This window comes from Diospyros lotus, chromosome 7 (assembly GCF_014633365.1).
Source record: "Diospyros lotus cultivar Yz01 chromosome 7, ASM1463336v1, whole genome shotgun sequence".
NCBI classification, from domain to species: domain Eukaryota; kingdom Viridiplantae; phylum Streptophyta; class Magnoliopsida; order Ericales; family Ebenaceae; genus Diospyros; species Diospyros lotus.
Genome location: NC_068344.1, coordinates 11,257,262 through 11,401,440, shown reverse-complemented (window position 1 = coordinate 11,401,440; position 144,179 = coordinate 11,257,262). Strand labels below are relative to the sequence as shown.

The following is a 144,179-nucleotide window of genomic DNA, read 5'->3' as shown; positions in this document are numbered from 1 at the left end:
ACAAAATTAAATCCTTCACATGGGATTTATTCACACATTTCCCCCCATAATAATTCACCTTTAATGGGATAAAATCCAAATTACCATAATGCCCTCAAGAATTAACAATTCCATCAATTCCATTCAATTGCACAAATGAGAATAATTTCCAACAAATTCTCATTCCAACTAGGAAATACTCTCCAAATTTCCTAATTAGCCTTCATTGGGTCTCGCTAACCAATTTACCAAAATGCCCTTCCCAAGGACACCATTATTCCTATAGATCCACTTATTGCAAAGGCACTTTTCGGAAGTTTCTACCAACCTTCCATATTTTTTTAACACTAATAACAGGGGGTATTACAACTATGGTGGAATAATTAGTGATCAGTGCACCTGCTAACAGATGTCGGATCTCCAAGCATAAGCCCCTCTGAAACTTGGCCAATTTCTTGGCCTCTTAGATACCATATTTGGGGTGAACCGTGCTAAGGAGATTGAACTGACTCATACTGCACCACCATCTTGTTTCCCTATGTCATCTCTATGAACTCATAAATCTTCTACTTTCTCACCTATTCAAGAAACAAATGCCCATTAAAGGCTTCCTAAAATTCTATCCATGTAAGTTCCTTGCCACTGTGCCACTACCTCACTGTCTCCCACCATCGCTCCTCAACACCTCTCAACAAGAAAGAAGTCGACCGTACCCTCTAAATATCATCATATCCCATCGAGCGCAAATGTTACTCCACATATAACATTCAGTTCTTAGCTACTGAAACATCAACACCTCCATAGAATTCAGGGGGTTGAAGCGCCATAAGTCCTTTAGAAACTAACCGCCCATACTACCCTGTACCCTATACCACTAGATCAGGGACCTGATCTGCATTATGTTCAACTGGATTTCCCTCGGCTTCTTGGGTTAACTAGTCCTGCCTTGCTCGATCGGCAGTAAACATCTCCACTGCTCTTTGCATCCCTGCTAAAGCTCCCCGTAGTTCTTCATCTCCTGACGCTAGTCTCCACTCAGCTCTCTTAGAGACTCAGAGGTGGCAGAAGGTGCGGATGTAGACTGACCATGACCCCGACTTTGAGTCGGTGGCTTTCCTCTTCTAGTACTCATCTCCCTGCATAATCAACATGTCTAAAACTTAAGTCCACATTTAAACCCATATCTACTCATAATACATACCCTTTTTCAAACTTATATCAAACCAAAAGACATATTCTTAACTCCACTTGACATGCCTATGTGTATAGAGACTCATCCTAAACTCTGCTCTAATACCAAACTGTAATAGCCCGCCTCTCGGAGCCCTCAGTAGCATAGAGGATCTGTGAAAGGGTCATCAATAGTAATGATATAGAAGCAACTTGAATATAATATAACAAGTTATAGCCACAAAACATACATATACCCTCAAGGCATAAGAGCCTAACTAACTCTTGAAATTGAAACACAAGATTCCCAAGACCTTGTTTTTAAGTGAGTTCTGTACACATCCATTAACAAAAGATTAACCCTTGCTAGACTCGCCCTCAGCCTTATCTTTTCCTTTACCTGAAATGATGCAAAGTAAGAGAATAAGCCACAAGGCCCAACAAGTATAACAATGAACAACAAAAGACATGATCCAATATGAATAAGCTACAATAACCCACCACAGGCAACCTATCTGAAAATAAGAGAATAAATCCAAATGAATCATGCCCATACCATGCATACAAGACCCATGAGTAGATATATCACAAAGCAAACACATTGAAACTCCATGCCTTACACCCACAATAACTGACACTTGGGGCCAGATAACTCAACTCCTAGGGCCATGCTCATGAGTACATACAACCCTTGAGGACAATCAACTCCCACCCAATGCCTTGGTCCACCCATATAACATACACTAGATAATATATATATATATAAGAACATGCTCATAATATGCCCTTCAAACCTAACCTCACATGGACCCAAACTTACTCAATGCCATGCCAATGAATTCATAATTGCTTCCCAATAGCATTTAAACATACTTTGGAACTGAGAAGAAAATAATCAAAACTTAACTCAAGTTAACTTTAAGAGAAATAGCAAAAACGGTCGATAGTTGCACCAAAAACAATCAACAGTTGCCTCACGTGAAGGAAATACTCGATAGCCTCAGGCCTTTGGTCGACAAGCACTGCAAACAGTCGACAACTTCCTCCAAAATGATCGATAAACAACAAAATAGAACCCCTCCTGACTCAAGCCAAATGTAAGCCAAACCCAAATACGCTTACACAACCAACCCCCTAACCAGAATTCATCATTCCTTTTGGGATTATAGGGTGAAACTAACCCTACTTTGAAACTCAAAGGAGACCAACTATAGGTGTCAAAAGGGCCGGCCCGGCCCGGCCCGGTCCGGCCCGAGTCGGCCCATGGGCTTTTTAAACGGGCCGGGCCGGCCCTTTTACTAAAAGGGCCGGGCCGGGCCCGAGCCCTTTTATCATTGATAGGGCCCGGCCCGGCCCACGGCCCCCCTACAAAGGGGCCGGGCCGGGCCAGCCCGTGGGCTAGAGGGCCGGGCCGGGCCCTTAGCCCACGGGCCTAACGGGCCGGGCCCGGTGGGCCCGGCCCTTTTTTTTCTTTTTTTCTAAATAATTTTTTTAAAAATAATACACATAATATATACATATATAAAAATTAATTTGTTTCTTTTTAAAATATTTTCTATCTTAATTCTTAAGTTTTAAATATTATTTCATTAATTTATATTCCTTATAATTTTTTTTGTGAATTGATATGAAAAATAATGTACATATCAAAAGGAGAATGTTTATTTATAATTTAAATATATAAAAAATTTAACTTAAAAATTTTAAATAAATTAATTGATGGTTATTATTTATATATATTGTGAAATTAAATTTTTTAATATCCAATATCAATAATTACTAAATAATAACAAAATTAAAAAAAAAATGAGTAAGGGCCTTACTGGCCCATAAGGGCCTCATGGGCCCGGCCCATAAGGGCCCAACGGGCCGGGCCGGGCCGGGCCCTTAAACGGGCCGGGCCGGGCCGGGCCGTGGGCCCAATTTCTTTGGCCCAGCCCGGCCCCCCAATGGGGGCCGGGCCAGGCCCGGCCCGTATGAACAGTAACGGGCCGGGCCAAAGCCCGGCCCGTCACGGGCTGGGCCGGGCGGCCCGCGGGCCGCCCGGCCCTTTTGACACCTCTAAGACCAACAAGATCAAATAAGAAGCATGAAATATTTACAAAGGTTTCTACATAACCTTCAACAGGAGCAATCTTTTAGGAAAACATGGGATTTTATGCTTGAATCCCCAAATACTATGATCAAATGCTTTAAAGAGATAAAAGGGATTGGAACTTGCCTTCAGAATCTCTTCTTGATGACCTTACTTGAGGTGATATGCTTCCAAGAACCTTTTACTTCTCACACTCAACAACAGAAACTAGCAAGAAGAGAAAAAGAAGAAGAATGAGAAGAAGAAATCTCTAGCTTCCACAACCCTTTTGGAGCACAAATGAACAAGTAATAGGAAGAAGAAGAGACCCCTAACCTTTCTTTGCTCTCCCCCTATCGTCCTCTCCCTTCCTTTCTCTTTCTTTGCCTTTTTTTTCCCCTTTCTCCCATGCAAATGAGCCTTTCTCTTATATTTATACACACATATATCCCCATAATTACTTAAATGCCCTTATTGCATAATCACCTAAAATAAAATTTCTTATATTCAAATGTTAGCTTAGGCATTAATTAAACACCACAAACACCAAATAATATATTTCATCACATACCTTGAACAATTGTGGGTCCCTCTACCACTTAAGTCAAATATTTGACTTTTCCATTTCCTTCACACATCACCTATAAATATCACATATAATTCCTCAAAAATTATTATTCCAATAAAATAATTATTCTATTCATAGACACATCACCCAGACCCACTAATGGGTCGTTACAATGCTTATAGGGGTATCCATGGATTTTGCCTCAGACATATTGAATTTCTTTAAGCTATCTCTTGTATATTTGGTTTGGCTAATAAAAATTCCATCATTTAATTGCTTTATTTCCAATCCTAGAAAATAGTTTAATTCTCCAACCATACTCATCTCAAATTCTGCTTGCATCATAGTAGAAAATTCTTTTCATAACATAGCATTGGTTGATCCAAAGATTATATCATCTAGATAGATTTGGACCATCTTTTGGTAGTCGAAAAATGCCTTCGAATCTGTCGACTGATTATGGCTGGGCTCAATTTTCTAGGTTATTTGGTATATAAGTCAATGGGGCATAAGCTTTAGGAGAGTCGGTGGAGGGAGAGAGCCGAGAGGCGGTGAGTCTTCTTCTTCTCCTTCTCTTCTACTTCCTTCTCTTCCCTTAATCTCTCATTCTTCTTGGTGTATTTGTTGGTTTTGGAGTCTTTAGGTGAAGGGAAGCAAGTCTAGTTGGAAGCTTTTTCTTTTGGTTTGGCCATCTGAGGAAGAAACCAAGGAAAGCTCTTGTTCTTCTTCTCTTTATTTCTTGGCACGATTTGGTAATAGAATTGTTAATCTTGATTGGTTCTCCCTCTTATGAAACAAGGTCTTTCATTTTACACTCTCCTTGTGATTATTGAAGCAAGCTCTACTTCCTCTTTCTTTTTGCTAAAGGGGCAAGTTCTAGTCCTCTCTTTCTCTTTTAAACTCTTGATCTTAGTGCATGGAGGAGTTAAATAAGAAAACCCTTCACATTTTTCAAAGGCTTGTTCTTGTTGGAGTCTATGTCAAAAGCTTTGTAAACCTCTCTCATCCTTGGGTTGCTCTTACTAGTCTCATTTGAGTTTCAAAATAGGGTTCGTTCCACCCTATAAACCTTTGGGATTGATGTGTTCTATATTAAGATATGGTTTGTGCAAGCAATTGGATGAAGCTTGCATGCTTTGAGTCCCCATCTTCGAGCCAAAGCTTTCTGTTTGTCGACAGATAGCTTTCCATCTACCCACAGATTGCCCCAAAAGGCACTGCCTGTCGACAGATGGCCTTGTATCTATCGACTAACCTCCCCCTTAAGATGGAATCTATAGATTATTTTTGATCAACTATCAACCGATTCTGTAAACTCTTCTAACTTGTGATTTTGGCAACTTAGGTGAATTCTTCTTGGTTCCAAAGGAAGTTTAGATGCTATTGGGGGATTAATTTGGCATTCTTCGATACATTTGAAGTATGGTTGAAAGCCATTGATGGGCTATATATTATCTTTTCTAATATCGAACTCCTTAGAGAGTGAAAAGAGTCTAATGAGTATCTTGATGCATTATGTATTCACCAGCCAAGTAAGGCTTATTTCTCCCTACATTTCTTTATGGAATGATGTTGTACCTTATTGGGATAGGTTCCAGATGGTCGTTATTGGGCTGATATTGCTTTTCAATTTGTTGTGGTATGGCATTTCATTGTGATGTTGAGCCATGGGTTTCATTCATTAGGGGACATGCTTTGTATTTGTTTGGAGCGTGAGCATTGGCATGACATAGTTGGCTTGTGAGTGTTGACTCATGTAAGATAAGCAAGCATATGCATGTAGAGCATTTCGCATGTGTGAATTAATAGGTGGGCATAGCATAGCCTGATGCTTGGCTTATGGGGGTTTTGCCATCATCTACAAGAGCCATTGAATTTGTTATGTGTTGCATTACATAGTGAAGTTATGAGTGGTTGAATTGAGGGAAAGGAAGCGTGGCTTCCGTGATCTTAATATACGAACCAAGACTCAATTGATCTTGATAAACTAGCAAAGTCTTGATGTGGTATCCTTGTGAGTGCTTTAGCACATATTGATGATGATAGCAGGGGTTTGGTGTAGTGTGGTGGTACTTGTGATATTGATTTGGTAGCCTATTCATGACTGCTGGCAGGTTTGTTTACAGGGTCTTGGGAGCCAGTGTCTGTATCTAATGTGGGCCCCAAGTACCATTATATGCATATTTATTTAAATGTTTATTGCATAGCTTGAGATTCATGGATTGGATATGTATATGATGTCCATGAGGTGTGCGGGTAGCTTGAGTTATTTTCCTGCTAGTACTTATATATATGCGGGATTGATGTATAATTCCGTTCATAGCATGGTATGCATATTGTTTTGGGAAGGCTTAGTCCTTAACCATTTCTCGTTCTTTTTTTATGTTTGCTGAGTCTTGTGACTCACCCTTTCTTTACATCATTCTAGCGAAAGGCAAAGGAATCATTGAGGGTGGGTCCACTTGTGTCTGAGTCTTCATGGGTAGATGATATGTGCAAAGATCCCTTGACCAAAATATGCCTAGGTGGTTTTGTATGTATCGTGTCCAAGGAAGGCACTATCATATCATGTTAGAAAGTATGTTTTTGTATCCTACTGGGTAGTTGGGCCCGAATGTCATGTATATGATTTGAGGAAGTGATATGTCATGCTTTCGTTGTGTATAGTGGTTGTTTATGACAATACAAGAGAAATTCCCGGTCTTTACAATGGTATCAGAGCTTATGTAAAGAGAAAAAAATTAGGAAACTTTGGGTGTTACAGGTTCCATTCTCATCCATCTTATTTCTAAAGACCCATTTGGTTCCAATGGCTTTCTTTCCCTTTGGCTTACTGTAATACCCGGTATTACATGGTATGAAAAATAAATAATTTTGATTATTTTTGAAAGGATCCCGGGTGGCCTGGGAAGCCCAAGAGTAAATTTTGAGAAATTAATTAATATAAATTGCCGAGTTGGTGGCAGGGAGTGCCTCGGGACTTGGATGTCCAGGGAAGAGGGCAAGAGATTGATGAGCATCTCGAGATGAGATTAATGACCCTGGAAGCGGTTCGATCGGGAATAATTTTTGAAATAAATTCTATATAAGCCCGAATGGGTGCCAATACCGAATAGTCGGAGGGGACCTCCTAGAAGCTGAGGGGACCCTAGGGGTGGTTCGATTTTCTGTGTAAGGCAACCCTTAAGTGTTTTTGGGTCGAATAAAGGTCTCGTGCAAGCGCAGGGACGAGGTCGGTATTCCCGAGTAGCGATCGATTATTAATTTCGAATAAATTGAGATTTTGAGTGGCTTAAGAGTAATTAATTAAAGCTTGGAGGGCCCAAGAGTAATTATAAAATCCCCCAAGTGCAATTATTAATTTCTAAGGTGGAGTTATGTGATATATGGGGGTTTAATGTGTATTATAATTATATATATATAGGAGTGAGGAAGCTTCCTTGAAGCTTCCTTGTGTACACCTCTGCCATTTTTGTAATGGCCGAGAAGCAGCAAAGCAGGGAAAGAGCAGGGAGCAAGAGAGATTGAGAAAGGGAGCGAGATCGAGAGAGAGAGATTGAGAGAGAGAGCTCGATGGCCAGAAGGCTGCTATGGCCAACGAGCAAAGGCTGAGGGCAAGCAGCACCAGCGGCCGAGTAGTGGCATTGGGCGAAGCAGCTACATCGAGCATCAATGGTGGCTACCAGCAACCCGGTGGTGCACGGTGGAGGTTGAAGTCGGCAGCGGTTGGTTGCGGCGATTGCAGGGGCAGCTGCTGGTTGCGCAAGAAGGCTGCTCGTGGCTGCCATGGCCGATGTTGGAAGCTTGTAGTAGCGGCTGAGGCACGCGGGTAACTGGTGCGGTGCGGCCAGCAATGGCTTGGAGGCAAGAAATTGATGGCGAGGGCGAGCAAGTGGCAGCAGCGGCCGGCGTGCGCAGCCGAGTTGCTGTGCGGGGGTGCTTGGGAAGAAAGAAGAAGAAGGTGAATAGTAGCTGCGCACGCTGGAGAAGAAGAACAGGGGAGAAGAAAGGAAAAATTAAAAGAAAAAGGGAAAATAAAAATAAAAAGGAAGAAAATATGGAAAATGGGAAAAATAGGAGAAAATTCCCAAAAATTCCAAAAAGGTTTTAGAAATTATTTCGAGGCTCGTGGAGCATGCTGGAAGCTCGAGAATGGGATTTTGAGCGCAAGTGGCAGCTCGGGAGCCAACGCCGGTGTGGGCATCTGATCGTTTTTCTCCTTCAAATTAATTGAGGTAAATTAATTTAATTATATTTCATTATGTGAGATAATGAATTGTGTAGTATTAGTTGAAGTAAACCTTGGGTCGGGGTTGTTTGGAAATTATTGATGGCTGGTGTATGCCGTGGTTCGTTGTTTGGAAATAGTGTTGATGGTGATTTTGCAATGTGTGGCGAAATCGAGGGCATTGGGTTAATGCCGAATGTTAATGGGTTGGGTTTTTGTGTGTTTGCCTCTAGGTTCGACCGGGAAGGCGATAATCCTAGAAGAGCTCGGAGTTAAGGCTGGCGTTCTCACCGAGGCAGAAATGAGGCTTCGAGCCAGGTAAGGGACGGCCCCATGTGGAGGTGGCCTTGCAAGTGGGTAAATATGTCTGATAATGTTTTTATGTTGCATTGGCATGTAGTGGTTATATCTTGTGTGATGCAAGAACTAGTGGCCCTGTGGCCATATGGAGGACTAGTGTGGTGGGGGCTGATAGGTTGATGCCTCAAACCTTAGTGGGTTGTGAGGATGAGTGGACCAGCCTCATTTGCATGCATTTGGCATACATAAACATGATTATATTCATATTTACATGGATTGCACCTTTACTGAGTCTTTATGACTCATGAGGTTTTACCTCATGTGTAGATGATGCAAGTCCGGATGCAAGCAGGGATGGCGCTGGGAGGCCGTTGTGGCAACTAGCTGTGTTGCCTGAGTTATGTATTTTTAATATTGCTTGTATGTAGTCAGGGGGCATGGTGTATGTACACCTTGTGAGTAAATGTCTGTGTTATTGAGCTTAAATGTATTTAATTATTGTAATCATCATAGTGTGATAGATGATTGGGAGATTGCTTGTTGAATGTGGCATAGTCGGTAAAGCCAAGTTTCGGACTGAGTCAAGATCAGCAAGGTATGGTCTCATAAATCTCAATACTCAGTGAAGTGTTTGTATGCTAGCTTTGTGCCTGGGTCACCTCTGGCTTGCTATGGGGTGAGCTGAAGAGAGGTGAAGCTCACTCGGGTTTCGGGTTTTGGTCCGCTGGATTTTTCTTATTTGAGTTGGGGCCGATTCCTGAGTGGAGCGAAGGGAAGGACGAAGCCTAATTCCCACCTAGGGCGTTTCCTGTTGAAACATAGTTCAACCCTTCAGTTGTGGTTTGTCGGGTGAGTAATCCGATCGATTATTTACCAGTGGCACCCGTAAGTGGGAGCGGGTCGTTACACTTACATAGCAAGGTTCAAACCTTGTTCCTTTCAAATTGGTTAAACTTTTCCTACACAATCGATATCGAACTAGGATCTTCTATGGCTTCATCTATGTTTTTTGGTTCTAGATTTGTAAAGAACCCAAAAATTCACCTCAATTCATTTTATGCAACAGAAGCATGACATAAGATATTCCCAACTCTTTTATATAACATCCAGGCCACCTTCCTATAAGATACAACATAAAATAATTGCAACGCCCCAATCCCACCTATAAGTGTCAGGAGTGAATAATCTACCGAATTGTTCACTCATCATCAGGATTCGGAAGGGTTGGACTATGTTTTAACAAGAAATGCCCTAGGTGGGCACTAGGTTTCGTCCTTTCCTTCCCTCCACTTGAGGAGTCAGTTTCAAGATTTCGAAAAACATTGCAGCAGAAAGAAGCCAAAACCTCAAGTAAGCTCCATCATTCTTCAACTCGATTGATCTGAACCAAGGATGACTACCCCAAGCTTGGGTGATATCTTAGGTTGTATTGCTTAGTTCAGCTTTTACTTTTGAGTGAAATTTAATTTTTTATTTTATTTGTTCAAAATTCCTTAGCTTACATGCTTTTCGAGAAAAACCCATTTATTCATTTTCTCATCAGAGAATATCCAAGATCTCCTGGGTTTCCAAAATATTGGGTTATTTTCCCACGCCTAAGGGAAATTCTTCACATATCTATATTTTTCCAAAAATATAATTTTTCGTCGAAAATAGCCCAAAAATCCCTTTATTTCAAAAATACCTTTTTATTTTCAAAATTTCTCCAGGCCCTAAAATTATCTCAAAATGGCTCAAATATTTCAAAATTTCCAAATTTTAAGAAAAATTGGCTGGCAAGGCTAGCTGGCACACCCAGGGTCTGCACGGGGCCCAGCGGTGCACTGGCAGCGCGGGCTGGTTGCGCCCGACGCGCTTCCATACACCTATTGTGCGCCTGGCAGCTGCCTATTAGCTCTCAGCTGCTACCAGCACTCCCCATTTTCATTCATTTTGCCCTTTTTTCAACTTTCAGCCTCCAAAGCCTTCCAAATTTTTTATTTGAATATTTCTTCCATTTATGCCACAAACGCACATCAAGGGTCCAACCCAAATACACATGGTTATAACACAATATTTATACAAACTTAACACAAAATTACAACAAAATCATCTTGATGCTTCCAAAATCGCTTTTGTCTTAGCACATGAGAAACCTACAAGGTGAGGATGAAAATCTCATGAGTCATAAAGCTCAGTAAGGGTGTAATGCATGCAAATATGAACATAAACAAGAATATGTAATGCCAAGTGCATGCATGTTTAGCTAAGTCTCTTTTCCCTCAAACCCACCAAGGTTTGAGACATCAACCTACCTTTCCCACCATGTCCCCAACTACCTTTATGGCCATAAGTTTCATGTACATAGAAGAGCATGCCAAATGTAACATAAAAATTTTATGAAACATACTTACAAACAATGGAAGGCCACCCCTCATGGGGCCATCCCTTGCCTTGAGATTCTTTGATGCTTCCCCAAAGACTTCTTCTTCTCTTCTTTTCCTTTCTTTCTTTCTCTCTTTCTTTCTTTCCTTCACAGTGGAAAGCTTCTCCCAATTACTCTCTTGAAATTCCCTTTTTATATCTCTCAATTTCAAGTTCCAATCCTAGCCATTGGATTTGCTTTATGAGAACAAATATAATCCCTCCAAAGAAGCACAATCCAAGCCATTAGTCTTATTTAATCTCAACCATTAATGGAGAAATGAATAATTAATCTCCACCATTCAAGAAAGCACAATCCATGACACTTGGGAAGAATAAATCATATCCTTTAATTTCTTTGAAGTTTAAATCTCCACCCTCTAATCATTCTTTCCTTATATAAATATTTACACATTTGGCAATCCATGCCAACTTAAAGCCTTTAATCTCCACCATTGGATTAATTCCAATTTCAAGACTAAATCTTCACCCTTGGATTAAGTCTCATATTCCCATATATTTATAAGACTAATTTCACACATCACATGAGTGACTAATTTCACTCATTTTCAATATATATCTCCATATTTTCAAGGCATTAATGGAGATTAATTTCAATTTCTTTTTGTATTTTCTTTAATCCAACATAATCATAGCTTTCACAAATCAAGAATAACCAATTTCTTTTCCTTTTTGATTTATTTATATCTTCCCTCTCTCTTGGACAAAAGTTTGCCATGTGTCACTCCTTGACATTTACTTGGCTTCCAACTCTCCATCTTGGCCATCCATTATCCCTACCATATTTCAAGACTAATATAGGGATATTCTCATACATATTTATATCCCTTACTCATAATTACCATCAAGTCACACAAAGCTTGATTTATTCGAAATTAATAACTGGCATTTACTCGATAAAGACCGATTTCTTTCCTGTGCCTACACAAGACCTTTATTCCAACCTAAAATGCTTTAGGGTTACCTCACTCGCAAAATCAAACCACCCCTAGGGTTTTTTTGACTTCTCGAATGTCCCCACGACCATTCAGGCTTATACAAAAATTATTTCATAAACTATTCCTGATCTGATTTCTTTCAACGTCACTAACCTCATCTCGAGATGCTCACCAATCTTATGCCCTCTTCCCTAAACATCCAAGTCTCAAGGCATTCCTTTCCGTCGATTCGACCATTCATCACCTCATTCATCACTTCTTTCTCAAATGGCAGTGCCCTCCTTGGACACATAACACACAACCACCAAGGCATCTTTTGGTCGAGGATCTCTGCACATCTTGTAACACCCCCTCTCCTAGAACTGCCCGAGAAGAGGTGCTTCTGGGGAAAGTAAAATAAACTAACTGATAATCTGAAATCTGATACCATGACTGAACATCTCAATCAGCTGGAATAAAAACTCTGAACCAATACAAACTGAAAAGCATAAACTCTTACTAAGGGACAATCCCTCAACTGAAATATAAAATAGATCTAAACTGAGAAAACACTATAAACTCAACAGACTCCCAGACATCTTTTATCTTGAGCGGCTCCACCTACACACACTATAAACCATTGCTGCTAGGCCCCACATCTGGTACTCCCCTACTAGAACTTGGAGGGGTGAAGAGTACAAGGTGAGCTACAAAAGCTCAACAAGTAATAAGCTGGAAAGAATACTGAAGCTGAATCAAAGAATATCGATACTGATAAATAACTCACTGAACTTGTACTGAATAATCACTGTCTGATTGCATTCATAAAAATGTAATGCACATAAACTGTAAACTAAATGCAGGTATGCAACTTTGGCTCATAGGCCCACATAATCTGATAATACATACCTGTTTGATCTGAAACCTGCATACATGAAAACTGTAAGCACATACTGTGGGCAAAGCTCCTAGCCCCCTGGTTGCCACCAGGCGAGCAACTCATAACTGAGCTAAAACTGAAACTGATGGGATCCCCGCGGACAAGCCGCCTAGCGCGCATAATGCAATACAATGCTCACATAAATGCTGGCACACGATATGTAGTGCTCCATATAAAGTCATGCTCAATACTCATACCAAAATGTATGCACATAATCTCATAAAATAATGCTGATCATGTTATAATAATGCTGAATATGATATGATCTTCATCTATATATTAGAATACAAAGATTCAATGAACTATGATTTAGGGTATGGGTATGATTAACTTATCCTTCAATGTTGGAAGGTATTGAATACATTAATTGAATTAAACTTGAATTAGGACTCACTGGAAGCTAAATTGGATTTCTAGAAAAGTCATCTGAATATCAGGAACGATATCCGGATATGATGAAAGACATCCGAATATGAAGAATGCTCATCCGGATACACTGACATTCAAAGCAGAAGCTATTCGGATATGCTGGGATGTATTCAGATATGAACTAGGACATCCGGATATGATTCTGGTCATTCGAATATCTCAGTGATGCATTCGGATATAACTGAGGACTATTCGAATGCAAAATTCAACTTTTGAGGGAGGCATCTGGATATCAAGTCAGACATCCGGATATTATCTTGACCTTTCCAGATGTATAAACAAACCATCTGGATATCATACTCGAAGAACTTTAGATACATCCGGATACGATATAAGGTATCTGGATATTAGAACTTAGAGTAATAGAACTTGCAATCCAAAATGGATAAGGATTAATGGAACTTGCAATCCAAAATGGATGAGGATTAATGGAACTTGCAATCCAAAATGGATGAGGATTTATAGAACTTGCAATCCAAAATGGATGAGGATTAATAGAACTTGCAATCCAAAATTGATAAGGATTAATAGAACTTGCAATCCAAAATGGATGAGGATTAATAGAACTTGCAATCCAAAATGGATAAGGATTAATGGAACTTGCAATCCAAAATGGATGAGGATTTATAGAACTTGCAATCCAAAATGGATAAGAATTAATGGAACTTGCAATCCAAAATGGATGAGGATTTATAGAACTTGCAATCCAAAATGGATGAGGATTAATAGAACTTGCAATCCAAAATGGATGAGGATTAATAAAACTTGCTCATAACTTCACTGTTATACGCATATATATATATACGTCTCTGCTTACTGATATAAAATTTGAGAACTCAATGAAGAATTGGAATAATCTGAAAAATTGATATGAACCTGTAATGGAAGGGATTACAGGAAAAATACTTGCCTGATAGAACTCTTTGATCGAACCTTGGAGCGACCCTGAAAACTCTAGCAAGCTTCTGCTATCTCTTGGCCTTTCTGGTCTTCACACGACATGAAGAAAAGCTAACCTAATGGGCTTTATATATAGACATAAAGTCCTAGATCTCTTTCCTTTTATAACTTGGAATCCCTCTCCCAATTGAACTTGAAGACTCTCAAAACCTTCTCCTATTGGGACTAGGAGACTCTTAATCCAAATCCATCTCATACATGGATTCTCATTCTTCTTTAAATATACATAGTCCCACTTAATTAATAATAATACAAAAGTTATTATTAAAACTCTCAAATAATAATAAAACTCCAAAATTACCTTCATGTCCTTGCATTTAATCCACAAAATAAATGTCATTTAAATGCTATTTAAATACTATTCTCTCAATTAAAAATTACTAGTTTGCCACCTTGGCAAATTCTTTTAACTCCAAAATTAAATAAAATTAAATGCTACTATTTTCCTTCAAAATCTCTGAATTGTCACATTAAATAATTAATTGGCAAAATCTCTTAATCAAAACTTCAACAATTAATTAAATAATTCTTGAATAAATACTGGGCCCTCTAATGGGTCGTTATAATTTCTCCCATCCTTAAAAGAATTTGGTCCTCCAAATTCATACCTGGTTACTCAAACAATGAGGGGCAAAGCTCCTTATCTCTTCTTATAATTCTCACATCACCTCTTCCGACAAGTGACGTTGCCATTGCACTTTTACAAGAGGAATTAATCGATTCCTTAAAATCCTTTCTTTTCACTCTAGAATACTGATAGGCATCTCTTCATAAGACACATCTTCTCTAACTTCAAGAGTCTGAAAATCAATCACAAGCTGAGGATCTGGCACATACTTCCTCGACATCAAAACATTAAACACGTTATGCACATGGGACAACTGAGGTGGTAAAGCTAACTCATATGCCAAAGTCCCTATCCATCTCAAAATCTCAAACGGACCAATGTAACGGGGACTAAGCTTCCCTGTTACGCCAAATCTTCGCACACCTTTAATAGGCATGACTCTCAACCAAACATGGTTGCCTACCTCAAACTCGAGGTCTCATCGTCTCTTATCTGTATAGCTTTTCTGTCTGTCTTGGCTTGTTTTCATTCTTGCTTTGATCACTCGGATCTTTTTTTGTCGTCTACTTAACAATTTCAGGACCTAATAAAGCCCTATCACCAATCTCTTTCAAAATATCGACGATCGACACGGTCGCCCATACAAAGCCTCATACGAAAATTTCAATACTTGAATGGAAACTATTATTTTAGGCAAATTCCACCAAAGGTGGATACTCATCCCAACTACCTTGGAAGTCTAGAACATAAGCTCTCAACATGTTCTCGAGAGTCTTAATAGTCCTCTCTGACTGGCTATTTGCCTGCGGATGAAATACTGTATAAACTTCAACTAAGATCCCAATGCCTCATGCAAAGCTCCCCAAAAATGAGAACTAAAATGAGGATCTTGATCTGATACAATGCTGGATGGAACACCATGTAACTTCACGATCTCCTCAATATAAATTCTGAAAAATCTATTCAATGGATAAGTCTTCTTAATAGGCAAAAAATGGATTAATTTAGTCAAACGATTGATAATCACCTATATAGCATCATAGCCTCTAGTCATTCTGGGTAAACCCATCACAAAAATCCATAGCAACATTATCCCAGTTCCACTCTGGAATAGGTAATGGAACTAATAAACCTACAGGTTTCTGATGTTCCGTTTTAACTTGTTAGCATACTGAACACTATGAAACATATCTTGCTACATCTTTCTTCATACCACTCCACCAATACTGTCGCTTTAGGTCGTGGTTCATCTTCGCAACACTTGGATGAATAATGTAACGACTCTTGTGCGCTTCACTCAAAATCTCTTACTTAAGATTTCTATCATCGGTATACAAATACATCCCTGAAATAAAAGTATACCATCACTCCATAGAGTATATCTCAAAGGAAATTTTTCTCAATATCTGCTAAAATCTGTTCCAACTTTTCATCTTCTGATTGCTGGTTCTTGAGTAAATCAAATAACTCGGGCTGTATTCTTATGTAAGCACAACTCACAACTGATCTACCTTTTGGGGCTGAAATAGTTAAAGCACTTAATTTCTCTAATAACTTCCATTCTTAAACCATCAACATAACTATAGAAGCTCTTCACCGACTCAAAGTATTGGCTACTACATTAGCCTTTCCTGGATGATGTAGAATCTAACAATCGAAGTCTTTAAATAACTTGACCCAACATCTTTGCCTCATGTTCAATTCTTTCTGGGATAGAAAATAATGTAAACTCTTATAATCTGTATAAATCTCAACCTTCTCACCATATAAATAGTGTCACCATATCTTCAATGCAAATACTACCGCTACCAACTCCAAATCATGAGTAAGGTAGTTCACCTCGTGTTTCTTCAATTGTCTGGAAGCATAAGCATTAACTCAACCTTATTGCATCAATACGCAACCCAAACCTGAATGGGAAGCATTACTGTAGATGGAATATTTCTCTCCACTTCTTGGTATAGTTAAGACTGATGCGGTGGTCAACTTTTGCTTTAATTCTTGGAAAGCACATTCACACGCGTCATTCCATTCTAACTTCTCTCATTTCCTTGTTATCTTAGTCATAAGAAAGATAAACAAACAAATCTCTTAATGAATTGCCTATAATAGCCTGCAAGACCTAGAAAACTATATATCTCTTTCACTATCATCGGCCTCAGCCAATCCATAACTACTTTAGTCTTGTTTGGATCCACTGAAATATCGTCTCCAGACACCACATAACCTATAAATCCAATCTGAGTGAGCCAAACTCACACTTACTGAACTTGAAGTACAATTGCTCTTCTCTGAGCCTCTATAGTACTAAAGTAAGATGCTCTGTATGCTCCTCTACATTAGGTGAGTAATTAGAACTCAATTCATTCAATCCATGAAAACAACTGGAGCATTCGTTAACTCAAATGGCATCACCACAAACTCATAGTGTCCTTAGTGAGTCCTGAAAGCAGTCTTCTGAATATCATTATCTCTGACTCGCAAATGGTGGTATCCTGATATCAAATCTATCTTCGAGAATACCTTAGCTCCTCACAACTGGTCTAATAAATCATCCACTCGAGGTAAAGGATACTTGTTCTTCACTGTCACCTGATTTAACTTGCAATAATCTATGCACAACCCTAAAGATCCATCTTTCTTCCTTACAAACAATATTGGTGCACCCCATAGGGATGAACTAGGTTAGATAAAACCCTTTTTCTATTAATTCTTCTAACTGGTCCTTCAACTCCTTTAACTCATTGGGTGCCATTTGATATGGAGCCTTAAAGATAGGTTATGTACCAAGCAATAACTCAATAGTAAACCCTGCTCCTCTCCGATGAGGTAATCCTGGTAATTCATCAAGGAAAACATCTGAGAAATCTCATACTACTAGCACCTCAAATAACTTCCTCTTGCTTCCCTCATCAATGGTTACAAAGGCTAGATAAGCCTCGCATCCATCACGCATCAGCTTCTCAACTTTCATCACCGAGATCATAGGAATCGTAGATATAGGCTTGACTCCTTTATATATCTGAACCGGCTACCACGAAAGATCAAATTCAATAATCGTCCATTGACGGTCAACTCTTGCGTAATGCCATGACAAACAATCCATGCCAAGGATCAAATCAAAATCCCTAACATCAAGAATTTCTAAGTCTCCAAATAACTTCTTATCATGTACCTCGATCTCACAATTCTCAAACATTTCTCTTGATAGCATATGCTTGCTGAACTACCATGGTATAATCCACACTCTAAGCTTCTCCAAAAGCGTGGCAAATATCAACACGCAATTCTCTCTTAAATTTAGCATCCTTCTTTGCTTTAGTGGAGACCAACTCTGAGACCTATCTAGTCAAGGCTATAAACTTTGCCTCACTTTGGGCCACTGTCTTGGTACCTTACACCAACTCATCAAACTCAAAAACTTTTTGGTCCTTGACCCATGCTAAATAATAAACGTCATTGAACACTTGCTAAAATTCGACCCATGTGGGTTCTTGATTACCAACCTCTGATAGGCGGTCTTCCACCATCTCTTAGCATCGCCTCTAACCAAGAATGTGCTAAGTCGCACTCGGCGATCGTCCGTACAATCGATAGCATTCAATTCTCAACTGCTGCTGCATCTGTGCCTCCAAGGAATGCTGATGGTCGGAAGGCAATGAAATCCTTTAATAGCTAACTCCCTGTATCTGCCTCCACAACTAGAGTTGTTGGAGTGACTGGCTTATTACCACTACTACTTCCTACTTCTTGGGGAACTAGTGATTCCCTTACCTGATTAGTAACTAGGGTATCTATCACCCTTATCAATCCTACTAACATACTTCGCATCTCAACTATTCGCTGCAGAAGATCTCGACTAGACTCTCCTGGTGAGCCTGGTGTGGACACTAGAACCTCAACTTGCATAAAAGCAGCCTGACTACGAGTATGGGGTCATCCACCTCTATTACTCATCTTTCTGCATCATCACTTAGGGTTAAAATACTGTTAATTGGGCTAACTTATCAAACTGAAGGACACAAGTCCTAACTCTACCCAACATCCTATGTGTGTACTGGAGACTCCTCACAACACCGCTCTGATACCAATACTGTAACACCCCCTCTCCTAGAACTGCCCAAGAAGAGGTGCTTATGGGGAAAGTAAAATAAACTAACTGATAATCTGAAATCTGATACCATGACTGAACATCTCAATCAGCTGGAATAAAAACTCTGAACCAATACAAACTGAAAAGCATAAACTCTTACTAAGGGACAATCCCTCAACTGAAATATAAAATAGATCTAAACTGAGAAAACACTATAAACTCAACAGACTCCCAGACATCTTTTATCTTGAGCGGCTCCACCTACACACACTATAAACCACTGTTGAAAGGTGTGTTGTTGTGTAGGGAAGGGAGGTTGAGAATGATTTCCAGAATCATTTCTCCAAGAAAAATTGGGGTGATTTCTATTATTGGGATGGTATGAATTGTAGTTCTGATTATTCCCATAATAGGCTCCACTCTGATTTTGATTTTGTCTCCCCTCAAAGTTGTGTGAATGATTGTTATTAGTCTGCCCATACAATACCTCCTTGAAAGCAGGTAGGGTAGGACATTCTTCAGTTGAATGATCTATTGCATCACACACAACACACTTTACTTCCACTTGATTAACAGATTGCACCTTTTTGGGTTGCATGTTTTCAACTTTCTTTGTTAAAGCAGTTAATCTTGCATTTAAATCGTCACTCTCACTCAGTTGGTATCTCCCTCTAGGTTGTGGATTTTCTCTTGAATCAAGAGCAGATGTTGGACCAACTTCCCAGTTTCTTGTATTCTCAACCAATGTGTCAAAGAAGTGGAAAGCTTCTTCTGGAGTCTTCTCATAGAATTCTCCATTGCACATTGTAGAAACTAGCATTTTCAATTGTGGAGTGAGTGAATCATGAAAGAAACTGACCACTCTCCATTGCTCAAAAGCATGGTGCGGACAAGTGTGAAGAAGGTCTTTAAACCTTTCCCACGCTTGAGCAAAATTCTCATTTGGTTTACAGGCAAAGTTCATGATTTGTCTTTGAAGAGTAGCAGTTCTGTTGGCAGGGAAGTATTTTTTTAAGAAAGTTGTTTGCATTTCTCTCCAAGTTCCTATAGATCTAGGTGAGAGAGTGCTTAACCATATTTTTGCCTTATCTTTCAGTGAGAATGAAAAGAGTTTTAATCTGATGACATCCTCATTTACTGTATGGTCCATGCAAGTGCTACATACTTCCTCAAATTCTTTCATATGAGTATATGGATTTTCAGAATCCATGCCATGAAAAGTTGGCAACAATTGGATTGTGCCAGGTTTGAAGTTAAACCTATGGTGGTTGATGGGAAGAATAATACAAGAGGGGGTTGTCTGCCTAGGAGGATGAAGATACTCTCTGAGGGGTCTGATCATCTCCTGATCAATGGGATCAGGGTCACCGTGGTCACTACCACGTGCAGACATGTTGTGTGCAAGTGGTATGTTCTCATTGTGTTGAGACATGAGCGATTGATTTTCTACAGTTCTACCAGACCTAAGTATCATACACAATGGACAAACAAAAATAAAGTAAAAAGAAACAGAGTTACCGAATTTATCAGGAGATGCTTCTTCTTTCTCCTTTTTTTTTTTTTCTTTTTGTTTTTGCCTCAATCTCCCCGGCAACGGCGCCAAAATTTGACTGCACTCTCACCCTGCAATTAAAACACAAAACAAAACACAATAAAAATTTTATATTTTTTTATTTATTTAGGCGAGAGGTTTATACTCGTCAGTGTACGAGTGCAGTTGTAGTTCAAATTTAAATTTATACTTTCTGGATAAGTCCAGGTCGTCCACTGAGAGATTTATTTATGGCAAAAGAAAAAAAAAAAATTGTCACACACACGCACACGCATTTAGATGGATTGATAACATGATTTTTTATAATTTTTTAGATAACAAATACTAGAAAATAAAGCAAGACAGAAGTTGAAATAAATACTAAACGTGAGAATATGAAATTGGAAAGTACTTGAGTTAAGACAATTTCAGTGCCAACCCGTTGATTCCCAAATATTAGCATAAAAGATTAGCAACATTAATTTAATTTCATATATGAGGATTTGTTATTAAATGCAATTAAAGATAATGATAGCTTTAGTTTAAGCAATCCCCATACATGATATGCGGGATTCTAATTTAAAAAACTACCATAAATTTAATTACAATTAATACACAAAACAACTAAATTAATCATCCGGGTTTGGGTATGATAGCGTTTCCAGTTCTAGTAACTCTCATGCGTGACATGAAAGCTCTAAGTTAGGTTTACGCTCCAATCCAAACCTAGTGATTTTTCAATAATCAAAACAAACTCATATTGAAGTTTAAACCAATGTTACTCATTTAAAGCGTAGCTTTCTTTGGGAATCATTGGCGTTAGACACTGTCCTTGCCTTAACCCAAGATTAGATTTAGCTACTCATCTCTATTAAATTAATTGACAACAATTTAAATGACATAATTTAAATAACAGAATTTAAATGACAGGAATTAAAATAGAAGAAACTAACCGGCCATTTAGGCGGTAGATAATTAAAATACAAGAATTAAAATTGCAAGAATTTAAAGGCATAAACTAACCGTCCATTTAGGCGGTGAACAATTAAAATACAAGAATTAAAATTGCAAGAATTTAAAGGCATAAACTAACCGTCCATTTAGGCGGTGAATAATAAAGTAATAATAAATGACATAAGAATTTAAAAGAAGAAAGAAATGAAGGTAGTAAGATCACAAGAGAAAATACTAAAGAAAATGAGAGAGAACAAAAGCAATTCTCAAAGAGAGAATTCTAAGGAAATAACTAAACTTTTATTCAAGAATAATAATCACACTTACAAATGCAATCAAGTGATCTATTTATAGGCCACAAGATGCAATACAAACCACACAATTTCAATTATTCAACTAGACATAATTATATCTAATGGGCACTCACACACTTAAAGTTAAATGGATTTTAGCTATAATACACACCTAATATTAAATGGATTTTAGCTAAAATACATACCTAATAAAGCACTCATAAAGTTAAATGGATTTTAGCTATAATATCCACCTAATAGTTAAATGGATTTTAGCTAAAAAACACACCTAATAAAGCTCTCACATACAAAATAAAAATAGATTTCTATAAATTGGTTTTTAATCTTCATTAGGATTAAAAATAATCCTTGGGCCTTCTCCAAATAATATTCTCCATGGGTTGCTCAAATTGGGCCTTAATTCTTCATGGGCTTGAATTCTTCATGGACTTGATTTCTTCATGGATTTGATTTCTTCATGGACTTTAATTTTTCATGGGCTTGATTTCTTCATGGATTTGAATTCTTCATGGACTTTAAATCTTCATGGGCTTTAATTCTTCATGCCTAAAAAAAATAAAAATAATTTAATATTATTAATAAATTATATATTATATATATGTATTACACATGGCACATATATATATATATTATATTATATTATATATATTACATGAATGCATATAATGATGTATATGTATTATATATAATTTTATATATTATTATTATTATTATTAAATTTTACTTTAAAATTTCATTTCATTCATTTTTCAATTTAAACTTGCATATAACCATAAAATATATATTAATATCTAATTTAAACTATTTTTAAGATCAAAAGAAGGGTATAATTATAACAAAATTTTTATAAAATTAACCACTAATCATACCCCCCAACTTAAACATTGCTAGTCCCTTAGCAATCAGACTATACACATGCCAAGTTTTAATAACTGTATGAATGTAAAAATTTCAAATTTGAAATCGAAATGCATAAAATTGAATAAATAATTTAGCATTCTAAATCAGATTTTTGGTTAAAGATCATACAATCTCAGGAATAGCAATTAGGATGACCAACACACAGACTTACTCTCTTGAAGTTTTGACTCAAATCTCACTATGGATTTTCCCTCCAATAAAAATGATTTCTCAGGTGTACACACAAGGGGGTGCACCGTTATAAGAGTAAATGCAGAACAAGTTCAAAACTCAGTGTCATCCCAAATACAAGGAACGTATTTTCATGAAAGAACAAGGAAATTGATATAGCTTCATGATTGGAATAATGCTCTAGATGAGTAACTTCTGAATTTAAACATGATTCCCTACTCCAAACTCGAATTCTGAGATCACATGATTTATAGCATAAAATGGGACCAGACTGGGTTGTAATGGGGCTATGAGGTTAATACGGGTTGTCAAAGAAAAGGTAGATTATGGAAAGTGTGTGTGTCGGGATTTTTTTTTTTAAGCAGTTATGCTGAATAGCTAAGAGAAGTTGCCCCATTTTTTTTTTTCACTTTTTTTTTTTTTTTCTTTCTTTTTTTTTTCTCTCTTTTTTTTTTTTTTTTTTTTTTCTCTTTTTCTCTTTCTTTAAATATGAAAATAGATAGACAGATTAATTCCCAAAAACACACCAGGTTGGTCAAAATTCATATTGTTTTGGGTAAAACGAAGGTAGCGAAGAAAGTTGTACTACAAATGGCTCAAAAGGGCTACCAAAGGAGGTTAATTTAAAGAAAGAAAAAGGTTTAATAAGCTCAAAATGAAAGAAATTGATCCCCTTATCATGCTTCTACAAAACGATGATACTCAGTCATCTAATTCAGAGTTTGAAACCAGTCAAACTTATCCGTTATCATACTAGACATTCAATGCGAATTGATGTTTTGAAGCCATTGAAAAGATAAGATAAACAATAAAGCATATTTAGAGTAAGTGTTATTTCACTCAGAATTAACGGTTATTAGGCTCAAACACTCACTTGGGTAATAGTCTCCACTTTTGTTGAGAGATCATACAGTGTACTAATCAGCTAATTACTGTTACCTTTGACTTTATGACCGATAACTAATTTTTAAATTTTGAATCCCCGATGAATGCAAATTACTTATTCTAATGCATATACGTTTTTAAATAAGAAATCAATGCATTCATGTTTTGTATTGCAAACTTAACCGGCTATCAGTGCATAACTTCAAGCTTTAGGAATAGCATTATTTAAAACACATAATTTTTTTTTTTTTATTATTATTATTTTTTATTTTTTTTAATAAGAGCAGATAAAGATAATCAAAATCACACAATACTACAAACTAGCAATAGCAAACTCACAGTTAAATATGAACCAGATAATTCATAATTAGACCTTACACCCCCCAACTTGAATTGCAGTAATAAACTAGGGTTGTTAGGAATACCTGTAACTCCACAAGTCCATAGATTTGCTGTGAACTGCTAAAACTTAAACAACAAATGAGCATACCATATATATATATATATTTATATTTTCACACCAAAATAAAAATTCCATGCAAGTCATAAGATAAAAAAAATGCGTCTCAAGAGTACAAAAAGTACTCCTTACTCAGCCATCTTATCAAAGACTTTGCCTAACAACATTCCACAGTTTTTTTTTTTTTTTTTTTTTTTTTTTTTTTTTTAAGAACACAACCAAGAAAAATCCTGCAAGTTGTTCAATACTTAAAATGCGTCTCAAGAGTACAAAAAGTACTCCTTACTCAGCCATCTTAATAAAGAGCATTTCTCACAGTGATAAATCTAAATTAATCGGACCCCTTTGGCGCTTGTTACTAATTGCCTTAGACCAGTCTATCCAAGGCTCATAAGGATCGTGCTGTGGAACATAAGTGTGTAATTTTTCTAGCAGCTCATCAATGGTGGATGCGGAAATGAGAATCTTTCTTGCTGAAAGAGAAATGAACTTTTGATCCACAGCCTGATCAAGAAAAGAGAGCAACCCATCAAAAAAATGGTTAACATTTAAAAGTCCAATTGGTTTGGTATGGAGATTACTCTTGGCCCAGGAGATTATACAAAACATTTCTTCAAGTGTTCCAAAACCTCCTGGTAAAGCAATGAAGGCGTCTGACTGATAAATCTTACAAGCCATACGCTCAGACATAGAAGTCGTTTCTATAAGTTGACCGCGTGTAATCCCAGAAATATGTGGTTCAGCTAAAGGGAATGGCATTACACCTACCACAGATGAATTTCCAAGATGTACAGCTTGTGAAACATAACCATTCAATCCACGACTTCCCCCTCCATATACCAAATTAATTTTTTTCTCTCCTAATTTTTTGCCTAGTTCGCTTGCTGCAAGTGCGTAACAAATATCACTCCCAAGTTGAGAGCCACAAAGTACACATATGGTTTTGATTCGACGAACTAACTGACCTTCCATGTTTGTTCCTTTTGTATGCCCTGGAAAGAGATTTAGCGATCAAAAGTAGCTATACAACAATTCAACAAGAAATAAATACAAACAAAAATCATGCGTATGTATAAGTAGTTGTGATTGTGGCTCACATCTTCCTCTGGTTTTACGTCCAGAAACGGCTTAAACACTTTCTATGAAGCGGGGATAAGCTTCCCATCCAATTTTCTTATAGATTGGCAAACAGGGTCGTTTTTAGTCAGATTCCCAAGACTATAGCGTTGGTGGTCACTTCTGAACTGGGTCCATAAAGCAAGAAGTTCTCTTTGCACTATTCCACACGGATGCGTCTCAAGAGTCAATCGGATATCATCCAAAGACTCCTTACTCAGTCCGTCCTTTATGAAACTAATTTTATCTTCTCGATTTATGGACGTAAACCCCACAGATTTGCATCGTGTGTTACAGGTCCATCGAGCACATTTGTAACAACCATTCACTCTTTTCGCTCTTCTTTTCTTCGAAAAACTACTCTTCCCTAAACCTGGAAAGTGCTTAAAACTCGGTGAAGTTTCACCAGCTAATCGAACTTTTGCTTCGATCAGCCAACGAATATCTTCAGGAATGTTATTATGCATCAACAGCCTAAGTCTTTCACACCTAGCAGCATAAATCTTTTTCAAATCATTCTGTGGGAGAGATGGATAGTATTTGTGAATTTTTGAGAGATAAAAATCCATTTTTTTTTTTTTTAAATAACTATACTGAAAAGAAAGTAAAGAACTATAAACTTTGCAAAAGGGATGAAAGTACCTGATCGGAGGATAACACAAAGGAGAGAAGATTGAGCTCAAGAAGGGTGACTTGCCTCATACAGATATGGAGTCTCTTATAGAGCAACGGTCATCACTATTCTACACTCGAGTCGAGACATGTCACAATTACAGGGTCAGGCTTGGCGTCTCTTTTTCAACGCTTGGTGCCTCATTTTTCAACATTTGGCAGTGTGCCTTATCCTTTATAGGGCAGTGTGATTGCACTGCCCAAGAAAAGATAGCTACCACCAGCGTCAATTCTGTCTCTCTCAATTCAAAATTTTTTTTTTTTTAATTTTTTTTTTTTTTTGTGGTAAATTTTTATTATTTTTTTTTTTATTTATTTTTTTTTTTTAGTAGGGGCCCAATAAAATCATATATATCACACAAGACAATATTATCAAGTCAATCAAAATTATTTCACTAATAAATCAATAAGTACACCTTACCCCCCAACTTAAATTGCGCATTGTCCTCAATCGGCAATAAAAGGATAGAAGATAGGCATACCTGACGGTCTTCAATACATGAACTCGTATGGAAAAATTTTTATTTAGACTGCATACAGAGAAACACTATTTGAATCAAAGTTAATTAAGTAATGCAGAAAATGAACAACTTATATATATACTTCTTTATTATTATTATTATTATTATTATTATTTTTATTTTTTATTTTTTTTTTTTCAGATCTATAAACATCCATTTAACCTAAATGGAAAGGTGGTCTTTTAACGTCAGATTCCCAGACGACATGAAACTTCCCTTATTCATCAGATGATGGTGGATCATCCAAATCCACAACTCCTTCATTCTCCTCAACACTACCCTGGTATGGTTTCAACCTATGACCATTGACTGTTAGAAGCTGTCCTGACTCCGGATTTTCTATCTCAAATGACCCATATCCTGAGATGAACTTGATTACAAAAGGGCCGACCCATCGAGACTTCAATTTTCCTGGGAATAGATGCAATCGAGAATCGTACAAGAGTACCTGTTGCCCTACCTGAAAGCTTTTTCGAATGATGTGCCGATCATGTAACTCTTTCATGCGAACCTTGGCCAATCGTGCATTTTCAAATGCTTCATTCCGAATTTCCTCAAGTTCATTCAATTGGAGCTTCCTGGATAAGCCTGCTTCAGTTAGACTCTTGTTGATCTTATGAATTGCCCAATATGCTTTATGCTCAATTTCCACCGGCAGATGACAAGATTTACCGTATACTAGCCTATAGGGAGACATTCCCAAAATTGTTTTGTAAGCTGTCCTGTATGCCCAAAGAGCGTCTACTAGTCTTAAGGACCAATCCTTACGATTAGCAGCAACAGTCTTTTCCAATATGCGCTTAATCTCCCTATTGGCTAGCTCGGCTTGACCATTGGTTTGGGGATGGTATGGTGTTGCAACCTTATGCAGTACACCATATTTCTTCATTAATCCTGCCACAACTTTATTACAAAAATGGGAACCCCCATCACTGATGATTGCTCGTGGCATCCCAAATCGACTGAATATGTTTTCTTTCAAAAATTTCACGACAGTCCTATGGTCATTTGTTCTGGCCGGGATTGCTTCTACCCATTTGGACACATAGTCAACAGCAAGTAAGATATATTCATGACCAAATGAATTGACAAATGGGCCCATAAAATCCATACCCCAACAGTCAAAAACTTCTAACACTTGGATCGGATGTAATGGCATCATGTTTCTCCTTGACAGACTTCCTAACCTTTGACATCGATCACAATTTGAACAGAACTTGTACACATCCTTGAACAATGTCGGCCAATAAAATCCACTCTGAAAAATTTTTGCAACTGTTTTCTTGACAGAAAAATGGCCTCCACATGCAAGAGTATGACAGAAATTGATGACACTTTGTTGCTCATGATCGGGTATGCATCTACGGATGATTTGATCAGGACAATACTTGAAGAGGTAGGGCTCATCCCAAAAGAAGGTTCTGACTTTTCTGAAAAATTTATGCCTATCTTGCTTACTCCAATGGTCTGGGATCAGACCAGTTGCCAGGTAGTTCGCAATGTCAGCATACCAAGGGACAACAGATGATGCACGAATAACATTCACTTCAAACAGTTGCTCATCAGGGAAATTGTCATGAATTGGTTCATCAAATTGTGTGAGATCTTGACTTGGAATCCTTGACAAATGGTCAGCCACCACATTTTCTACTCCCTTCTTGTCTCTGATTTCAATGTTGAACTCTTGCAGGAGTAAGATCCATCGGAGCAGACGGGGTTTTGCATCTTGCTTTGTGAACAAATACTTCAGAGCAGCGTGATCAGTAAAAATGATCACTAGTGACCCTACGAGGTAAGATCGGAACTTGTCCAGGGCAAAGACAACTGCTAGTAACTCTTTCTCTGTAGTGGTGTAATTCTTTTGTGCCTCATTAAGAGTTTTGCTAGCATAGTATATCACATGAGGTTTCTTATCCTTCCTCTGCCCTAACACAGCTCCTACCGCGTAATCACTAGCATCGCACATAAGTTCAAACGGGAGGGACCAATCAGGGGACTGAATGATAGGTGCTGAAATGAGTGCATCTTTCAATTTATCAAAAGCATTTTGACAGGCAGGACTCCATTCAAACGGAACATCTTGAGACAACAAATGGCACAAGGGTCTTGTTATGGTGCTAAAGGAAGCAATGAATCTCCTATAAAACCCTGCATGTCCCAAAAAACTTCTGATGTCTTTCACATTCCTAGGGATGGGGAGTTTTTGAATTGTTTCAATTTTTGATCTGTCTACCTCCATCCCCCTAGATGAAACGATGTGCCCCAAGACTATGCCCTGTTTCACCATGAAGTGACATTTTTCCCAATTGAGTATCAGATTTGTTTCCTCACATCTTGCTAAAACCTTTTTCAAATTCTCCAAACAGGCCTCAAAGTTACTTCCATAAACAGAAAAGTCATCCATAAATACTTCAACAATCTGCTCAACCATTTCACTGAAAATGCTCATCATACACCTTTGAAAGGTGGCTGGAGCATTGCATAACCCAAATGGCATGCGCCTGTATGCAAATGTCCCAAATGGACATGTGAAAGTTGTCTTCTCTTGATCTTCTAGTGCAATTTCTATCTGATTGTACCCTGAGTACCCATCTAAGAAACAATAGTAGGCTTGGCCTGCTATTCTCTCCAGAACTTGATCCAAGAAAGGCAAAGGAAAATGATCTTTCCTTGTCACAGAATTGAGCTTTCTATAATCAATGCACATACGCCATCCTGTCTGGATGCGTGTGGGAATCAGTTCATTGTTCTCATTTTTTACAACAGTGACTCCAAACTTTTTGGGTACTACTTGTGTTGGACTTACCCACTTAGAATCAGAGATTGGGTAAATTATTCCAGCATCCAATAGCTTCAGCACTTCTTTTCTGACAACTTCTTTCATGTTGGGATTTAATCTCCTTTGCATTTGCCTAACTGGTTTTGCTCCTTCTTCCAAGAATATCTTATGAGTACAGATCAAAGGGCTAATACCTTGCAAATCTGAAATGGTCCATCCTAATGACTTCCTGTGTGCTTTTAGAACTTCTATCAATTGTTGCTCTTGCTGAGGTGTCAAACTTGAAGAGATCACTACTGGGAATGCTTCCCCTTCTCCTAGAAAGACATACTTCAAATCACTGGGCAATGGCTTTCTCTCAGGCGTGGACTGATGGCTATCAGGAGCCATGAGCTTACTGTCCAAGTTCCTTAATGGCCCTAAACCAGGCATCCATGTAGGCTTCTCACTTTCTTTGCTTATGACTTCCACTTCTTTTATTTCTTCAAGATCTTGATTTCCTTCTTTGGGTCTTCTCATGAACTCTTCAAAACAGTCATTGGTCAGTGTTTGGATCAAGTCTACCTCCTCCACTTCACTCTCAGTGTCCTGATGTTTGGCTACCCTGAAGATATTCATTTCTACAGTCATGTTCCCAAAAGATAGCTTTAACACACCATTCCTACAGTTGATGATGGCATTTGATGTGGCAAGGAATGGTCGACCTAAGATGACTGGCACAGGAGGTTGAGGCCCCTGATGCGGCTGGGTGTCCAAAACGATGAAGTCTACTGGAAAGTAGAACTTATCGATTTGTACCAGAACATCCTCCACAATTCCTCGTGGAACTTTGACTGATCGATCAGCCAGCTGAAGGGTCACTCTAGTGGGTTTAAGCTCACCTAATCCCAACTGTTGATACACGCTGTATGGCAACAAATTGACACTAGCTCCTAAATCCAAGAGTGCCCGATCAACCTTTTGACTTCCTATGATGCATGTAATGGTTGGACAGCCTGGATCTTTGTATTTGGGAGGAGTTTTCAATTGGAGAATGGCGCTGACTTGTTCAGTCAAGAATGCCTTTTCATGCACATTTGTTTTCCTTTTGACAGTGCACAGATCTTTCAAAAACTTTGCATATGAAGGTGTTTGTTTGATTGCATCCAACAGCGGGATGTTGATTCTCACTTGCTTAAACACTTCATATATATCTGCATTTTGTTGCTCTTTTTTCAAATGATTCAACCTTTGTGGAAAAGGTGGTTTGGGCCTGTATTGAATTTCTTTCTCATTTTCTTTTTGTTTTTCATTTTTTTCATTTTTTTCATTTTTTTCCACGGTGGATTCATAATCTTTTGGTTCTTTTTCTTCATCAACATGTTGGTTTATCCTAGGATCAGTTGGTTTCTCAATTATTCTTCCACTTCTTAGGGCAGTCACTGCTTGCACTTGTTCATGAGTGTTGGTTTCACTATTTGAAGCTTCTACCTGGTTGGTTTGCCTAATTGGGTTAGGATTAGTTTGGGATGGAAACCTTCCGGGTTCTCTCACACTCAATGTTTGTGTTATCTTGGTCAACTGGCTCCTAATGTCTTCTACAGCTCTATTTGTTTGGTCTTGATTTTTGACAAGCTGAGCAACCTGATTATTGATACCTGTTTGACTTTGGATGAACTGGTGCAAGGTATCTTCCAAAGATCTCCTATGAGGAGGTTGGTAAGTATTGGATGAAGAACCTTGATTTTGTTGAAAGGTGTGTTGTTGTGTAGGGAAGGGAGGTTGAGAATGATTTCCAGAATCATTTCTCCAAGAAAAATTGGGGTGATTTCTATTATTGGGATGGTATGAATTGTAGTTCTGATTATTCCCATAATAGGCTCCACTCTGATTTTGATTTTGTCTCCCCTCAAAGTTGTGTGAATGATTGTTATTAGTCTGCCCATACAATACCTCCTTGAAAGCAGGTAGGGTAGGACATTCTTCAGTTGAATGATCTATTGCATCACACACAACACACTTTACTTCCACTTGATTAACAGATTGCACCTTTTTGGGTTGCATGTTTTCAACTTTCTTTGTTAAAGCAGTTAATCTTGCATTTAAATCGTCACTCTCACTCAGTTGGTATCTCCCTCTAGGTTGTGGATTTTCTCTTGAATCAAGAGCAGATGTTGGACCAACTTCCCAGTTTCTTGTATTCTCAACCAATGTGTCAAAGAAGTGGAAAGCTTCTTCTGGAGTCTTCTCATAGAATTCTCCATTGCACATTGTAGAAACTAGCATTTTCAATTGTGGAGTGAGTGAATCATGAAAGAAACTGACCACTCTCCATTGCTCAAAAGCATGGTGCGGACAAGTGTGAAGAAGGTCTTTAAACCTTTCCCACGCTTGAGCAAAATTCTCATTTGGTTTACAGGCAAAGTTCATGATTTGTCTTTGAAGAGTAGCAGTTCTGTTGGCAGGGAAGTATTTTTTTAAGAAAGTTGTTTGCATTTCTCTCCAAGTTCCTATAGATCTAGGTGAGAGAGTGCTTAACCATATTTTTGCCTTATCTTTCAGTGAGAATGAAAAGAGTTTTAATCTGATGACATCCTCATTTACTGTATGGTCCATGCAAGTGCTACATACTTCCTCAAATTCTTTCATATGAGTATATGGATTTTCAGAATCCATGCCATGAAAAGTTGGCAACAATTGGATTGTGCCAGGTTTGAAGTTAAACCTATGGTGGTTGATGGGAAGAATAATACAAGAGGGGGTTGTCTGCCTAGGAGGATGAAGATACTCTCTGAGGGGTCTGATCATCTCCTGATCAATGGGATCAGGGTCACCGTGGTCACTACCACGTGCAGACATGTTGTGTGCAAGTGGTATGTTCTCATTGTGTTGAGACATGAGCGATTGATTTTCTACAGTTCTACCAGACCTAAGTATCATACACAATGGACAAACAAAAATAAAGTAAAAAGAAACAGAGTTACCGAATTTATCAGGAGATGCTTCTTCTTTCTCCTTTTTTTTTTTTTCTTTTTGTTTTTGCCTCAATCTCCCCGGCAACGGCGCCAAAATTTGACTGCACTCTCACCCTGCAATTAAAACACAAAACAAAACACAATAAAAATTTTATATTTTTTTATTTATTTAGGCGAGAGGTTTATACTCGTCAGTGTACGAGTGCAGTTGTAGTTCAAATTTAAATTTATACTTTCTGGATAAGTCCAGGTCGTCCACTGAGAGATTTATTTATGGCAAAAGAAAAAAAAAAAATTGTCACACACACGCACACGCATTTAGATGGATTGATAACATGATTTTTTATAATTTTTTAGATAACAAATACTAGAAAATAAAGCAAGACAGAAGTTGAAATAAATACTAAACGTGAGAATATGAAATTGGAAAGTACTTGAGTTAAGACAATTTCAGTGCCAACCCGTTGATTCCCAAATATTAGCATAAAAGATTAGCAACATTAATTTAATTTCATATATGAGGATTTGTTATTAAATGCAATTAAAGATAATGATAGCTTTAGTTTAAGCAATCCCCATACATGATATGCGGGATTCTAATTTAAAAAACTACCATAAATTTAATTACAATTAATACACAAAACAACTAAATTAATCATCCGGGTTTGGGTATGATAGCGTTTCCAGTTCTAGTAACTCTCATGCGTGACATGAAAGCTCTAAGTTAGGTTTACGCTCCAATCCAAACCTAGTGATTTTTCAATAATCAAAACAAACTCATATTGAAGTTTAAACCAATGTTACTCATTTAAAGCGTAGCTTTCTTTGGGAATCATTGGCGTTAGACACTGTCCTTGCCTTAACCCAAGATTAGATTTAGCTACTCATCTCTATTAAATTAATTGACAACAATTTAAATGACATAATTTAAATAACAGAATTTAAATGACAGGAATTAAAATAGAAGAAACTAACCGGCCATTTAGGCGGTAGATAATTAAAATACAAGAATTAAAATTGCAAGAATTTAAAGGCATAAACTAACCGTCCATTTAGGCGGTGAATAATAAAGTAATAATAAATGACATAAGAATTTAAAAGAAGAAAGAAATGAAGGTAGTAAGATCACAAGAGAAAATACTAAAGAAAATGAGAGAGAACAAAAGCAATTCTCAAAGAGAGAATTCTAAGGAAATAACTAAACTTTTATTCAAGAATAATAATCACACTTACAAATGCAATCAAGTGATCTATTTATAGGCCACAAGATGCAATACAAACCACACAATTTCAATTATTCAACTAGACATAATTATATCTAATGGGCACTCACACACTTAAAGTTAAATGGATTTTAGCTATAATACACACCTAATATTAAATGGATTTTAGCTAAAATACATACCTAATAAAGCACTCATAAAGTTAAATGGATTTTAGCTATAATATCCACCTAATAGTTAAATGGATTTTAGCTAAAAAACACACCTAATAAAGCTCTCACATACAAAATAAAAATAGATTTCTATAAATTGGTTTTTAATCTTCATTAGGATTAAAAATAATCCTTGGGCCTTCTCCAAATAATATTCTCCATGGATTGCTCAAATTGGGCCTTAATTCTTCATGGGCTTGAATTCTTCATGGACTTGATTTCTTCATGGATTTGATTTCTTCATGGACTTTAATTTTTCATGGGCTTGATTTCTTCATGGGCTTGATTTCTTCATGGATTTGAATTCTTCATGGACTTTAAATCTTCATGGGCTTTAATTCTTCATGCCTAAAAAAAATAAAAATAATTTAATATTATTAATAAATTATATATTATATATATGTATTACACATGGCACATATATATATATATTATATTATATTATATATATTACATGAATGCATATAATGATGTATATGTATTATATATAATTTTATATATTATTATTATTATTATTAAATTTTACTTTAAAATTTCATTTCATTCATTTTTCAATTTAAACTTGCATATAACCATAAAATATATATTAATATCTAATTTAAACTATTTTTAAGATCAAAAGAAGGGTATAATTATAACAAAATTTTTATAAAATTAACCACTAATCAATACTGTGGGCAAAGCTCCTAGCCCCCTGGTTGCCACCAGGCGAGCAACTCATAACTGAGCTAAAACTGAAACTGATGGGATCCCCGGGGACAAGCCGCCTAGCGCGCATAATGCAATGAGCTTACATAAATGCTGGCACACGATATGTAGTGCTCCATATAAAGTCATGCTCAATGCTCATACCAAAATGTATGCACATAATCTCATAAAATAATGCTGATCATATTATAATAATGTTGCATATGATATGATCTTCATCTATATATTAGAATACAAAGATTCAATGAACTATGATTTAGGGTATGGGTATGATTAACTTGTCATTCAATGTTGGAAGGTATTGAATACATTAATTGAATTAAACTTGAATTAGGACTCATTGGAAGCTAAATTAGATTTCTGCAAAAGTCATCCGAATATCAGGAAGGATATCCGGATATGATTAAAGACATCCGAATATGAAGAATGCTCATCCGGATACACTGACATTCAAAGTAGAAGTTATTCGGATATGCTGGGATGTATTCGGATATGAACTAGGACATCCGGATATGATTCTGGTCATTCGAATATCTCACTGATGCATTCGGATATAACTGGGGACTATTCGAATGCAAAATTCAACTTTTGAGGGAGGCATCCGGATATCAGGTCAGACATCCGGATATTATCTTGACCTTTCCGGATGTATAAACAAACCATCCGGATATCATACTCGAAGAACTTTAGATACATCCGGATACGATACAAGGTATCCGAATATTAGAACTTAGAGTAGTATAACTTGCAATCCAAAATTGATAAGGATTAATGGAACTTGCAATCCAAAATGGATGAGGATTTATAGAACTTGCAATCCAAAATGGATGAGGATTTATAGAACTTGCAATCCAAAATGGATAAGGATTAATGGAACTTGCAATCCAAAATGGATGAGGATTTATAGAACTTGTAATCTAAAATGGATGAGGATTAATAGAACTTGCAATCCAAAATTGATAAGGATTAATAGAACTTGCAATCCAAAATGGATGAGGATTAATGGAACTTGCAATCCAAAATGGATGAGGATTTATAGAACTTGCAATCCAAAATGGATGAGGATTAATGGAACTTGCAATCCAAAATGGATGAGGATTAATGGAACTTGCAATCCAAAATGGATGAGGATTTATAGAACTTGCAATCCAAAATGGATGAGGATTAATAGAACTTGCAATCCAAAACGGATGAGGATTAATAAAACTTGCTCATAACTTCACTATTATACGCATATATATATATACGTCTCTGCTTACTGATATAAAATTTGAGAACTCAATGAAGAACTGGAATAATCTGAAAAACTGATATGAACCTGTAATGGAAGGGATTATAAGAAAAATACTCGCCTGATAGAACTCTTTGATCGAACCCTAGAGTGATCCTGAAGACTCTAGCAAGCCTCTGCTATCTCTTGGCCTTTCTGTTCTTCACACGACATGAAGAAAGCTAAGCTAATGGGCTTTATATATAGACATAAAGTCCTAGATCTCTTTCCTTTTATAACTTGGAATCCCTCTCCCAATTGAACTTGAAGACTCTCAAAACCTTCTCCTATTGGGACTAGGAGACTCTTAATCCAAATCCATCTCATACATGGATTCTCATTCTTCTTTAAATATACATAGTCCCACTTAATTAATAATAATACAAAAATTATTATTAAAACTCTCAAATAATAATAAAACTCCAAAATTACCTTCATGTCCTTGCATTTAATTCACAAAATAAATGTCATTTAAATGCTATTTAAATACTATTCTCTCAATTAAAAATTACTAGATTGCCACCTTGGCAAATTCTTTTAACTCCAAAATTAAATAAAATTAAATGCTACTATTTTCCTTCAAAATCTCTGAATTGCCACATTAAATAATTAATTGGCAAAATCTCTTAATCAAAACTTCAACAATTAATTAAATAATTCTTGAATAAATACTGGGCCCTCTAATGGATCGTTGCACATCTTCTACCCATGAAGAATCAGACTCAGTTGAACCCACCATTAATGATCTCATTGCCCTTACTTGGAATGATGTAAAGCAAGGGTGAGTCACAAGACTCGGCAAGCATATAAAGAAACAAAGGGAAAATGACTAGATATAGCATTTCCCAAACACCACACACAAGCCGTGAATCACATCTCAACCCACCGATCGTAAACACATTAATGCACACATTGAACACCTCGTTAGTGTGGTACAGTTATGTTATTATTTTGGGGAATTTCCTCTTATTTGAAATAAGACTAATTTGGGGATTTACTTTGGTAGGTTGAAGTGAAGGTGTTGACTAGTCAAGGGAGATTCAATGTTCAAATTCAAGGGAGGAGGTGAGCAAGTTAACACAAGGGTAAGTTTGGAATGTTTAAAGTGAGATAAATGGGCTTCTAATTAAAAGGGGATTAAGGGGTAAGAAGAGAGGATTAACAAACTTAAGTGGGCTGGACATTTAGCAATAAAATTAAAATAAAATGAGGGAAGTATAAATAGAGATAAGTTAAAGATGGAGAGAGGCATGAGGCGGTGGAGAGCTTTGGGAGTGAGCTTCCAGCTGCTAGGGTTCTTCCTCTTCTTCATTCTCTTCTTCTTGTGGTTGCTAGAGGTCTCAAGGGAGGAATTCAAGGTATGGAACCTATCTATTAGCCCTGCTTTAGCTTAGAATCTAGCTTGTCCCCTATTTTGTAGCTAAGAGAAGCTGAAAATCCCTATGTGTGGCAGGTTACGTGAGGAGTTAAAGGTTAAGAAAGGCTAGGGAGTGTTAGAAAAGATCTAAGGCAAGTTCTAACCCTTGTTTATGGTTCACAACCTAGAATATCAATTGTGGAAAGGAGTTTTTAGAAAACCCTCTGTTTTTGGAACATACTCCTACATAGTTGTAAATTACTTGCTTCTTTTTGTTAATTCCCTTTCTTAATGCTTCCAAGGGGTTTTGTTCTCCCCAATCTTGCTTGGGAATGATGTTTTCGTTGGATTAAAGATTAGCCAAGAGCTTGAGCCCTTTTGCCTAGGATTCGCGTACGGGAAGCAGGGGAATCGGGTGTTCGTGGGTTCTGTCTGTCGACAGATTGCCTTTAAGAAGGCAATCTATCGACAGATGGCATCTGTCGACCGACAGCCCCATGTTTTGGCTTAAAAGCCTCCTGCAAGCTTTGATTCCCTTTTTCTTCCTAGTGGCTTAGGTTCCTTTGTTCATAAATGCGTCCCATGCATGTCATCCATGATTAAATGAGTGAGCTAGCCAACACACTTAAAGTGGAGAGATCCTATGCATGTGGCATGTGTATATTATTTTATCTTGTTGTGTATGGGTATAAGTATAAAACATGTTGTGTGTGTGGGTGAGACAGGCCTGGTCTGCCGGAATGTCCCCTACGATGCTACACCGTCAAGCTCAAGTGGCTTGAGAGCCGGACTCATGTAAGCTCGAGTGTGTCATAAGGCCAGACTCGTGTGGGACCCAGATTTCCTTACTTATGTGTTGTGATGGTAATGTAGAGGCATGCATTTTGTCTATGTATACGTTGTGAACGCCTGAAACTTGCATGCACATGATTACCCTCCTCAATTCGAGCATAGGTAGGATATGATGGCTATCTTCGTACGGTTCTCCTCATTCTACTTGGCCTTTTATTCTATGTACTTGCTGAGCTTTGTAGCTCATTTGTTTTTACATCATTCTAGATAAGGGCAAGACTATGGTTGACTGGGAGCCTAGTTAGGTGGGGTCCAGCGTCTAGGTGTGTACAGAGCCATCATCACCAAAAGATCTTTGGGGTTTTCTTTGGTGTGTGCCTGGGGTTGTAGTTGTATGGTTTTGTGGGCCTTATTTTGTCTTTTGTTGTGACACTACAAATGTATAACCCATTGTACATGGCAATATGTTGCTTAGCTATTTATAGTCTTATTATCTTTTCCAGTCTTGTGTGTATGCGTTCCCCCATAACCCCAGTAGGTACCATTTCTTTTTAACACCTTCCCCTTGGTGCCTCGGCCAGGGTGTCCAAGGGTGGAGTTGCCATACACATATAATGAACTAAGGGACCCACATAAGATACACACTGTAATACCCCAAGATCCCAGAGAAGGGTAGTATATATCAAGGATAAGTAAAGAAGAAAACAACACCAGTTGGTATTGTTTCAGCTGGTATTGTTTTATTCCTTACTTATTCACTTATTCTCGATATATACTACCATTCTCTAAACTCTTGGGGTATTACACACACTGGCTCATAAGGTTATGCTTACAAACCTGACTGCAACCATGAATTAGATGGTATATCAAGCACATGAGCCAAAGCTCTCATACCACGTCCATCCCATATCACATCCATCAACACCACATCCATCATGAGCCAAAGCTCTCGTCACAATCTTAAGCTAATGCTCATGTAATATCATCTCAAGCCAATACTTATATAACATCATCATAACATAGCGAGCTAAGCTCGCGGGTACCCTGCGAATAAATTTGTTGCGTACATCTGAAACCATGCAATGCAGCACATAGAAAATGCATTATGGTATAAGCATAAACGTGATACAAGGCCCCAATAAAACCAGGCATCAGGCCATGCTTCGCCCACATAGAAAAACACACCCAATGCAATGCTAGTGCTCCTAATCACACTACCATGCTCATGCCTAAGCACACATAACAAATGATCCACCTGAAATGCAATCCAAGCCTAATGCTGAATAACCATTTTTGGCAGAATCAATCAACAATTACCAGCAATTGGTCGACAGTCTATGACTTTGGGGAAATTAAGCAATAACTTCCTTGAGCTATTTGACAATTCCCTCCCACAAGACACCCAAATGGTCGACAATTAGCCCAATCGGTCGATAACCCCTATGACTCACACCTTTAAATTCATACACAACACTTCCACATCCCCTAGAAACCTATCCCATAAGCTTAGGAATCATTCCACAAGAATTATAGGGAGATACAATACCTTATTTGAGGCCTTAAAGGAACTTAATACAAATCGACATGAAATGAGAGAGAATTACAAACTCTCCTCGTAGGCAACAAGTATGAATCCCTTTTGTAATACCCCATATTTTTTTGAGATTGCCATGTAATTTAAGTGAGTTTGACATATCAAAAAATTGGATTGTAAGGGAAACAAGTGACCGAATCAGTTGTAGGGAGTGACCTGGAGCTTAGATACCTAAGGAAAAAGGTCATTAATGAGCGTCTCGAGGCGAGATTTATAACGCCAAAAGAAATCAAATCAAAGACAATTTTTGGTACAGTTGTGAGTCGTCTTGAAAGATCGAATGATGATAAGGGGCTTTTGGGAAATCCAAAGATCCCTGAAGAGGCTCTAATTTTGTGAATAGAGCAACCCCAAAGTGGTATCGAGATGAAATAAATGTCCTGTAAGGATACTGGGGAAAAAACGTACTTATCGAATAACTTGGAGTTATCAAGCTTGGATTTTAAGTATCTCGATGATTATTAATTCGATATTTGAGGATTGTGCAAAGTCTAAAAAGAGATTATGAAGTTAATTGTGAGGGTATGGCTTCGTTAATTATGAGGTGAGATGTTAGTAAGGGGGAAAGGTGAAAGGTATGGTGAGGAGTAAAGAGGTAAGTGAAAGTAAAGCAAGATCGCTACGGGGCAAGCAGCGTAGTTCAAAAAATTTGAACCTTACCCCGATCCCGGCGATTGGATCAACGTCGAAATCAAATCATTCACAAACAAATAAATAAATCTAACCTTTAGATTATCGAGTCGTTCGCGGATTCGAGCCGTCCAAGCGTCCGGCCTCTAACTCGTGATACGCGGCACGCATCCGTTGGCAAGGAGAGCGGAATAGGAGTGCTAGCTCCTTCTCCTTTGTGCGGCTTGTGTATGGACGGTAAAAGAACACCCACGTTTCAAATCGATGCCAAAAGAAACGGAAAAGAGTGAATGGCAATGCGTTTTTCAACTCTTGAAAAACGACACCAAAAATCACCTCTATCATGGGCAACCTATAAAATGATATTTATAATGAAATATCCTAGGGTTTCTAAAACCCTAATGGATTGGGCTAGCCCATTAATTCTAATTTAATTAGAATCATAAGTGGGCTTATTCTAGTCCAACTAGAAATATAATTAAATGACCCAATCCTTTTATAGGTTAAATAAAATATTATGGCCCAAATCTAATTCAAGCCCAAATATATTTTATTTAATATTTGGCCCAAATCTAATTTGGTCCAAATATAATATTTAATATTTGGCCCAAATCTAATTTAGTCCAAATATAATATTTATTTTAATATTTGGCCCAAATCTAATTTAGTCCAAATATAATATTTAATTTAATATTTGGCCCAAATCTAATTTAGTCCAAATATTAACTTAAGCCCAAAAATATTTTATTTCCTATTTGCCACTCCAACAAATAGAAAATCATTAAATTAGAAACTCCTTCCTAATTTAATCAAATGCCATTTTTAGGAAACTCTTTCCATTACGACGACTCCTCGTCATATCGACGTCATTACATCTATCTGTTCTTTTTCCGTGAGAACCTACGACGGTACAACTTCTTGCCGAAGTGTCCCACTTAACCATACGTCCATTCTCCTGGTTTAAGCCAGGGACCGTGCCTATTGCGTATGACTCATTAGGCTTCCGAATATGTTGGCAATGTGTCGGTACGAACACATAAGACAAGATTGGCCTCTAGCAAGGCGTCATGCCTACCCAATTATTCAGAAGGATTCATAATCCGCAAATAACCTTTCACGAGCATGGTTACCGTGTAATACGATCCTCTCGTCAATGCATCTTATGTGATCTCAAGTATGGCGATGTGTTGCTTGATAATGATCACATGAGTTTTCTTCGGTCTTTCGGATATCTTCACTTAATAGAAAGTGAATCAATAACTCCTTATTGATCTCTTTCACCATGGCCATGGATTTAAAGTGAATATCCACCGAAGGCGCCTTAGATACATCATCCTCTATCAAGGGATAGACGAGTCCCATCTTGGCTATGCACCCATCTCCATAAGCCTCATGATATACCCAACGATCGCCCACGTGCAGCCTTTGTCTAGGCCCATCGAAACGATGTCAAAGCATACCAATCTTCTTATGAGATGACCGTGACAACCTCAGGTCCAAGGATCAGTTACACCCATCTCGTATGAGAATTTCATCAACATATAACCAAAATGGATTCTCATGGCGAGTCATGTCCAGTGACACGTTCTCCAACATTGGTCACCTATGTACTTGTCTAGGCATCCCCATGCCTATGGGTGTGAGATCCCCATTGCTATCACATAGCAAAAACATAGCACATACAAGTCTTACCGCAATTGTCAATGTCCATTCTTGACATTGCTACGACTTGGGACGTTTAATGATGTCTATAAACTGTGATGCATCATCTCACATCTTTATAGATTATTCACAGTATACATCATATGGACTTCTATCTAGTTTCATTCGGTTATTACAATAATAACAAGAAACTAATAGAATGACTTCTTGTGAATTTGAATAACTCCTTATTCAAATAACAACATGATTACAATTGTCAGTGTACAACATGCCCAATCTGATTGGGTCTAGAGCACCTACACTAACAGTAAGGTGTTAGGAATGGGGAAAAATGAGAGGTATGGTGAGGAGTAATGACGTGGCGACGCGTGATTGGTCTGAAATGTCTATAAATAAGGCCATGGGGTTGTTCATAAACCATTCCATTTGAGATCCACTCGAGAGATTGAGGTGAGGGATTTGTGCTTGAGAAATAGGAGAAATCTGTGAAAGGAATGAGGAAGGTTGGAGCAAAATCGAGGGAGAACAAGCCTTGTCGGCGGGGTTTTCAAAGCATCCCGAAGTTCATGTTAAAAAGTCAGAATAATGGTGGGGGTAAGTTCAATTTTTTGTAATATTCCTGTAGAGAGGGAAGAGAGGGATCTATAGGTTCGAACGAGGGTCGAATCGAAGCTAAAATGAGGGAGTTATAGCCAAAATACGAAAACTATGCAAGGCTATTCACGAGGTAGTTCGGAGTAGTTCTCGTTGTTTCCTCATACATTTTATACTGATTCATGCATTTATATAAACTGTTTTGGAGTTCTCATTAGAAGATTCACCTTCTAATTGAACTGTGTCCTTGAAATATTTAAACATTCCAGGTTTAACAAGTGGCTCTAAGGGAAAGAGATAGCTGAAGAATAAGTTTATTTAGCTGAATGTAGCATGTATTAGTATGTCTTTACTTATGTACGAAACCTATGCAAACCTTAGTATGTTTTTGGTTATGTTTGAGATGTTCGATTATCATTTTCAAGAGATAATATCCATGTAATTCATTTTGTAGACGTCTTGAATGGTTTCTCATATGATAAATAAAACATTATGGTTATGTACCATATCAGGTTTGATCTTACTTCCGCATTTGTAATTATAACTCTTGTATTAGCTATTTGAGTTTTAATAGGTTGAGAAGGTGAAATTGGGATTAGTGGATGTGTTGTGAAAAAAAATCTTGAAATCCTAAGTTATTTAACACCTGGGAAATTAGGGGTGTTATAGTTTATATTAGAGAGAAGCTAGTTAAAAACCCTACTTGGAGATTTAGGGGTTTTGGATTTAGAGCGAACGTAAGGGGGTGTTGCATGAGGAGTACCACAAAGGTTAACATTGTTTAGTTAGAACTTGTTAGATGATCAAAAAATTGTACGTGGCTAGATGTACAAAGCCACTGTAAATCTTGGGATTTAAGCTAAGAATTTTGGGGAGACTAGCGAGTTCAGGGATTTGAAAAATACTAAATGTATGTAAGGAAGGCACACCTCAGAGCTGACTCCCAATAGGCTAAAGGGTGACCACATCTTTGTAGCCACCCATGCAAGAACCTTAGCCATGTGATGGGGTGAGGGAGGTGCAATGACTGCCCAAAAGTTCGGCAGGCCTAGAACCTTAGCCATGATATGGTGAGGGAGGTGCGAATGTTGCCCAAAAGTCCTATAGGCAAGGTGGGTAACCCCAGGTTCATCAAGGGAAATGGGTTTGTGTGAAGGCCACCCGTAAATGTGTGTGAACATTGGCCCTGAATGGCGGTGAGGAAGGTGCAAATGCTGCCCAAAAGTTCGATCGGCCCGAAGTAGTTGAGGGAGGAGGTTCTTGGACTATCTGAATTAAGGTAAGGTTGGTGCTTTGGATTTTGGAATCGAGGTAAGGTTACCTTAAGGAAACGACTCATAAGAATGAGTCATGTCAATTTGGTATCAACTTAGTTGATTAAGTGATCAAGGTGAAGTCTTGAGCCTGGTAGAGGTTTCGAGTTGGAAATTTTGATTGTTTATGACTTGGGACATCATGATTTGATGTATAAAGTCATTGAGATGTTAGTATATATGACACATGATGTTCAAAAATCTAGGTACGATATGTGAGATGGGACATGTGGGTAGGTTATGCCTTAGGCAACTGTATCGGGACCCAAATCATTATCGAGATAACCGAAAAAAGGACCTTTGGGAGATTTATGTAATATGGTTTGAGGTATATATAACTCAAGTCATACTGAAATTTCACTAGGAGTTTGGGAGTAGAAACCAAACCTATGGGAAGAAGTATGAAGTCCTTAAAAATGGTAAAAGGATTCAAAGTTAATCTAAGTAATGTTTGATTTCAGACTGATTTGATTTTCTTAGAAGTATATGACTTTGACATAATCTTAGGGATGGACTTATTGTCCAAGTATAACGCTAATATAGATTACCAAAGAAAAATAATGACCATGAGGAAACCCGAAGGAGGGTGGGTCAAATTTCGAGGGCAAGGCAACCCCGAGATTGGAAAAATGATTTCGACAATTAAGGTGGAAAATTTGATGAGCCGAGGAGCTCATGGATGCATAGCATATGCTCAGATGGAAAAGAATGAGGTACCAAAACTCAATAAGGTACGAGTGGTACAAGAATATGAGGACATGTTTTTAAAAGAATTATTAAGACTACCTCCACCTCGAGAGATCGAGTTCTCAATTGAGTTAATGCCAGGAACCCAACTGATAACAATTTTGACATACCGGATGGCTCAGTAGAGATGAAATAATTGAAGAGTCAGTTACAAGAGCTGAGTGATAAGGAGTTCATTAGGCTAAGCATGTGTCGTGGTGCGCACCAGTACTATTTGTAAAGAAAAATGATGAGATCTAAGGATGTGCATCGACTACAGTTAATTGAGTAAGGCCACGGTAAAGAATAAGTATCCACTCCCAAGAATAGATGAGCCATTCGATCAGCTGCAGGGAGCAAAGGTGTTCTCGAAGATTGATTTAAGATCTGGATATTATCAATTAAGAATTAAGCTAGATGATGTTTCGAAGACAACATTTCGGTCAAGGTATGGCCATTTTGAGTATTTCATAATGCCATTCGGATTAACTAATGCTCCAACAGCGTTTATGGATCTTATGAATAGGGTGTTCGTGTTGAGTTCTAACCTAGTCAAGAGGGGGGGTGAATTGACACCTTTTAAAAACTTTAATGCAAAACTTATGCACGTATATATATGAGAAAACAAATTTAATATAAACCAAAATTGTAGTTGAGAGTACGGGAGCACTTAAATACTAGATGGATAATATGATATCAGCCAGCTGTGCTAGTATGTGCTTAGATCCAATATACTCTTCAAATTACAACTTGGTGAAAAACATGTGATTTGAATGCACACAATAACAAGACTTTAAATAAACCAAATGGAATATTGAATGAGTACAAAGAATGATCAATTAAAGCAAATCAGAATATAATAGCCAACAAGAATGTAGGCCTTAGGATTTGGCCACACAAAAACAAAAACAAGCAAGTATAATCAAGCAAGAATAAGTAAGGAGTGAAGAGAAGAAGGACACAGCGATTTATAGTGGTTCGGCCCTTATGGCTTACATCCACTACCTAAGGATTCCCTTCCTTAGGATTTTCAATCAAATCCACTATATGAAACTTTTCTTACAACCACCAAAGCCTTCACTTGGCTTCACCACCACCAAACTATTTCTAGAGTCTCACACTCACTAGTTTGGATTTTGTACGCTCTTTACAAGATAGTAGAGATTGAAAAATAGGGTTCTCTCAAAAATAATACAATGAAGTGTAGAGAACTCTCTTAGTTTTCTCTCAAGAAGATAGAGGAAAAGAAAGACTTAGAGAGAATGAAAATCTTGGCCAATGATGTAGAGAATAATAGGGCTTCAAAAAGTTGTTCCAAAAGCTTCAAGAGATCCTTTTATATAGTGTTAGAGTTGGCTTTCCTTGATCAATCTCAGCCCTCCATGTGTCAAGTCTTCAAGCCAATCTTAGCCCTTCGTTTTGAATTTTTGATTTACCTTCCATAATCAGCTAACTTGATTGATCTTCAAGACCTTTGACTTTTATAGATCTCCAATCAGCCTTGAATGAGCAAATCAATTCCAATAATGCATGGCTGATTTCAAGGATTAAAAATATCATCCAAACCCTTCATAATTCTTGCAAAATCGAAATTAAATAACAAATAATCAATTCTGACTTCTAGTTGATCTTCAAACTCCTTTGATTGTGCAATTAGCCCCTTAGCTTCCATAACAAGCATAGCTAATTTGAAATTTGAATTTAAACCTCCAAATGGTGTAAAATCCTTCCAAATATTCTCAGATAATGAAGCAAATTTGTCCAATAATGAAGATATCAATTATAACTTCAAAAGCCTTTAATTGATCAAGTTTCCATACTAAAAATGTTGACAATAAGAAGAGAATCAATTTGTGTAGCTGAATATATGCAAGATATCCTTAGAATCTTCTCCCGTAATGAAGATATCAATTAGCTATAATGAGGATATCAATTAGTCATAATGAGTATATCAATTAGTCATAATGAGTAGGATAATTGATTCCATGATTTGAGTAGAGGATCCTTTTAATGAGATAGAATCAGCAATAAAGGAAAGTAATATCAATCAAGGTTTAACTTTCAAACCTTAATTTCCTCCATTAATGTTGAATAATAGGGCTGAATCTTCAACTTCTCCATTTGAATGCAATTCAAAAATTCTTCCATATTTAACTAAGTAAAGAAGCTTCTAAGAACCTTTAAATTTACTCCATGATTCTCTTACCATATTTAGACCAACGAGAAGATGTAACCTTGATGAGTGTGCTCCACGTGGCTGCCATGTCATCAAAATGCCACTTTAACAATGCCATGTCGCCAAGTTACATATATGGAAACTCCATATAGTGGACTACTCCAATCTCCTCAAAAACTTCCATATATATCTTTTGAACTTCCCATATATGAACAAGGATTCAATATATCTTCTAGACTTTCCATTCTAAGAAGAACTTTCCATTCATAGCTCAAATACTCAAATTTCTAGAAAGCTCTCTAAAAACTTGTTTCCATATATAATGAAATCTCTATATAAGTATAAGAAGTTTCCATATATAACCTGTGTCATGAAATCACTAAAGAATAGCTTTGTAAGCCTTATGAAGGCTTCATGCTTTGTTAGAACATAAAATATAAATTCACATTCACACATGCCAATCATCAATCATCAAAATCTACACTCAACAGTTCGAACCCTACTTGGATCGGTTTTTGATCGTATTTATAGATGATATATTGGTGTATTCTTTGAATAAGAGTGAGCATGAGGAGCACTTGAGAATAGTGCTGGGAACTCTCAGGAAACATCAATTGCGAGTTCTAGCTATCTCAAGTTGTGTTTCTTGGACATGTGATCTCGGCCGAAGGGATCTCAGTGGATCCGGCCAAGATTGAGGTTGTTTGGGGATGGAAGCAGCTGACGTGAGTGAGCAAAGTGTGAAGCTTTTTGGGATTAGAAGGTTACTATCGAAGATTTGTGGAAGGGTTTTCGAAGATAGCTGCACCTATAACGAAGCTCATACGGAAAGAGGTCAAGTTCGAATGGACTGCCAGGTGCGAGGAAAGCTTCTAGGAGCTCAAGGGAAGATTGAACTCAACACCTATTTGGCAATTCCTAGTGGGCCTGGTGGGTATGTTGTATACACCGATGCCTCAAAGGTTAGTTTAGGTTGTGTGTTAATGCAACACGGTCAGGTGATCGCGTACAGATCACACCAATTGAAGAGGCACGAAGTGAACTGCCCAATGCATGACTTAGAGCTGGCAACGGTGGTATATGCTCTGAAGCTATGGAAGCAGACGTTTGATGTATTCACAAACCACAAAATCTAAGGTATGTGTTCTTGCAGAAAGAGTTGAACATGAGGTAGCGGCGATGGATGGAGTTCCTGAAGGACTATGACTACACCAATTTGTATCACCCGGGGCATGCCAATGTGGTGGCTGACACTTTGAGTAGGAATGTGCCTACTGTTATGGCCGGGTTAATGGCCCGAGAATGGTTACTGATTGAGGCTTTTAGCCTGATGATAGTAAGTGTAGTGCTAAAGGAATTGTCTATCCTAGTAGCTGGCCTGGTGTTTGGCTGGATCTAAAGACCAAGATACGAGAGGCTAGTGGGGGTGATTGGCGTATACTTCTATGGGTGGATGAGCAGGGCTAACCCAATAGTTCAGATTTTGAGATGAGGAATGGCATTCTCAGGTTTCGAGGTAAAATATATGTGCCAAACCATCGAGAATTGAGTCAAAAGATTCTAGATGAGGCCCATAAAGCTAAGTATACTGTGCACCCTAGAGCCACAATAATGTATTGAGATCTTCGGGAAATCTATTAGTGGTTAGGGATGAAGGCCAGCGTGTCTAGGAAGGTGGCATAGTGTGATGTATGCCAAAGTGTAAAAATTGAGCACCAGAAACCCACAGGGTTGATGAGACCTTTGGAAATTCTAGCGTGAGAATGGGTATATGTCATGATGGATTTCGTGACAGAATTTTCGAAGAGTCGAAGGGGCTATGATGCCATATGGGTAGTAGTAGACAGGTTGATAAAGTCAGCATTTCTTACCTACAAGGATGGATTAATCGGTGCGAAAGTTTGCAAAGCAGTACGTGAAGGAAATAGTACGACTCCATAGTGCGCCGATAAGCATAGTCTCAGATCGGGACCCGAGGTTCACCTTAAGATTTTGGGAGAGTTTGTAGGAGTGCATAGGGACTCAGCTGAAATTGAATACAGCTTATCACCCACAAACTAACAAACAATCAGAGAGGACCATTAAAACACTTAAAGATATGTTGAGGTCCTGTGCCCTTGATTTTGGAGGAAATTGGGAGGAGCATTTGTCATTGGTAGAATCGCATATAATAATAGTTACCACGGCAGCATCAGAATGGCTCATTATGAGGTTTATGGTGGAAAAGCATTATCGATCGCCTGATGTACCAAAATTGTCGACCGTTTGACCCCCAAAACAAGCAATCCTTGTGATTGAACTGAGTGGGTGGGGCAGTACATACCCTGGCAGGGAATACCAGCACCACTAGAGGTGAGGCCTTTACCAGTGGGAGCATTTAATCCTTTGGGGGGAGGAGCGATCCCACATCAGGCCAATGGGGGAAAGACTATAATGCCTCACTTTTCAAATATATAAATGATGCAAAATACAAGGTAATCAAGCTATTCACAACACACGGGCGTTATAGAAACCCCTAATCAACGGAAGCATTGGATCGAACCTGTAAGCTTAATCAAAGCTTAATAAAGGGGTTTCCACAAGATTCCTTTATATGTACAGGAAACGCATACAACTTTCAATAAACCCAAAAGACATAACTCACTACTTGTAGTTATAACTGCAACACATGCCCAAGCTAGCAAGTAAACCCTCATCATGGCAACTTCCCCATACAACATTTGAAGTGCATGAATTGAGATATTACACCCACACAACCCTTTGTACAACTATAGGACACCTATACATTTAATACAAGCTCGAGCATCCAAGCTGCTATTACAATACATCACTTGGTTACAAGGGTACATAATGAAATAAAACCAAAAGCTAGCTGCAAAACCCAAAGTTAGCCAAGCACCACCTTTTGCCCTTACTCGAGCTAGAACCTGGATCACCTGGCACGTTTGATATTCCTGGGACGTTGAATATCCCAAGGGAATGAAACACCCGAGTTAGATAATAAAATCTAAGTGAGTGACTCAGAAAAGAAAAGTATATGCATGCAAATGCAATAATACCATTATGAAATCCACCCATGTGGTATCAATGCCAGGGTGTTGCAATCACCCCCACGGTCATCATAGTCACCCCTGACTCACTGTAAAAGCATGAGATCTTCCATGATGTCCCAACAACTAGCCACAGTCACCAACACGGACATGATACATGACAAAGCAGGAGGAATATGCATAAACAAGGGAAAATATGACATGTAAGCCACAAAGGCATGATGTGCAAGCCAACATCCACACACAAGTGAAGCAACAAATGCTCAAAGTGTCACAAAACATGCAGGAATCACTCACCTTGACCGATTACCTTAGGAAGCACGGTTTATAATGAGCAGGATGGGTTTTTTGGCAGTTTTTCTTACTGCTTGGCATGAACTTCGAGAAAGACCCAAAAACTCCGTCTACGCTCATTCTCCCTCGTTTCTCCCCTGATTTTCTCCCTTCTTTTTGGCACCGTTTCCTCTCTCAAACTCCATTCCTTTTCCTCCTTGCTTGGTGCCCAAAATGAATAACCCCAAATCCCTTATTTATAGGAAACTCCAGTTAACCAAATCGCACCACGTGTCGCGTCATCATGAGACTTCAAATCCTATCTCCTAAGTGGCCAATGAATGCTTGCCACATGTCCTTAGGGATAAGATTTGGAGACTTTTGCAAACTTGGAGACTAAGTAAGCTTTTCTTGGCCAATCATGCGATGCCATCTCAGGGGGTCATTATGAGCCATCATGTGACCTTATCTTATCTTCCAAGTGGCCCATAGTTGATTGCCATATGTCCTTGAGGATAAGGTTTGGAGACTTTTGGAGGCTAAGCAAAAGACTTGGAGAAGAATTGGGGAAGACTTTAAGAAGACTTAGACTTGGACTTCAAAACTATCCAAAGCTCCATTTGATTTGAGTTTGAAATCCAAGATATTTTGAAGAGATATTTTAAGGTTTCAACAAACAACGCTTTGGCCTGAACTTTTCACATAACTACACATAGACCCTTTGCAACTTAGTCCCATACCATTTTTTAATTGCACTTTTTGGTCCCCCAAAAATGGACAAATTACACTAGTACCCCAAGATTTTAGATAAATTACACTTTTACCCGAACTTCAATATTTATGATTTTGCCCCTGGTTCAGAAACTGAATCTTTATCTCAAGGCTTCTATAATCCCTTTAAAGGACATATTTCCTCAAGTATTAGAATCTAATAACCTCAGGTATTACATCATATTTGAGTTTGAAAATATGGGATGTTACAAAGACTCTGAATGTGTGGGCAAAAGTTGTCAACTGTTGAGGTATGGCTATCGACCATTCTTATTTGCTCACCACTGAAAATTAGATTGGATATTTGGGATTTTATGGATTATGAGATATGCCCTAGGCTATGAAATGGTTTATTTTGATCTTTGAAGATTGCAAGTATGAGCTAAATTTCGAGGATGAAATTCTTTTAAGGGGGGGAGAATGTAATACCCCATATTTTCGTGAGGTTGCCACGTAATTTGAGTGAGTTTAAATCAAAAAATTGGATTGTAAGGGCAATAAGTAACCGAATCAACTACATGAAGTGCCTTAGAGCTTAGATACCTAAGGAAAAAGGTATGTCATTAACAAGCGTCTCGAGACGAGATTTACGACGCTAAAAGAAATCAAATCAAAGATGATTTTGTACAGTTGTGAGTCGGCTTGAAAAATAAAATAATGGTAAGGGCTTCCGAGAAATCCATGGAACCCTGAGGAGGCTATAATTTTGTGAATAGAGCAACCCTGAAGTGGTATCGGGATGAAATAAAGGTCATGTGAGGACACTGGGGAAAAAACATACTTTTCAAGTAACTTGGAGTTATCAATCGTGGATTTAAAGTATCTCGATGATTATTAATTCGATATTTAAGGATTATGCAAAGTCTAAAGAGGGATTATGAAGTTAATTGAGGTTAATTGTGAGGGTATTGCCTTGGTTAATTATGAGGTGAGATGTAAGGAAAGGGGGAAAGTGAAAGGTATGGTGAGGAGCAATGAGGTAAAGTGTTAGGAATGGAGAAAAGTCAAAGGTATGGTGAGGAGTAATGAGGTGAGGTGTTAGGAATGGGGAAAAGTGAAAGGTATGGTGAGGAGTAATGAGGTAAGGTGTTAGGAATGAAGAAAAGTGAGAGGTATAGTAAGGAGTGAGGTGGCGACGCGTGATTGGTTCGTGAAATGTATAAATAAGGCCATCAGGTTGTTCACAAACCATTCCATTTGAGATCCACTTGAGAGATTGAGGTAAGGGATTTGTGTTAGTGTAGGTGCTCTAAACCCAATCAGATTGGGCATGTTGTACACTGACAATTGTAATCATATTTATTATTTGAATAAGGAGTTGTTCAAATTCACAAGAAGTCATTCTATTAGTTTCTTGTTATTATTGTAATAACCGAATGAAACTAGATAGAAGTCCATATGCTGTATACTGTGAATAATCTATAAAGATGTGAGATGATGCATTACAGTTTCTAGACATCATTAAACTTCCCAAGTCGTAGCAATGTCAAGAATGAACATTGACAATTGTGGTAAGACTTGTATGTGCTATGTTTTTGCTATGTGATAGCAATGGGGGTCTTACACCCATAGGCATGGGGATGCCTAGACAAGTACATAGGTGACCAATGTTGGAGAACGTGTCACTGGACATGACTCGCCATGAGAATCCATTTTGGTTATATGTTGATGGAATTCTCATACAAGATGGGTGTAACTAATCCTTGGACCTGAGGTTGTCATGGTCATCTCATAAGAAGACCGATATGCTTTGACATTGTTTCGATGGGCCTAGACAAAGGCTGCATGTGGGCAATCGTTGGGTATATCGTGAGGTTTATGGAGATGGGTGTATAACCAAGATGGGACTCGTCTATCCCTTGATAGAGGATGATGTATCTAAGGCGCCTTCGGTGGATATTCACTTTAAAATCCATGGCCATTGTGAAAGAGATCGATAAGGAGTTATTGATTTACTTTCTATTAAGTGAAGATATCCAAAAGACCGAAGAAAACTCATGTGATCGTTATCAAGCAACACATCGCCATACTTGAGATCACATAAGATACATTGACGAGAGGATCGAATTACACGGTAACCATGCTCATGAAAGGTTATTTGCGGATTATAAATCCTTCTGAATAATTAGGTAGGCATGATGCCTTGCTAGAGGCCAATCTTGTCTTATGTGTTTGTACCAACACATTGCCAACATATTCGGAAGCCTAATGAGTCATACGCAATAGGCACGGTCCCTGGCTTAAACTAGGAGAGTGGACGTATGGTTAAGTGGGACACTTCGGTAAGAAGTTATGCCATTGTAGGTTCTCACAGAAAAAGAACAAATAGACGTAATGACGTCGATATGACGAGGAGTCGTCATAATGAAAAGAGTTTCCTAAAAATGGCAATTGATTAAATTAGGAAGGAGTTTCTAATTTAATAATTTTTTATTTATTGGAGTGGCAAATAGGAAATAAAATATATTTGGGTTTAAGTTAATATTTGGACTAAATTAGATTTAGGCCAAATATTAAATTAAATATTATATTTGGACTAAATTGGATTTGGGCCAAATATTAAATTAAATATTATATTTGGACTAAATTAGATTTGGGCCAAATATTAAATATTATATTTGAACCAAATTAGATTTGGGCCAAATATTAAATAAAATATATTTGGGCTTGAATTAGATTTGGGCCATAATATTTTATTTAACCTATAAAAGGATTGGGCCATTTAATTATATTTCTAGTTGGACTAGAATAAGCCCACTTAAGATTCTAATTAAATTAGAATTAATGGGCTAGCCCAATCCATTAGGGTTTTAGAAACCCTATGATATTTCCTTATAAATATCCCTTTATGGGTTGCCCAAAATAGATGTGTTTTTGGTATCATTTTTCAAGAGTTGAAAAACGTATTGTCGTTCACTCTTCTCGTTTCTTTTTGGCATCGATTTGAAACGTGGGCGTTCTTTTACCGTCCATACACAAGCCGCACAAAGGAGAAAGAGCTAACACTCCTATTCCGCTCTCCTTGCCAACGGACGCGTGCCGCGTATCACGAGTTAGAGGCCGAACGCTTGGACGGCTCGAATCTGCGAACGACTAGATAATCTAAAGGTTAGACTTATTTATTTGTTTGTAAATGATTTGATTTCGACGTTGATCCAATCGCCAGGATCGGGGTAAGGTTTAAAATTTTTGAACTACGCTGCTTGCCCCGTAGCGATCTTGCTTTACTTTCAATTTGTGCTTAAGAAAAATGAGAAATCTGCAAAAGGAATGAGGAAGGTTGGAGCAAAATCGAGGGAGAACGAGCCTCGTCGGGGTTAGGTTTACCGAAACTCATGTTTTTTGCAGAAACCTAGGCCGTTTATTGTGAAATCGTAACTTCCAAAAATAAACCTTCCAAGTGAGGCTCCTAAACTCCAAATCCTATTTTTACGTGAGACTTTTATTGCATGAAACGTGTTTTTGTGAGAATCCTATACGCAAACTCCTGTTGTTCTCTTGCATAAAATCATGTTGCATATGTGAAGTGTGTTTTCCTAGAAATATATGTTGTTGGCTTTTAACTGTTGCATTTATAAAATTCGTGTGGCCATACTATTGTACCTATCTGTTCTTGCCTAAGGGAAAAAGTCTGGATATCCCCCGAGAGGCGCTATGCATGCGCCACCGAGAAACCTCTCATGGGAAAGACTGTGAGTTTAAGGGACAGTGGATATGGTGATTGCATGAGTTCCATGAGGTTAGGCCGAGGTGACATGGTTAGGGACCTCTTAAAAGGCACTATGTGTGCCTCGTTGAGAAAGTTTTGGTTGGAGGAGGCTAACGTGTTCACAAGGTACTTCAGAGTAGTCCTTGTTGTTTCCTCATATGTTTTATACTTGTTCATGCATTTATATAAACTGTTTTGGAGTTCTCACTAGAAGATTCACCTTCTAATTGGACTGTGTCTCTGGAATATTCAAACGTTCCAGGTTCGACAAGCAGCTCTAAGGGAAAGGAGATAGCTGAAGAATAAGTTTATTTCACTGAATGTAGCATGTATTAATATGTCTTTACTTATGTACGAAACTTATGCAAACCTTAGTATGTTTTTGGTTATGTTTGAGAAGTTCGGTTATCATTTTTGAGAGATGATATCCATGTAATTCGTTTTGTAGACGTCTTGAATGGTTTCTCATATGATAAATAAAGCACTAAGACTTAGTCGACTAATTGGCATTCAATTTCAAATTTTATAACCGTTACTCAATAAGCTAAAAGGGAACAATTTTCACCGTTAGATTTATATTTGCTTATTTCAAGGTGTCTAACTATATTCTCTTATAAAAGAATGTGAGAATATATTTATGCAAGTTTGCTTAATGCTTCCCATTTATATTATGCATATGATTCTAACTAATTTTGACCGTTAATGGTCAAATCAAAGAAGCTATGAGTTGAGAAGCGTTGAGTTGTGTAGGTCTCAATGCTAAATCCTACCATTAAGCTTTCTATAAAAGGCTAAGATGTGCGATCGATCAAGATGTTGTTGAGCCACAAAATAAAGCTTATGTTGTTAACATAGCCATGGTAGCTGATGTTCAAACAACATAGAGTAAATCTAATCACGGCAAGCCTAATTCTTTTCATGCCATTCTTCTATGCTTTAGTGTGTAGCATCTATTTGATCTTCTATCACTCTTAAGAAATTATCTGGTGAGATTAATTGTATATCTTTCCAAATCAAATTGTATAATAGAGTTGAGTGCTTCATTCATTCATTCTTTGAAACTCTCTTTTGTCAAAGAGAAAAGTGATCTTATTATATCATTTTATATTTTTCTCTTGAGAGATCCTTACACATGTTTTGTGTAAACTTGTAAAAGGTTATGCTTGCGCCTTGAAAAGCAATGTCTAGTTGTGAAAAGTGAAGGTTCCTACTTAGCCTGTTAAAAGTAGAGGTTACTGCTTAGCCTGTGAAAAAACGAAGCTTCCTACTTAACCTGTTGAAAGTGGAGGTTACAACTGCTCCTGTAAAAGCTGAAGTTCCTACTTAGCCCGTAAAAGTGGAGGTTATAGTTGAACTTGTAAAAACTACTATCCATAGTGGATGTTTCAAATTCTTAGTGAGGAGTTAAGGTAGTGAATTAGGCATATTGGTCGAACCACTCAAAAGTTGTTATGTTCATGGTGCTTGCTTTTATTGCTTTCATTTTAACATCATTAATATTTATCTGCTATGCATATGTTTTTCATACATACATCTATCAGTTTGTATTGTTTTTCTATCTATCATTAAAATGCTTTCATGGTTGGATCCATCTTAAAAAACATCCTCTTTCACTCTTCTAAAATTGTTTCTTAAACTTCCTTTTTTAATACATTTCATTGTCTTTAATACTTATGTATAAGTTCTACTTCACATTCAATTTTCATAAAATATCCTTTTTAACTTTCTCTATGTGTTTACATGAAACTTTCTCGGCAATCATTTCTATTGCAATTTTCATAATATGCATAACAAGCCTTTTAAACATTGTTTCATTGCAAAAAAAAAATTTGTTTTTAACTGCTCATGCAAACTCTAAATGCATACATTTACTTCATGAATTTTAAACTGATTTATCTTTATTCGAAAATATCTTCTAAGCATCTTTCATAAATGCATAAGACTTTCTCAAATCATTTTTATGAATGATCTTGTTTGGTGCACACTCATTCATGCTTGTTGCATCCACTACTACATCAATTTGTAATTTAAGAATGTTGTTTTTCTTCAAATAACTTTATTGGATCATATTTACCAAGATATTTTCATTATTTGTAAAATAGTCAAAACACCCAATTCACCCTTGTAATATCCTGAATTTTCAAACTCAAATATGATGTAATACCTGAGGTTATTAGTGTTATATGTATTTCCTGTATCACCTCACATGGGCCAGACTCGGTCCGATGGACCGGCCCAACCACCCGAAGCTGAGAAGGCCCAGACGACCTCGCCAAGGAAAGTCCAGCCACCATCGAAATCTGAAACTCGTAAAGCGAACATCTGGAGAGCTCCCGATAAGCTCCCAATGAGCTCCCAACAATCGACTAACTAGCTCTCGAAAATATCCTTCAAATCCCTGGACCATCCAAGTCGCTATCCTAAAACCTCCAGCTCGCATAAGCGACGAAGCTGCTGTGAAGTCAGAGGTAGGGTCCGTTCACTTTATCTACAACAGCCCATGCTCCTCGTAATGGGGATCCCACTCCCGATTTTGTGTAAGCGATAAGGACTATTTGTCCCCTATTATGCAGTCATTGTATTTCTATATAATATCTGTATTGTAAAGGCCCTTCAGTATAAATAAGAATGGAAGATATCATGAGGGACATGGAGAATAATCGGATACCTCCATTGAGAGAGAATAATCAGAAGGCGGTCATGGAGTAGGCATCGTTCTGGCCGAACCACGTAAAAATTCTGGTGTTAACTCACGTTAGAAACTTTGGTTCCTTTCTTCTTCTTGGTATCTTTGGATTTACTCACGGTGGCCCAAAACGAATCACTGTCGATTGAAATTGAACGTCGATATTTTGGTGCTAGAGGAAGGGGCCGCTCTGATCAATAGCCATGGCTAGAGGAAGAAATACTCGAAGTTCCGAGGCGGCGATCGACCCACCTGAAAATCACCGCGATCGACCGTGGGACTTTCCACCAAATGGAGGACCCGTTGCCTCGACAGCAGATATCCCTTTACCACCGCCAACCGAAGACGCCACTGGCATACCACCGCGATTCCCTGTCCAACCTACTGTTCAAATCGCTGGAATAGGGACGATCCGGCACTGGCAGCAGTGCCAGGAAGCATTGGAGAATACAGTAATGCAGCTCGCTGACACGGTCAGAATTCTAGCCCCAAGCATAGGCGCGAGCTGCCCACGATCCACCAGCTTTGCCTCGTAGGGTTCGTCAACCACGAGAAGAGAGACCCCCGCCCGCAGAAGAGGATATCGGGGATAACTATCCATTCCCGAATCACCACTCCCCGGTTTGAGAAAGAAGTAGGCGATCGCAGGCCCGGACTCAACCGTGGAGGAGCTATATCAAAGGGTACGACAGCGGGAAGAACGACAAGGAGTCCGCAGCCAGAATAATGGCCATGGGGACAGGACGTCGTTCACCAGAGAGATTGAGCTCGAACCCCTCCCCCGGAGATTTAAGGTCCCAAGCATGCCACAATACAATGGGGACAGCGACCCCTATGACTACTTGGACGCGTACAACGTGCAAATGGATCTACAAACAACCAGCTCGCTGGCTAAATGTCGCGTCTTCCCGACAATCTTAGGTGACATCCCCCAAGCTTGGTTCAGGAGTCTTCCGCCTCGCAGCATTAACAGCTGGGAGGAATGCCAACAGAGGTTCCTTAACCAATACAGGGCTCTAAGGAGGCAGCTCGCGCCACCTTGTCACCTCGCCACAGTATTCCAGAAAGCAAACGAGCCCCTGAGGGATTAAATTGCCAGATTCAGATGCGAGGTAAGCAACGTCAAGGATCCCTCCAATGAAAGTTTCCTGACGGCGATCTCCGCCAGCCTCCGAAAAGATGGGAAGCTCTATGAGAGCATCTACAAGACCCCAGTTAAAGACTTGGGGGAATTCTATGAACGAGCTTCCAAGAAGATCCGATGGGAAGACGCCTTCGGGTCAAAGAAACCTATCGGGTCAAGAGAAGAAGTTGGGGGCTCCAACCAAAATAAGAGAAGGCATAACAGAGACGCCAGAAATGAAGCTCTAGGGGAGCGCTCTAACAGTGAAGTCTTCAAACGAACTCACAAGGCAGACAGAGATGAGCAACCTCGTAGATCCCAGCGCTTTGACAGCTACTGTGCTTTGTCTGACCCCCAAGAAAGGATCTTCGCCATGGAAAGGAACAAAGAGGAGTTCGGGAAGCCCAACCCGTTGAGAACTCCAAACAAATTCCAAAACAAGGAAAAATTTTGCGCGTACCACAATGAGGCGGGTCACAACACCTCTGAATGTTGGAACCTAAGGGATGCCATTAAAGATCTGATAAGAAGAGGTTGCTTGAAAGATTACGTGATGCGACCGACTAATCAACCAAGCCAGCCACCAGCACAGCAACCGCCCTCCTCCGATGATGACCGCTCACTGGCTGTGCGAACTATCTACACGATTCATGGTGGACCTCACCTCGCGGGATCCTCCCACAAATCCCGTGACAAGTATGTACGTGAAGCTAACCATGTCTTGCTGGCAAGGTCGGACGAACAGTCGGTTCCCGCGAAGCGATCTAGGGGTGGCTCAACTCCGGAGAACATGGTTTTCTCGGAAGAAGAGGCTAGAGACGTCCATTGCCCGCATAACGATGAACTCATTGTACAGGCCCAGATTGGAAACTCCGAAGTGCGAAGGATAATGGTGGACACGGGAAGCTCGGTAAATGTAATGTACAGAGCGTGCTTCGATCAGATGGGTTTGGGGCCAGAACAGTTAAGCTCATCCCCAAAGCTACTCTATGGATTCACGGGGGACGCAGTGATCCCTGTCGGTCAAATCAGCCTTCCCTTCACCATCAGGGACGTAAATCGCCAGGCCACTACTTTGGCGAAGTTCCTAATCATTGACTTCCCCTCAGCATACAACGTCGTACTCGGAAGGCCGGTAATAAACGACCTGGATCTAGTCACTTCGACTAGGACGCTTACAGTGAAATTCTGACCCCCAATGGAGTAGGATGTGTACGGGGGGAATAGCACCTCGCAAGACATTGTTATGAAGACGCCCTGAAAATGAGAGCAAAAGGAAAGAAAGTGAATATCATCGCAAAAGATGGCTCGCGACCGACAAGCCAATGGGAGGCTAATCACGACCTGGATCCCAGCGAGGTCGACTACGACAAACCCACCGGTCCCATGGAAGAGCTTGAAGATATCTCAGTCAGTGAGGCGGACGAAGAAAGGCACCACAAGCTAGGAAAGAATCTAGCCCCCGAGGTAAAATCCCAACTTACAAATTTCCTTAAAGCTAACCTTGATGTATTCGCATGGAACCACGAGGATATGGTGGGAATCGCCCCAAAAGTCATATCGCACAGGCTCAACGTAGATCCGAGCTATAGGCCAGTGTGCCAGAAGAGGAGGCCAATGACTCTAGGGCGTTATGCCGCTATTAAAGAAGAAGTGGACAAACTCTTGGCAAACAATTTCATCAAGGAGGCCCACTATCCGGTCTGGGTGGCCAACTAGGTCCTGGTAAAAAAGAAAAATGGGAAGTGGAGGACCTGCATCGACTTTACCAACCTGAACAAGGCCTGTCCTAAGGACAGCTTTCCTCTCCCCAGAATCGATCAGCTCGTGGATGCAACGGCTGGTCATCGCCTCCTTAGTTTCATGGATGCCTATTCAGGCTACAACCAAATCCCCATGAACCCCACCGACCAAGAGCACACCTCATTCATTACTAACCAGGGGTTTTATTGTTATAAGGTCATGCCTTTTGGATTGAAGAATGCTGGCGCGACCTACCAAAGGCTAGTCAATACGATGTTCGAGACACTGATCAGAAGAATCATGGAAGTATACGTTGACGACATACTGGTAAAATCTGAGCAAGTAACGGACCACGTTTCCGATCTGGGGGAAATGTTTGGCCTCCTCAAGAGCTATCAGATGAAGCTCAACCCACTCAAGTAAGCCTTTGGGGTAGCCTCCGAAAAATTTCTTGGGTTCATGGTAAACAACAGAGGCATTGAAGCCAACCCAAACAAAATAAAGGCTTTACTTGACATGAGATCGCCCGTAAGGAAGAAGGAGGTACAAAGCCTCAATGGGCAGGTCGCAGCTTTGAGCCGTTTCATTTCAAAGGCGACTGATGAGTGTGCCCTGTTCTTCGAGCTTCTAAAAAAGGAGAAAGACTTCAGATGGAAAGAAGAATGCGAGTTCGCATTCCAGCAACTGAAGGAGTACATGGGACGAGCCCCACTACTTGCCAAACCTAAGGAGGGAGAGAAGTTGACCTTGTACTTAGGAGTATCCCAACAGGCTCTCAGTGCGGCCCTCGTCTGAGGGGAAGATGGGGTGCAACACCCCATTTATTACGTCTCCAAAAGCTTGATTGACGCAGAAACAAGGTACGCACCAATTGAAAAATTGGCTTACTGTCTAATAATGACATCAAGAAAGTTGCGACCTTATTTTCAAGCTCATGAGATCGAAGTCTTGACCAAATACCTGCTAAAACAAATCTTACAAAAGCCAGATACCTCAGGTCGCTTACTAAAATGGTCTATCGAGCTCGCTCAATTCGACATAAAGTACAAACCAAGGACGGCGATAAAGGGTCAAGCGTTGGCAAACTTCATTGCCGAGTTCACTGGGCCGATTGACGAGGAAACGAAGAACTTGAAAGGACCGTCCTGGGAACTATACATCAATGGGTCATCGAGTGAACAAGGAGCGGGAGTCGGGGTTATGCTAATAAGCCCCGAAGGTCACAAAATCCTCTACGCCCTGAGGTTTGGTTTTTCGGCCACCAATAATGAATCCAAGTATGAAGCCTTATTAACAGGACTCCGCCTGGTAAAAGAAATACGAGCTGAATCCTTGGAGATTTTCAATGACTCCCAGCTGGTTGTCAACCAATTATGGGGAGAATACCAAGCCAGAGATACAAAAATGCTTGCATACTTACAAAAGGTACGCGAGCTCCTAGCCACTTTTGAAAAATATGAAATACACCAAATCCCCGGCTCCCAGAACTCCCATGCGGACACATTAGCTAGCATAGCAACTGCCCGTGATGCGGAATTCTTAGGGGACATACCCGTGGACTTTTTAGCTACCCTGAGCATCGAATAACGAGCTGAAACGATGGTGATCACCGTGTCCCAAAACTCATGGATGACTCCTATCTTGGAGTATCTACAAAACGGGAAACTACTGGAAGACAAGTTGGAAGCACATCGTCTATGAGCTCAAGCAGCTCGATATTGCATCTACGATGATAGACTGTACAAGAGGGGTTTCTCAGCCCCACTCCTGAGGTGCATCGACGGTGTAACGCCCCACTTTTCCAAATACCATTATGATATCAAATACAAGCTAACTTCACCTACGGGCGTTATGGAAACCCTTACCAACGGAAGCATTGGATCGAACCTGCAAGCTTAACCAAAGCTAAATAAAATGGGTTTCCACTAGATTTCATTACCAGGTACAAGAAATGTAAAAGACTCTTAACACTCTGGAAAGACACAACTTATTAATGTAGTACAACTGTAAGGCATCCTTTTATTACAAACTTTGAGTACCCTGACTGCTATTCACAATATATTACTTCGGTTACAGGGATACATAATGAATCCAAGATCCCAAAGCTAGTGAAGCTCCACCTCCTTGCTCACGCTTTAACCTGGAACCTGTAACGCTTGACACTTCTGATAAGCTGGGACGATGAATGCCCCAGGGGTAAGAAACACCCAAGTTAGATAATGATATCTAAGTGAGTGGTAAGAAAGAAAGAAACAGTGCATGCAAGAGCAATATGCAGTTATGCCAGGAAACAAGCAAAATTAAGTATAAACCTTCCAAGACCATATCAAAATAAAACCTCCCCGAGTCACCATCATCCCTTCCAGCACTTATGTCAAACCTCACAGCCTCACCTCCAGGCTAAGCCCCACCTCTAGGCATGTGGTTGTGGTCCAATCCCTCAGCCCCACCTCTAGGCACGAGATTACAAGCCACCACTATGCCCGTTGGCACTTGTGTGAAACATCTCAGCCCCACCTGCAGGCACGGGATCGTGGTCCAACCCCTCAGCCCCACCTCTAGGCACGGCCCCACCTCTGGGCACGAGATTACCACCCCGATCCTCGTGATGTTCCCAACAAGCAGCCAACAAGTTCTCGATCCACCAATAGCAACTATCACCAAACAACATATTGAAGACAAAGCAGAAGGAATACGTACAAACTAAGGAATATCAAGTAGGCACGGCCTCACCTGTAGGCACGATGCACAAACCAAGGAAAAAATAATATGTAATCCATAAGCTACGAGCAAGAGTAGTCATGTTTAATCCCATCGACGAACCACAACAACGAACTCCGTGATCAAGCAAAATAGGAAAGAAATGCTCGAAAGTAAGGAATCATGAGATGTAAGCAACAACCATCCACAAGTGGAAACCAAGAATGATCAATAGGAATTAAGAAGCATGCATAAGGACCACTCACAAATGAAACCAAGAATGATCAAGGGGGAGCATGCACAAGAACCACTCACCTTGATCGTTTTCCCTTCAATAGCACGGTTTATAGCCCGGTTCGAGCACTAGGGGCTGTTTCTGCAGAAATCATGGATTTCAGTGAACCAACCTCAAATATTTCTACACAGGGTTGTAGGTAATTAGAATAGGAGAACAACGGTAAAAATTTCAGACTAAACGGAGGTCGGATGCGCCCTTACGGGCCCTCGGAAGGGTGGCCACGCGCTACCCCTTCTCTGTTTTGCAACCCAAAATTAAAACGGCCATAACTCCTTCATTTTAACTCCGATTTGACTTCCGTTTAAACCTACGAACTCCTCTTTCAGTGTACTACAACCCTACAAAAAGAAAAGTGACTTACCTTTTAGCTTTTTTTCCGTTTTTGGTGATTTCCAATCTGGTCTCCCACTTGGCTTCTCTTGCCTTCTTCTTTAGTTTCTTCTTCTCTTGCTTTTCCTCTTCGATTTTCCTTCTATGTGGTCCAACTCTCCACCCCTTTTTATAGTCCTTTTACCTCCAAGCTTCAAGATCACATTTGGTTATTTTCTATCCTAGCTATGATTACTATCTTTGAAAAAACTCACATTTGATTCCATTCTTCTCTTAGAAGCTTTTTCTCTCCCAATCTACTCCTTCCATTTGCCCCTTGCGTGCCCACTTATTCCACCTACCTTATCCTTATCTTTTTGCAAGCCAATGGCAAGCTTCCAACTACATATGCTTTTGAATTAAGAAATCATCTTATCTTATCTTAAGACTTTTGTGTACAACCGTCCAATACCATTTTGCCACCTTAAGGCTTCTTTAATAAGCCTTCAATAAATCTTCCAACGAGAGTTTACCAACTCAAACTTTTCAAATAAGCTTTTATCATGACATTTACTTGGAGACGTTATCCTTTACCAACTCAAGGCTTCTCAAACAAGCCTTTACTTTTCTTCCCTAGTAATGATGGCTTATCTTTGAAATTCTTTCACTTGATTCTTCCTTCCTTTAGAAGCCTTTCATTATTCCAATCCCTTGCCTCTAATTGCCCCTCACGTGGCTTCCAAGACAACTCTTCTTATCTTCATCTTTTGGTGAACCAATAGAATTCTTCCAAGTTTTCCTTACTTTGAATTAAGGGTAAAAGTAATTATTATCATCATAAGCCTTAGGACTTTTAGGGATAATCCTCCAATCCCATTTCACCAACACAAAGCTTCTTAAATAAGCATTTACAATTACAATTATTCCTATTGTTGGAGAAGCTATCCTTTGATATGTGCATTTGAGTCCTTAAAATCATTCCCATTTGCACTTAAATTCAAAACTTCCATTTAAAACACTTTATTGCATCATCCAATCTCTATATTAAATTTTGGGGTATTATAGACGGCACCGACTGTCAGACTGTGCTAAAAGAAATTCATGCAGGTCACTGCGGTAATCATACAGGGGCACTTTCGCTGGCACAAAAGGCCCTCCAACAAGGGTTTTATTAGCCCACTATAAAGCAAGATGCCGTGGAGATAGTCAAGAGATGCGAAAAGTGCCAAAGGTTCGCCAAGGTTCCCCGAGCTCCACCAGCTTACCTGCAGCAGATGAGTAGCCCGTGGCCCTTTGCCATTTGGGGCATGGATTTAATCGGGCCACTCTTAACGGCTCGCGGAGGGTGCAAGCACGCCATAGTGGCAGTTGACTACTTCACCAAATGGGCGGAGGCCGCAGAACTCGCGCAGATCACCAGCGTGAAGGCACAAGCGTTTACATGGGATAACATAATTTGCAAGTTCGGAGTGCCACAGCAAATAATAACGGACAACGGAACCCAATTCACCAGCGAGCAATTCATCCAATTCTGTGAGTCAATGGGGATCCGAAAAAGTTTCACCGTCGTTGATCACCCCCAGGCCAATGGGCAGGTTGAAGCTGTCAACAAAATAATCAAGCAGACCCTAAAAACAAAGCTTGAAGCTAGAAAGGGGGCCTGGGCGGATGAACTGCAAACAGTGCTATGGGCCTATCGAACAACCGCTCGAAACAGCACTAGAGAAACCCCATTCTCAATGGCGTATGGGTCGGAGGCTATGATCCCAGCTAAGAATGAAGTGGCCAGCCACCGAAGGGCCACCTTCAGCTCAGATCGCAATGACGAGCTGCTGGCAGCTAATCTGGACCTGCTCGAGGAATCGAGAGATATAGCTCGAGTAAGGGTGGCACGATACTACAACAGGAAGGTCTGAATCCGACGTTACAACGTCGGAGACCTGGTACTACGTCTAGTACTCCCAGGAGCTCGGGCGATAAGTGATGGCACCCTAGGCCCTAACTGGGAAGGTCTATTTATCATCAAGGAAAATCTAAGTAACGGAGCATATCATCTGGCAAACATGGACAATTTTCCTCTCCCACGAGCTTGGAACGCGGAACACCTTCGTCCATACTTCAAATAAATGTAATTGTTCTTGCCTATGCTTCGTCTTTTTATTACGAATAACCTTCATGATTCTGGTTAGAATTTATGAACTTTCATTGCACTTTATTCTTATTGGTATTCGATTGAATACCCCCAAAATGAGGGGTTGAGAAGCCATGGTTTGCAAGCTGGGGCCTAAGTAACCTAGCCACTGTGTTACGATTTACGACTTAACTAAGCATTCACCTTGGTCCCTCCCTCAGGTCGTGGTCTACTAGCTGAGAACCATTCATCTTGACTTAATGTCATGGTTTGGAACCTACTGAGCAACCACTTCCACAAGTAACTCCGAGCTTGGGTTCACTAGCCTAGGTCCTTTTATCTTGGCCTAAGCCATGGTCTGCGACCTACCTGGGTGTTCCCTCTCGGTTCAATTAAAACTTGTAGAAGTCATTGGGTGTTAGCTGAGGTGGTAACGCGACCTAACTGGACACATATCTCGGCCATGCAGGTCAATGAAATAACAAACCATGATATGTTAGCTGGGGCCGCCCTATGACCCGCCTGAACGTATAACTTGGCGGTACAAGTTGAGTTTTCACTAACTGGGGTCCTTTTATTTTGGCTTAAAGCCATGTTCAGTGACCTACCTGAGTGTTCACTCCCAATTTGTTAAAACTTGTCAAGAGCCTCAATATGCTAATCGAGGTCACAACGCAATTTCATATCCTAACAAATTTTGCATATTTAACCATGTCAGCTGAGGTCCGTCTCAATTTGCCTAAATAAGACTATTCGAGACCTACCAGACACGCGTCCGAATCATCTATCACGAGCTGCTCAGCCACTGTATATTAGCCGAGATCACAAGGCAATTTTCCTTTACATACATCTCGGTCAGATTCTTGTTATTTTGTCAAGACATGCTGGATGGGGGTTTCCTGGAAATTGCCTAAGTATAAGTCTTCGCGTTGATTACTACAACTATCATCGACGAGCTAGTTCGAGCATGTTAGTCTGTGAGCTTGGAAAGCTCCGAATTTATCTAGACCTATGTTGGGACGATTCGTTCTCAAGTTATATTCTTGAAGTTTTCTTCTGAGTCAATCTTCAAATATACGGAAGTTTGCTGAAGTTATTTTCAAGTTACATCATGAAGATTAGTTCACTAATTGCTACGCCAGAACATCGTCAGAACTTAAGTCTGATTAGCTTGAGTTCACGATGGAATTTAAGGCGAGATACGCAAGTATAGAAAGTGCTTCTTTTCATTGAATAAGGCTCGTATTACAAAAAAAAAAATTAAAATACATATTGGAGCCCTAGCTAAGAGGGGCGACTGCTTCAACGGGTTCGACCTCGGCGGGCTGGATGACGGTAGATGGAGTTGGTTGAGGTTCGACGGCCCCGGCTTGACAGACCTTGGCAACTTCCGTAGAATGCGCCTCAGCAGTCTCACCAAGCTGAACCTCGATGGCCCCAGACGACTCAGCCTCGACCTGGACAGCCTGCGTCGTGACCTCAGACGAATCAAGCGGAGTGGCATCGTCAGGGTCCTCTGCGGCCTCGACAGCATACCTTTTCACCTCTTCGATGGCCTGCGCACCAAAGAAAGAGAAGTCCATCTTGGGATGGTTCACCCAAAGGGTGTACAAGAACGCCGAACAGGTGTCAGATCTGATTCCCAGTGCAAAGAGTCTATCCACGCTCCCACCTCCACCTTAATATCGTCGATGGTCCTCTTCGCAAGCTGCTCGCATCGGGCAGCCCGATCATCCGCTTGACTCTGCATCTCCCTTACCATCTTCAACTCCGCCTCAGTCGATTTTAACTTGTCCTGAGCCTTCCGCAGCTCCACCCTCGCTTTGTTCATCTCGCCAGTAAGCCCAAAGTTGGCAAGCTCCCACATGTTCTTCGACCTGCGAAGCTCCTCGTCGAGATCTTTATTTTTCTGAACCTCCATCCTCAAACGCGTTAAGGAGCCCTCCACCTCCTTTTAGGTAGCAAGGAGCTTGACCTGGAGATCTTTCTTCTCATCCGAGAGCTTCGTTATTTCAGCCTTTTGGGCATTCTTCTCGTCCTCAAACTTTGTTATTTTAGCCTGAAGGGACGTGCTCACCGTCTGAAGCTGCTCCTCAAAATCCTTATACTAAGCCGGAGCTTCATGGCAGCTAGAAAAGTCCCACTTACCACCAGGCTATGACGGGCCATGAAATCGCAGAGAGGGATCCCCTTTAGCTTTGAGTCATTAAGGGGCTTCGAGTTCGCACCCAAGAGGTCTAGGATGGAGTCCAGAAGGGGCCAACATAGACCCCTCCTGGCAGAGCCTCCAGGGCCAGCTCCTTCCCAGGGACCCTAGCCCGTTTGGCCCTGATGTCCTCCCTCTACTGCAGCTGGTCAGGCTACCTCTTTGAACGTGCAGCAGGGGCACCCCGAACCCCCGCTGCGACCTCCTTCCCGCGGGCCCCACTCGAACCGTGGTCGCGAGAGGCAGAGACCCGATACCCTGGCTGTTGATGGGTTTGCCTTTGCTATTGCGGTTGATGGGGCGGAGCTCTTTGCCGTTGCTCCTGCTAATCACCCCGTGACTGTTGAGTCTGCTGTTGCTGTTGCTAGGGACACAATTGCGGCTGTGACTGCTCCGACCTACCACCTCGTGAGCTAGAGCTCGAGGTTGTGGACGAGGTAGTGCCCGATCTCGCCCTAGATCGCTTCGAATGGAGGAGGTCGAGGTCAACCATACTTTCATCTTGGTCGACTTCTCCTCTTGAACTACTCAGCCCTGCGACCTGGAAAGCAGACAGGGGGATCTCCATGCCCAAATCCCTGATATGGTCCCCCTAAACGGTCTCCACGCCGAGAGGATGGGGGAGCTCATTTTCTCGAAGAAGCTTATCTGAAAGTTCAAGAATCTCTGAACTCGACCCCGCTGCCACAAGCTTGTCAAGGACGTCAGTCTCCTCAGCCAATAAAGTCAGTTTCTTACCCCCAAAATCTGCATCAGAGGATAAGCAAGTTAAAACAAGTACTCAAGAAAGAAAAGAAAGATCCATGTGAGCTGATATTCTCTTACCAGGGGTCAGTACGAAGCTATAATTCCTAAGTAGGGAAAGCGAAGGGCAAGACACGAAGAACCAACTAGACTTGTAATCGCCCACGTTGGACTTCCCCTTCACTTTACCTTGAGGAAGGGCGGCCTTATACGGGGAAGGACGAGCCGCCAGGTAGTACAGCCCGTCCTTGGCATTTTTTAAGGAAAATAAAAACTTTATCAGCTTTGGCGAAGGGAGAGGAAGTCTATTTGTGAGGAATAAGACGGCCAAAGAAGTGAGTTGGGCATACGAGTTCGGTGTTAATTGAAAGGGGGCGAGCTTGACGTCGTTCAAAAGGGCAATAAGGTATGGAGCTACGGGGAACCTAAATCCGGACTCGAGGTGCTGGGGGCTAATGGCTATGAAGTTGGATGGCGGATAGGCTGCGTGGGAGCTCGAAGCAGGGATGTATACTCGGCAGCTCCTGGGGAGATGAAACTCCTGAGTATAAGCCATCACCTCATGAGGTTTGGCTTTGGACGGGAATCTCTTGAAGATCGCGCGTCCAGTACTCCCTTTAGCGACCTGATCTTGGACCTCCAGCTCTGTTTCTGAAGAGGTCAGGATGACAACCTCCCTAGACTGTGAGCTCGCACCCTCAAAGTCTTGGCCCTCCATGATAAGACAATCTTCAAAGTTCGAAGTGTCGTTTTCTCCTACGATATAGTTACAGCGCTTTTGACCTGAATTTTCGCAGTATTGGTCGAACATCTACAAAGGAAAAGAAAGAACAGTCAGGTCACAAATCGCGAACCAGACCTCAAGAATCTAGAAAAACCCTAAAAACATCCCCTAAATCTTTCAGGCCGAGCGCTTTGCAATGGGGTGCCGCCTAAGGCGGAGGGGCTACACCCGCAAGCCCAGTATTCCATGGGAAGCTAATCTTAAGGTCATTATGCCCAAAGGCCCAGCAAATGCCGAACCAAATCGTGTCGTTTCCCCAAAAATAAAAGACAACATCGATCGGCAAAGCCAGGGAAACCACCGATGGCTAACCGATGATGGAAGGCCTCACGAGAAGAAAAAGAAAATCATGACAAACTTACAAAACACTAAGCCTGACGTCTGTATGGAGACTTATATCAAGCGCCGGGCGAGAACGGTCGGCGTCTGAGAGCACGGCGGCAATGGAGGCCTCGACAGAAGAAGGTGAAAGCAAGAAGGCAAAGAACTGAGAGAATTTCAAAATAGCGTGAAAGAAGAAAAGGGGGGACACCCCCTACTATTTATACTGATGGCCCAACCTATCCCGACTGTCGAATCAAAAGATGACTTACCACATGCCCCACATCCAGCGGCCGCACGACAGCCTGTGGGTCCCATAGGTATAATCATGCGCAACAATGGGGAACGTGCACACTAAATGCCCTACAGACAAGGCGTGCTGTGTGGATTGATGAGATTCGAAGGGATTAAGTCGAAGTCGGAGGGGCAGAAGAACAGTTGGCACGCGTCAGCCCCCGGTGCGAAGATCGCACTGCGAACTGGGGGGCTTATGTTATATGTATTTCCCGTATCACCCCACATGAGCCAGACTCGGTCCGATGGATCGGCCCAACCTCCCTGAATCAAGAAGGCCTAGACGACCTTGCCAAGGAAAGTCCAGCCACCATCGAAATCTGAAACTCGTAAAGCGAACATCTGGCGAGCTCCCGATAAGCTCCCAACGAGCTCCCAGCAATCGACTAACGAGCTCCCAGAAATATCCTTCAGATCACTGGACCATCCAGGTCGCTGGCCTAAAACCTCCAGCTCGCATAAGCGACGAAGCTGCTGAGAAGTTAGAGGTAGGGTCCATTCACTTTATCTGCAACAACCTATGCTCCTCGTAATGGGGATCCCACTCCCGATTTTGTGTAAGCGATAAGGACTGTTTGTCCCCCGTTATGTAGTCATTGTATTTCTATAAAATATCTGTATTGTAAAGGCCCCTCAGTATAAATAAGAATGGAAGATATCATGAGGGACAAGGAGAATAATCAGATACCGCCATTGAGAGAGAATAATCAGAGGGCGGTCATGAAGTAGGCACCGTTCTGGCCGAACCACGTAAAAATTCCGGTGTTAACTCATGTTAGAAACTTTGGTTCCTTTCTTCTTCTTGGTATCTTTGGATTTACTCACGGCGGCCCAAAACGAATCACAGTCGGCTGAAATTGAACGTCAACAATTAGGTTCTACTACTAAAGGAAATAGGTCCTTTCAAGGGATTATAGAAGACTTCAGACAAAGGTTCAGTTTTTGAGCTAGTGGCAAAATGGTAAATACTGAAGTTTGGGTAAAAGTGTAATTTACGTAAAAATCTTGGGGTATTATCGTGATTTATCTATTTTTTGGGGACCAAAAAGTGCAATTAAAAATAGCCCGGGGACCAAGTTGCAAGGGCCTAAGTGCAAATTGCCCGAAAAGTTCGGGCTAAAGTGTAGTTCTTAAAACTTGTAGCTTGATCATTTGAATAATGAACTGGGCCAACTAAACCATTTGGGAGTAATGATTGCGGATTCCAAACTTATTCCAATATAGTTAAGTCATGATTGCGGATCTCAAATGACATTTAATCCATTGTTGGATCATTTTGAAATCCAAGACTTAGCCTCCAAAAGTCTCCAAACCTTATCATCGAGGACACATGGCAATCAACCATTAGCCACTTGGAAGATAAGATAAGGTCACATGATGGCTCATAATGACCCCTTGAGGTGGCATCGCGTGATTGGCCAAGAAAAGCTTACTTAGCCTCCAAGTTTGCTAAAGTCTCCAAACCTTATCATTAACGACATGTGGCAAGCATTCATTGGCCACTTAGAGATAGGATTTGAAGTCTTATGATGGGAAATGTGGAAAATGCAATTAACCATGTGGGATGTAGTTGTTAATTAAAGGTGTAATGATGGGAAATGTAGAAAATGTAATTTACCATGTGGGATGTAATGATGGGAAATCTTGAAAATCTAATTAAACATGTGGTGGCACATATCTCAATGGACACTTGTCGTATGAAATGGCACAAATCTCTAGGGACACGTGGCGCGATCCTACGAAAGCAATGATTTCCTAACTTATCCAAGCAACACATGGCACACCCGGATTGGCCAAGGATGCCTATAAATATTAAGCCTTTAGAAGGGACATTCTCATCATTAAACAAAAGGAAAAAGAATGTGAGTTTGAGAGGAGAAACTTTACAAGAAAAGGTGGAAAAATACTTCGCCAAAAAATTTGGACCGCCACCATAAAAGGAGTGAAACAGCATCGAAATAGCGAGAAAATAATTCCTGAACCCTATGAACAGTACCCTGACGCATCCAAACTAGCAAAGTGAGTGCTTCTTGCATCCTTATGTTACATACCAAACATTTTATCTTCACACGGGTAAGGGTGATTACTTGCATAAGCATGACTCTCCTTTATACCGAACATTTTCTCTTTCTTTGTCATGCATCACTTGGTGTGTGTGTGTGTGTGTGTGTAGGTGCTCTAGACCCAATTAGATTGGGCATGTTGTACACTGACAATTGTAATCATATTTATTATTTGAATAAGGAGTTGTTCAAATTCACAAGAAGTCATTCTATTAGTTTCTTGTTATTATTGTAATAACCGAATGAAACTAGATAGAAGTCCAGATGATGTATACTGTGAATAATCTATAAAGATGTGAGATGATGCATCACAGTTTCTAGACATCATTAAACGTCTCAAATCGTAGCAATGTCAAGAATGGACATTGACAATTACGGTATGACTTGTATGTGCTATGTTTTTACTATGTGATAGCAATGGGGGTCTCACACCCATAGGCATGGGGATGCCTAGACAAGTACATAGGTGACCAATGTTGGAGAACGTGTCATTGGACATGACTCGCCATGAGAATCCATTTTGGTTATATGTTGATGGAATTCTCATACAAGATGGGTGTAACTAATCCTTGGACCTGAGGTTATCACGATCATCTCATAAGAAGACCGATATGCTATGACATCGTTTCGATGGGCCTAGATAAAGGCTGCATGTGGGCGATCGTTGGGTATATCACGAGGCTTATGGAGATGGGTGCATAGCTAAGATGGGACTCGTCTATCCCTTAATAGAGGATGATGTATCTAAGGCGCCTTCGGTGGATATTCACTTTAAATCCATGGCCATGGTGAAAGAGATCAATAAGGAGTTATTGATTTACTTTCTAATTAAGTGAAGATATCCGGAAGACCGAAGAAAACTCATGTGATCGTTATCAAGTAACACATCGCCATACTTGAGATCACATAAGATACATTGACGAGAGGATCGAATTACATGGTAACCATGCTCGTGAAAGGTTATTTGCGGATTATGAATCCTTCTGAATAATTGGGTAGGCATGATGCCTTGCTAGAGGCCAATATTGTCTTATGTATTTGTATCGACACATTGCCAACATATTCGGAAGCCTAATGAGTCATACGCAATAGGTTCTCATGAAAAAAGAACAAATAGACGTAATGACGTCGATATGATGAGGAGTCGTCATAATGGAAAGAGTTTCCTAAAATGGCAATTGATTAAATTAGGAAGGAGTTTCTAATTTAATAATTTTCTATTTGTTGGAGTGGCAAATAAGAAATAAAATATATTTAGGCTTAAGTTAATATTTGGACTAAATTGGATTTGGGCTAAATATTCAAATAAATATTATATTTGGATTAAATTAGATTTGGGCCAAATATTAAATATTATGTTTGGGCTTAAATTAGATTTGGGCCAAAATATTTTATTTAAACTTATAAAAGGATTGGGCCATTTAATTATATTTCTAGTTGGACTAGAATAAATCCATTTAATTAAGTTCCTAATTGAACTAAATTAAATGGGCCGGCCCATGTCCATTAGGGTTTAAGAAACCCTAGAGCTCTTTATAAATACCCATTTATAGGTTGCCCAAAAAAAAATATGAATTTTTGGTGTCGTTTTTCAAGAGTTGAAAAACGTATTGCCACTCACTCTTCCCTGTTTCTTTTGGCATCAATACGAAACGAGGGCGTTCTTTTTCCGCCCATACACAAGCCGCGTAAAGGAGAAGGAGCTAGCACTCCTATTCCGCTCTCCTTACCAACGGACACGTGCCGCGTATCACGAGTTAGAGGCCGGATGTTTGGACGGCTCGAATCCGCGAACGACTCGATAATCTAAAGGTTAGATTCATTTATTTGTTTGTGAATGATTTGATTTCGACATTGATCAAATCACCGGGATTGAGGTAAGTTCAAAAATTTTGAACTACGTTGTTTGCCCCGTAGCGATCATGCTTTACTTTCAGTGGTATCAGAGCCATCGTCGAAATATTTCAATTCCTTACGTGCGGATTCGGTTATGTTGTTATTTGTGAAATAATTAAATAATTGTTGCGTTTGTAATTTTTTGGTTGCAAAATGTTTTTGGTGAAAGGGAAAAAGTTCGTGTATGACACAAAAAAGTGAAAAATGGGGTTCGGGGTGCATCCGGATGCACCAGGGCGTCGAAAGACGCGACCGAGTGGGGCTCGCGTGCGCTGGGCACTGCCTGGGCGCGCGCAAGGCCCAACAAGGTGCTGTCGCGCACTCCCATGGCGCGCACAGGCGCGGCCGCACACTCCCATGGCGCGCACAGGCGCGGCCACGCGCGCGCAGGCCCCCTAAGCGCGGCCGAGAGCAGGTGCGACCCGCGACCTGTGCCCGGCCCGCGGGTTTGACCCGCGAGCAGCGCGCGGCCCGCGAGTGCGACCCGCGATCCGCGCGTAGGCGCAACCGACCCACGACTCACGCGCGGGCGTGGCCGACCCGTGCGCGGCCCGCACGGCCCCTACCGCCCACATGGGCCGCGCGCCCCATGCTACCCCAGCCGCGCCCCTTGCCTTTTTGGGCTACCCAACAGCCTCCCGCCCCCCCCCCCCCGCTCCCTCGGGCTTCGATTTGACCCTTCCCCAGGGTACACGTGAAGCACCCAGGCCGACCCTTCGGTGGCCCAGTGCAATCCTTTCCCTTAAGTGGGGCCCGGCCAAATTGTTTGGCTATTTTTTATTATTTTTATCCATTCCATAAGTGTATGACATTTATGGGCCGTGATTAAAATTGGGCCGAGGCCGTTAATTGGATTATTTATTAATTATTGGGCTGCTAGTGTATGTTTGACATGCATTGGTTGATCCAAGGCCTGTCGAGCCTCATTAGTTAGACTAATGGATGGAATCCGAGCCCAACACAATTAAAACAATTTTGTTTTTCCAAAATTATACAAATTTTCAATTTATTGAAAGCATTTCATTAATATTGAAATAGATGCGACAATTAATTAACATAATTGTGAATGAATCAATTAGATTGATTGCATGGGTATATGGTATGGATCTAGTCGACTATTTATTTTATGTTGGGAATGAATACTTGTAAATTTGGTTTTTGAAATAGGGCCTGCGTGTCCTGCCTCTCTTATACTCTGATCTACATTCTCTTCTCATCTCACTCCCCCCAAATGTAACTCGGGGTTTCTGATTCTATTTAATGTATGTAGAATAGAATAAAGTAGTGATAGTTGTAGTCTGTATGAAGAGCAAGAGATGGAGCTAAATTGAAGACAAGATTCGAAGACCAACGAAGGCTTGAAGAATGTGCTTGTGAAGCAAGATGTGATTCTTCACCTAGGTTTGACCCACTAGCTTCCCTTCTATGGTTCAAGGGGACTAGCCGTAGTTATCCATACCATACACCGGTTTGAGTCATTTATTATGCATGATTAATTTGATTAATTTCATGTGATGAGACCTAAATAAATAAATAATAAATCCCTCATAAATATTAAGCCAACTTGCTTTCCATCATTATGAAGCATTAGATTTCTAGCTGGCACTTGATTTGTTGAGTCACTCAAGGTCATGTGTCATCTATGATACCTGTGTTTCATTGGCCATGAGATGTCCCTGAATGGTGGGTCCGACTTAACTAGAAAGGTGGGGTTTGTTGAGTCACTCAAGGCCTTACTGAGTATAGAGGCAAAGATTGGGAGTCACATAAGATGTGCTTGGCAAGGAGTTGTCAACCCAATGAATCTAGGAGTTGCATGGAGATGCAATTGGTAGCAAGTACCTACCTAATCGATCCTAGCACAATTTGTTGAGTCACTCAAGGTTGTGTGAGGGGAGATGGGATCCTAGCCCGCTAGGAAATCTTCCAACGGGATTTCCCGAGTTATGTCTTGAGGGTGGCAAACTCGTAGAAAATAGTGGGAGCAATCATAAAATGTTACTTCTTGCAATTTATGATTTAGTAATTTAATATGATTATAATAATATCTCTATTCAGTTGTTGATCCAGAATGTCTGGAAACATGTCGATAAGATCGATACTGGAGGGCAATAATACCTTCAATGAGACTAATTTCTATAATTGGGAGATCATCTTGAGGATAGTCCTCACGTATGATAAGATTCTCTATGCAATAGAGAGTTATCTTCTTACGAAACCACCAGTTAAAGAAATAGTAGCACATTAGGCCTAAACGATGCACGAGGGTGATATGATCATCGCTCGATGTATCATCTTGGCTGCCATGTCCCCGAAACATAGGTCACCACATAAGAGTTATGATGCCTATGAGATCATGGCTAGGCTCAAGGATCATCTGTTGAGAAGCATGTCATGGAGATGATATGTTTTATCAATAGGTTGCTAGAGCTAAACTTGGGTATGGATGCTGAAACCTACCTTAGATTTGCTGCTATAGTTCCTCCCTAAAAGTTGTGGATAAGACTCTTGGAGAGTGGTTGTCCATACTAAGGGAGACCGAGCTTAAAATTGATTATAGGCCAAGGGAAGTGTTCTCTTAGTTGAAGGGCCCAAGGCGCACATGGGTAAGCCCAAGAGTAAGAAAGCTAAAAGGAAGAAGAGTCCTTCCATAGTGCAATCTAGAAAAGTCCAGAAGACCAAAACCCGAAAGGGCAAAGAGGATGCAATTTATCTCCACTGTGATAAACCAAGAGGTGTAGAGTAAGAAGAGTTCTACTCATGACACTTCAGGTATTTATGTTATTGGAATTAATCTATCTACTTCTGATCAGTCCACATGAGTACAAGATACTGGATCTAATATTTACACTTTCGTGTATAGGCTTAGGAGTACGAGGAGATTAATAATAGGAGAAGTGTACCTACACATGGGAAATGGATCAAAAGTTATTCCATTAGTTGTAGGGACCTATTTATTGACATTGCCCACAGGGCTTGTATTGGAGTTACTACAATCCTAGTTTGACTAGGAATATAATTTCTAATTCTTGTTTGACAAGGATGGATTTTCATTTTTATTTAAAGACAATAGTTGTTCATTTTATAAAAATGAGTTGTTTTATGGTAAAGCAACAGTACGTAATGGTTTGTATGTCCTTGATGTTGATACTCCTATCAATAACATAAATATTTAGCGACTTAAATCAGGTGATTTATATAGCACTTATTTATGGCATTGTCGCCTTGGCCATATAAATGAGATTCGCACATCCAACTTGTATAAAGATGGATATCTCGGCACATTTGATTATGAATCATATGGTGCTTGCGAATCTTGTTTACTTGGCAAAAATGACTAAGTCTCTTTTTAAAGTAAAGTGAGGCTACATAAGTGCTTGGGTTTGTGCACATTAATGTGTGTGGTCCCACGTCCACCCAAGCTAGAGGTGGATATGTCTACTTCATAACCTTTATTGATGGTAAGATCATGTTTTGGTTATGTGTATCTTATAGGACACAAATCTGAGGCTTTTGAAAAGTTCAAAGAATTCAGATTTGAAGTAGAGAAACAAACTGAGAAAAGTATCAAAGTACTTCGATCAGATCGAGGTGGTGAATACTTGAACAGTGAGTTTCTAGATCATCTGAAGCAGAATGTGATTCTCTCACAATGGACTCCACCTGGAACATCAGAGATGAATGGTGTGTCTAAAGGGGAATAGGACCTTGTTGGACATGGTCCGGTCCATGATGAGTCGCGCTCAACTCCCTATTTCATTTTGGGGATACGCCCTCCTCACCACGATCTTTGTTTTGAACAAGGTTCCAAGTAAGTCAGTTACTCAGACTCCATATGAGATATGGAAAGGAAAGAAGCCAAATTTTTCTTTTCTTAAGATTTGGGGTTGTCAAATTTATGTTAAACGTGTTAACAGTAATAAGCTACAACCCAAATCGACGAGATATTTGTTTGTGGGATATCCAAGTGGATATTACTTTTACCACCCATATGAACAAAAGGTGTTTTGTTGCCAAGCATGTAGTATTCCTTGAGAAGGAATTCCTAGATGTTGTGGCTAGTGGGAGGAATGTTAAGCTCAAATAGATTCGAAACGAACCACAAACAAATACTTCCCTCCAGGAACAAGAGAAAGATCAGACACAAGATGTTGTGTCAACTCCCCAACCTTCTACACATGAACCTCGTAGGTCGATGAGGGTTCGTCGCGAATAAGAGAGATATGGATTTCTCATCTCGGCACATGGAGATGTGTTTCTAGCTGAGAACGATGAGCCTACTACCTATGATGAGGCAATGTTTGACATTGACTCTGGGTTATGGTAGATGGATGACAAAACAGTTTTCCTTAATGGAAACCTGGTCGAGGATGTGGATATGACAGCTTGACAGTTTTGTTACTCATAAACATGCAAATAAGATTTGCAACTTACAAAGATCCATTTATGGACTAAAGCAAGCATCCCGGAGTTAGAATCAATGTTTTGATGAAAAGATCAAAAGGTTTGATTTTTCACAAAAGGGAAATTGATCCTTGTGTTTACAAGAAGGTTAGTGGGAGCGCGGTTACCATTTTTAGTCCTATATGTGGACAATATGTTGCTCATTAGGAATGTTGTTCCTATGTTGCAATCGGTTAAAAGATGGCTTTCAAAATATTTTCTCCATGAAGGTTTTGGGAATAGCAACCTATATTCTGGGAATAAGGATCTATAGAGATAGATCCAGGAGGTTGCTAGCACTTTCCCATAGCACGTACATTGACAAAGTGCTAAAGAGGTTTAGCATGGAAGATTCTAGGAGGAGAAGTCTTCCCATGTCACATGAAATACATCTCTCCAAGGCTATGTGTTTGAAGACACAAGATGAGAGAGATATGATGAGTCGAGCACCATATGCCTTGGCTATTGGCTTGATCATGTATGTCATGTTATATACGAGACCTGATATCGCATATACTTTGAGCATATGTAGTAGATATCAAGCTGATCCAGGTGAGAAACACTAGATTGCTGTGAAAAATATTCTTAAGTACTTGTGAAGCACTAAAGAGGTGTTTTTGCCATATGGAGAATGAGAGCATACCATGAAGGGGTTCATGGATGCCAGTTTCCAATTCGACCATGATGATTTTAAATCACGTATAGTCGAAATTCATATTCTGCCTATATGGCTAGGCCATGAGTTGGAAGAGTTCCAACAAGAGATAGTGGCAGATTCAACAACTGAAGTCGAATACATAACAACCTTCAAAGCAGCTAAGGGGGTTGTATGGATCCGTAAGTTCATATTTGAACTTAAAGTGGTGTCCAGCATTGTTGATCCAATAACAGTTATTGGGACAACAATGGAGCCATCGCGTAAGCGAAGGAACCACGGTCTCATCAGCGGACCAAATTTGTATTGCGACATCACCATATGATAATGGAGATTATCAGCCGAGGTGACATATATAGAGAAAGTGTCGACGAATGACAATGTCGTAGATCCCTTGACTAAAGCTCTATCCCAGGAGAAACATGAAAGTCATGTTCGATCATCAGGTATAAGATACATGAGTGATTGGCTCTAGTGCAAGTGGGAGATTGTTAATGTAGGTGCTCTAGACCCAATTAGATTGGGCATGTTGTGCACTGACAATTGTAATCATATTTATTATTTGAATAAGGAGTTGTTCAAATTCACAAGAAGTCATTCTATTAGTTTCTTGTTATTATTGTAATAACCGAATGAAACTAGATAGAAGTCCATATGATGTATACTGTGAATAATTTATAAAGATGTGAGATTATGCATCACAGTTTCTAGACATCATTAAATGCCCCAAGTCATAGCAATGTCAAGAATGGACATTGACAATTGCAGTAAGACTTGTATGTGCTATGTTTTTGCTATGTGATAGCAATGGGGGTCTCACACCCATAGGCATGGGGATGCCTAGATAAGTACATAGGTGACCAATGTTGGAGAACATGTCACTGGACATGACTCGCCATGAGAATCCATTTTGGTTATATGTTGATGGAATTCTCATACGAGATGGGTGTAACTAATCCTTGGACCTGAGGTTGTCACGGTCATCTCATAAGAAGACCGATATGCTATGACATCGTTTCGATGGGCCTAGATAAAGGCTGCACGTGGGCAATCGTTGGGTATATCGTGAGGCTTATGGAGATGGGTGCATAGCCAAGATGGGACTCGTCTATCCCTTGATAGAGGATGATGTATCTAAGGCGCCTTCGGTGGATATTCACTTTAAATCCATGGCCATGGTGAAAGAAATCAATAAGGAGTTATTGATTTACTTTCTAATTAAGTGAAGATATCCGGAAGGCCGAAGAAAACTCATGTGATCGTTATCAAGCAACACATCGCCATACTTGAGATCACATAAGATACATTGACAAGAGAATCGAATTACACGGTAACCATGCTCGTGAAAGGTTATTTGTGGATTATGAATCCTTCTGAATAATTGGGTAGGCATGATGCCTTGCTAGAGGCCAATCTTGTCTTATGTGTTTGTACTGACACATTAACAATATATTCGGAAGCCTAATGAGTCATACGCAATAGGCACGGTCCCTGGCTTAAACTAGGAGAGTGGACGTATGGTTAAGTGGGACACTTCGGCAAGAAGTTTTGCCGTCGTAGGTTCTCACGGAAAAAGAACAAATAGACGTAATGACGTCGATATGACGAGGAGTCGTCATAATGGAAAGGGTTTCCTAAAATGGCAATTGATTAAATTAGGAAGGAGTTTCTGATTTAATAATTTTCTATTTGTTGGAGTGGCAAATAAGAAATAAAATATATTTGGGCTTAAGTTAATATTTGGACTAAATTAGATTTGGGCTAAATATTAAAATAAATATTATATTTGGACTAAATTAGATTTGGGCCAAATATTAAATATTATATTTGGACCAAATTAGATTTGGACCAAATATTAAATATTATGTTTGGGCTTAAATTAGATTTGGGCCAAAATATTTTATTTAAACTTATAAAAGGATTGGGCCATTTAATTATATTTCTAGTTAGACTAGAATAAACCCATTTAATTAAGTTCCTAATTGGACTAAATTAAATGGGGCGGCCCATGTCCATTAGGGTTTAAGAAACCCTAGAGCTCCTTATAAATACCCATTTATGGGTTGCCCAAAAAAAAATATGGATTTTTGGTGTCGTTTTTCAAGAGTTGAAAAACATATTGCCGCTCACTCTTCCTTGTTTCTTTTGGCATCAATACGAAACGAAGGCGTTCTTTTTCCGCCCATACATAAGCCGCACAAAGGAGAAGGAGCTAACACTCCTATTCCGCTCTCCTTGCCAACGGACGCGTGCCGCGTATAATGAGTTAGAGGTCGGACGCTTGGACGGCTCGAATCCACGAATGATTCGATAATCTAAAGGTTAGATTCATTTATTTGTTTGTGAATGATTTGATTTCGACGTTGATCCAATCGCCGGGATCGGGGTAAGTTCAAAAATTTTGAACTACGTTGTTTTCCCCGTAGCGATTATGCTTTACTTTCAGTGTGGCTAGCTGAAGTTAGGATCTCATGTTAGACTGGTGAAAAGTCATAGAGATGTGAGAACATGATAGATCAGCAGGGGTGATTGCAACACCTCGGCATCACTACCACACGGGCGATTTCATGTCATTTGCATAACTCATTTACATGTACGCTTTCTTTCTTTGATACACTCACTTAGATGTCAATATCTAATTTGGGTTGATTCCCCTGGGACATTCAATGTCCCAGGTATATTAGCATGCCAGATACCCTGTAGACAAGCAGGAGAAAAGGCTACAAGGAGGCCGATGTTTAGTTTAACTCCATGTTGTTCATGTGCTATGGATCTCATGTAACCTTTGGATTTATTTGAGACTTGTGTATCGCAATTGTATAAATAGGGGTTATGTAAGGCTTAGATTTACCTTTAATGTTGTTAAGAGTGTACGTCAAGGTTACTATGTACTATGAACACGGTAAGGGTTGTTTGTTGGATTTTGGAAGTCTTCGAATGATGCATTGTGAATGGCAACTAGGATACTCAAGGTTGTAAGAAGTGTGTGTGTAGGTGTCCTGCAATTGTACCTTCAGTGATGTATGGTCTTTTGGAGTATTAGAGGTCGTGAGCATTTCTCATTCTTGTAAGGAACTATAGTGGAAACCCCTTTATTTAGCTTTGATTAAGCTTTCAAGTTCGATCCAACGCTTCCGTTGGTAAGGGTTTCCATAATGCCCGTGGCAATGTTAGCTTATATTTTGCATCATTGTGTATTTGGAAAAGTGGGGCATTAGAACCCCCCTCTTGGGTAATTTTAACCTACTTTACTATAACTTTATCATGGCGGGATTGGATAAAGGAGCAATGAAGACAATGCACCCAAAAATAAGCAAGTGGGTCATACGTACAAGATAACGGGAATTATTTAACACATAACATTGATACATTCACAACAAGAATATATATGAAAGAAAAAATGCCAAAAGAAAAATACACCCATTCCCCATACAAACAAGTGTAAATCATCCATACAAACAATCTGTGCACATACCAAACTCAAAACAACATTTCAAAAATTACATGCTAGAGAAAATACAAAATTAAACTAGTTAGCTGGTGGTGGAGGAAGATGCATTAAGTAGTCAGGAAAGGGGCTCAGGGGGACTTTTCCAAGAGCTTTTCCTACTCCACACTACTCATACTCGAACTCTCGAAGAGCCTCGATGATCCCGAAGGACTCTGGAGGATTGGGCCTCCAAGGCCTGGAAAGGTTGGATAAGTCATTTTCAAGCAAGGTGCTAAGATACTCCTCTGGACCTCAAGAATTTGGCGCATAGGCTTGCTAACCAGGGGGCTTGAAGTTAAAAGCATATGAGAGCACCAGGGCGCTTAGATTCTAGGAAGTTGTGGCCTAGGTGTAGTCACTGGCATAGGCTTCCTTGCATTGGAAACAGTCATTGGAAAGCTGATACTCTCGAACGGCCTTCCTTTTTGCCTCCTTAATCTCCTGCTGCTTGGCTTCTTCTACCCTAGTAAGCTCCAGTTGAGCATCTGCATGAGCTTAACTAGCTTCTTGATGCACCTTGGCCACCTGTTCCTTAGCAACTTTCAACAGGTCCTTTAGACGAAAACTCTCATCTCGGATGACAGCAAAAGAAACTTACATCTCTTCGTATCCCTTTTTCTGTTGTTTCAAGGCCTTCCTCCATTGCTGAGCATCAACCTTTGCTACCTCACACTCCGTAATCAGACTATGGAGTTGCGCTTCAAGGACCGTCACATTTGACTACACTTGCCAAATCTAGCCATTATATAAATGTTCTTCCTCTTTCCATTTCAAGCCTGTATCTCTCCACTCGACAAGCTATGCCTCTACATGAGTAACGTGTGTGAGATTCATTACGTTGGCAACTATCGCACCCTAGGCACCCTATTAGAAAGAGAACATTGGATAAAAATTAATATGCTGAAAAAATAGAAAAACATCAACCATGATAAAAACATGAGTAGGAACTTATGATGGCAAGATGGCACTTAAATTTGTCCATATCCTTATAAGGATTTCTGAAGTACTAAGCCTCATTGCGAGGAAGGATGGTAGAATAAAGCAGGCGAGCACCAATGCTGGGCATACCCACCGAATCAATATCTAGTACTCTCGAATAGATACAAAAGTCTTCACTGCGAAGCCACCGGCCCTCCAGATTTATTAATCCTTGATGAGGTAGGCACGGCACTGGGAATCGAGGAGTCAGCCCACCTTGATCAAATTACTCCTCAATATGAAAAATATGGCTTTCGACCCATTGAGGGTTCACAACACCACGGTGAAATTATCCCCTACCACTTATTTGGATGGCGCCGATGGTTGCCCAATCCAACTGCAATGTAAATTCAACTTCTGACACAGGTAAAGGGTGCGAGGTTGTATCACGACCAACCCCACTTAAAGTAATTGTAATACCAGAGAATTTTTAAAAAGGACTCAAGAGTAATTCTAACTTGAGTCATAGGTGAAATTTTCAAAAGATTTGGGACTTAAGTATAATCTCTTACAATTATCAGTACCGAATCGACTGCAGGGAGTGCCCTGAACCTTAGATACCTAAGGAAAAAGGTATGTTATTAACGAGCATTCCGAGATAGGATTTATGGTATTAAAAGAAATCAGAACCGAGACAGTTTTCAGTATAGCTTTAGTTCAAACTGAAAAATTGAATTGTCATAGGGGACCTCTAGGAAGTCAACAAAACCCTAAAGGGCCTTTGTTTTTATCTAAGGATTAACCCTGAGGTGGTTTCAGGATGAAACAATAGCCCGGTGAGAACATTGGGGCTAAATCATCCTTATCTAGTAAGCTTGAAGTTATTAATTTTGTGTTTTCAATATCATAATGCAAATTAATTTGATGCTTGAGGGTATAATTGTAATTAGAGAATTACCCAAGTGAAAATTAAGATGGAATTAGGGGTCTAAATGTGTAATTTCCCATATATGTGTAATATATAGATATATGTATATATATACATGTGTGTGCAAGGTGGCCTTCTATGAAGCTTCAAGATTATTCTTCTGCAAGCTAAGTGGCTAAGTTGATTCAAGAAGTAGTGACAAGGCAGGTTTGAGGCGATGGGTAATCTATAAATAGAGGGAGAAGTTAAGAGAAATAGAGGAGATTGAGAGATGGAGTGATGAAGCAAGGAGGCAGTAGCTGGGCGCGGCCATGGCTACAGGAGGCTGTGCAGCAAGCTTGGCTGCAAGGGTGGCTGGAGGCGGTCAAGGCTAGCCACAACGAATGAGTAGCAATCATGGCCGCAAGTAGTGGCCATGGTAGCGCGGACCAAGGGGGCTAGCCGACAGAGGGCTAGGTGGAGGCTGGCGGTGGGCGCGAGGCTGTGAGCAGGTCGGGCCCAGGGAAAAAAAAGTAGGGGAGAAGAAAGAAGAATGAGAAGAAAGAAAAGAAAGAAAAAAGAAAGAAAAAGAAAAAAAAGGAAAAAGAAAATATAAGAAAATGAGGAAAAATAGGAAAAAGTTTTCAAAAAATTTCAGGAAATTCTAGGAATTAATTTGGGGCTAGAGGAGCATGCCGAAGCTAGAAAATTATTCGTGCACGCATTTTGAGGTCAATGCATGCATACCGAGAAAGCCTGTGAGGCTAAGTTAATGTGAGTGGTCCGATTCCAATACTTAATTTGATTTCATAAATAGTTTTTAGCTTGTGATTGGTTAGTTCAAGTGAACGGTTCTACCCTTCAAAACTTAGCTTAATCCTTATGAATGTTTTGTTAAATTACTTTAATTTATCAGCATATTGTACATATTAAATTTATTACATGTCGCATCAACTGGATATGCTTTGTAAAAACACATGGCGTGTGAGTCTTTCATGAAATTAGTATTTCTAAAATCATGTCGTCATTATGATGTTCGGTGGGACAGGACGAGGTCATCCTGAGAATGGGACAAGGTTAATCTCGGTCGTACGGGTGACGATGGGTGCACCCAAAGATTAAGAATGTCACAGCAAGGTCAATCTCAATCATTTGGTGTGGGATGAATATTTTCCACGGTAGATTGAGTATGTCAGGGAGATTTTTCAGGGTTGACATATTGTGTCATTTATACATGCCATGCTCATGAACATACATTCATTCTGTAACTATTTTGTGCCATCACTTAGATGTTTTAGCATCTAACCTGGGTTATGCCCCTGGAACATTCAAATGTTTCATCGGGGATTATAGCAAGGGCGAGGACGTGGCCAGTTGAGGGTCGACGATGTTCAAACATGATAGTTGTTGTTTTCATTTTAAAGTTTATGTAACCCTTATTTTGATAAGGAGACGCTATGTATGAACGACTGTGGTATTTTATAATATTTTGTAATGTTATTTCTATTGCATAATATTTTGCCTTGCTTAGCTCAACTCTATTGAACTTGTTAGTTAAACGAGCAAGACTGGGTTCTTCTGAGGTTTGTGAGTAGGTGAAGATTGTTCTTTGGAAACACCGCTTGTGTCAAGCTGTGTATGGAAAAAAAATCCCAATAAATCCCTTATAATGACACGCTCGGTGAGGCGGGGTGTTACAATAATAGAAGGAGCCCATCCACCAAATAGATTGAGGACTAGGGAGGGCTCCACAACTAGAAGTGGCACAGAATTTGGGATCTGCATTGGTTCCGGGGCAGGCTCAGGAAGGGTCAAGTTGATAATGGGAGGAAGATGAAAGTGGCATCCTCTTAACGCTAACGCTTACTCCCCTTCTTGTGATGAAGGGCCCCACTTGTTAGTGTAGGTGCTCTAAACCCAATTAGATTGGGCATGTTATACACTGACAATTGCAATCATATTTATTATTGAATAAGGAGTTATTCAATCTCACAAAGAAGTCGTTCTATTAGTATCTTGTTATTATTTTAATGACCGGATGAAACTAGATAGAAGTCCATATGATGTATACTGTGATTAATCTATAAAGATGTGAGACGATGCATCACAGTTTCTAAATATCATTAAACGTTCCAAGTCGTAGCAATGTCAAGAATGGACATTGACAATTGTGGTAAGACTTGTATGTGCTATGTTTTTGCTATGTGATAGCAATGGGGGTCTCACACCCATAGGCATCGGGATGCCTAGACAAGTATATAGGTGAACAATGTTAGAGAACATGTCTCTGGACATGGCTCGCCATGAGAATCCATTTTGGTTATATGTTGATGGTATTCTCATACGAGATGGGTGTAACTAATCCTTGGACCTGAGGTTGTCACGATCATCTCATAAGAAGATCGGTATGATTTGACATCGCTTCGATGGGCCCAGACAAAGGCTACATGTGGGCGATCTTTGGGCATATCGTGAGGCTTATGGAGATTGGTGCATAGCCAAGATGGTACTTGTTTATCTCTTGATAGAGGATGATGTATCTAAGGCGCCTTCGGTGGATATTCACATTAAATCCATGGCCATGGTGAAAGAGATCAATAAGGAGTTATTGATTTACTTTTTATTAAGTAAAGATATCATGATGACCGAAGAAAAACTTATGTGATCATAATCAAGCAACACATTGCCAACTTGAGATCACATAGGATACATTGACGAGAGGATCGAATTACACGGTAACCATGCTCATGAAAGCTTATTTGCGGATTATGAATCCTTCTGAATAATTGGGTAGGCATGATGCCTTACTAGAGGTCAATCTTGTCTTATGTGTTCGTACCGACACATTGCCAACATATTTGAAAACCTAATGAGTCATACGCAATAGGCACGGTCCCTGGTTTAAACCAGGAGAGCGGACGTATGGTTAAGTAGGACACTTCGGCAAGAAGTTATACCGTCGTAGGTTCTCACGAAAAAAAAAACAAAGGGACGTAATAACTTCGATATGACGAAGGGCCGTCATAAAGGAAAGAGTTTCCTAAAATGGCAATTGATCAAATTAGGAAGGAGTTTCTAATTTAATAATTTTCTATTTGTTGGAGTGGCAAATAGGAAATAAAATATATTTGGACTTAAGTTAATATTTGGACTAAATTGGATTTAGCCCAAATATTAAATATTATATTTGGACTAAATTAGATTTGGGCCAAATATTAAATTAAATATTATATTTGGGCTTGAATTAGATTTGGGCCAAATATTTTATTTAAACCTATAATTGGATTTGAGCCACTTAATTATATTTCTAGTTGGACTAGGATAAGCCCACTTAAGATTCTAATTGAATTAAAATTAATAGGATAGCCCAATCCATTAGGGTTTGAGAAACCCTAAGATGTTTCTCTATAAATATCCCTTTATGGGTTGCCCAAAATTAAGGGTTGTGTAGTTTTTCAAGAGTTGAAAAACGAATTGCCATTCACTCTTCCCCATTTCTTTTTGACATCGATTTAAAACGTGGCCGTTCTTGTCCGTCCATACACAAGCCATAAAAAGGAGAAGGAGCTAGCACTCCTATTCTTCTCTCTTTGCCAACGGACATGTGCCACGTATCACGAGTTAGAGGCCGAACGCTTGGATGGCTCGAATCTATGAATGACTCGAAAATTTGAAGGTTAGATTTATTTTATTTGTATGTGAATGATTTGATTTTGACATTGATCCAATCGCCGGGATTGGGGTAAGGTTTAAAATTTTGAACTACGCTGCTTGTCCCATAGCGATCTTGTTTTACTTTCACCACTGGTCTTATTAACTCCCTTTTTTAGCTCAGGCACAAGCACTTTGAGAAAAGGAAGAGGAATTTTGTCCTGCCCTAGATGAGGTGCTAGAGTTGCGTCGGCTGTCATATCCTCAGCAAGCCTTTGTTGCATGGCCAGTACCATATGCCTTATGTCTGCTAGAACAAAGAAGGACAACTGAAATTAAAACTAGAAAAAAGACATGAGAAGAGCTCAAATCAGTAAAAGCAGACAAGTTCAAAAAAAAATATGAGAATTAAAGAAGAAAATGAGAAGAAAAGTGAAGATAGGGAGATCCAAACCCATAAGAGAAGGCTACTCATGTGATGGGATGCCCCATCCCCCCTCTAGAGGGACATAGGACATAGGAAGGGCTGGGGGCTACTGAGGTGATAAAAACAGCCCCTCGCTCGATGATGGTTTTCCTGGGTGGAAAACCTAGCCAACCCTCCTTAACCTATCCTCGAAAAGAAGGTCTAGGAGGTTTATTGGACCTCCACGCAAGAGTTTAGCATGTCTATCTTTGAACTTCTCTAAGAGCTCTTGAACTGGTTAGCTTAACTCTAACATCGCCACCCTACAAACATCTGACTCCAACTCCAAAGCGCAAACCATGCTCCCACTGGAGGATTCACTATGAACCATCTGGAGTAGGAGTAATCCACCTTAGGTGGAGACCTTATAAATAGACAATCCTCCATGCATGTTCTATGGAGTGTATACAAATGGTGGCGATATCCCCCAATCGAAAATGAAAAAAAAAATAGAAAAAGAAATCAACCGCGGGGATCACGTCCCTCTCCCGACACAAAACAAAAAAAACCCACCACCTCGGCCTAGCCAATAGGGTGTAGTTGGGCCAACCATCCCACTTTTACGAACAAATTCTACCCCAAATGAGTGAAAGGGGAGAGGAAACCCAAGACAAAAGCTCGCTTCATGAACTATGATCTCCCCCTTATGCACAAACACGATGTATTTCTCATCCTGATCGAGAACCCTCGTGCAATAGACGAGGAACTTTTTATGGATAGATAAGAAGCTTCTTCCAGAAAGATAGGAGTTTCTCCCCTAGAGAAGGTCAATTTTTTTGGAGACAAGTGAAGCTCGTCCAGAAAGAAAGAATCCTTTCTGAGATGAGGGAAGTTTTTTCGAGAAGAAAAAGTGTAACCTATAAAGAACAAGTTGCATTCCCAAAAGAATAGATGCTACAAGAATGAAAATAAATTAAAAATAAAACCAAGGTGACAAGCAAAAGCCTGAATCAGCTGAGTTCCAAGAGCAAGAAGATTTCTTGTGGGGACAAGAAACTTCTAGAGAAAATTAAGGAGACAAAGTATAATTACCAAAGGTGAAAGCATGAAAATAACTACCGTAAAACCCTGTACTTATAACAAGTTCTCTTCGAAAGGCATAAGGTTATGAAAAACTTCTTCCCGGTGTGACATTCTTCTCAGGTAAGGCAATTCTTCTCGGAGAGACGCTTTACCTAGGAAAGAGTAATTCTTTTAGGAGAAATGTTCTTCTCGAGCATAGGAAGTCTTTCTGGAGAGGCATTTCTTCCTGGGCATACAACAAAATGAGTAAAAGGGAATTACTCTTCCATTTCATTTGAGGGGAAAAAAGAAGAGTGGGGGGAAATTGGTGTACCACTCAAAATAGGGGGGAGAATAGGAAATTCTTCTAGGTAGAAAGATCCTCTCCGAGTAAGTCATTTTTACTCGAAGAGAAATCCTCCCTGGGCACACGCTTTCTTTCCAGTGAGTGATCTTTCCCGGACACATCAATCCCTTTAGGTGAGAGATTCTCCTTGGGCCCTTTGTTCCTTTCCAGAGAGTGATCCTTCCCAGGCACACCCACTCTCCCCGGGCACCACTCTTTTTCCCAATGTGGGTGACACATGGCACTTCGAGTTCCAAGGGATGCGAGGCACGTAGCCCCCTGAGATCCTAGGGATGAGGTACACGTGTCCCTCTGAGATCCTCAAGAATAATGCTTTATAAATTCCCAGCTATAGGACTCAAAAAGGGACTTCGACATTCGGTAACATACATACACACTAACTACTTTCCGATGGTGTTTATTTGCAATTATCTATGTTCGGTACTAACTTAAGCATCGAAAGGTCATCTCAGGCGAGGAATCCCCACGAGCCTTCTAACTGTTGTTTGTGATCATAGTTATCAAGAGAGAAACAACCTTTTTTTCCTGGAACACGAATCCTTCCTAGAAGAATCCCTATTCTTCCCAAAAGTTGAAGTCATTCTTCTTGGAAAAAACTACATTCTTCCCATAAATTGGCACCATCCTTCCCGAAAGAATCCACCTTCTTCTTGGAAGTCGATCGTCCAAGGAAGACCCTACCCAAAGAGATCACCCTTTCGAAGACACATTCTTTCCGAGAAAAGACTTTTTCCCTAGCTTCCATCCTTTTCGGTGTCACCCCCTTTCCAAGTACATTCCTTTCGGGGCCTACTTTCTCCCTGAGTTTTCCTTTGTCATTCCTAGACTCCTCTCCTACCTAGTTGTCTCCCTCTCTCCAACGACACGTCCTCCTCTCAAAAGCCCTCTTCTCAAAGTCAATTTTCCTCCCAGAGTCTAACCTCTCAAAGCCGAACATCTTGCCCTCTTAACAAGCATCATCCTCCGAAGCTAACTACAGACATCCAGCCACCGTTCCCACATTATGAAATCTCAATTATTGTATTTTAGCAACAAAAAAAAAAATTGCATATTAAAGATAAAAACACTCTGTCTCTAAAGTTTTCTTTGCACAAAAATTACTCTTTTAGATAAAGATGATAAAATATCCGCCTCTATAAGAAAAAAAATCTCAAAAGAATAATTTTTTTTTTTTCCTTTAGAGACAAATGGCTTCTGTCTAAGTTCGTCTTTGAGATGAAATTGCATATAAGAGACGAAAACACTCTGTCTCTGAATTCGTCTTTGTACCAAAATTACTATTTAGAATAGAGACAAAATAGTATTCGTCTCTATATAAAAAATAGTATTTGAATAAAAATTATTTTTTCCTTCAAAGATGGATGCACTCTATCTCAAAGTCCATCTCTAAGACAAAATTGCATGATAAGACGAAAACATTCTATCTTTGAGACCATCTTTGTCCAAACATTGCTATTTAGTTTAGAGATGGGAAAAGAATATGTATCTATTCAAAAAATAATATTAAAAGAATAAAACAATATTTTTTTCCCTTAGAGGCAAAAAATCTTCCATCTCTAATTGTTTTTAGTATAAGGAAGGATTAGAGACAAATTTGTTATTTTTCTACACTGACAAATTTTTTGCCATTTGAGATGAAAATAATTTCATCTATGATGCTTTTTCCATACTCGAAGACAAAACCATAGACAAATTCCTTGTTGCAGTTTCTAATTCCATCTCCGAGCTCTTCCATTACTACTAAAATTAAAATTTTCATTTTTTGTATTCTATCTCTATTCCCTTTCTATTAGAGATGGAATTTGATTCCCTCTCTAAAATTGGTTGCTAAATATAGTTTTTTTATAATATTCTTAGGCTTGTAATGTAATACCCCGTATTACATGGTATTGAAAAATAAATAAATTCCAGTAATTTGGAAAGAACCTCGGGTGGTTCGAGAAACCCAAAGGTTGATTTCAAGAAATTAATTAATAAAATTGTCGAATCGATGGTAGGGAATGCCCCAAGACTTGGATGTCCAGGGAAGACGGCATGAGAATGGTGAGCGTCTCGAGGTGAGGTTCATGACGCTAGAAGCAGTCTGTACAGGAATAATTTTTGAAATAAATTCTATATAAGCCTGAATGGGTGCCAGTACCGAATGGTCGCAGGGGACATCCAAGAAGCTGATGGGACCTTAGGGGTGGTCCGATTTTGCGAGTGAGGCAACCCTGAGGTGTTTTCAATTGGAATAAAGATCTCATGCAAGCACAGGGACGGAATCAGCCTTATCAAGTAAAAGCTGATTATTAATTTTGAAGAAATCAAGATATTTTGTGGCTTGATGGTAATTAATGAAGCCTTGAGAGGGTCCCAAGTGCTATTATTGAAAATCCCCAAGTGTCATTGTAACACCCCCCCTCTCCTAGAACTGCCCGAGAAGAAGTGCTACTGGGGATAATAAAATAAACTGACTGATAACTGAATTCTGATACCAATACTATATATGTCAATTAACTGTAATAACACTCTGAGTCAACAAAAACTGAAATCATAATTGCATCTAAGGGAAATTCCCTAAACTGGAAAATAAAATGAATCTAAACTGATCAAGCACTAACTAATAAACTAACAACTCCCATACATCTTTGGTCTTGAGCGGCTCCATGATTAGTGATCAATTTTGTAAAAATTTTATTATAATTTCACCCTTATTTTGATCTTAAAATAGTTTAAATTGAATATTATTATGCATTTTGTGATTTTGTGTATGTTTAAAATATTAATATAAAAATATATATAAAATATATAAAATATAAAAAAATAAATATAATATATATAATAATATAATAATATAAAAATATGGAAAGCCCAGGCCCAAGCCCAACACAAGTAAGGCCCAAGCCCAAGCCCAACACAAGGAAGGCCCAAGCCCAAGCCCAACACAAGGAAGGTTCAAGCCCAAGCCCAACACAAGGAAGGTTCAAGCCCAAGCCCAACACAAGCAAGGCCCAAGCCCAAAAATATGAAAAGCCCAAGTCTCACAAATTGATGACATCATCGCTTACATCATGGGTTGGAGTGACATCATCGCTTACATCATGGGTTAGAGTGACATCATCGCTTACATCATGAGTTGGACATCATCGCTTACATCATGAGTTGGAATTACATCATCGCTTACATCATTAATTAGATATTTTGTATTATTAAATTATATAATTGAATAGTTTTCATTACATTTTCTAGCCTATAAATAGAGCACTTATGGTGCATTTGTAAGGATTGGATTTTCTTATAATGAATGTATAATTGTGATCTTTAGATTTCTCTCTTAAATTTTCAACTTTAGTTTCTATATAGTTTTGTTCTTAGAATTTTTCTCTTAAATCTTTAACCGTTGTTTCCATATAGTTGTATTATGTTATTCATATTGTCTTTTTATTATATACCGCTTATATGGTCGGTTCAAAATAGTCTTTCAATTATTGTCTTTCAATTACATACCGCCTATATGGTCGGTTCAAAATAGTCTTTCAATTATTGTCTTTCAATTACATACCGCCTATATGGTCGGTTAAAAAATAGTCTTTTAATTATTGTCTTTTCATTATATACCGCCTATATGGTCGGTTAAAAAATAGTCTTTTAAATACTGTCTTTTAATTCTCATTATTTAAATTCCTGCCAATTTATTTTAAAATGAAGATGAGTAGCTAAATCCATTCTTGGGTTAAGACAAGGACAGTGTCCAACGCCAATGATTCCCAAAGAAAGCTGCGCTTAAAATATGTAATATTAATCTGATTTAATTTGAGCAGTGTGCGTTGTATCTTTAAGTTTGGATTGGAGCATAAGCCTAACTTAGAATTTTCATGCCACGTATGGAGATTGCTAGATTTGGAAACGTTTTCATACCCAAGCCTAAATGATTAATCTATATCTATAAATTCTGTCTATGGAATATAGTTCAATTTATGGTAATTGCTTAACTTAGAATTTCCATGCCATGTATGGATATTGCTTAAACAAGAATTACCATTATCTTGAACTAAATTTACTAACAGAGCTGTAAAACTTAATTAAGATGAATATTGCTGACCTTTTCTATCAAATTGGGAATTAATTGGTTTTGACACTGAAATTATCTTGACCCAAGCTACTTAAATTCAGTATTAGTTTAGCTTTAATTATTGTCTTTAGATCATCTTAATTACCTCCTAAACTCAAATATTTTATGATTTTTACTTTCAACCATAAATAATCTCCCTGTGAACCGACTCGGACTTACCGAAATATAAATTTAAAATTGTACTACACGCACACTCGCACACTAGCGAGTATAATCGCCCTACACCTGCTTTAATAAAAGGATTGACGTCTGATGAATTTAGTTGTAGTTTTGATAAATAAATGTGCAGGGTAGCGTAGCAGTCACTCCACGTACACACACTACTAGACACTGTTGCTAGGCCCCACATCTGGTACTCCCCCACTAGGACCTGGAATGGTGAAGAGTACAAGGTGAGCTACAAAGCTCAGCAAGTAATAAACTGTAAAGAATAACTAAAGCTGAATTGAAGAGTATCGATACTAATAAAAATACTTACTGAACTTGTACTGAGAGATATAATAATCACTGGATGGCATTTATAAGATGTAATGAACATAAGCTGTAAACTAAATGCAGGTATGCAACTTTGGCCCATAGGCCCACATAACTGTAACACATACCTGACTGATCTGAGTCCTGCAAACATAAAAATTGTAAGCACATACTTTGGGCAATATGGCCCTAGCTCCCTGGTCGACATCAGGCGAGCAACTCATAACTGAGATATAATTGTACTGATACTAGTGGGATCCCCGCGGACAAGCCGCCTGGTGCGCATAATGCAATGCTCATATAAATGCTAGCACACGATATGTAGTGCTCCACATAAGTCATGCTCAATGCTCATACAATGTGTATGCACATAATCTCACAAAATAATGCTGACCATGTCATAATGAACTGGTAAACATGGTATATGATTTTTACTAAAAATATTGAGATTCAAATATTCTGAAATTTCTAAGTACAGGCATGGCATATTGGATTTTATGATATCTTGGCATAAAAATTCAATATTTGAATAATTGAATATTCATATTAAATTTAAAACTTAAATCAAGAATTTATTGGAAGCTATTTGGATGCCATTTGATACTATTTGGATGATTGAGAAAGTCTAAGGAAGCAATTTGAATGAAAAGGCAGCCATTTGAATGAAAGAAAAGGATTTCAGCAAGCTCATTCGAATGGCAAAAAACTCATTCGAATGACAGAGACTCATTCGAATGACAGAAGGCTCATTCGAATGATAGATGATATTCAAAGGCTATTCGGATCTGATCTGGGACTCATTCGAATGACTCTCAAATTCATTCGAATGAATTTTGAAAATTTCCAACATTTAAACTGGCAAAACTCGACTCATTCGATTGCAACAGTAACTTTATTCGAATCAATTTGAAGATCATTCGAATGACAAGAAGGCTCATTCGAATGCTAAGCTATACAAAGCAACAACTTACTCACATCTTCAAGGGCTCATTCGAATGACAACAAGGCTCATTCGAATGACAGTCTAAAAACCTCAAAAATTCATACGAATGATACGATATCTCAGGACTCATTCGAATGACAAGGCACTCATTCGAATGACTGATACATTATAAGGGAAAAACATTACGATAACACTGAAACTTATTCGGATGCTTTGAAACTCATTCGAATGACACAAGACTTATTCGAATGACTGGAATCTTATCAGATATAAAGCTTACGATGACAGAGATCATAACTTGAATCAAAACTTAGTTTCACTACACCATTCCAAAAGAAATCTTGGGAGAACAATCCTAATTGATATATAAACAACTTGAGGGATGAATTATTGATCATAACTAATGTAAACGTTGCAAGGAACATGCATGAACTGGCTGGTACTCACTGTAACGCACATATATATATATATATACATGCACTGGAATTGATTCAATTCTGGAAATCTGATATCAAACTAAATCAAGACCTGTAAGAAAGGATTACAGGGGAAGGATACTTGCCTTATGATCTTCTTAATCGACTTAATGATCTCACGAGAGCCTCCTATGCAAAACTTGAACTCACTGATTGCTTCTTGGCTCTCTGTTCTTGCGGCGTGAAGAACATATGACTTATGAAACTATATATACACTGATCTAAGAAGCCCTAATGCCATAACTCATTCTCCTATTATAACTAGGAGTCTTCTAACCCAATCGTCTCACGGATGGATTCTTCAATCCCTTAATCACAATAATTCTATTTAATAATTAAATGCTAATATCAAATCCTTAAATGACCAACATGTCCTTGCATTTATTCTTCACAATAATTAAATGCTATTTAAAAGCTATTTTCTCAACTAAAGTCTCTAGATTGCCATATTAACAATTAATTGACAAAAATCCTCCAAACAAAACTAATTAAGAAATTCAATAATTTCTAAATAAAATCTAAACCCTCTAATGGGTCGTTACAATTTCTCCCCTCCTTAAAAGAATTTGGTCCTCCAAATTCGTAACTGATTACTCGAACAATGAGGGGTGAAGACGCCTCATCTCTTCTTCTAGCTCCCACGTCGCCTCTTCTGCCGAGTGATGCTGTCATTGTACTTTCACAAGAGGAATTGATCGATTCCTCAAAGTTTTCTCTTTTCTCTCTAATATACTGATAGGCATCTCTTCATAAGATACGTCTTCTTGAACTTCAAGAGTTTGAAAATCGATCACATGCTGAGGATCTGGCACATACTTCCTCAACATTGAAACATGGAACACATTGTGGACATGGGACAACTGAGGTGGCAAAACTAACTCATATGCCAAAGTCCCTATCCGTCTCAAAATCTCAAATGGACCAACGTAACGGGGACTAAGCTTTCCTGTTACGCCAAATCTTCGCACACCTTTAATAGGCATGACTCTCAACCAAACATGGTCGCCTACCTCAAACTCGAGGTCTCGTCGTCGCTTGTCTGCATAGCTCTTCTGTCTGTCTTGTGCTGTTTTCATTCTTGCTTTGATCACTCGGATCTTTTCTGTCGTCTGTTCAACAATTTCAGGACCTAATAAAGCCCTATCTCCAATCTCTTCCCAACATATCGGCGATCGACATGGTCGCCCATACAAAGCCTCATATGGTGACATTCCAATACTTGAATGGAAACTATTATTGTAAGCAAATTCCACCAAAGGTAAATGCTCATCCCAACTACCTTGGAAATCTAAAACACAAGCTCTCAACATGTCCTCAAGAGTCCTAATAGTCCTCTCTGACTGGCCATCTGTCTGCGGATGAAATGTCGTGCTGAACTTCAACTGAGATCCCAATGCCTCATGCAAAGCTCCCCAAAAATGAGAAGTAAAACAAGGATCTCGATCTGATACAATGCTGGATGGAACACCGTCTAACTTCACGATCTCCTCAATGTAAATTTTCGCAAATCTATTTAATGAATAAGTCTTCTTAATAGGAAGAAAATGGGCTGATTTAGTTAAACGATCAACAATCACCCATATAGCATCGTAGCCTCTAGTAGTCCTGGGTAAACCCATCACAAAATCCATAGCAATATTATCCCATTTCCACTCCGGAATGGGTAATGGAAGTAATAAACCTGCGGGTTTCTGATGTTCCGCTTTAACTTGTTGGCATACTGAACATTGTGAAATATATCTGGCTACATCTTTCTTCATACCACTCCACCAATACTGTCGCTTAAGGTCGTGGTACATCTTCGTAACACCTGGATGAATAGTGTAATGACTCTTGTATGCTTCATTCAAAATCTCTTGCTTAAGATTTCCACCATCGGGTATACAAATACGTCCCTGAAATAAAAGTATACCACCACTCCGTAGAGTATATCCCAAAGGAGAAAATTTCTCGATATCTGCTAAAATTTGTGCTAACTTCACATCTTTCGATTGTTGTGTCTTGAGCAATTCAAATAACTCGGGTTGTACTCTCATATAAGCATAACTCACAACTGGTTTATCTTTTGGGGTTGAAATAGATAAGACACTCAACTGTTCTAATAACCTCCATTCTTGAACCATCATCGTAGCTATAGAAGCTCATCGCCGACTCAAAGCATCGGCTACTACATTAGCCTTTCCTGGATGATATAGAATCTCCGATTGTGTGGCCGGTGGTGGCAAGCCGCAGCTGCAGTGATGGCTGGTGGAGCTAGGTCGTGGAGCCTGGCGGTGGTGGGCGCAGGTGTTGTGCGCGCAAGGGAATAGAGGAAAAAGAAGGCGCGGGAAGTAGGAGGAAGAATGAGGGAAGAAAAAGAAAAAAAAAAGGAAAAAAATATATAGAAAAGAAAATAAATAAGGGGAAACTGGAGAAAAAATGGTAAGAAATTTCAGAAAATTTTGAAAAAAATTTGGAAATTATTTTGGGGCTTCAGGAGTGTGTTAAAGGCCCGAGAATGAGATTTTGGTGCAAGATTTGTGGCCAAGGAGGCAGCGCCGGTATGGGCATTTTTTGGAATTTCTCCTCCAAAATGAGTAAAGGTAAATTAATAATTTCTTTTTGAGTTATTGCATTATGTGAAGATGGTGTAATGTGAATTGATGGTTGGATTAGACCCTTGGTTGGGGTTGTTTGGTAGTGGTTGATGAGTGTGTTTTTACGGTGAATGGCAAAAACATAGACCCTGGTTTAATTTCAGTTGTTGGGTTTTGTGTGTGGCATCTAGATTCTACCGAGGAAGCGATAGTCCTTGAAGAGTTGAGTTTCAAGCTGAAGTTCATGTCGAGGCAGAAATGAGGCTTCAAGCCAAGTAAAGGATGACCCAAGGGTGGTGGTCTTGCATGCATTTGTAAATGATTTTCCTTATGAGTTTCATGTAGTGGTTAATTCTTGCATGATATGAGTTCTAGTATACCTATGGTCATATGGAGGACTAGTGTTGTGGAAATGGTTGCTTGATGCCTTAACCTATGAAGATTATGAGGGCATGGAAGACTACCCATTTTGCATTGCATTTCTGCATTACATGCTCTCTCATGCTTCATTTACATATGAATTGCACCCTTACTGGGTCTTTATGACTCATGAGGTTTTACCTCATGTTGTAGATGTTGCAAGTCTGAATGACAGTAGTGATGATGTTGGGAGGTTAAAGTGGCAACTAGCATTATTGCCTAAGTTTTTTAATTGTATTATCTCTCATATGTATTCATGTGATTGAATGTAAATGTTGTTGTGCGCTAAATGTATCTAGTTGTTGTAATCACCATAGTGTGAAAAGTGATTTTGAGATGGTTTGATGTATATGGCTTTAGTTGGTGGAGCCATGTTTCGGATCAAGTAAGGATCAGAAAGGTATGTTCCCATAAATCCCCAGAACTCAGTGGATGTTTGACGTGCTAGTTTTGTGCTTGGGTCACCTTTGGCTCGCTGTGTGGCGAGCTAAAGAAAGCTGAAGCTCACTCGAGTTTCGGGTCCAATTCTGTTGTGTTTCTTTGTCTGTGTTTGGGACCGATTCCTCGAGTGGAGTGAAGGGAGGGATGAAACCTAGTGCCTACCTAGAGCATTTCCTGTTGAAACATAGTCTCTCTCTTCATTAGTTGGTGTTGTGTGTGAGTAATCCGGTTTGATTATTCACAAGTAGCGCCCCCCCAAAGTAAGAGTGGGTCGTTACAGTAATCTGGTTAATTATTCATGAGTGGCACTCGTAAGTGGGAGTGGGTCGTTACATGTAAAGAGAGATAAAAGAATAGATTCTCTCAAACAACAAATCATTCTACTATAATCAACAACTATAGTGAAATTGGAGGCTTTAGAAGCTACCAAGCAAGAGAAAGAGAATTACTTCCAATATGCAAAAAATAAGGATTCTTTTTATTGAAACACTTGAAGATGAGGTTGCTTTGTTGAAGGAAGAGTTTGCAAAAAAAGGGACTTGAAAGTGATATTAATGCCTAATATTTTACTCTTGTGTCTGGTTTTGATGATAAAAAAATTGTTTTATTCCATAAGTTAAGTTTATGTTTTTCAAATAAACATCAATTTCAATAATTCTTTGTTAAAATGAGAATCAAATCAAATGAACTATGTTTTTATTCACATCTTAAATAGAGATTTGCAAAAACAAGTATTATGAGTTAAATGAATCTCCTAAATGATTTTCAAAAATTGGCTTTAAATCGTTTGTTAAAATGGAGAAAAAAAAATTTCAAAGGCAAAAGTCCCAGCTATCAACTAGTTCTAGGGACCTATCGACTATTTTGGTGTTTTGGTCCAAATTATCGACAGACTCTATTAAACTGTTGACCATTCTAGCTGTTATGGTTCTAGCTATCGATCGTTTTCCTTGGTTGTCGACTAGCAGAAAGCATGCTATTGGTAGTTTGCCTTTTTACATTATAAGTGTCGATCATTTCTCATAAATTGTTGACCGACAAAATCCTTACATCACTAAGTGTTGACCATTTTGTTTAAACTATCAACCTATGTTTGAATTTTTGAACTAAGTTATCAATCGATTCTTTGCATTTGTCGATTGTTTGTTATTGCAAAGTCTTCCAACGATTAGTTCGTCAAGTCATCAATTGCGACTATCTACCACCAATGGGCATATTTTTGAAATCCCTCGCCAAGCATTATAAATAGAGGTCTTGCGAATCATTCAATAGATCCAAGTGACTCTACTACAAACTTACAAGTGCTCAATTGTTTCATTCTTTTTTTCTCTCAAAGGCTTTGTATTCATTTTTGTATTATTTGTTTTCAAGTCTTGTGCTTATTTTGAGAGATCTTGTAACTAAGAGCTTCATCTCTTAAAATCTATTTTCTGTATATCTCTTACATTTTCTAGCAAGATTGTTAAAGGGTCTACATCAATTATGGAATGTTATATTTCCTACCTTATTGCTAAAGGGCTTACTTATCTAAGTAAGAGGATTATAATTCCTAGTCTTGGGGACTAGAGGGCCTACTTGAGATCAAGTAAAAAGATATAGTAAATCGTTTCAAAACCCTTAGTGAGGAGATAAGGGAGTAAATTACACTTAGTTTAGCCGAACCACTATATATCGTTGCGTCCCTCCATTGCTTTTCTTCTTGATTTTATCCTTTGTGCAAAACAATCCTCATTTACACTCATTTGCATTAAAATCTTATTTTTTAGTGAAAAGGATGTTATGTTCAATCAAATTTTTTACATAACCCAATTCACCCCCTTCTTGGGTTGTGGTGCCATTTCTATACAATTCTTTTCAAAGGTCTAACAACCTAGGGTAAAAGATCCATTCATGGAACATTTTGCTAGTTCATCTCAATCCGACAATCAAAGCATTACCCATCCCCCTTTCTTTCATGGTTCTAACTATAATTATTGGAAGAAAAATATGACTTGTTTTCTCATGCATGATTTTAATCTTTTGCAATCTGTTAAGAAGGAGATAAAGCAATCCAACATGGAGAAAATGAAGGAATGGACAAAAGTTGACAAGGGGAATATGGAAGCAAATGCAAGAGCCATGAATCCCTTATTTTGTGTTCTTTACCCTGAGAAGTTCAATAGAGTCTCAACATGCAAAATGGTAAAAGAAATTTGGGATAAACTAGAGGTAACTCATGAAGGTACCAAGCAAGTAAAAGAAACAAAAAAAAATTACTTATTTGTGATTATAAGTTGTTTTTCATAAAATAAAATGAATCTATAAAGGAGATGTTCACTAGGTTTAATGATATTATCACCGGTCTAGAGTTCTAAGAAGTGTTCCTAAGGTTTGGGATCCTAAAGTTACATCCAGAATCGAAGCTAAAGATCTAGATACCTTATCCTTTGATAATCTATTAGGATTATTAATGACTCATGAAATCATGATGAAAAGTGATTATGTAGATCAGTCAAAGAAAAATAAAAATGTATCATTTAAAGTAGAGAAAGAATATCAAAATTCTCAAGATAATGAAGCTGAGGATTTTGCTATGTTTGCTAGGAGATTTAGTAGATTTATGAAAAAAGATAGATTTAATCAAAGAAGGAATTTTAAGAAAGAAAAAGAACAAAAAGAAGATACTTCTAACCAAGTTCGATGTTTTGAGTGCAAGAAGTTAGGTCATGTAAGGACAAATTGTCCTTTGTTGAAGAATAAGGCTAGGAAAGGAAAGAATAAAGCCTTAGCCACATGGAGTGAGAATGACTTCTCTTCAAGTGATGAATCCCAAGATGTAGAAGTGGTCAATCTATGCCTCATGGTCAAAATAGAAAAAGAGGTAAACTCCCACTCTACTCTTGCAATTACAAATTTTACTCTTGATGAATTACATGATGCATTTAATGATGTTATAAGTGAATTTGAAAAAGTTAGTTTGAAAAATAATGTTCTAAAGAAGAAATTAAAATCTCTAAATGAAGAAGTGATTTCATTAAATTAATAAAAAGAATCTTGGATTAATGAGAAAAAGGTTTTGATTGATGAAAAAGAAAATATTTCTAAACAAAATTTGGATTTAAAGGAATCTCTAGAAAATCTTATTGAAGGTAAAAAGGCGTTAAAAATAATTTTAGGAGCTCAAAAGAATTTTGAAAATAAGCAAGGAATAGGTTTTGATCCATTCCAAGTTAAGTAAAATAAAGCTGCTTTTGTGAAAACGTCTTATCAAAAGCCTAAGAAATCATTTCATAAACCAAAATTTTCAAGAAATAGGACTACATGCCATTATTGTGGTAGGCATGGTCATTCAATTAATAAATGTTTCATAAGAAACAATCCATATAGGTTTAAGCAAATTTGGGTTCTTAAGGAAGAGCTCTATACTTACATGAATGGACCAAAGTGGTTTGGGTACTAAAGGAAGCAACTTGATTGTTTTTGTGGCAAGTTTCTCTAGCCACTAATGTTATGAGGAGCAAGTTGTTTCTAGATAGTGGATGCTCCAAACACTTGACTGGGGATAAGCGCCTATTCAACAACATCACCAACAAGCAAAGAGGTAATGTTGTATATGGTGACAACTCAAAAGGTAAGATTCTTGGCATTGGCTCAATTTTCTTTTCAAATTTTGTATTATAAAATGTTGTCTTAGTAGAAGGTTGTAACACCCCATGTTGCTGGTGTTAAGAGAATGAGAAAGGAAGTGAGAAACTTCCAAAAATGCCCTTGAAAAAGTGAAGGATCGTTGAAAATAATGGTGCTATATGAGAGGGGCATTTTGGTAATTCGAATAGTGAAGTCCAATAAAGGGTAATTTGGTAAATTGAAAATAATTCCTAGGTGGAATTAAGTATGGAAGTGAATTAATTTCCCATTTTTGTATTTATGTGGAGATAAATGAGATTAATAATTCACAAAGGGCATTTTTAGTAATTTGGAGTGAAATTTCATAAGGGAATTAAATTATGAAAAATAGTGAATATTCAATTATGTGAGGAAATAATTGATTTTTCCCTAAATTGGTGAATTAATGTGGTGATGTCACATGGATGGCTTAGATTAAATCTTAGAAGCCAAATATGGTGTCTTAGAGTGACACATGGCAATGTGTGGTCAAAGATAAAAGAGAATTAAATAAATGCAAAAAAAAATGATAAATGGTCATTCTTGCATTTAATGAGAGGCATGATTGTGGTGAATTAAAAGAAAATCCAAAAAGAAATGAAAAATGATCGAGCATTAATGATGAAAAATGATCCCATTAAATTAAATAGGAAATAAATGATATATGTCTCTCAAGTGATCACTCATGTGATGGGGTGAAATTAGTTAAATTAAATAAATGAGGAAAATGCCTAATTTTGGAGTGGAAAACCAAGATGATCCAAGGATGGAGATTTGGTCTTGAAAATTTGGAAGAGATCCAAGGGATGGAATTAAAGGTTCTAAGTTAGCATGGATTGCCAAATGGGTTTAGAAATTTCAAGAGAAAGAGGATGAGTGGTGGAGATTTTATCTCCAAATTAAATTAAAGGCTAGGATTAAATCCTAGCAAAGCACTTGGATTGTGCTTTCTTGTATGGTTGAGATTTCTTCTCTAAAAGCAAAGGGAAATCAAGGGCTAAGATAAAGTCTTAAATTTGAGATATCAAGACAAGAGAAATATAAAAAGGGAATGAGAGCCTTTGTCTCAAATTTTTTCCATTTGAAGAGCCTTGAAGAAGAAAGGAAAGAGAAGAAAAAAAATAAAAGAAAGAAAGGTAAGAAAGTGTGCCTATTATCCATTTTAAGGCTAGTTTTTCATTCTTTTAATCTTTTTGTTGAATATAGGATCTTGATTATTCAAGGATCACTTAGGGAGAAGAGGTGCAAGGAGATAAAATGATTCTTGAAGACTTCAAAATGGTGTTAAGGTAAGGTATGGCCCCATGTGGAGATGGCCTTACAACTGGTAAATATGTTTGATAAAATTTTTATGTAGCATTTGCATGTAGTGGTTAAACTTGTATGATGTGAATCTAGTGGACCTATAGCCATATGGAGGACTAGTATTGTGGGAGGTGTAGGTTGATACCTCAAATCTTGGTGGATTGTGAGGATGATAGGACATAACCTCATTTGCATGCATTTGGCATATATAATATTGTTTATACTCATATTTACATGCATTGCACCCTTACTGAGCTTTATGGCCCATGAGGTTTTCACCCTCACCTTGTAGATCGTTCATGCCAAGAGAAAAAATGAGTGTTGCAATCTTGAAGTTGGGAAGCTAATGGTGGATATTTGTTAGTTTTATGGCTTGTTAAAGCCTAAGCATGTGTTGTAATTTATTTGGTTGGTAATGGCTTGTTAAAGCTTAAGACCATGGGTGTATTTTATTTTGGATGTATGTTTGGTGTTTATTTTGGGTGTTGGAAAAATGATTTTTGTTGGAAATGTGAAGTTTTTTGGTGATTATTTATTTAAGTTAATTTATGAAAATTTCGGGTTAAAAAGCCCAAGGGAAAAAAAAAAAAAAAAGTTAAAATGGTGGAAGGCTGGTGGCAGTAGCCAGGGCCACCAGGTAGCTCGTAGGGGGCCAAAGCAGGCAGCAGGCACACGGGCGAGGGTGCGCTAGCCGCGTGGGCAAGGGCGCGCCAGCAGGCCCTTCCGGCTAATTTTTTTTAAAAAAAAATTCAAAAAGATAGGGATTTTTAGGGCATTTCTTGATTGATTTTGGCCCCCAGAGGAATTTTTAAAATCAAAAGATTTTTTTTGGGCATTTTCGAAGATAAATACCAAATTTTTGAAAATGAAAATTATGGATTTTTCCTCAAATTTTGGAAAAACCAATGGGTGGTTGGAATTTTGAAACATATGGAGTTCGGTGGAATTCTTGGAAAGAAGAAGAATTAAAATAATAATCATGATGATTGAGCAAGCTTAATGAAAATTAATTAGCCAAGTATGGTATGGTTAAAGCCCAAATCTGCTGGTCGATCCTAAGATTGAGGGAAGGGAAGGACGAAACCTGGTTCCCACTTAGGGCATTTCGTGTCGAAACATAGTCTGCCCTTCACAAATGACCAAGCATGTGAGCAGTGCAGATGATTGTTCATGAGTGGCACCCGTAAGTGGGAGCGGAGCGTTACAAAGGTCTTAAACATAATTTGCTTAGCATAAGTCAATTGTGTGACAAAGGACATAAAGTTTGTTTTAATGTTTATTCATGTGAAGTATCATGTCTCAAAACAAATGAAACAAAAATAATAGGTACAATGTTACTTGCAAGGTAATTAACATAGTCGGCATACCATGGTACCTCTGTTTCGCTGCTTGCTCGTTCCACTCTTAGAAGCTGCTCATCTGGAAATTTTTCATTAATATCCCCTGTTTCGGATTGATTTTGTTGCTCCAATCTTGAGAGGTGGTCGGCTACCACATTCTCACATCCTCTCTTATCTCGAATTTCCAAATCAAACTCTTGGAGAAGTAGGACCCAGCGGATTAGCCTTGGTTTTGCCTCTTTTTTTGAAAATAAATATTTCAGTGCGGCATGATCAGTATAAACAATCACCTTTGAACCAATGAGGTATGATCGAAATTTTTCGAAAGCAAAGACCACCGCTAGTAGCTCTTTTTCTGTTGTGGCATAGTTCATTTGGGCATCATTGAGAGTCCGACTTGCATAGTAAATCACATGTACGACCTTGTCCCTTCGTTGTCCCAACACTGCCCCAACTGCATAGTCACTAGCATCACACATTAATTCGAACGGCATGTTCCAATCTGGTGCCACAATAATAGGTGCAGAAATTAACTTTTCCTTTAGAGTGGTAAATGATTTTAGGCACTCCTCAGAAAATGTAAATTTTACATCCTTCTCCAACAAGTTGCATAAAGGTTTTGTAATCTTGGAGAAATCCTTAATAAATCGTCTATAAAAACCGGCATGTCCCAAAAAACTGCGGATACCCTTGACGGATGTGGGCGGAGGAAGCTTCTCAATCACTTGAATTTTTGCCTTGTCAACTTCAATACCCCTAACTGAAATTCGGTGTCCCAATACAATTCCCTCTTGGACCATGAAGTGACATTTCTCCCAATTGAGCACCAAGTTTGTTTCTTCACAACGCTTCAAAACAAGTGTCAAGTTTTTTAAGCATTCGTCATATGAAGAACCAAAGACCGAAAAATCATCCATGAACACTTCAATAAATCTTTCTACCATATCAGAGAAGATTGACATCATACACCGCTGAAAAGTGGCAGGGGCATTGCACAAACCAAAAGGCATCCGTCGGTAGGCGAATGTACCATATGGACAAGTGAACGTTGTCTTCTCTTGGTCTTCTGGAGCTATTGGAATTTGATTGTATCCCGAATAGCCATCAAGGAAACAATAGTGGGAATGACCTGCTAAGCGCTCCAACATTTGATCAATGAATGGTAGGGGAAAATGATCTTTTCGTGTTGCATCATTCAACTTACGATAGTCGATGCAAACCCGCCATCCGGTAATAGGTCGAACTGGAATGAGCTCATTATTTTCGTTCTTTTCCACTGTAATACCTCCCTTCTTAGGCACCACTTGAACCGGACTAACCCAAGCACTATCTGAGATAGAATAGATAATTCCAGCATCTAGTAACTTCAGTACTTCAGCTCTAACCACTTCTTGTAGATGAGGATTTAGCCGTCGCTGATGTTGTACTACCGGCTTGTAAGTGTCTTCCATTAATATCTTGTGCATGCAAAGAGATGGGCTAATACCTTTTATATCAGCTATAGTCCATCCAAGAGCTGATTTATGTTCCCGAAGCACCCGGAGTAACTTTTCCTCTTCTTCTTGGTTAATGGACTTAGCAATGATAACTGGAAGAGTAGAGGACTCACCCAAATAGGCATACCGAAGATGGGATGGCAGCTGCTTTAGCTCTAATTTCGGAGCTTGTTGAATGGAAGGTAAAGGTCGTGGAGGTCCCGTGCCCAATGCCTTGTACTGCTTTCCCTTTTGAATAAGTTCAGATCTTTGCAAATATTTGACACATTCTTCAATCGTAGCCGAGTCGGTATCTTCAACTTGTGAGTGCATCACACATGCTTCCCAAGGATCTGATGGTTGATTCAAAGTGAATGTATTTTCTATCTCTTTGTCCAAAGTATCAATCTGAAAACAAGAATCTGAAGCCGTAGGAAATTTCAGTGCTTTAAACACATTAAAAGTGATTTGCTCATCATTCAGCCTTAACATGAGTTGTCCTTTTTGCACATCAATAAGAGCTCGTCCAGTAGCTAGAAAAGGTCGCCCCAAAATAAGGGGAATATCCCTATCTTCAGCCATATCCAAAATAATGAAATCTGCTGGAAATATAAACTTGTCCACTTTTACCAAGATATCTTCAACAATTCCACGTGGATGTTTCACGGACCGATCCGCTAGCTGCAATGACACCCTTGTAGGTTTTGCTTCACCTAAACCAAGCTTTTGAAAGATAGAGAATGGCATCAAATTAATGCTAGCACCCAAATCACATAAGGATCGTTCAAAATATAAGCTGCCAATGGTGCACGGGATGGTGAAACTCCCTGGGTCTTTCAACTTTGGTGGCAATTTATTTTGTAAAATGGCACTACACTCCTCTGTTAGCATCACGGTTTCATGCTCCTCAAGCTTCCTCTTGTTTGATAGAATCTCCTTCATAAATTTTGCATAGCTGGGCATTTGAGACAGAGCTTCAGCAAATGGGATATTGATATGTAGCCTCTTGAACACCTCCAAAAATTTCTCAAATTGTTTATCCAACTTGTGCTTGCGCAATCTTTGAGGAAATGGAATTGGTGGAACATAAGGCTTGATTGGTGATGAAACCACTTTTTCTTGTTCAGCTATATCTTCGGGCTCCTTATTCTCAGTTGCTATCTTCTTTTCGGCATCATTTTTCTTTTCCACACTTGGTCTTTTAACATGGATTTCCGGGAGTTGCACTCCACTCCTTGTAGTGATTGCGTTTGCTTGCTCCTTAGGATTAACTTCAGTATTGCTTGGCCATGTGCCTTGTTGCCTCTCAGTAAGAATTTTAGCTAACTGCCCAATTTGAGTCTCTATATTTTTTATGGCTGCATCGGTCCGCTCACTTCGTTCTTGAAGTTTTGAAATTGCTTCTTCCCATCCTCCTTTTTCCTCATGTGGTCTTCCTTGTTTTGGTGGGTTTTGAACTCCTTGATTGTTGCCATATGAAAAATTAGGATGGTTTCTCCAGCCGGGATTGTATGTTGAAGAATATGGATTATTTTGTGGACGCTGAAAATTTTGTTGACGTGGGAAATTTTGCGCATAAGCAGCCTGCTCTGTGAGTGAATGATCCCTAACGGTCAATGGGCATTCGGATGACAGATGGTTTGCCCCACAAGTTACACAAACTGGAAGAGATCCTTGCACCATGTTAACTGATGGAGAGTATTTTAAGTTTTCCATCTGTTTTGAAAGAGCATCAATCTTGGCCAACATCAATGTATTCATATCCACTTCGTGTACTCCAGCTGCTCTCCTATTTGAACTTCTATCCGGCCACATTACAAATTGTTCACTCATTGTTTCAAAAAGATCATGTAACTCTCCAGCCGATTTGTTTCTAATGGAACCACCTGCTGTAGAATCAACCGTCGAACGGCTGTAAGGAGTTAACCCGGCATAGAAATAGTGATTTTGAGCTGGTAAAGAAAACCTATGATTTGGACACTTCCTTAGCAATTCTTTGTACCGTTCCCATGCTTCATGAAAGTTCTCAATTTCAGCTTGCTGGAAAGTCGAAATTTCATGCTTTAATTTGCTGATCTTGGCTGGTGGAAAATATTTAAGTGTGAACTTGTGAACCAAATCAGCCCATGTAGTGATGCTACCAGGTGATAGCGAATCCAACCACTCCCGAGCTTTGTCTTTCAAAGTATGAGGAAAAAGTCGCATCCTCATTGCTTCTTCGTTGATCCCTTGATATTTGAAGTTGCCACAATACTCTAGAAACCGAGAGAGATGGTAGTGTGGATTTTCATCAATTCTCCCATAAAATGGAATGTTGTTGGAGAACAAATTTATCACATCCGGTCTCAACTGAAAGTTATCGTGCCCATATGGAGGATAAACTATGCTCGACCGGTTCTCAACAACTGGAGGCATCATGAAATCTCCCATCAAGATATCTCTCTCATTGATCTCAACAGTACGCTCCACTTGAACAAGATGATTTTCGTTGTCGTCCATTGTGCTTTGTTGTTGTTCCCTTTTTGCTCTTTGTTCACGACGTCTTTGATGAAAGGTTTGTTCAATCTCCGGATCAAACTCAACAAGATCTAGACGTTTTGAACGCCGCATGCACTATTTTCAATCCTAACACAGCAAAAATTGAAATAATTCAGCGTCAAGAATAAGTAAAGTAACACAAGTATTAAAGCTAATCTTAATTAAAGTAGTAATCAAAATAACCAATCCCCGGCAACGGCGCCAAAAACTTGTTCGCCTTTTTCTTTCCCGCAAGTGTACGGAATCGCAACAAGTAATATAATGATGAATCAAGTATCGTTCCCACGAGGATTAGCTTTTAATCCCTACTTTAACCACTATTAACTTTAATAAGTCACACACAATTAAAAGAATAATCAATAGAAGTTTTATATAAGTTAAAACTAACTCACCAAAAAGAAAACACAAAATAACTCTTTAGGTTTTAAATATAGAAATCTAATGCACTAGGGTTCATGAATCCACCTTAGTTCTATAATTGGTTTAATCTTCCAGTGATTGGGTTTTATAATTCTTGTTTTGAACTGAAAATCGATAATCCTAAGTTAATCAAAAGCCTCTCTCGATGGTCAATCGAATCTATGCTCACATATGAGATTAATTATCTCTAATTAATCTGCAAATATACAAACATGCATTTATCCACAATGATCATCAAAAATAAGATTTCACAAGGCATAATAGTATCTCTACCTATTATCGAACCTTATGTCATTTATTATCAAGTGCTAATCTATATTGAATCTCTCGAAAGCAATATAAATCACAAATACGTTCTAATGACGGCCAAACATCAAAACGGAGTTAGTGTATAATAAATGATCAATCCGAAAGACAAAAATAAAATAAAACCCAAATACTTTTAATTAAACCATCGTTAAACTAGGTTTCATCAATCACCCTAGCCACAAAGTACTTAGCCTAACATAATTTTAACCAACGAGAAAGTAATAAAAACGGAGTTCATGATGTTGCAAAGAATAAAGAACAGAAAAATAAAACCAAAAACCGAAGATCTTCAAGAAAATCTTCTCTTTTTGCCTCGACTTGCCGTCTTCTCCCTCTTTCAAAAACTCCTTAATCTTTCTTAAATGAGCCTTTATATAGTTCTCTTTAGGTTATCAAAGTCCTACCCCTTGAAGGAGTCCATCTCTCTTTTATTTGGGCCGAAACGGGCTTAAAACGAGCTCAAACCGAAGCTTTGAACCTTACCGCGGTCCTACCGCGGTATGCTTGTTGCTGCAGACCCGTGAGCTCCAGAAAATAATTCCTAAAGCGGTCCTACAGCGGTATGCATACCGCTGTAAGACCGTGAGCTCCAGAGACTAAGTCTTATAGCGGTGCTACAGCGGTATGCATACCGCTATAAGCCCGCTAGCCTTCTTCTTTGGTCTCTTGCTTTATCATCTTCAACTTCTTGTTTTCGATACTCTTTTGCTTCTTTTTAATTCGAAACCCGACCATGCCTCCAAGCTTCATTTCACTCCCATCATGCACCAAAAATCACTCTTTTTGCTCCATGTCCGCTTTAACACATGCTCCACATCTACATAACCATATATAGAACCAAATCAAGTAGAAATCATGCCCATTGAATGTATAAATGCTAAGTTTATAGACCAAAATAAGTGTATAAAAGACACTTATCAAATACCCCCAAACTTAGACTCTTGATCGTCCCGAGCAAAATTATCAACTCAAATGTATCACCCCTCAAGTAAAGAATAGTTAATATTTCAAACTCAATCACAAGTTGGATAGCCTTCCAAGTAGCCTCAGATTTTGGTACCATTCATAATTCACACAAAGTTTTCTAGTAATGCTACACAAATGTTTTGGACCCATTCCATGTTTTGACGTGTGTGTGTGCGAATCCTGTCAGGTACAATATCATGCATAAGGTTGTTGGTATCCCGACCCTTTGATGGTTATGTACACTTTCTCGCTCGTAATATGCACTCCACCCCCAAACTTGGTCTTTTCATTCAGTCCCTAGGTGCTCTCAATCACTCTTTTCTTTCTTGTTCAAGTTTGGTTGGACTCAGCCAAAAATGGCGTTGTCTTGGTTTGTGAGGACTCTCTTTTATTTTGAACGATTCGGCATGCTAACATCCACTAGACAGTCAAACCCACCAGTTTTCTCAATCCCTAAGAGTTACAAACATCGGCACCATTATTGAGTTTTTTTTTTTTTTTTTTTTTTTTTTTTTTTTTTTTTTATTGATATCTTATGTGCAAGCCTTCACTCCATTAAGCTTTCTGAATGACCCTTGTAACGAGCTTTTAGCCGATGACTCCCAAGCCAGATGACCACGGGGCACCAGGTTTTAAGATACCTCTACGGGCATAATCACTCAAGTCATTCAGGCTACAAAGAAAGGTATAAGATATATGCAAGCTTAAATTTAATTTGGTGCACGACATAGTAACATAGGGATGAGATCACTAGCCTATGGTCATTGCCTAGTTTCTCTTAGTATGCCTAACACATTCCACACAAATTTTAATATGCACGGAGCCGACACATTCCTTAACATTTACCACCATGGCTCAATCTTCCCCAAACTCTTCTTTTCATTTTTTGTTTTTTTTTTTTTTTTTTTTTATGATGGAATTGCTCACAAAGAGGTTTTAAGGGTGAAAGTCTATATGGGGACTTATGCATTTAACCTCCTGACACTTGTGCTCAAATAGTCGTCTAACATGGATAGTGAATCACAAAACCAAAATGAGTAGCATCACTATCTTTACTCGTTTCATCAAAATGGTACCAAATAAGATTCATCATTGATGGCATGTCTACCCAACAATTTTTTTTTTTTTTTTTTTTTTTTTTTTTTAGACGACCAAGTAGATTAACATATAATGCATGATTGGATCATCAAAACCATCCCCCCAAACTTAAAATGAGCCATTGTCCCAAGGGCTCGAAAGGCATGAAAAAGGAAGGAAGGCACCTGGGCAGAAGAGTCGGTGCATGGATGGCCGAAGTGAATCAATGGTCTTCGGGAGGTGGCGGCGGCTGTGACCGGAGTAGCTGGGCAAACATAGATCTCATCTCCTCGTGCTGGGTATGAAGGTCGGCTCTGAGAACATCCAAGCCTGCTTGCAGCATGTGAAATTGTCGATCTTGTTCCGCTCGATTTTCTTGGATTTGTGCTTGCATTGCCTCCAATGTGGGGCCAAAGTTGACCCCTCCAGGTCGGCGTCGGGGCGGTGGTCTCACTGCAGGTGGTGCTTCGGGTTCCATGTACTCCTCGGCTTCATCTTCCTCCTCGACCTCTGCTGCTGTGTCTCTCATGCGAGCTGCATGTCGGTGTTGGGCAATCTGAGTATGTGACTGCCGAATAGTGTATAAATTGATCGGTGCGGGCTTCGTCTTGTCAAGCTCAGATGCGGATGTAGGTACTTTGGCTTGCTTGCATAATGCTGAGATGAGAGCGGGGAAGTAAATCCTTTTCTTATTTCCTTTGGTCAAGGCGAGGGAGACGATTTGGTGGAAAATACGCTCACCAAAATTCACTTCATATCCAGTGGTCAAGGCATAAAGAAGCTGCATCCGTGGAGGGTATATCTCTGTCATGTGTGAAGATGGAGCGATGTTAGAAGATAAGATGTAATGGAACATCTTCGCCTTGAGGTTAAGCTCATTATGGAGCACCACATTGTGGCTTGGCCACACCAGTGGGATGTCTTCATTAAAGCAAAGGCGAGCCACTTGATTCCAATCTTCTAGGTCCGCGAGATCTGCCCCCGCTGGCACTTGATAGAAGTTTTGAATGATGTCGGGACTGAATGGTACCCATACTCCGCGCACATAGGTATGGAAGGCATGAACTTCCTCATCGTCATCGTCATCGTCACCTCCAAGGATGTTGTCATTGAAGTTGGCGAGGAATTCTCGAACCATGGAGGTATATATCTTGGGAGGCTTGGCACAAAATTTGAGCCACTGCTTGGCATGAATAACCTCAGAAACCCCAGTAACCGCAATGCTAGCCAAGTCAACTTCCCGCTCGCGGTGGAGAGGCCATGACTCTATCACTCGAGCTCGTTCTTCTGCTTTGGCAGTGAGGTAGATTGGATAGGGTGGCGGATCAACTCGCGGTCGCTTGGAAGTGTTTGAACTGGTTGCAACGGCTTTACCCTTATTTGCGGCTGGAGTGTAGCGGGTTTTGGGTGCCATCTTGGCTTGGGCTTGGTCCTGAAAGCACAAAATCAATCATGAGAATGAATAAGAGAAAGAATCAAATAATTCTTGCCTTGTTCGTTTTTTTGTTTTTTGTTTTTTTTTTTTTTTTTTTATAAGAATTAAATGTGTTGGAGAAGCCAAAGATGCCACAAGACCCCCCCCCCCCAAACTTAAGTTATTGCATTCCCTCAATTCCTAATGCAATGTGTGTGCAATTGTGTGGAGATGAGTGGTTGGGGCATTTGAACGAACACTTGGTGGGCATGCTGAGAGGACAAATAGAAAATAGGGCTTAGGATCCATGAAATTTTCCCAAATAAAATCATAGAAACAAGCAATAATTCAACCCCAACATCACCAACCACAACTTCATTACTCCCATTCACAAGCAACTCACCACCCATTTGCACAAAAACGTAGCAAATCGTGTAAACAAATGGAAAATTAATTCACACATACCTTAAATGATGAAGGTGGAGGGAGTGGAGGGGGGGCTCTTGAGGGAGAGTGAGGAAAATTGGGCTGGGTGCTAGCTGGGAGAAGATGCGAAGGCGGGGGGAGGGAGAAAAGGGAGAGTGAGAGCAAAATGAGGGGAATAAAAAGCAAGGGGGGGTCGGCCTATTAAGGCCGACCCGCTAGCCACAGCAACTTTGCTGTGGCGCAGTAAGGTCGCGGCATGCATGCCGCGGCCCGCCCGCGAGCAGCAGAAACTCTGCTGGCTCGCGCTTGCGGCCGCGGCATGCATGCCGCGGCTATGGCGCGAGCTACCCCTTAAAATTTTTTTTATTTTTTTTATTTTTTATTTTTTATTTTTTTTATTTTTATTTTTCATTTATATAGCCTAGGCTCTAAGTGATAAACTCTCCTAACCAAGGCACTTTCTAACCTAGAACCTAACACTTTAAAACAAATGCAAAATAGAGAAAATAAAAGAAACAACAAATAAATAAAAATGAAAGGATAGAAAATTGGGTTGCCTCCCAAAAGCGCTTGTTTAGAGTCATTAGCTTGACTGTGCTGCTGCTCATTTCGGATTGCTCAATTCGGTGGATGTCTTTTCTTTGGCAAATTCCTCCCCAAGATATGGCTTGAGTCGCTGTCCATTCACCTTAAAAGTACCCTTGGTGTCGTGAGTGACATCAACAGCGCCATGTGAATAAACTTTGACAACAGTGAACGGCCCAGACCACCTTGAGCGCAACTTGCCTGGAAATAGCTTGAGACGTGAGTTGAATAATAACACTTTTTGCCCCACCTCAAATTGTTTTCTGTTTACATGCTGATCATGCCATTTCTTAGTTTTCTCCTTATATAATTTGGCATTCTCATAGGCCTCCAACCGGAACTCATCCATTTCATTTAGCTGTAGCAACCGTTTCTCACCAGCTTGCTTGAGATCAAAGTTCAGCTTCTTCATTGCCCAATATGCCCGGTGCTCTAGCTCAACAGGTAAGTGACATGCTTTGCCAAAAACGAGGCGATATGGGGACATACCAATCGGAGTTTTGAAGGCCGTTCTGTATGCCCATAATGCATCGTCCAACTTCTTAGACCAATCCTTTCGAGAAGTACTCACTGTAAGCTCAAGGATCTTCTTTATCTCTCTATTCAAAATTTCCACTTGGCCACTTGTTTGGGGGTGGTATGGCGTAGCAACTTTATGCCTTACCCCGTACTTCGCCAAAAGAGCTTCGAAATGCCGGTTACAAAAATGCTTCCCGCCATCACTGATAATGGCCCTAGGAGTTCCAAAACGAGTGAAGATGTTCGTTTTCAGAAAACTTACCACTGCTCGGCCATCGTTAGTTGGTAGTGCTACTGCTTCGACCCACTTGGAGACATAATCCACTGCCACTAGGATGTATAAATTGGAGAATGAGGATGGAAACGGCCCCATAAAGTCAATGCCCCAAACATCAAATAATTCAACCTCAAGAATGCCATGTAAGGGCATCTCGTGCTTCCTGGAGATGTTCCCCATTCTTTGGCATTTATCACATTTTTTTACCAAGGTATGAGCATCCTTAAATAGAGTTGGCCAATAAAACCCAGATTGGAGTACCTTAGCTGCTGTTTTTGTTGCTCCAAAATGTCCACCATAGGGGGAGGCATGACATTGCTCTAAGATCATCTCCATCTCATCTTCTGGAACACACCTCCAGATTACTTGATCTGCTCCTCTCCGATAAAGGATGGGATCCTCCCAAAAATAGAATTTGAGCTCCGAAAAGAATTTTTTTCTTTGATGGTAATCATAATCAGGAGGTACAATGTTACTTGCAAGGTAATTAACATAGTCGGCATACCATGGTACCTCTGTTTCGCTGCTTGCTCGTTCCACTCTTAGAAGCTGCTCATCTGGAAATTTTTCATTAATATCCCCTGTTTCGGATTGATTTTGTTGCTCCAATCTTGAGAGGTGGTCGGCTACCACATTCTCACATCCTCTCTTATCTCGAATTTCCAAATCAAACTCTTGGAGAAGTAGGACCCAGCGGATTAGCCTTGGTTTTGCCTCTTTTTTTGAAAATAAATATTTCAGTGCGGCATGATCAGTATAAACAATCACCTTTGAACCAATGAGGTATGATCGAAATTTTTCGAAAGCAAAGACCACCGCTAGTAGCTCTTTTTCTGTTGTGGCATAGTTCATTTGGGCATCATTGAGAGTCCGACTTGCATAGTAAATCACATGTACGACCTTGTCCCTTCGTTGTCCCAACACTGCCCCAACTGCATAGTCACTAGCATCACACATTAATTCGAACGGCATGTTCCAATCTGGTGCCACAATAATAGGTGCAGAAATTAACTTTTCCTTTAGAGTGGTAAATGATTTTAGGCACTCCTCAGAAAATGTAAATTTTACATCCTTCTCCAACAAGTTGCATAAAGGTTTTGTAATCTTGGAGAAATCCTTAATAAATCGTCTATAAAAACCGGCATGTCCCAAAAAACTGCGGATACCCTTGACGGATGTGGGCGGAGGAAGCTTCTCAATCACTTGAATTTTTGCCTTGTCAACTTCAATACCCCTAACTGAAATTCGGTGTCCCAATACAATTCCCTCTTGGACCATGAAGTGACATTTCTCCCAATTGAGCACCAAGTTTGTTTCTTCACAACGCTTCAAAACAAGTGTCAAGTTTTTTAAGCATTCGTCATATGAAGAACCAAAGACCGAAAAATCATCCATGAACACTTCAATAAATCTTTCTACCATATCAGAGAAGATTGACATCATACACCGCTGAAAAGTGGCAGGGGCATTGCACAAACCAAAAGGCATCCGTCGGTAGGCGAATGTACCATATGGACAAGTGAACGTTGTCTTCTCTTGGTCTTCTGGAGCTATTGGAATTTGATTGTATCCCGAATAGCCATCAAGGAAACAATAGTGGGAATGACCTGCTAAGCGCTCCAACATTTGATCAATGAATGGTAGGGGAAAATGATCTTTTCGTGTTGCATCATTCAACTTACGATAGTCGATGCAAACCCGCCATCCGGTAATAGGTCGAACTGGAATGAGCTCATTATTTTCGTTCTTTTCCACTGTAATACCTCCCTTCTTAGGCACCACTTGAACCGGACTAACCCAAGCACTATCTGAGATAGAATAGATAATTCCAGCATCTAGTAACTTCAGTACTTCAGCTCTAACCACTTCTTGTAGATGAGGATTTAGCCGTCGCTGATGTTGTACTACCGGCTTGTAAGTGTCTTCCATTAATATCTTGTGCATGCAAAGAGATGGGCTAATACCTTTTATATCAGCTATAGTCCATCCAAGAGCTGATTTATGTTCCCGAAGCACCCGGAGTAACTTTTCCTCTTCTTCTTGGTTAATGGACTTAGCAATGATAACTGGAAGAGTAGAGGACTCACCCAAATAGGCATACCGAAGATGGGATGGCAGCTGCTTTAGCTCTAATTTCGGAGCTTGTTGAATGGAAGGTAAAGGTCGTGGAGGTCCCGTGCCCAATGCCTTGTACTGCTTTCCCTTTTGAATAAGTTCAGATCTTTGCAAATATTTGACACATTCTTCAATCGTAGCCGAGTCGGTATCTTCAACTTGTGAGTGCATCACACATGCTTCCCAAGGATCTGATGGTTGATTCAAAGTGAATGTATTTTCTATCTCTTTGTCCAAAGTATCAATCTGAAAACAAGAATCTGAAGCCGTAGGAAATTTCAGTGCTTTAAACACATTAAAAGTGATTTGCTCATCATTCAGCCTTAACATGAGTTGTCCTTTTTGCACATCAATAAGAGCTCGTCCAGTAGCTAGAAAAGGTCGCCCCAAAATAAGGGGAATATCCCTATCTTCAGCCATATCCAAAATAATGAAATCTGCTGGAAATATAAACTTGTCCACTTTTACCAAGATATCTTCAACAATTCCACGTGGATGTTTCACGGACCGATCCGCTAGCTGCAATGACACCCTTGTAGGTTTTGCTTCACCTAAACCAAGCTTTTGAAAGATAGAGAATGGCATCAAATTAATGCTAGCACCCAAATCACATAAGGATCGTTCAAAATATAAGCTGCCAATGGTGCACGGGATGGTGAAACTCCCTGGGTCTTTCAACTTTGGTGGCAATTTATTTTGTAAAATGGCACTACACTCCTCTGTTAGCATCACGGTTTCATGCTCCTCAAGCTTCCTCTTGTTTGATAGAATCTCCTTCATAAATTTTGCATAGCTGGGCATTTGAGACAGAGCTTCAGCAAATGGGATATTGATATGTAGCCTCTTGAACACCTCCAAAAATTTCTCAAATTGTTTATCCAACTTGTGCTTGCGCAATCTTTGAGGAAATGGAATTGGTGGAACATAAGGCTTGATTGGTGATGAAACCACTTTTTCTTGTTCAGCTATATCTTCGGGCTCCTTATTCTCAGTTGCTATCTTCTTTTCGGCATCATTTTTCTTTTCCACACTTGGTCTTTTAACATGGATTTCCGGGAGTTGCACTCCACTCCTTGTAGTGATTGCGTTTGCTTGCTCCTTAGGATTAACTTCAGTATTGCTTGGCCATGTGCCTTGTTGCCTCTCAGTAAGAATTTTAGCTAACTGCCCAATTTGAGTCTCTATATTTTTTATGGCTGCATCGGTCCGCTCACTTCGTTCTTGAAGTTTTGAAATTGCTTCTTCCCATCCTCCTTTTTCCTCATGTGGTCTTCCTTGTTTTGGTGGGTTTTGAACTCCCTGATTGTTGCCATATGAAAAATTAGGATGGTTTCTCCAGCCGGGATTGTATGTTGAAGAATATGGATTATTTTGTGGACGCTGAAAATTTTGTTGACGTGGGAAATTTTGCGCATAAGCAGCCTGCTCTGTGAGTGAATGATCCCTAACGGTCAATGGGCATTCGGATGACAGATGGTTTGCCCCACAAGTTACACAAACTGGAAGAGATCCTTGCACCATGTTAACTGATGGAGAGTATTTTAAGTTTTCCATCTGTTTTGAAAGAGCATCAATCTTGGCCAACATCAATGTATTCATATCCACTTCGTGTACTCCAGCTGCTCTCCTATTTGAACTTCTATCCGGCCACATTACAAATTGTTCACTCATTGTTTCAAAAAGATCATGTAACTCTCCAGCCGATTTGTTTCTAATGGAACCACCTGCTGTAGAATCAACCGTCGAACGGCTGTAAGGAGTTAACCCGGCATAGAAATAGTGATTTTGAGCTGGTAAAGAAAACCCATGATTTGGACACTTCCTTAGCAATTCTTTGTACCGTTCCCATGCTTCATGAAAGTTCTCAATTTCAGCTTGCTGGAAAGTCGAAATTTCATGCTTTAATTTGCTGATCTTGGCTGGTGGAAAATATTTAAGTGTGAACTTGTGAACCAAATCAGCCCATGTAGTGATGCTACCAGGTGATAGCGAATCCAACCACTCCCGAGCTTTGTCTTTCAAAGTATGAGGAAAAAGTCGCATCCTCATTGCTTCTTCGTTGATCCCTTGATATTTGAAGTTGCCACAATACTCTAGAAACCGAGAGAGATGGTAGTGTGGATTTTCATCAATTCTCCCATAAAATGGAATGTTGTTGGAGAACAAATTTATCACATCCGGTCTCAACTGAAAGTTATCGTGCCCATATGGAGGATAAACTATGCTCGACCGGTTCTCAACAACTGGAGGCATCATGAAATCTCCCATCAAGATATCTCTCTCATTGATCTCAACAGTACGCTCCACTTGAACAAGATGATTTTCGTTGTCGTCCATTGTGCTTTGTTGTTGTTCCCTTTTTGCTCTTTGTTCACGACGTCTTTGATGAAAGGTTTGTTCAATCTCCGGATCAAACTCAACAAGATCTAGACGTTTTGAACGCCGCATGCACTATTTTCAATCCTAACACAGCAAAAATTGAAATAATTCAGCGTCAAGAATAAGTAAAGTAACACAAGTATTAAAGCTAATCTTAATTAAAGTAGTAATCAAAATAACCAATCCCCGGCAACGGCGCCAAAAACTTGTTCGCCTTTTTCTTTCCCGCAAGTGTACGGAATCGCAACAAGTAATATAATGATGAATCAAGTATCGTTCCCACGAGGATTAGCTTTTAATCCCTACTTTAACCACTATTAACTTTAATAAGTCACACACAATTAAAAGAATAATCAATAGAAGTTTTATATAAGTTAAAACTAACTCACCAAAAAGAAAACACAAAATAACTCTTTAGGTTTTAAATATAGAAATCTAATGCACTAGGGTTCATGAATCCACCTTAGTTCTATAATTGGTTTAATCTTCCAGTGATTGGGTTTTATAATTCTTGTTTTGAACTGAAAATCGATAATCCTAAGTTAATCAAAAGCCTCTCTCGATGGTCAATCGAATCTATGCTCACATATGAGATTAATTATCTCTAATTAATCTGCAAATATACAAACATGCATTTATCCACAATGATCATCAAAAATAAGATTTCACAAGGCATAATAGTATCTCTACCTATTATCGAACCTTATGTCATTTATTATCAAGTGCTAATCTATATTGAATCTCTCGAAAGCAATATAAATCACAAATACGTTCTAATGACGGCCAAACATCAAAACGGAGTTAGTGTATAATAAATGATCAATCCGAAAGACAAAAATAAAATAAAACCCAAATACTTTTAATTAAACCATCGTTAAACTAGGTTTCATCAATCACCCTAGCCACAAAGTACTTAGCCTAACATAATTTTAACCAACGAGAAAGTAATAAAAACGGAGTTCATGATGTTGCAAAGAATAAAGAACAGAAAAATAAAACCAAAAATCAAAGATCTTCAAGAAAATCTTCTCTTTTTGCCTCGACTTGCCGTCTTCTCCCTCTTTCAAAAACTCCTTAATCTTTCTTAAATGAGCCTTTATATAGTTCTCTTTAGGTTATCAAAGTCCTACCCCTTGAAGGAGTCCATCTCTCTTTTATTTGGGCCGAAACGGGCTTAAAACGAGCTCAAACCGAAGCTTTGAACCTTACCGCGGTCCTACCGCGGTATGCTTGTTGCTGCAGACCCGTGAGCTCCAGAAAATAATTCCTAAAGCGGTCCTACAGCGGTATGCATACCGCTGTAAGACCGTGAGCTCCAGAGACTAAGTCTTATAGCGGTGCTACAGCGGTATGCATACCGCTATAAGCCCGCTAGCCTTCTTCTTTGGTCTCTTGCTTTATCATCTTCAACTTCTTGTTTTCGATACTCTTTTGCTTCTTTTTAATTCGAAACCCGACCATGCCTCCAAGCTTCATTTCACTCCCATCATGCACCAAAAATCACTCTTTTTGCTCCATGTCCGCTTTAACACATGCTCCACATCTACATAACCATATATAGAACCAAATCAAGTAGAAATCATGCCCATTGAATGTATAAATGCTAAGTTTATAGACCAAAATAAGTGTATAAAAGACACTTATCAATGAACATCATGAATACAATAATATAATAGTAATGTGAGCAACTAGAATATGTACCATAAGTTTAAATAATTTGAGGTTTAAAGGAAAACATAATGTAGGAAAAATAAGTGCCTAGACACAACCCCCATAAGTTGCTCACCTAACCACCTAAGTCTCCTATACTTTTTATATGTAATGCATGCATCGAGTCTGAGGACACACTAGTAGAAACTAGCCTAACGCCTATACGCACATGCACACAAGTACATATACTAGCACATACATCATCATCACACTATAATAGCATCATAACCCACGTGATAGCTGTAACGACCCATTAGAGGGTTAGATTTTTATTTAGAAATTATTGAATTTCTTAATTAGTTTTGTTTGGAGAATTTTTGCCAATTAATTGTTAATGTGGCAATTTAGAGATTTAATTGAGAAAATAGCATTTAATTATATTTAATTATTGAGAAGATTAAATGCAAGGACGTGTTGGTCATTTAAGGATTTGATATTAGCATTTAATTATTAAATAAAGTTATTTCATTTAAGGGATTAATTAACCCAGCCGTGAGGAGGATTCGGATTGAAAGACTCCTAGTTATAATAGGAGAATGAGTTATGGCGTTAGGGCTTCTTAGATCAGTGTATATATAGTTTCATAAGTCATATGTTCTTCACGCCGTAAGAACAGAGAGCCAAGAAGCAATCAATGAGTTCAAGTTTTGCATAGGGGGCTCTCGTGAGATCAATAAGTCGATCAAGAAGGTCATAAGGAAAGTATCCTTCCCCTGTAATCCTTTCTTACAGGTCTTGATTTAGTTTGATATCAGATTTCCAGAATTGAATCAATTCCAGTGCATGTATATATATATATATGTGCGTCACAGTGAGTTATATCAGTTCAGTGCATGTTTATATATGTATTTACATGCGTACAGTGAGTACCAGCCAGTTCATGCATGTTCCTTGCAATGTTTACATTAGTTATGATCAGTAAATCATCCCTCAAGTTGTTAATATATCAATTGGGATTGTTCTCCCAAGATTTCTTTTGGAATGGTGTAGTGAAGCTAAGTTTTGATTCAAGTTATGATCTCTGTTATTGTAAGCTTTATATCTGATAAGATTCCAGTCATTCGAATAAGTCTTGTGTCATTCGAATGAGTTTCAAAGCATCCGAATAAGTTTCAGTGTTATCGTAATGTTTTTCCCTTATAATGTATCAGTCATTCGAATGAGTGCCTTGTCATTCGAATGAGTCCTGAGATATCGTATCATTCGTATGAATTTTTGAGGTTTTTAGACTGTCATTCGAATGAGCCTTGTTGTCATTTGAATGAGCCCTTGAAGATGTGGGTAAGTTGTTGCTTTGTATAGCTTACCATTCGAATGAGCCTTCTTGTCATTCGAATGATCTTCAAATTGATTCGAATAAAGTTACTGTTGCATTCGAATGAGTCGAGTTTTTCCAGTTCAAATGTTGGAAATTTTTAAAATTCATTCGAATGAATTTGAGAGTCATTCGAATGAGTCCCAGATCAGATCCGAATAGCCTTTGAATATCATCTATCATTCGAATGAGCCTTCTGTCATTCGAATGAGTCTCTGTCATTCGAATGAGTTTTCTGCCATTCGAATGAGCTTGCTGAAATCCTTTTCTTTCATTCAAATGGCTGCCTTTTCATTCAAATTGCTTCCTTAGACTTTCTCAATCATCCAAATAGTATCAAATGGCATCCAAATAGCTTCCAATAAACTCTTGATTCAAGTCTTAAATTTAATATGAATATTCAATTATTCAAATATTGAATTTTTATGCCAAGATATGATAAAATCCAATATGCCATGCCTATACTTAGAAATTTCAGAATATTTGAATCTCAATATTTCTAGTAAAAAATCATACACCATGTTTAGCAGTTCATTATGACATGGTCAGCATTATTTTATGAGATTATGTGCATACACATTGTATGAGCATTGAGCATGACTTATGTGGAGCACTACATATCGTGTGCCAGCATTTATATGAGCATTGCATTATGCGCGCCAGGCGGCTTGTCCACGGGGATCCCACTAGTATCAGTACAATTATATCTCAGTTATGAGTTGCTCGCCTGATGTCGACCAGGGAGCTAGGGGCATATTGCCCAAAGTATGTGCTTACAGTTTTTATGTTTGCAGGACTCAGATCAATCAGGTATGTGTTACAGTTATGTGGGCCTATGGGCCAAAGTTGCATACCTGCATTTAGTTTACAGCTTATGTGCATTACATCTTATAAATGTCATCCAGTGATTATTATATCTCTCAATGCAAGTTCAGTAAGTATTTTTATCAGTATCGATACTCTTCAATTCAGCTTCAGTTATTCTTTCCAGTTTATTACTTGCTGAGCTTTGTAGCTCACCTTGTACTCTTCACCATTCCAGGTCCTAATGGGGGAGTACCAGATGTGGGGCCTAGCAGCAGTGTCCAGTAGTGTGTGTACATGGAGCCGCTCAAGACCAAAGATGTCTGGGAGTTGTTAGTTTATTAGTTAGTGCTTGATCAGTTTAGATTCATTTTATTTTCCAGTTTAGGGAATTTCCCTTAGATGCAATTATGATTTCAGTTTTTGTTAACTCAAAGTGTTATTACAATTAATTGACATATATAGTATTGGTATTAGAATTCAGTTATCAGTCAGTTTATTTTATTATCCCCAGTAGCACCTCTTCTCGGGCAGTTCTAGGAGAGGGGGTGTTACAATAGCAATGTTGAAATATACTATCTGTGTCTCTCATGGCCTTGGCATGCCAAGCCTCACAATACCATGATCTTTTCCTACTGTGAGTCACTAGGGAATATACTAAATAATCCTCTAATAACAATGCAAATGATACCCTACTTAATGCACAAATCATAACCATTTATCATTTCATGTGATGCCCAAAATGCACCATATCATTCAATATTTCACATACTCAAAGACAACAAATCATTTAGAGTATCTTTCTACTTATGTCTCTCCTAGTAGGATGAAAATATTTCATGCAATTTAGAAACATTTAAAATTGTTTTTTTGTGATTCGCATATAAAAGTTCATATACAAGTTATGCATGGAGCAATATATAAGTGCACAAAATAAGGTAAAGATAACATATCATGTTTACTAGCTTGGGAAAGGATGACTCAAGTCTGAGTCTGGGGAGAAGATCGAGCAAAATCCTGGGAATCCAAGCCTACAATAAATAGAATAGGGTGGTCACATTTGGGTAATAAAAGTAGCGACGTAATAAAAATTACCAAAGTCCTAACCATCGCCTAACACCCTGAATCGATTATTTTATACCTTGGCCCGCACAATATTTGAATTTGGCACCATGGAATTCGTCAAGCCTAGCCATCGACTATGTCATCATGCCACACCTTCCATTCTACGTGTAAGTCTATAATGGAACTACACACCCACTTATAGGCTGCAATAAGAATAATATATATATATTTCTATATTCACCCATAAACTAGATTTCTTTTAATATAGACAATATTTTTAAAGTTTCTCTTTTTCAAAATACATATATATTTATATTTATAACTCAATTGATAAATTTTTAAAAACATAATAGTTAATTAATTAGTGATTTAATAGATGGCTTAAAAGAAATGATTTGCAATGTGCTAGCCTCAGGATAAAATGAATCCATCAGAAATCAGGATTCAGGATAAACCCAAGTCATCATTATAGGCTAGCCTAGAACGCACTATGGGTCAATCTTGCTCGGCCTCGAGTCATCTAATAGGGCTTCGTCCTTAGAACTCTGATCAACAAAGTGACTGGCCAGTCACATCGTCAATTCCAATAGACCTAACAAAAACCCAAATTAGACTGACGCCGATATCCTGAGTAAGACTAACCTAACCAAGTCATCCTAGATCCACGAACAAGCGACAAGAAAGGACAACAAGTCGAGTGGACCAGCCCAAGGGCCGCCACAACGGGGTCAAACCATGCCCAACACATTGGGTCATTCTATAACCCAATCGGGCCCTACCATCCTAGGCTAAAACCATACTCAACCTACCCAACCCCAAAAGCCCTCCTTTTTTTTCTTTTTTCTTTCTTTTCCTTTTTCTTTTCTTTTTTTTTCTCTTTATTTTCTTTTCTTTTCTTTTCTTCTTCCCTACAATCTGTCACGACCAACAATCATCATCGGTCGACTAAACATAGCCGACTAGCATACCGAAACGAAGCCCTCGCTACGAACACCGACATATCTCAAAATGAGAGTCATCAGACATATAGATTTTTACAGATCTAAAAATTAATTTTCAGCCAACATAGGGGCGCTTTTTGGCCATCGTCGACCACCGACATACCCAAAAATAACAAAGATCGGACGGCTAGATTTTCATAGATCTAAGATTTAATTTTCGGCCAAAAAATAAAACCCACTTCCAGATGCTACTGGCTAATGTGGCCGGCAATTTTCGGTGATCTAAGACTGCCATTCGACACAGATCTAAAAATTAATTTTCAACCAACATAGGGGCGCTTTCTTGCCATCGCCGACCGCTGACATACCCAAAAATAACAAAGATCAGACAGCTAGATTTTCATAGATCTAAGATTTAATTTTTGACCAAAAAATAAAACCCACTGCCAGATGCTACTGGCTAATGTGGCCGACAATTTTTGGCGATTTAAGACCGCCATTCGACACCCTCGAGCATTCCGACCATCATATCCCAAAACTAAGCAAAACCAACGGTCAGATCTCTGTAGATCTGACTTTAAACAACCGGCCAAAACCTAAATCGTGTCTATATACATACCTCCCATGAAACAACAGAAAACCAATGAAGATCAAAGCAAAACACTTACCTCCTTGTAGATCGGGGGCTCTTAAACGATGAAAATGAAGTCGGATCAAAGATCGAACGGTTGAATCGTGTGTAATCGACAAAACCAAATAAGAGAGAAAGAGAGAGAGATCCGATTTTAGGGGGGGCTGCCCGCACACCTCCCCCTTTTCTTTTTATATTTTATATATATATATTTTATTTTATTTTATTTATTTATATTTCTTTTTTTAATTTAATTAATTTTCTTAATTGAATTTTTATTACTATTATTATTATTATTATTATTATTATTATTATTATTATTATTATTATTATTATTATTATTTTCTTTTTTTCCAGGTCTTTACAAACAACCTCCAGACTTTGAAGGTCCTTAATATGATAATCATATGTTCAACCTTACCAAGGCATTATATGGTTTAAAACAAGCTCCTAGGGCATGGTATAAGAGACTTAGTAAATTTCTCATAGAAAAATTATTTAAAAGGTCAAATAGTTACAACGTTGTTTATTAAATCTCATGGAAAAAATATTCTACTAGTTCAAATTTATGTAGATGACATTATATTTGGATCTACAAATAAATTCCTATGTGATGAATTTGCAAATCTAATAAATTTGAAATGAGTATGATGGAAGAATTAAAATATTTTCTAGGATTGCAAATTAGGCAAGAAGATGAAGGAATCTACATATCTCAACAAAAATACATAAGAGATCATCTTAAAAAGTTCAATATCCAAGATAGCAAACCATTAGCCACTCCCATGAGTAGTTCATCATATCTAGATAAGGATGAAATAGGTCAAATTATGGATAACAAGCTATATACAAGTATGATTAGATCATTACTTTATTTGACATCAAGTAGAGTGGACATTATTCTTAGTGTGTGTAATACCCAGGAATTGTTTAAGGTTATAAATAGTATTTTTTGAAGGGTATAACTGGAATTATCAAAAGAAAGAGGCTGTAGGGCATACTGTCGCAGTCTTAAGCGACTGAATCGATCAGAGAGAGTAACCTGGACCTTAAATAGCCAAGAAAAATATAATGGTATCGTCTAGTAATACGAATTATGATTTTAGGTGACGAAAGAAGTAGGGTCGGGAACAGTTTTCGGTACAACTGTCGACCAGACTGAGAAAATTGAATTAACGTAGGAGATATCCGAAGAGTCAACAGAGCGTGTTAAGGACTAATATTTTATGTATAGAACAACCCTTAAGTGATTTCAGGTTGAAACGAATGGATTTAAGGTCAAATCGACCAGCCGGCCTAACTGCAATTTTTTAACTTTACCCGAGGGAGGGCAAAACTATAATTTTTGGGGAGTTTCGAGGATCAAATGAAGAGTGCTAATCTTGAGGGCCTTAGTGATATAGTTGGTTAGGTTAGGAGTATCATGGAAAGGGCAGAAAAGTCATTAGATGAAAACATGGGGTCAAAGTGTAATTAACAGAAGTTGCAATGTGAACGCAAGGAAGGAGAATTCGACCGGCGCAAATCCACGCACATGGAGGCTGAATCTAGTGATAGGACGACTGAGGGTGGCTTGGGGGAGGTCGCATACAGCAGTAGGAGGCTTGTGGAGCAAGGCTTAGCCGCTGATTAGCCAGATTTTGGCCGAAAATCACCTATAAAAGGGCAAGGGTTTGGCCAAGTTTTAGAACACAAATTGGCCACAATTTAGAGTGATTTTGAGACAATGGATAAGGGGCTATTAATCTTTGCATCACAAGGAAGGTATCTAGAGCATTTGGAGGATTTTTAGCAATGTTTGAAGGTCGTTTGAAGCTCGACTGAAGATTCGAAGCGGTTCGCCTCGCCGGACTTGCAACTGGCCATTTAGGGCCTTTTCTGGTGGCCTTTCGGCCAGAAAATGGTGCGGTTAGGATCGACTTCAAGTGGGCTTCAAGAGGGTATCCTTTTTATGGCCATCGGAGCAACCGTCGGCGGCCGGAGAAACGAAGAAGATGGTGGCACGTGGTTGCACGTGCCAGCTCCCACTCGCAGACACGTGCCAAGTGCGTGAGGGAGCATGTGATAGGGGCAATTTGGTATTTTTCTTCTAGTATTTTTATTTAATTATTTTAGGATTTATCATGTTGAAATATTTGGGAAAATATTTGAGAAGATAATTATTTTGGAATTATCAAGGTGAAAATTGGGAGAAAATAGAGGAAATTATGGAAAAAAATTAAGGAAAATGATTTTTAATGCCTCTTTAATTAAATATGATGTTTAGGGAGTATCGTGGCTCGAGGTTGAGTATAAGTTCAAAGGTTTGTGATTTGACACGCAAATCAAGGTAGTGTATGAGGATCGAGGCTATCCGAATACGTTCGAGGTAAATGGTTTGATCCTAGTCTTACCTTATTTTGAAAGTATGTTGGATATGTGTAATGGGTTCGGGGGAGCAATTTTACTCTCCCGAGCTTAAGATACACGTGATTGAACCAGTTCGAGTGGGTGGTTGTACCCTCCAGAACTCGGGATGTTATGCTTATGCATTTTATTTATGTAATTTTGGCATCGAATGCATATTGTACATGTGGTATATTACATCAACTATTTTTTACTTGCAAAAGAGTCGGTGCATGGCGTGTGATTTTCATATCATCGGGGCATTGGTTTTCATGTCGTGATTATGTCCATGGGGGACGGGATGGGGTCTTCTTGAGAATGGGACAAGGTTAATCCAGGTGAACGAGTGACACGGTAGGGCACTCTAGAGATTAAGTATGTCGCGGCAAGGTCAAACCCAACGGTGTGTGGAGTGAATTTTCCACGGGAGGTTGAGTATGTCAGGGAGATTTCTCAAGTTAGATGTGTTTGCATGTTGTCGTTTTGTTTGTATATGCCATGCTCGTATATCTTTCATGCATTATGTAAACTGTTTCATGCCATCACTTAGATGTTTTATCATCTAATCTGGGTTATGCCCCTGGAATATTCAAACATTCCAGCCAGGGACTGCTACGAGGGCGAGGGCGTGGCCAGTTGAGACCAACGGTGTTTGGCGTGCTAGTTATTGTATCATTTTGGAAGCTTTAGTATGTATTTGGTAATGTATGAACGGTAGTATGATAATATTGATTATCATTTGGTAGTTTTGTAATAAGTGTTTCGGTATAGAAACACCTTGTATGAACTCGTGGAAGGCCACGGTATTTTGATGTTAGTGTATTCATTGCGTTATAAAATGTCTCGTTTAGTTGTTAAGATTATTGATCTTGTTAGTTAAACGGACAAGACTGGGGTTCTCGGGATCTGTTTTCTACATGTGAAGATTGTTCTTGAAATCACCGCGCGTGATAAAAAAAATATTCTCGAAAATACCCTTATAGTGACACGCCTGGCGAGGCGAGGTGTTACAGTGTGTGCCTATGTGCTAGATTCCAATCCAATCCTAAGGAATCCCATCTAAAGGCCATAAAAAGAATTTTTAGATATCTAAAGGGATCATCAAATTTAGAATTATTCTATCCTAAGTCAAATGAATTTGATCTTATAACCTATACTGATGTCGATTATAATGAGTGCAAAATAGATAGAAAGAGTACTAGTGACTCATGCCAATTCTTATGAAATTTTCTAGTATATTAGTCAAATATGAAATAAAACCCAATTGCACTCTCTTCCACTAAGGCTAAATATGTAGCAGCTAGAACTTGGTGCACACTAATTCTATGGGTGAAACTGATGTTTTACTCTTGCGTCTAGTTTTGATGATGAAAAACTACATTTGGTTTTGATCCCTAAGTCATGAGTCAAGTTTATAATTTTCAACAAAAATCAATTTCAAATATCAAGTATTATTTTGTTAAAATGAAAACAAAATTAATTACATTCTTATACATATGGAGATTTGCAAAAAAAAAAAAGTATTAAGATTTAAAAGAATCTCCTAAATGATTTTTACAAATTAATTTTGAATTATTGGATAAATGAAGCAAAACATTTTCAAACGACAAAGACTATGCATGCTCTTTATAGATTGATATTTTTTGTCTTTGACATGATTTTTTTTTTTCAATTGTATTTTATGATGTAATTATTTTATTAATTTTTATTATCTTGGTGCTCTAAATTTCTTTTATATGATTTATTAAGCACCAAAATAAAAATTAACTTTATCATACAATTAAATATCAATAATCTTGTTATAAATTTATTGATGACATTTGAAATATTTTGTTCAAAATTGTTGAATAAAAATTAAATCCAATGCCAAAATATCTTGGGATAAATTTCTTAATGGCATTTGGAATATTATATTTTATTTGATTGAAAAATATATATAATAATAATTAATAATATTTATTAACTGAAAATTAATTTCATCATGTGAGAAATTTGTATTTGAAATATTATGATTTTTAATTGATTAAAAATGTTCCAAAAAGTTATTTTTCAAAGAGTTTAAAAATAAAACCAATGTTGTTTCTCCCTTGACTTGAAGTCATGATCTAGCCAAAGCCCAAGTCTTAAGTATGGGTATGAAACCACTCTATCTGAAAGTTCCCTTGTGTATGTGTGGGAAAACTCATTTATATAGTAATTAGAGTTAGTTTCCTTAGCAAAATTGTCGACCAATTCGTTCTAATATGTCGACCGAATAAATATTTTGCTTGCATCTATCGACCGACTTACTCCTATTTGTCGACCGGAAGAATGCAATTTTGCATCTGTCGACCATTTTCTTCAATCTGTCGATTGGATTTTGAATTTTAACTCATCTATCGAACGATATCTTGCATTTGTCAACCGTTTGTGTCACTGAAAGCCTCTAATGGCTAGTTTTTCAAACTCCAACAATCACAAATGGCCATATTTCTCTTAAAGCTTTTGGGAGGCCTATAAATACAAGGCAATGATGATCTTGAAGAGGCTAATGGATGGGAATGAAGTGAAGTGAGCTTAAGAATTATTTCATACTTCTCAAATTATTTTAGTGCTTGAATTTTTATCTCTCCAAGGCTTTGCTCTATCTTTGTAAATTTGTTTCAAGTCTTGTATCTTATTTTAATAGACATTGTAACTAAGAGTGTATACTCTTAGAGCCTCTCTATTATACATTTCTTGTATTACCCAGCTTGGTGCTAGAGGGCTTGCTTATCCAAGCAAGAGATTGTATTTTCCTAGTCTTAGACTAAAGAGCTTACTTGGGATCAAGTAGGAGGATTTTTAGTGGATTGTTTGCAAAATACTTAATGAGGAGTTAAGGTAGTGGATTAGACTTGGTTTAAGCCAAACCATTATAAATCCTTTGTGTTCTTCTTTTGCTTGTGTTATTTGGTTTGTTTATCATTGCTAGCATTTCAATATCCTCACTTGCATTGAATTTTTATTTTCTATCAAAAGGATTTCAAGTCTCAAACTAAATTTTTAAATTACTCAATTCACCCCCCCCCCCCTTAGGTGTGTGCCATAGCATTTCAAACCTATCAGAAACACCAATTAGAAGATTATGACATAAGTCTTTAAAATATTTCAATAAAATGTGATAACACAAGTGTAATAGCTTTAACCAAAAATCCAATGTTTCATCCAAGAACTAAACACATTGAGGTTAAACACCACTTCATTAGAGATTATGTTCAAAGAGGAGATATCAAATCGAAATTTGTGGATACAAACCATCAAGTAGCAAATATATTCACAAAACTCTTAGATAAGGTTAAGTTTGAATTCTTTAGAAGTAAGCTTGGCACGATTGTGTCTTGATGAAGATATTTGTGTGATATTTATAATTTGCATGTACTTATTATGTTCCATATATTTATTTATTTGTATATGTTTTATTCTTTCAAAATCCATCTTACAATCTGCTGACATATTCTATTCATAACTATCAACCATTTGTAAAAATGTTTGAAATTGTCAACCGTTTATTTGAAATCGTTGACCGTTTAAACTTGGTTTAAATCAATATGTGATTCTAGGGCAAAACTATCAACTGGTTATCATCATACTTTCGACCATTTTTACCGATTGTGCCCAATCCGTTGACCGTTCTTAGCAAACTGTCGACCGTTTCTGTCGATCTTTAAAAGGATCTAGCGACCATCGAAATTCATTTCATGCCCTAATCCTATTTCTCTCGCATCCAATTCTCTTTCTCTCAATTTCTCCTTTCCAATCAATTATTTTTCACCCATAATCGGTCATTTCAAAGATCGATTGAGCCTCCAACCCACTCTATAGCTCGAACCAAGAACCCCGAAAAAGGCAAGGAACGTCCAAACGTCAAGCAACCTCCTCTTATGCAATCTAGCCCTCAACTCTTTTCCAGCACTCACAAAAAAGAAAGGTATTGACATAAAATTGACTCCCATGAGGTATTACATGGACGTTATCTAGATTTGGAGTATTTAGATTCTATTAAATTCCTTACATAGTGATGAGGGGAATAACCTCGGGTCCATAATTACGCCAATACCTCGGGCGGGCATCCAGTGGCAGCCGTGCCACGTGTTCCCTAATGAGGAGCTTCGCTTATGATTATCTTTCTTGGGTCTAGAAGACGCGTGGCGGATAGGCATCACCGCGCCAGTTGGCTGGGTACATAGTAAAGAAGTCTCCGAGTTCTTAGGGACCGACCATCTCGCCGAAGGTCACGAAGGCAGAAGTTATCCTAAACCCTTCGAAGACGGGTGCAACTATGGAATCCTTATCAATAAGATTTCAAGAAGAGCGGAGGGGAGATCCCAAAGATCTCTCTAGGATCCTTATCTTGGGAGAAGAATAAGAAGAGAGGACGAGGTAAGAAAAAGGGACCTCTACTTTTGAATACGGCATAAGTAATTATACTAGCTTTTTGGTGGAATACGTCTGACTTGATCGTCGGAGACCGACCGAGGGAGTAAGTCCCCGTCTCCATTGCAGGTGCACAAGAAGAGGCAGAAGAGGGTGATCGGCTACAGCATCATCACATAGCTACATTCAAGACTTTCAATTGGTGGGACTTTATGAAGATTCATAGGGATATTCTTGAGGATGTGGTTAAAGCCTTATACTCAAATACAAGTAATTTATTTAATGGAAGGAAGTCTGATAAGAGAGTTAGGTAAATATTGGACAAAAAATATTTTTAGGTGGATGTGAGTTTAATACATAACACATTTGGGATACCCAATGGTGGGAAAGATTATGCATCATGGACTCAAAATCATGTGGAAGCATGTCGTTTAGTTTTTGAGGACGATTCTATTACTACTTTTGTCTCTGACACTACCAAATTGAGTTTACACAACCGGTCGTTGCATCTTATTTGTTCACAAATGTTGATTCAAGGAATGGGAATTTCTCCCAAATCACTGGGGAAGACTTATGGTTAATGCAGTGTAACATATCAAAAAGGAGACCAAGCCTATGTTTACTTATTATTAATCATATAATCAGATCTTTTAGTGGGAAAAATAGATCTTTACCTTACAGAATGGAAGTAAGTGATCTCTTGGATAGAGAACTGGGGAATTTAGGAGGAGCACAAAGGGTGTATCTTAATCCTTCTCAACATATGAATGCCACTACAACCATTAGAATAAGTTTTATAGCAAAAGAGGATGGCACATGGGTAAGAAGGGGTGAAAAGTAAGAAGAGAAATACAGCCCCTGCTTTCGCTTCAATTGAGCCTTCTCAGCTTGCCTCGATGCCTCCTTCTTCTCCTATGGCAACTTCTGTTGTATCATATTTTTTAATATATGAGAAAATGTGTCTGATGAAAAACTTATCTTAGAATGAAAAATCTTTTATGTGAAACTCATATTTTGAAATAAGATTTTCATATTTCGAAACATACATGAATAGTGTTTGGCACGAATGTTCAAATATTTAAAAAATTAAAAATTCATGTATCATGTTTGGAAACTTAGTTTCCATATTTTGAAACATCATTCTGCCATGTTTTTATACATGTTTTGAAATGCCTTTTGATAAGGTTTCTATGTTTGTTAAGATTGCATGCTATATTTCAAAACTTGTTTGAGATTTAAGCATGTGTTTCGAAACCTCTGCCATTTTTGTCAGCAGAGCATTTAAAATATGTGTTGCATATGTTTTGAAATATGTTTTTGAAGTATGTTTTGAAACCTTCATATCATGTTTCAAAACATCTGACTCTGTCAGCTGTATATTTGAAAAAACGACATGTTTTTGCTTTTTAATTTTTTTTCATCCAAAAGCTTTTTAAAAGTTTACTTTTGATTTAATCCCCATACTCTGTGGCTTCAATTTAAAAATTTTGAAAGTGCAGAAGAAAACAAAATCATGATAAGCATAAAGCATTGTCTCCTACTCATTCTGTCTCTAAGTGTTTTACCGACGTCTCATTCTTCTAAGCTCTCATCACCTCACTCCAAGAGGTTTGGTAAGGTATTTCATTACATTAAATCTATTGAGTTGTAAAAGATAAGTTTTATTTATCTTGTTATTGATTGTAAGGTTTGAGTTTAGCCTTAAAACTCATTGTGGTGTAAGGTTTGAGTCGAGCCATAAAAACTCATCGTGTACAAGGTTTTAGGGTGAACCGTGGTAAAACCCTTGTTGTGATTGATCACTAGTGAAAGTGATTGTGTTTGAAAATACTTCAAGTGGGTAAGCTTGAAGGTAGTGGACTAGGCAGGGTGCTGAACTACTATAAATCTCGTGTGCACTTGCTTTATTATTTTATTTGCTTATTCTCATTGTTCATGATTTCAAAAGAAACATTTTCAAAAGTTAAAAGTTTCAAAATAAGCAAAACAGGGAGGAAGGTTTCAAAACATATCATAATAGGTTTCGAAATATACTTAACAGAAAGGTTGATTTCGAAACATACTCTTAATAGAAAGGTTCATTTAGAAACAAACTCCTTGATATTTCAAAACATAGTGTTTTGTAAACAATAAGTCTTTAAACTATCAAAGAATTTACCCTAATCCCAATTCACCCCCCCCCCCTCCTGGGATATATTTGCCATCATTTGGAACTAACAGCTTCTCCATCCCATCATTCTGGAGAACCCTCACATCATCAGGAGGATGATACCATTATTCATGGGATTGCTGACCTCAAGGCCATGGTTACCAACCTTTGAGAAGAGATTAGGGAGATTCGTCAATAGCAGGCCAAGACTGCAACTCAGATGACGTAGTTCATGGAGCTCATTTTGTCTCAACTGCCACCTTCTGCATCATCATTATCATCTCCTTCACCTCTAGATTCTTAGATCATTTTATGTTTCACACATTTTATTTGTAATTTGGATAATGAACGCTCATATGTTTTGTTGTATGGTATTGTCTATTTATGGAACATGGATGTATGGTTTGATTTTTGTCTTGGTGCTATGTGTCGTTAAACCTTGGTTATTTGAATGGTATGGTATATTTTACTCTTGTGCCTTGATACACTTTTCACGTGTACACACCAATAAAGTGACATATTGTACCTTTTTTTTTTGTGTAACTTCTAATGATTGTTTTGTTCATTTAAGCTTCTCTTAAGGGGGAGCATGGTAAGTATTCTGGACACCCTATTTCATTTTTTTTAGTTTTGGCTTAAGAGGGAGTTAATCCTGAAGCAAATTTCAAAAACATACCTTTTTTGATTTATGAAAAAAAGATGGAGATATATATTGAAATTGATTTTGAAATAGAAATGGATTTTGTCATCATCAAAAAGTGGAAAAATGATTTTTTACTCTGTGTTTGGTTTTAATGATGAAAAACAAATTGTTTTATACCCTAAGTTAAATTTATGCTTTTCAAATAAACATCAATTTCAATAATACTTTACTAAAATGAGAATCAAATCAAATGAACTATGTCTTTATTCACATCTTAAATGGAGATTTGCAAAAATAAGAATTATGACTTAAATGAATCTCCTAAATGATTTTCAAAAATTAGGTTTTGAACCGTTGGTTAAAATGGAGAAAAAAAAATTAAAAGGTAAAAGTACAAGTTATCGACTTGTTCTAGGAACCTGTTGACTGTTTTGGTGTTTTGGTCTAAACTGTCAACAAACTCTATTAAACTATCGACCATTTTAGTTGTTATGGTTTTGACTGTCGATTGTTTTCCTTGGTTGTTGACCGGTAGAAAGCATGTTATTGGTAGTTTGCCTTTTTGCATTGTAAGTGTCGATCGTTTCTCCTAAATCATTAATCGATAGAATCCTTGCATCACTAAGTCTCGACCGTTTTGTTCAAACTATCGACCGATATTTGAATTTTTGAACTAAGCTGTTGATCGATTATTTGCATCTATCGATCGTTTGTTATTGTAAAGTCTTCCAACAACTTTCGTCAAGTCATCAACTGTGGCTATCTACCACCAACGGCCATATTTTTGAAATCCCTCGCCAAGCACTATAAATAGAGGTCTTGTGGATCATTCAATAGATTCAAGTGACTCTACTAGAAGCTTACAAGTGCTCAATCTTGTAAGTGCTCAATTGTTTCATTCTTTTTTCTCTCAAAGGCTTTGCATTCATTTTTGTATTATTTTTTTTCAAGTCTTGTGTTTATTTTGAGAGATCTTGTAATTAAGAGCTTCATCTCTTAGAATCTATTTTCTGTATCTCTTACATTTTCTAACAAGATTGCTAGAGGGCCTACATTGATTATGGGATGTTGCATTTCCTAGCTTGTTGCTAGAGGACTTACTTATCTAAGTAAGAAGATTGTAATTCCTAGTCTTAAGGACTAGAGGGCCTACTTGAGATCAAGTAGGAAGATATAGTAAATCATTTCAAAATCCTTAGTGAGGAGCTAAGGGAGTAGGTTAGTCTTAATTTAGTTGAACCACTATATATCATTATTTCCCTTTATTGCTTTTGTTCTTGATTTTATTCTTTGTGAAAAACAATCCTCATTTACACTAATTTGCATTAAAATCTTATTTTCCATTGAAGGATTTTAACTTTAATCAAATTTTTTACATAACCCAATTCACCCCCTCTTGGGTTGTGGTGTCATTGCTATACAATTATATCAGTGTCTAATTGTGTGCACAAAAAACCTTTGAACAAAAAGAAACAATCCCTCAGTTGTCCTCAAAAACACTTGTAATTATTCCAACAAGTTAATCTTTAACCTACACTTACCTTCTTGAGAGGCCCCCACCCACTACCACACTTGATAAATGTTGCAATATCCTGAAAACACTAAAATCGTCAAAATCTAGCTTCCTTCTCACAAGGAGTTAGTTTGCAATAATATTAACTATGGACCATTCCTAAACCGAGCAATCCCAAGCTCCTTGCACCATTCCTAAACCGAGCAATCTTTAAACTATATATGTCACATTATCTGTTACTAGCAGCACTCAAGGGATTCTAAACCAGTATAAAAAGTTTTTCCACAAGAAGTGCTTTACTTTTTTACCCATAATGGTAGCCACTAGCTAGCTCAGCTTCCACCCATTTGGTTGGTTAAGTAATCAATAATAACCACTAAATACTTGTTTTTCCCTCCTGTTAGGAGAAAGGGTCCTGCAATGTCCATCCCTTATTAAGTGCAAGGACAAGGAGGTGTCAAATGAGTGAGCTCAATTATCAAAACACAAACTAGGATAGAAAACTTGTAGCACATTTCACAAGTTTAGCTAAAGCAATTGTTTGATGTCAGCAACCATGTTCCATCAATAGTAAAGATAGAGTGGTTAGTCTTTTGCTAGCGTAATAAACTAGCCTTTTTTTTTTTTTTTTTCTGAGACTAGAATTGAGGTTACAACTTCCTTCAAGGTGGCTAAGTAAAGATAAAGTGCTCACATGGTTGTGATTTGCTTAAGAGAAGTAGTTACCTAAGGTACTGCTTGAGGTTATCCAAGGTTTCATAACACTCCTCGATCCACGCAAAGTCTCATACTTGAGAAAGAACACCTTGAAGAAGGGTAGACCTTTCTTGGCAGATCATGATGAGACACCCCGTTCCTACTTACGGGTGCCACTCATGAACAATCAATTGAATTGCTTACATGCCCGTCCATTCATGAAGGGTAAACTATATTTCAACACGAAATGCCCTCGGTGGGAACTAGGCTTCATCATTCCATTCCCGCACCCCCAAGATCCACTAGTAGATTTGGGTTTTAAACATACTACACCTGTCTATTTAATTTCCATTAAGATTGCCCCAATCGCCATTTTTTATTTATTTTAATTCTTCTTCTTCTCAAGAATTCCATTGGGCTCCATAAAAATCACCATTTTCATCAACCCATTGATTTTTTACCAATTTTGGAGGAAAAACTCATAATTTAAATTTCCAAAATTTTCAGCATTTTCTCCAAAAATCCCTTTATTTTTTAAAACTCCTCTGAGACCCAAAATCCACCAAGAGATGCCCCAAAATCCACAAATTTTTCAAATTTTTAAAACAAATTGGGCGGCGAGGCCTGCTGGCACACCCAGGGCCCCCCCGGGGCCCCGCGGTGCACTGGTTGAGCAGGCTGGCCACGGGCTACACGCGCCCGCACCCCTGCTGTGCCTTCTACTGCCCGCTGTGGCCCCCTGCGGGCCATTGACGGGCCCCAGCAGCTACCACCTGCCAACCCTACACTTTATTTTTTTTTTCTTCTTAGGCTTTCTAACCCAAAATTTCCAGAAATTACACCCTTCATACATACATCAAAAATACCCACTTTTCCACAAAAGCTTACAAAGAAAATACGTATTTTCTTCTTCCACAAAGTTTACACAACAAAGGAAAAATACTACCTTTTTACACTCACTCATGGTGCTTATTACAACATAACATCAATACAACTACGAATAGGCTTCTATGAGCCATACAATAGTCTTGAATCTTCAACCCCAAGCATTCACATGCCATTTCCTCTTTGCTTTGATTTTACCCATGCTTTTACAAACTATATTTGAGGGGTAAAAACCTCATGAGCTATTAAGCTCAATAAGAGTGCAATGACAATAAGTATGAATAAAAATATATCATGTGATGCCAAATGCATGCATGCAACATTGTTAGGGCTTCCACATCCTCACAACCACCTAGGTTTGAGGCTTTAAACAACCCTACCCCACACAACCTCGTGGCCATAGGTCTTTAAACACAAAGAAAACATGCCAATGCATACATTTAAAAGTTTAAGCACATACTTTACCACTTGCAAGCCACCATCCCATGGGGCTATCCCTTACCTCTTTCCATTCCTTGAAGCTTTTAAACTCTTCTTAGCTTCCTTCCCACTCTTCTCCTTAAGAGATCCTTGAAACAAACTATAATGAAACTAAGTCTCCCATCAAGAGAAATAAAAAGAGCTTACACTACCCAAAAGAAAGAATACTTACTTTCTTGATATTCTTCTTTCCTTTTCTTTCTTTTCTTCTCTTTTCTTCTCCTTGGAAAGCTTCTTCCAATCTCTTATTTCTTTCTTCAAATGGCCAAAGGAAGACAAGTCTTCCTTACTTACCACTTTATAGCCATTTTTTCCACTTCCAAGAATAAATCCTAGCATTAGATTTATTTGGTGAGAATGATTCCTCACCCTCCAAACTAACACAATCCATGGCATTAGGTCTTAATTGATATCCACCACTGGATTTTTTTCTTACTTTACAAGACAAGATCTTAACCATCCGAAGGAAGCACAATCCATGTGCTTTGCTAGGTTTTAATCTTAGCCTTTGATTTATTTTGGAGATTAAATCTCCACCTTCCAAACATCTCTCTTTAAAATATCTCCACTCAATTTGGCAATCCATGCCAACTTCTAAGACTTAATGGTGGCCCTTAGATCACTTTCCAAATCCAAAAATCAATCTCATCCATTAATGCATGACTAATTTAATTTCTTTTTGAATTTTTCTTTAATCCAACACCATCATGCCTCTCATTAAATGCTTGAAAGACTAATTAGCATTTCTTTTGCATTTATTTAAGTATCTCCATTTATCTTGGACCACATAAAACCATGTGTCACTCTAAGACACCAACTTGGCTTCTAAGCTTCCATCTCAACCATCCATGTGGCATTACCACATTAATTCACCAATTTAGAGAAAATTATTTATTTTCTCAAATAATTGAATATTTATTATTTTCCCTATTTTTCATAATTAAATTCCTTTATGGAATTTTACTCCAAATTACTAAAATACCCTTTGTGAATTATTAATCCCATTTATCTCCTCATGAATACAAAAATGAGAATTTAATTCACTTACATACTTAATTCCACCTAAGAATTATTTTTAACTTACCAAAATACCCTTTATTGGACTTCACTATCCAAATTACCAAAATGCCCATCTCCTAAGGCACCCTTATTCTCAAGAATCCGTTACCTTCTTAAGGACATTTTTGAAAGTTTCTCACTTCATTTCTCATTTTCTTAACACTGGGTGTTACATTCCACCCCCCTTAAAAGAATTTCGTTCTCGAAATTCACTTTACCATACTCTCATGCCCAAGACATTCACATTCTCGGGCTACATGTCAAATTCCCATGCTCGAGAATCTCATAGCCTAACCATTTCTCACCTTTACCTCAGCTACACCCACCTCAAGGCTTCGCTTAGGCTTTTGGTCCTCCGACTCTCGAGGACATTTATCAACCGAATACCACTTTGGACTCCAACCAAACTACACCACTGGTCGCTGGTCATGCTCACTGCAACGATGTCCATCTCTCGATGGATTTCCACTGCCTCGAAGCATCACTTTGCATTTCACTTCCCATTTTTCACATTAACTAAAACAAACACGCACTAACATTGCATCACTGATCAGGCTACCACGATTTTACATCGATCACACACGGCAACGTTTCCCACTACCAATCACACATGGCCACGATTTTATGCTGGTCTAACTAGCAACGTCTTAGCACTGATCATCTGCCACAATGTCACTTCTAGTGCCCACAAGACACTATGACACCCATGCCACCATGGCATTACGACATTAACCATTTATCACATGCATGCATAGCTTGAGTCGATCCTCATGGTAACTTCACATTACCGATCAACTAACCGTACTAGCACTACACAGGAAGCAACCATTTAACCCATCCAGCCAATTTTGACCATTCAATACACGGTCTACTATCTTAACCAGCCGACCTTCATTTATAGATATGATTAAGCATACTCGACCTACCCAACACCATGCCAGGCAATTTCACATTTCCACCATATGTGATCTACCTGAGTTCACCTCGAGTTTAGCAATGCACGCACCATTACATTTCTCACCTTGAGCTTAACCATGCTCGAGCCACAACCTTCTCCCAACTAGGAGTTCTTCACATAAGCACACCAAGATACTTAGGCCTTTCTTACTGCTGATACTACTTGCTACTAGGGGTCTCATATCTATACCAGGGAACTCTTTACTGAGCAACCCCCCTTCAATTCTCCGCCCAATTTCAGCTTTCACACTCATGACCCATGCTGGGCCTTACCTTGGCTATTAAACCCTACAATGAGTCAGGGATCCTACCATTGCGCTTAAGGTTATGGAACCATCAACCAGCCCTCGTCATCACCCACGGTGCGTGGCACAAGTGATCGGTTCTTACTATCTGTACAATCACTTATTGTATCGCACCTATAGGATGACTCGTGCCTTTGGTCCCATACCATAACAAGCTAACATGGTTACACCCCCACCCTTGTAGCGGTCTTCTAGCCAAATTCACTCGCCCAGCTTCAATTTCATTGGGACCTTTCAAATCCCACCATTTCTCAACAGAGCCTCATATTCTAAAGGCACGAAACTTTTCGGCCATCTTAATTAGGTTCATTCTCAATTTGCAATAGACACCTGACTTAAACCATGCATAAGGGTTTCCCTTGTCCTCCTTGATAAGGACAATACCATGACAACAACGAATTTCCTTCCATAGTCGTTGCATCTTAACTCTCATAGGCACTAGCCTTCACGGCCATTCATACTTGGCTTCCTTCTCAACCCACAATAACACTTGGCTTCAAGGTCCTACCATGCACAATGGTTACCTTTAACCTCCCTAACAACATCATTTCCCTGATAGCGACGATGACACCCCCATGTCAGCTCGAAAGACTTGTTGTTCCTTGAATATCACTGGTCAACGCAATCAGCACGACCCCACTCTTGGGTTAGCTTTTCCCATATTACTTTGCTATCCTTATAGCATATAACTTATTCCCTGAGAGACCCTAGCTTCTCCCGAGCTTTCTTATACCTTTTGCTTCAATCAGCTCACACCGTTAGGTGAGCGACCACATTAGCTCTAATACCACCATCATCGGCTAAGACGACCTACTACCATCGCTTGGCACCACATCCAGCCGCAATTGCGACTCCAGAGCCACCTACGCTACTAAACGACTACTCTCACGACGCCGCACAACCATGGGCATCCACTGCTTGCCACTACTGCTATCACTGGTCGGCGCCTTCGATCGCCACCCGGCTACCCCCAGCCGGTCACCAATCTACTCCACTAGTTGCTTTCTTTCACACCCATTAACCCCTAACCAAGTGGTTAAATCTCATCGATTGCCCACACACCAAGGCATCCCCCTAGCTGTATCACTCATAGCTATCAAGTGATTTCATCACCTAAACACCATTCTTGGGAACCAATCTCGTCCCATAAGCTCTTCCTTCGAGCTCTTGCCACCCGTTGGCAACATCTTAAATTCGCCCTCAACTTTCATCTAACCAACTCGATTAGCTCTAGTCGTATAGCCCGGCTCACAACCAACACGACCTTCCTCCATGCACTACTTTTTTCCATCATCGACTATCACTTCGATTTAAGCTCCACCCACTAGAAATCACCCATGCCCTTCCTGTGGAACTCACACTTCCACTCAATGCCATATGACTCATCTTCCTCCTCAGGCACTTGACATCACGCTGGTTTTCCCCGGGTGATCCATCCTGCTTAAGTTGTAGTGCATTAGGAAGTTCATCCAATGTTGTTGCTCCATTCTCAACCTTTCTTGGGTGAACCTCTCAAGTTCTACCCAGGCCACAATTTCAACACTACCATCTATAGCTCTCACTTCGGAGCAACACTCCTTTAGGCGGCACAATTATGCCCCCCGACCAACCATCTTCTAAAATCTTGGATCTCTTTCTCAATTCTGCCTGGTCTAGCCACCAAGACCCGCTGAACCTTTATATTAAAGGCATACATGACAATCAACAAGGCTTTACATCACAATCCTCGAGCCTCACGCTCCCACCATTGCCATCAGGTGTTACCACCTGGCAACTGATCATGTGTCAACAACTGGAAACCCATCCAGCACTACATGAGGATACTTTCTCATTTTTGTATCGACGCAATCAGGACTAACACTAAACTGTGCAATTGTGAGCCTTCATGGATTTCGAACCTTGCCTTAGCCACATGCTCAGCCTACCACAACTCACCTCACAGGATTAGAGATCCCCATTCTTGAAACTTTTGCACACTTCAATATACCCATCTCATAGTTGGCTTTCATCTCGTAAGTCTCGCCCTCCACGGCACTTACGTAACATTCTAGACCCATTTATTGACTCCACCAATCGACCCATCTTCTCGCATTATCGCAAGGTCACACGGGTCCATCATCTCAATTTACCCGATCAATATTGATCACATTTAACCACAACCGCATTAGCATCCTTTAGCAAGGAGCATCGCCACCCATCTTGTTATCACACCACAAGATATCACCCAATTGATTCACAAACCTTCTAACTGCCATGACAAACTGAAGGCACTACCACGATACTTCAACCCTCATGGAAATTTAAGTCTAGCTCAAACATAACCTACAGCACACCCCAGGTCTTCAGCGTCTAATTGTCTCCACCACAGACGGGTTACTCCACATAAAGGGCTGTAGTCCCTCCTATGAACTAATTGTCTATATCCAGTGGTCCCTAGCATTAGACCCGTTACTGGTAGGCATCAACCGTCATGTTACCTCCACGCTAGACCTACTTCTTTTCCACGGGTTTCTTTCTCAAGCATCTCGAGACATTACAGCACCCGAACATTCACCAAACCGCATCGACAATGCTTTACCGAAGTAAAGGGCTTAACCCCCACTTGGGTGCAATGCCCTAACATCTCTTATTACTCACAGCTAAGTTGTGGGACTAACCACAGCCTTCGTCACCCTTATCGTGCAAGCCACGGATATTTGGCCCTTGGCCATCCGCACAATCACTGTGTTATCCTGTGCTTTAGGCGAGTCAACACCTAGATATCATTACCATGTTGCCCCTTTACACTAGCCCAACCACAGTTTCCAACAACATGGCTCATGTCCAT

At 39.0% G+C, this 144,179-nt stretch overlaps 2 protein-coding genes, 1 long non-coding RNA gene and 2 other non-coding genes across 5 annotated transcripts; 3 read left to right on the top strand and 2 right to left on the bottom strand.

Moving 5' to 3' along the window:
- Nucleotides 1-7,260: 7,260 nt before the first annotated feature.
- Nucleotides 7,261-12,304, top strand: LOC127806574 (uncharacterized). Its single transcript, XR_008024445.1, has 3 exons — nucleotides 7,261-8,026; nucleotides 8,253-8,337; nucleotides 8,647-12,304. It is a non-coding gene; the product is annotated as an uncharacterized LOC127806574 (long non-coding RNA).
- Nucleotides 12,305-26,011: 13,707 nt separating this feature from the next.
- Nucleotides 26,012-117,742, bottom strand: LOC127805843 (uncharacterized). The gene is made up of 5 exons (XM_052342646.1): nucleotides 116,789-117,742; nucleotides 115,264-116,695; nucleotides 114,379-115,128; nucleotides 105,317-106,027; nucleotides 26,012-28,787 (listed from the first exon to the last, which is right to left on the bottom strand). The coding sequence occupies exons 1-5, from the start codon at nucleotides 117,623-117,625 to the stop codon at nucleotides 26,413-26,415; spliced, it is 6,105 nt and encodes a 2,034-aa protein (XP_052198606.1). The 5' UTR covers nucleotides 117,626-117,742; the 3' UTR covers nucleotides 26,012-26,412.
- LOC127807038 (small nucleolar RNA R71) lies at nucleotides 108,358-108,464 on the top strand. Its single transcript, XR_008024575.1, has one exon. It is a non-coding gene; the product is annotated as a small nucleolar RNA R71 (small nucleolar RNA).
- On the bottom strand, nucleotides 117,625-119,488 carry LOC127805551 (uncharacterized). The gene is made up of 2 exons (XM_052342304.1): nucleotides 117,754-119,488; nucleotides 117,625-117,635 (listed from the first exon to the last, which is right to left on the bottom strand). The coding sequence occupies exons 1-2, from the start codon at nucleotides 119,486-119,488 to the stop codon at nucleotides 117,625-117,627; spliced, it is 1,746 nt and encodes a 581-aa protein (XP_052198264.1).
- Nucleotides 118,842-118,948, top strand: LOC127807039 (small nucleolar RNA R71). The gene has a single exon (XR_008024576.1). It is a non-coding gene; the product is annotated as a small nucleolar RNA R71 (small nucleolar RNA).
- Nucleotides 119,489-144,179: the final 24,691 nt, after the last annotated feature.

Bases quoted from the DNA above. Each gene is read 5' to 3' on its own strand.
- LOC127805843 (XM_052342646.1), bottom strand. From the start codon at position 117,625: ATGCCATTCTCTATCTTTCAAAAGCTTGGTTTAGGTGAAGCAAAACCT. The intron at 116,696-116,788 runs GTTAGAGCTGAA...GTGGTGCCTAAG, and splicing joins ATCCTCATCTACAAGAAGTG to AAGGGAGGTATTACAGTGGA. The intron at 115,129-115,263 runs AGATGGAGATGA...ATACCTTGGTAA, and splicing joins GAGGTGTGTTCCAGAAGATG to AAAAATGTGATAAATGCCAA.
- LOC127805551 (XM_052342304.1), bottom strand. From the start codon at position 119,488: ATGCGGCGTTCAAAACGTCTAGATCTTGTTGAGTTTGATCCGGAGATT.